This window comes from Numenius arquata, chromosome 10, assembly GCF_964106895.1.
Source record: "Numenius arquata chromosome 10, bNumArq3.hap1.1, whole genome shotgun sequence".
NCBI lineage: Eukaryota > Metazoa > Chordata > Aves > Charadriiformes > Scolopacidae > Numenius > Numenius arquata.
Window position 1 is genome coordinate 43459456 of NC_133585.1, and position 144179 is coordinate 43603634.

General features: G+C 38.8%; 3 protein-coding genes across 5 annotated transcripts; 1 reads left to right on the plus strand and 2 right to left on the minus strand.

Annotated features, from left to right (window-relative positions):
- Positions 1 to 566: 566 nt before the first annotated feature.
- Positions 567 to 15477, minus strand: YIPF7 (Yip1 domain family member 7). The gene is made up of 6 exons (XM_074154908.1): positions 15402 to 15477; positions 13055 to 13171; positions 11394 to 11554; positions 9571 to 9716; positions 4962 to 5143; positions 567 to 729 (listed from the first exon to the last, which is right to left on the minus strand). The coding sequence occupies exons 2-6, from the start codon at positions 13168 to 13170 to the stop codon at positions 567 to 569; spliced, it is 768 nt and encodes a 255-aa protein (XP_074011009.1). The 5' UTR covers position 13171; positions 15402 to 15477.
- Positions 15478 to 35167: 19690 nt separating this feature from the next.
- Positions 35168 to 57414, plus strand: GUF1 (GTP binding elongation factor GUF1). Its single transcript, XM_074154384.1, has 17 exons — positions 35168 to 35305; positions 36622 to 36733; positions 38313 to 38461; positions 38670 to 38750; positions 39682 to 39759; positions 39994 to 40077; positions 40578 to 40642; positions 41658 to 41861; positions 42812 to 42951; positions 44205 to 44328; positions 44679 to 44811; positions 46133 to 46276; positions 47295 to 47428; positions 52297 to 52398; positions 54353 to 54472; positions 55326 to 55362; positions 56404 to 57414. The coding sequence occupies exons 1-17, from the start codon at positions 35168 to 35170 to the stop codon at positions 56539 to 56541; spliced, it is 1983 nt and encodes a 660-aa protein (XP_074010485.1). The 3' UTR covers positions 56542 to 57414.
- A 2212-nt stretch (positions 57415 to 59626) lies between these two features.
- GNPDA2 (glucosamine-6-phosphate deaminase 2) lies at positions 59627 to 67531 on the minus strand. 3 transcript variants are annotated; one of them, XM_074154386.1, is made up of 7 exons: positions 67391 to 67531; positions 65769 to 65934; positions 65370 to 65471; positions 64718 to 64900; positions 64200 to 64384; positions 63930 to 64104; positions 59627 to 60653 (listed from the first exon to the last, which is right to left on the minus strand). In XM_074154386.1, exons 2-7 carry the CDS (start codon positions 65890 to 65892, stop codon positions 60595 to 60597), a joined length of 828 nt encoding a protein of 275 aa, XP_074010487.1. In that variant the 5' UTR covers positions 65893 to 65934; positions 67391 to 67531; the 3' UTR covers positions 59627 to 60594. The 3 variants fall into 3 exon arrangements, with proteins under 3 accessions (XP_074010487.1, XP_074010486.1, XP_074010488.1); XM_074154385.1 differs by lacking the exon at positions 67391 to 67531 and having other exon boundaries at positions 59634 to 60653; positions 65370 to 65467; positions 65765 to 65892; XM_074154387.1 differs by lacking the exons at positions 65370 to 65471; positions 67391 to 67531 and having other exon boundaries at positions 59634 to 60653; positions 65769 to 65892.
- Positions 67532 to 144179: the final 76648 nt, after the last annotated feature.

Genomic DNA, 144179 nt, shown 5'->3' on the forward strand with positions numbered 1-144179 from the left:
CGTGGGAAGCAGTGAATGAATTCCTTGTTCTGCTTTATTTGCATGTGCAGCTTTTGCTTTACCTGTTAAACTGTCTTTATCTCAAACCACAAGTTTTTTTTCTCACTTTTAAGCTTCCGATTCCATCCCCCATCCCAACCAGGGGGAGTGAGCAAGTGGCTGATGGTCCTAGTTGCTGGCTGGGGTTAAACCACAACAACTAGGTCCATTAAATATTTACATTATTGTTTTCAGTAACTCTAGTATATGTATCAGATAATAAACACTCAGAAAATATTTTTTTAAATTATCATTTATTTCACATTTTTTCACTTTTACTACCTTCTCAATACAAATGTTTTTCTTTAAGCTGTAAGACTTTTAAAACACCATTATTGTAGTCATCTACCTGTTAACTTGATTTTTTATTTCATTATCAGCCATTAGGCAAATAAAAGGTAAGTCATATAATCTAATTCTGTTAATGGAACATAATGCAACTCTAGGCAATCTAAAAATAAGTAAATAACCCCTTGCCCCTCCAACAAACATAAACAGACTGTAATAAGGCTACCAGAAAATACATCTCAGAAAACGGTTAAAAGGGCAAAAAGTCCATAGAGCAAAGCACACGGGTACGCAATGAGAAGCTGCTGTCCTTCCATAGCCAATGCAGAGGTAAAAATTTTGGAGGCTGACAAACTGCACCATCCAATAATAAACAGAGCTAACAAAGTTCCCGGGATCCCCCTGGGAGAAAAAAAAACAAAAAACAACAAAAAACAACAGCAACAACAAAAACCAAACAAACAAACCAAAAAAAAACCACACACAAAAAAAAACCCACAACAAAAAAACCAAAAGAAACACAACAGAATCCATTTGTTAGCAAACATGGCAGTGAATCTTACCAAACTCAAGTTCATGTCTAGCAACTTGTTATTGATAAGGTAACAGTCACTGGAAGAACCAAGGACTGACCAACATAATGAAAGTCAAGCCTGAGAAACAAATTAAAATAGTAACAGGAAACAAAAAGGTAATTTCTTCAGCATGGATAAAAGCAGCAGTTTCATCAGTAGTACTGCTAAAAAGTCAAGTGCATTTCCAATTAAATCTGGGGCTCCAGCAGTTGCGGCAGCTGAAGTTTAATTTTAAAGTTAGCAAAGATCCTAGTGCAGCCAAAATAATCTTGTAGAAGTTGTTAGGATCTAAACTGACACTACAGACCTAATCTTCCATCAGGCAGCCTGATGACCAGGAGAGGTTGCATTTCTGCAACATGTGGCACAGGTTTTAAGTGGGCCTTGGACTGCAAGGAGAGACAACGAGGCTCTTAGAGAATTACACTGCAGCTGACCACGCAGAAAGGTGTTGACTGCCTCCCAGGAGAAAGCTCAACTGGTCTTTTAAAAATGGGTGCACATTGAGTAGAAAGTAAGGGATGGGAAAAGAACCACTGAGGAAAAAATATTATGCTTATCCTGGCATCCTTCTCTGCACACTGAAAGGACGGTGGCTTTCCACACCGTCCCTTGCTGACAGCTGAGCCCTTCTGAAGTTCTCCACCTGTTCTCCACGTTCTGCAACCTCTCGGCCCAGGGTGGCCTGGGGAACTGATGATTATGGGACTATGGTCAAAAACCCACTGAAATATTCCTGCAGATTACAGAGAGCTCACTAGTAAACCTGGAAGGAAGAAATTCTTGCCAATAAATAATGTTTCACATATGCTTTATTTGCACTCTGTATTTGCAGCTTCCTTCTGTAAAATGCATGAGATCATGCGCGTAATACGCTGCTGAAGTACATAATGAGATCGGCCGTGCTTCACACTTTCTCTGTGTCAGTCTCAAGGACGTGGAGAATGAATGAACCTCTGCCACTTGTTAAAGGACTTCTGGTGCCCCACTTTTCCAAAGTCCAAGCAAAACAGAACCAGAAGTCAGAAACAGACTACATATACTTACTTAGGTCCATTTATCAGAAATAATCTCCACTAATATTATTATTGCAATTAAACCATGATGAGTAAAGTTCTCCTTATTTAATTGACTTAGTTTATTTAATGCAATTATATCACATAAAATAGTTCATTTCTTGGCAATACAGTCTCCAGGCCAATAAGGTACGTGGTGTTGTCAGCTCTTGGGACGTTGGGGGAGGAAGAAGAGAATTGATTTTAAGGTGACTCAGCACCTCCTTGCAACTTCAACCCATTAAAAATAAAACATTAAGGACTGTGATTTAATATCCTCAGTTTAACTGTTTTATAAACCTATACAGTGGCATTCAGGGAAATTACACTGGGCTCTGTGAACCACATTCCTTGCCTCTGCTCCAGGTGGAGATGCTAAGATGTTCACTTAATCATCTAGCCAGAAATTCAGAGCTGGTATGGATGGCTCTTTAGCAGGTACCCATGCTGGCAGAGGGATGGGATGTAACAGGAATGTACCATGTTACAACAATTTTCAGCTGGTATAATGACTCTTTAGGGGGCCATCACAAGGTAGTACAATTTAAAGCTGAGGCTGTTCTGCCTTATGCTGAAGTCCAATGGCTTCTCATGGTTTGTTCCAGGACTGGCAGTGAGCAGGATGGAAAGGTGACATAAAATCAAATTGGAGCCAAGATGTACTTCTGCGCACTTAAAAATTCAGTCCTTGATCTAACAGCAAGTTACTGCCAAAAGGAATGGTCTAGCTTTAGCAGAGAGCTTGTGCCTGGCATGTCTGTGAGGGCCAAACCCTCAAGCATGGGAGAGAGGCAAAAGGCAGATGTCGTGCTCACAGAGACCAAGAGGACTGGGGGTGTACTGGCATGAGATTGACTTTGGGGGGACAGACCTGAGTGGACCCTCTCTGCTTCTCTCTCTCATGACCTACAGACGCGGTCACCAAATGGGTCCTTTGCATCAGCTGGGTCTAAGAATCCTTTCTCCACTCTTACGCTCATTGCCTTCACCGTTTAGTCAAGGAAATGGCCTGACCACTCTATTCAGGGATTTGATAGTAAAGAATTCTTGTTGGTTTTTTTCCAGGAAAAAAGTCTGCTGAAGTTTCTCCCCAAAAGGAGACCTACTCAACCTGGGTTTAGACATGATATCAGCATAGATGGGCACAAACAAACCTGATCCCATGCAAGCTTGCATACGAGAACTGGTTTTCTCTTTGGTACTATTCAGCACCCAAAACATCCCATATTATGGTTTATTCAGTTACAGTGAAATAGCTAATAATGAAAACTGAAAATTTTTGGATTAGTATATATCTTTGCAATAGATGCATGCATTATCTTACTTATAGTTTCTGTGAAAACAAATATTGAAGTTAGTTCTTTACATTTTGAAATAGACAGAAATAACATTTTTAAAAAGAAATATTTTAAACAAATAATTAATGTTTTGCTGTCTTTGCCATTTTAAATGTTTTTAAACTAAAAATAATCAAATATACATTGGATTTAAAATTTGCCATTTAATTTTAATAGCATGTTTGTAGTAGTTAACTTTGGTACTTGCTGTGTCCAAGCAGTTTCATATAGTCAATGAGAAAAGACTGCAGAATCCTGTAGACAGGCACTTAACATTATCAATTCATTTCAGAAATAATGGTTTAATTTTGTAAAGGCTATCACAGTATAGTATTTATAGATTTTCAAAACATGTGCTTTCTGTAAATTCGCATAATTTTGCAGAGATGCTGTGTATGCTTGTGGATTTCTTGTACAGACAACAGTACCCCGTGCGGTTGTAACAGCTGGTTTGGAGTTTGTCCCATCTGTTCTACAATTATGTATCTGCACCTTTTATTAGGGTGGATTATTAAACAGGTTAATCAAGAAAACATGGGAAGTGTAGGAGAACAGAGAATAAACAGCCTCTTCAGTGTCACTAATGTTCCTCTCATCAAGGACAGCTCAGAAACACTTTACTACATGGAATATGGTCAGGTTAACTCATCATAGCTCCACAGAAACACGCTACAAGGATTGCCCCAAAATCTTCATCCCACTATATAATTTCCTTAACAAATAATATATACATATATAAAATCGCTGCTTTTCTAAAGAAAACAAACAGGAGCACTTTCTTATTCATCAGCTGCCGAGTCCCACAGGTTACAGATTGGAGAGTTAGAAATGTGAGTGAACAACAAAGACTAAGGAGGGGAACCATTACTAATAATGTGTTAACGATGGCTAAAAGTACTGCTCGAGGCCTTCAGGCAAGACCTGGAGCTTCCTTGTACTTTGCTGTATGTGAACAGGCAGGTAAACACAGTCTGTATCTCAAAAGGCTTACCGAATGAGGGGGAAGGAGAGGCTTGCATACAAATTTCCTATTCACAGGCATATTACTGAACACGCAAACACACACACACATGCACAGACACATATGGCACCACGCATTTGATTTTTCAAAGGTTTCCATTATTTTCAGGTTTGCAATCACACCACAACTATCGCTTAGAGTATATGACTCCACTACATCTTAAACCCTTGTTCTAATGCTCCAAATTGTCAAGGGTTGCTTGATTATTTCATTCTGTCACGCAGAAGTTGGACTACAGAAGGAAAGGAAGCATGAGGATGGGAGCCTGATACTATGGACAAAAAAGGAGCAGGAGAACCAGCTATATAAAGCCAAAGTCCCACAGCTGCTTTTAAAATTGATACCTGAGTTTGGCCACTGCTGGCTCTGCAAAACAAAAATGACATCCGAGGCTGCCGCAAATATCAAAGGCACTCTCAGTCCAAGTGGGAAACAGTAGAATTAAGGACTCATATTAAAATGAACATCTATCACCCCTCTCAAACACAGTCCAGTTTTGTCCATTTCCACCTACACACACACACACACACAAAATGGTGCTGTTCTGAAATTCACTACATAACTATTTACAAAACGTTTTGCATAACATCAGCTTTCTGCCTTACTGCCCTCCGTATGACGCCTGCTGCCATAGACTGCTACTTACTGTAGCGAGAAGATGACTGCAGAAGAGGACAGGATCACCATGGGCAGCAGGCAGTAGCCCAAGACACTTGCAACGCAGCCATGCGAGACTCCCGGCACGCTCATCAGGTTCAGCAGGGCATGCATAGCAAGGCACCCGATGGCGCTCATGCCGTACACATAGCCGAAATGAACTTTTCCTGCCTGGAATAAAGATGAGTAAGCATGACACGTGAGAAGACAGAAGGCAAGCACTAGGTTTCCTACTTTTTTTTGTTGACTCCGCTTCGCCTACGTCAGTGCAATTGTAAACCACAGCTGATACTTTTGGGTGATTTTTGCATCAAAAATTTAAATTTTAAATTAAACCGCTAATTTAAACTTATAAGGCTGATTCTCAGTCATCGGGCTCTGAACAGAAAAGGAATTGGCTGGGGAGACTTGGGACTAGTAACAAACTGAGAAGAAATTATGGAAAGTAAACTTTAGCATCAGGAAAAATCTTTCCAATAGGTGTACATGGGGATGTGGAAAAGCCCCCTAAGTAAAACAATGACCCCACTTACTTGATATGCTTCACACTTTATTACAAACCTTCAGCTTTAAGCAGGCCTGCAAAAAATAAGCGAAATTTTGCTGCAAGTATGCTGGTTTTCAGGGTGAATGTGTTCATTCTTCCCCTTGACTACCATGAGAAAGACACATCTCTGTGGTTAGATCAATACAACGTGTTCATTTCAACATAAACCTTAGTAGTCACTGTCAGCTTGTGTTCTTTTTTTGTTCCAACGAATGAAAAATTCCCCAGGTGTTTTTTTCTTCCAGGTTTTATTCCTTTGTGTGAATTTAGTGCCTGTGAAAGGTACCAGCCTGACAGCCCAGAGCCTGATGTTTTCTAATTTATACACAAAGCTAGACAACAGGCAACTGTGGCCACAGCACCACTGGTTTCTTCATCTCCTGCCATCATTTGAAGGATCACCTCCAGGCATGAGGGCATTGTTCAGTCCCAAAAATGAACACTCACAAAAGACTGTTAAATATTGTTTCTCTCTATTCCAGCTTCCAACAAATTAAATACTGAATGTCGGCTATGCAATACTGCCATTTTCACATCTGTATGTCAGAAATAAACATTTGTACATCAGAAATAAACAGTGATTGGGATGAAGAAGGTTTTGTTTGCTTTGCATTGAAATTTTGTGTCCTAAAGATAACATGCATTTGTGAAGGAGAAAGCTCAAACCTAGGACCCAACCCTTAACTCAGGCTCATGGAATAAGTTTCCCAAAGGAAGGGCCACAATGCATCACCTTCCTAACACATAACTATATATATACATTCTTAAAACACAGCTGTGTTGTGCCTACACACATCTTTATATTGTACACATTATATATTGCATATGATAAACCACATGAGGATCAAAAATAATGGAAGGTCCCAGTTTCCCAATTATTTTTTAGCTTATGTTTGGATTCTTTTATCATAGGTAAGGTGGAAATATTACCGAAGCTTTTTTCATGGTTTGCAATATTTACAAGTATCTCTTCCAGGATGGTTAGGGAAGATTGAGAAGATCTCCTACTTTACTCACTCATACATTATAATAAAACCTGGGGGAAACCAACTATCTTGGAGGACCCTGCTTCTCTGCTTCCTGTATCCATTCAGGTGGAAACTGGTCACTGGATGCCAGCAGTATTTGAGCCGGACAGATATGAAGCAACACAGCAGAGAGAGCCTAATCTAGAGATGACACAACCTGGAAGTCCTAATGTTGCAGATTCTGAGAACTCACCAGCTCTAACCGGAGAGCAGCGCGAGCTTATGTGAAAGGCAGCCTCAGTTAATTAGACCTGCCTCTACATCGGCACTGTTATTCTGTTTTCAGCTTGACCTGGCTCATTGCTGAGCTCCCCTCTAGTTCCAGTCCTCAAGATTAGGTCAGGTTCAGCCAGGTTGCAATATCCTCACAACACCCCAAGGGTTGGTCTGTTCCCCACCAGTGCATTCCACCATAAAGGAATACTCTATTCCTGAATAACAGCACAAGAACACACCTATTTAGGTACAGAGGCCTTTGCTGGCATTTGCATACTACTGGTATAACATAATAAGGAAAAGATGCTTCACCAACTAAGATTAATAATAGCTAAAGACAGTGTGGAAGAGAAATATTAGCTCAGATTATTATCAATTACAATTTCAGTCATTAAAGATTTGTAGTAAATTTAACATCCGCAATGGTTTGGGGCAACCAGCTAAGAAAAGCTCTGTCTCAAACAGATGCGACAACTATGAGCTTTTAGTCGGTTTGTTTCAGTGTACTTAATTATTCCACACAGCACTGTTTAGCAGCTTAGTCAAAGATTAAGAAACTGCGGAGAGAGAGCTGAAGGGAGCACTAGCACTAGCAGCTTGCCAAAATCTACACTTGGTAAAATGTTTGATTTGTGGTGCAGGAGAGTGAGAGAGAGATTAAAAAAAAAAAAAAAAAAAAAGCAGCTGAACATGTTGGTTCCAATTCTAGTCTGTCTTAACATATGTAAATGTATTGACTCACACACACGGGAATACTCCCAGTTCACAGTGATGTAAGCAAAATCAGAATCAGGCTTGATTAGTCTGGCAGGCTTTGATGAATGGAAAGAGCTAAATTTGTCCTGCGGAAGGAACAAGGTTAGAAGAAAGTCAGACTTCGTGTGCTTGTTTGCATCTGCCTAGAGTGGGTACTACTATCCTTAGTTTAAGTGGATGGGGAAGTCTGATTTTGTACAAAGGACTATGTAAAATGCAAAGCAGCTGAGACTCAGCTCCTGTTAACTTCCGCATTGGTGTTGTTTCTCTGCCTGCACTGGAGCTGCCCTGTTTTATGCCAGTCTGAGGGAGACCAAGTCCTGCTGCCAAGCTAACAATCCTTTCCCCCTTTTCCCTGTGCTCTGAAAGAACTGCTACCATTTGAGGAATACCACTGCATATTTTTCCATAGTTAAAAAGCTGAAACGAAATAAAATTTATAAATTATTTTTGGAAACAAGCTCTCAACCAAATTATGTTCCTGGTGCTATTAGAAGAGAGTTATTCAAGTACAGAAGGATATCATAGCTTACACAGCTGAAGAGCCACTTTAGTGTTCAAACGCATCTGAGGCAAAATGAGCAGCCTGAATATATAAGATGGCCCATAGAAATCCCATAGACCTATTGCTGTGAGGTTGTGGCACAAAAACACTAGGCTGTATCAGAGGAGTTCTGCTGACCTAGAACTGCAGCACTGAAAATAGTTGTTTTCCTAATGATACTTAAAACGCTTGATATCCTAGAATAAATATGGTAATTGAAGTACTTTATTTCAATAATAGTAGTTTAATATTCATTATAATTGTTGGCTATCCAGAGAGCAAGATCAACAGCAACTATTTTTTTTTTTAAATTCTTTCTTTCTTTTAGCTTTCCTTTCATTTTCCTGATTATAATCAAATCAACACTTTCTCCTTTTATTCCCCTCATACCTTTATTTCTCTAGGTGGAAAACAGCCTGTCTTCTCTTGCTTCCCACCTTATTTTCCTTTTATTCCTTTTCCTCTTGCTGCTTCCACCCTTTTAAAGGATTCTATTTCTATAGAGACATAAATAATAATAATACTTGCCATTTATATTGCAGTTTGCCCATTCAAGGCACTGCACTGACATTACAAATTGAGTAAGAACTTGCAAGAGTCTTCTGATTCAGCACTACTTATCAGAGAGGAAATGGAGAATTAGAGCCCCGTTTCTCTCACCTCAGTTGCTAGAGCAGTAAAGCCCTTCCCAGAATGGTCCCACCTTATCCCTGTCTGATAAATTGCTGCCAACAATCAGAGCTGTACTTCAGCAGCACTGGAGAGCCCTTGTTGTCAGTGATAAATAGGTGAATTTAGGAGTAGCCTACAATCCCTGTTCAACTTTCCTCCTGTAGGAAAGCTATATTCGTAAAGAGGAAAGAGGTTAAACACAGGCTACCATATTTTGTTTAGCAGATGATCTAGAAAAAGAACGTAAACTAAGGAAGCACTAGCAAATTTTACAGGAAGGTATTGCAAATTTGAGGCAGGAGGGAAGAGGCCATTTTCACTTCCTTTTTCAAATTATTTTGGTTACATAAAGATATTTTTTTGATATCCTTGCACTCCCCAAAGTAAAATTGAGAGAAGGTAATTTCAAAACAGTTGCAAGAGTGTCTGAAAAACTGTGCTGATCTGCTATGCCTTTTTATTCCCTCCTTTAAAACCTTCCTTTGACCATTCCTAGTGCATGCTGCCATGCTTCAGATGTTCAGAGCCCCCCCCAGGACATACATTGCACAGATCTGTCCTTTGTTCTTATTAAATCTCACCCCCAAAGATGGTGTGGTCTTTTATTTCCACTGGAAGTAATACATCACTTCACCTGTATTACATCTATATTACATTGAAACTCTATTCAGGCACTTTCAAAGCCAGGAGACTTTTTAATATATAAACTCAGAAGAAATGGCAGCAAATGACTCAATTTATGTCAGTTGTACATCTTCTGCAACTTCACATGCATTAGCACCCAGGGATTAACTTGTTAGAAAAGAAATCTCTCAAGGTATCTGCCCCATCCTACCAGCAGCAACGTTGCTCCAAGGGCCAAACAGAAAACCATAGGTCCGGTGAGGTCCGTCTCATTCATAATGCTGCCATCTGCAGGCTTCATTGGATTTAGAACCGTTAATGTTTTTTGCCATATATGCTCAAAATTGATCCCAAGTTCTGCAACAAGAAATTCCAGGATTGTTCATTGCTCACTGGAAACCAACGCTGTTACAGAAACCCATTAGCTGCCACAAAACCCAAAACAAGCAAACAAATTAATGGCTTTATTGAAGATACTATTGTAGGATCTGTAGTAGGAACATGCTGTCCCTGCTATATACCCAGTATATTTAAGAGTCAGCTCTCATTCTAAATTGGAATATTAATTCACTAAATCCAATTTTAGGCAGTGAACCAAAAAAATGCCCTCAGCATTTTTGAGTTAATATTTGTTTTTCCTACATTTAAAACACATATATCTAATGCCACACTAACTTAGATGTTGAAAAATATGCTAATTAACAGTAACTGCAGAATTCAAGATACTCTAGAACACTGAGGACAGAGATATATGCTTTAATTCTGGCAAATCTGACAAGAGATGTGTCTTAAGCCTGAACTGCCAGAGGCACTTAAAAATGACATTCTTCCCTTCAAGGCAAGTTAATAATACTTTATGCAGTGCTTTATAAGCTTTTTTGCATTTAAAAAGTAATTACTGAGAACCCCTAGAAACAGAACAAAATTCTTCCCCATTAAAATCGATGGGAATTCTGCCATTAGCTTTACTGGGGCAAAGATTTCTCTTGTAACTTCTGCAGACACACTTCAGTTTGCAAAGAGTAGTCATCTTCCCTGAGATGCTCCAGCATCTTTTCCAGAGAAAAGTTTACTTCAGAACTGCGTGCCAGAATTACTGAGACTGACAATGTGTTAGATATCTTTGGAAAGCCAAGTCTTTACCTTATTCCACCGATACATCACCTTGAGCTGAGCCAAAACATTATATAAAGTTGTTGTGTATTAAAATGTGTGTCTTTGGTCGGATTTATTTGGTACATAGATATGAACATCTCTGAAGCCCTGAGGATGAGAAGCAGTTGTATTTCAACATCCTTTACACAGGGTGGGCTGACTGTGGAGTTAAATGCTTGGAGGTCTGAGAGGTAAAGATCTAGCAGTTATCTATATCAAATAGAGTGATCTTGCTGTTTTTAAGGCAGTAGGAGTATCTTTAAATAGTAAAAAATCCACTTGCCTTCCCATACGCAAAAGCAGGCTGAATATGCTCCTTTTACATTATGCTGAAATAATCACACACAAATTCCTTGACTTTTTTTTAATGTAGCACAAGTATTTTGTAAACTACAAAACAGGTATTAGGATGTTTCAATCATCATAAAGAATGATATTGTTTGTGTCAACTAATTGAAGCTGAAAGCAGCTTTCTCAACTTCTTCCCCACTGAAACAAGCTATTTAGCATCTTCAAACTATTAAATTTATTATTAGATATGCAAAAAGGATTATTATCAGTATTTATTAATTATAGATGTTCCAATACATATATGGGTTAAACACAGAGTGGAAAAAAATGTTTGGAAATGTGAATGCAAAACTTATTGTTATGCTGTCATCTAGTGGTAGTAAAGTATATGCTATATATGCCATAAGGATGAATGAATCCATGGCAAATTCAAATATGAAAACGCAGGTTTGAGGGCCAGGAGCTGAATCTCATACAGCAACTTAGCAGAGAGCTTAGCAGCTTTGCCAAACTGATGGCCACCAGCTGGCAAAGAAAAGTATAGGCACCCTCAGGAGCCACACACATTGTCCATGGTTGTATTTTTACCTTCTAGCAAAGGAGGTTCCTCGTCAAATCCGTCAGCATAACCAAGATGAGTGTTGGGACTGTACACTGGCTGCAAAATCTGACCCGTGTAACTCTGAGATGACAGAATCATTTCGGATGGGGCAAAAGCACTGGCTGGAGGTTGGTCTCCTGTCTGGCTCCTGGGGCAGGAAGCAAATCACAGCAAAACAAGTCCTCAGCACAGGAAAGACAAGGACCTATTGGAGCAGGTCCAGAGGAGGCCATGAAGATGATCAGAGGGCTGGTGCACCCCTCCTCTGAGGACAGGTGGAGAGAGTTGGGGTTGTTCAGCCTGGAGAAGAGAAGGCTCTAGGGAGACCTTATAGCCCCTTCCAGTACCTAAAGGGGGTCTACAGGAAGGATAGGGACAAACTTTTTAGCAGGGCCTGTTGCAATAGGACAAGGGGTAATGGATTTAAACTAAAAGAGGGTAGATTCAGACTGAATGTAAGGAAGAAATTTTTTACAATGAGGGTGGTGACACAGTGGCCCAGGTTGCCCAGAGAGGTGGTAGATGCCCCATCCCTGGAGGCCAGGTTCAACGGGGCTCTGAGCAACCTGATCTAGTTGAAGATGTCCCTGCTTATTGCAGGGGAGATTGGACTAGATGACCTTTAAAGGTCCCTTCCAACTCAAACTATTCTATGATTCTAAGAAACTGCAATGAGCAACTTCACAACAGCTTAGAGCTGCTCACCATGTACCACATTTTAAGTTTTCACCTATTAGCAATTTGGGGAAACTGGAAATTTTGGGGGCAAGCTGCTGCTTTGCTTTTCTTCACTGCAAGCCTCTCTGAAACCCAGCAGGGCTCCTTTCCGGCCTGCCAGCACCTTGCAGCCCATCGCACCCACTTCTGTGCCCGTCCAGCTCAGGCAATGGTGCTGCACAGGCCCCCAGACTGGGGGCGAGCGGAAAGGGAGCTGTGAGGGTACCCATAAATTTAACCACTCCTCACTTTTCCACCAAGCAGCCTGGTGACATTCCTCGGCTATGTCCATACTGTTAATGAAAGAGCCATATCTTTAGATAATTCTTTTTTTTCTTGAATCTGAGAAAAAGCTTAAAGAATTTCTAGCAATATGTGCCCCAAAATCCATGTTAATAACCTCAAGCTCAGTCACTCCAATCAGGTAAACAACCTGTAACACCTGTAAGTCTAAAAGTAGCATGGAACCCAATCCTTTAAAAAGAAAGGTTTGATTATTAGTAATTCTGCCTTAGGGAAAGTCTAGATGATCTCCTGAAGCTCTTTCCTGCTCCTGCAAGCCCCAAAACCAGCTGGATCCATCAGCTGCTGAACAGGGAAACTGCAGCAGCACCCAGCCTCCTACAGCAGTCATGTCGAAATCTCCTTAAGGAGAAACTCTTCTTAAGGGGAACTTCTTTCTCTCAGTGTCCCCCTTCCATGGGCAGAAGTCACCAATAGGTTTGAAAAATAGAAGAAAAAAACCACAACATAATAAGATTCTTCCTGACTTTCTTGTATTTCTCCACTAAAGCTTCCACTGTGTTGATTATACAATCCTTTTTTGGCAACTGGATGCTGGGTTTTGTCATTAATTTCATTTGAGCTTTGAGATATAACACCTTTTTTCTCTCTCTCTCTATTTTTTTTTTTTTTTTTAAAGCATACTTACTTTTTGCTTCCATAGAGGTTTTCATTAGACCCGTAATTGTTGTAACCTTCTTCCTGGTCATCTATGGTATAATTGGACTGGTAAAAGTCCAAGTGAAACTGCTCAAAATTTGACATTCTGTTTGGAAAAAAAAAAAATTAAAGTATTGATAAAATAGCCTTTGGAACAAGCCAATATTTATGTTTTGAACTGCCCTAAACTGAAATGAAAACAAAAAACCTTAAAGCCACAAACTCAAGAGAATCTTTTTGTAGAAACTCATGATAATTTGAAAATGGACTCTTTACTGCCATTTAACAAAAGAAATTAATCTTATATTATCATTAATTACTGTATAGTAATTTACAAGTGATATATAAGACTTGCTGTCTTGTTAGTCTTGCCAAAAATAACTTAAGTAATTTTTGAAGATATATATCAAGTGAAGTAATGGTTTAAACCAATTTTCCTATTTTAAAAAGCCAATTTTCCTATTTTAAAAGAAAATTGTGGTCATGTAGGAATGTTTAGAAATTAATGCTTTTCAGAAGTATTTTGGGTTTCAAAACCAATTGCAATTTTCAGACATTTGTGCTTTGCAATATTATATATGTTCATCATAAAACATTGGGAAAATGCAAATATACTGGCAGAATTAGTGAATCCTGTTTAAGGGCGCTGTAGCTGGCATGTTAGGAGTACCAGATAAATGTTCTCACTGGTTAGTTACATGCCTTTGAAGAAGACAGCATACTGAATGATTGGCGAGCAAAAAAACCCACATTAAAACACATCTTTCATTCCTGCTGACCCACAAGCCAGCTCTGTAGCTACGGACTGGTTAGACTAAGAAAGGAACACCTTATTTGTTTTCCCTTCCACATTGTGACTAGCCTAGGACAGGGTCATTCCTGCTTTTTTAACTATTTGAATTTTGCACACATTGGGCCCATTTCCCGTACTCTGTGCGTAGGCAGGACTGGTGGTCTAGGTCATGTATAAGCAGCATAAGAAATTAAGGACATTGGTTCTGTACAACCTCACATACCTTTTGGCATTATAGAGTGTTTTAAGTTGCAAAGATATTTTATTCATTCTTAGAGTTGGTCTAGGTGCTTCTTATGCTATTAATACATCTAACTATAAATCCAGAAAACAGCTTCAAAATTGGCAAGTCCACCAAGACGAGTAATTCCATGCCTTGAGTAGAGTATCCACAAAATTAAGGACCGACCCTGTTCTGCCTGTGTTACCTGTACGCTGAGCTGCAGGCGGGAAAGACATCGCACCTGCTCGGAGCAGGGCATCTGCTTGGGGAGTCCCCAAACCACCGATGGGTTGAGGCTGGTGGATGCCTGCAGGGATTGCTGGATCCAACGCCCTGCCCAAAGCAGGGTCACCACCATCAGGTTGCTCAGGGCCACGTCCAACAGGATTTTGGAAAGTCTGGCTTTGTTATCTTTACTCCCTCCCACCAGGCGCTTATATTCATTGATGAGACCCCCCTGAGCCCTCTCTCCTCCCAGCTAAAGTTCTTCAGTGGTTCAGGCAAAGGTCTGAGCAGGATTTGCCTGCAAACGCATAGATGGAGGCATGTGTTTCACCGCTTGGCTAGCATTTATGTAGTTGAACTCTTAAAACGTGCACAGAATTTGTACAACCTTATAACCATAACCATATCCAATTTACCTAGCTTTTCATGTAAGATATTAATCTCCTAGCATTTCCCATTTTCTTCACTTTTGCCCTCTTTTCCAACCTTCCAAATGCCATTGGCAAAAATACATTTTTCATCTCGCAGCTACCCTCATAGTTATTTTTATATTTATCAAGCACAAGCTGCTTATGGAAAAAATCATTGCAAATCTCTTTGTAAGGTAAAAGTTATAAAGACTGGTATTTCATCAGGGACCTTCAAGTGCCGCATATTAAAGTTTCTAAATTGTATCCCATAATCAGACTAATCTGTGGGGACCCAATTCCTTCATTTACCTACAGCATTTAAAGTAGAAGTAATTCTTACATTATTTTCTTAACTGCTGACCAATCGTGCAGGACTTCCAAATTTAGAAGAGAAATGATTTCTACATTGTAAATATGAATTAATATAAATTAATTGTACTAAACTATTTACTGTGGTTTTATTTGGAACTGCACGAGTTATGAATTAGTTCAATAAAGATTTTTCATGGAATACGATTTAAAAAACTTTAGTTGGTACCTCTACCCCAATAGTTCAATTCCAGTAAGGCTTTAATGTTCTTTGTTGTCACGATAAGGAATGAAATAATTACTTAACCAGGTAGGCTACTCTCTGCTTAGTAGAACAATAAACTTATTTTCCAAAAAATTTGGAGTTGTTACTTACTTTTTAAGATATTTGATGAAAACTCCAGTCTGTTGATTTTATATGTTGGAGAACACCTAAAATATCCTCTCGCTTCAACAGGGATGAGCATAGTGCTATTTATAAGATTCTAAATTTGATCTCTGAACAGATGCATATGAAGGAAAAAAAACCCCACAACCTGTCAATATCACGGCCAGCATTTAACAAAAGCTAACAACAATTAGCAGAAAAAGGTGAGAATCTTCAAGGAAAGCAGAACAAAATGAACAAATACTGTTCTATATATTTCAACCCAATAATCTAGATGGTAGTTTGGAGTTCCTTTCTTAAATAGGTATTTATAAAGGTCCTGGTGGAGACCTCATGAGCTGAACTGTTAGATATTAAAAAGTTTTAAGAATATGTAATAGTATCTGCTAAATGAGTAGGGTAAATACATTTACCTGGGGGTAATGTGTTTCTGCAGTGCAGACTAAGGGCCACATGTGGCCTTAGAGGCATTATGCATGGCTGGATGAGGAGCTTTTGGTCATGAGCCTCTTGGAGAGAAGGTGATGCTCGCTGGGACCGCAACAGCAGAGGGAGAGAAGACGAAGGCACCGTCCAGCCAGGTCCATCTGCTGGTCCAAGGCCAGGGCCCCATTCTCCAGGCGCATCTCTCCACCCCATCGCTTCTCCAGGAGCTCTGGTCCACCTGCAAAGCAGCCCCAGGCTGCCAGAGGGGCTCTTGCAGTACAACACCCACCACGCCAGGATCAGGGCAAGGCTCTGCTTAAAAGACAGAGAACTCTGCTCTGCTCTTTGAGGGCCTTTATTGAATGTGCAGACATCAGATTCTCGGTTAATTTTTTTCATGCAATGCTCAGAGTGCTACTGCTTTCGTTACTTGCCCCACTACGAATTAGGAACCTCTGTGCTATAGAACTAGAACACTTGTATCACATGATGGATTTTGAAATAGTATTTAAACTTCAAAGACAGCTTTTATATTTATACATACTTCAGTATCAGGTACTTAAGCAGTTCTAACAGGTGCTGCCTTTTTCACTTATTTATCAGATATCTTCCCAATGAGCACTTAGGCTGGTTAATTTAAGGAATGGGACATTAAATGGGATGTATTATCAGGCTATTATTCTATGCCTCAGGTGCATATTAAATTCTGTGAGGTTGAAGGCCAAATGACTTTCATTTCATTAGAAGAATAATCATGCCCTGTTAGCACATGACCTACAATGTTATGAAAGAATTAGAATATACGTGCATTTTTAAATCAGAAAAAAATGAAGTATACCAAGTTTTCACCCAGTATATATGGCCAAAAAAGAGCCTAGAAGTGAAGGATGATAAGTAGAAAAATAAAACACTTGTTTCTGCTAATTAAGGGTAATCTATGGTATTTATTACAGCTATTGTTAAGCTTCCCTAATGCTCTTAAACTTCTCTCCTGCCATTTCCAGAGTAACAGTTCATGCTGTTACACACAGCAAGGTGAATCTTCAGTTTCAGTTCTTAGCAAACTGCTAATCTCTATAATGTCTCATCACCTCACTTTAGATAATATGGTTTGATCTTGTTTATACCAAATCAGCGGAGGGAATGATACAGGATTAACTTCTATCCTTCAGGAAGGTAATTTAAAAAAACATTTTTTAGGGATAGAAAAATCCTAATTTGCTAGGGTTATGCCTGTTTATTTTAATTACAAAACCGACTTGGTTAATTTTGCTAATTTCTGTTAGAAAAAGTTATATATATATATACATACACACAGACACATTGCATACAAGTATATATACATATATGCATACTGAGTAAGATAAGAACAGATAAGAACTAGGAATAATTATCAGACAATGCACTTCAGAGTAGGAATTTAAATAGAAAAAAATACAATGACTGGTAGTGGAGAATGGTTGAAGAATATTTTAATAGCTGTTTAACATATCACAGTGAGAAAAGAAAGCCACCTGAAAAATTAAAAAAAAAGTAATAAAAAGATAAGAAAATTGAATCAGATATATATTCTCTTCATATATAAAATTAAAATATAATAGACTTTATTATACATATTACACATGTATACTAAATTAATATCCCCGTGTACATAGATATATAAATGGACATCTAAAATACAAAAATGGAAAATAATATTGGTTAGAAATGATGATGCAGACAATTGATCAAAAAATAAAAAGAAGGTAAGATTAAGTAGTTGACAGGAAAGTGACTGATAGAAACGAGGGCTGTCCAAGTGTATAAGAAGCAGACAGAATCATATCAGTACTCCCATTCTCCTATCAGTTAGGTGAAAAAGTAAAGGAATCAAGAAAACAAAAAACAGACAGAAACATTTAATAGAAATGCTCAAATCAACATTTTAAAATTCTTCATCTAAAAGTTTTAGAAGAACTGGTGAAAACCTTTCTACATCGTTGAGTTGCGAAACAACAGGAAAGTTTGAGAAGATCAAAACTAAGTAAATACACCATTTTGTGAAAGGCTAAATGAGATGCCCTGAGTAATTATTGGCCCGTCACCATGAGATTAATCCTAGCAAATTATGGGCTCAAATAATAAATAACTGAATCGATGAATCCAATCAACATGGGCTTTTGGAAACCAGCTCATTTCAAACTAATTTATTTTCTAACAAGATTTGTAGTTGGAAGAGGTAACCACTGATGACCTATATTTATACACAGCATTTTACCTGATTTTGTTTCAATAAATATAGAGCCATCACTGCTTAATGGGACAACCATTATACTGATTAAATAAGTGCTATCTGATGTGTCTCAAATGTAATTGTAAAAGAAGGGAGGTTTTCTAACGGTGCCTCACAGGACAGAAGCTTTACAAACCTCATCTAGCAGACACTTTGAAACAAAACCAGCCAACCAGAGCCAGTCACAGGGTGGTTTGACCAGAATCTGTTAGGACAAAACAGACAGCAAATAATAAAAAGATCCTTGAAGCTATTAGTCAACGGTAAAATAAAACCCAGAGCCAAAGAGCTTGCAAATTCTCGCAGTGAGAGCAGCAGTGGACGACGAGAGCAGACTCCCAACAGCGCCAGCAAGTTTCCTGTAACAGGGCATCTGATGATCAGACGAGATACCATATTTTAGTTCAGGTAGGGAATTAATTCAGTAATGCTCCATGACCTTTGTTTATCCAGGGCTACAAACTAGACAGCACAGGTCCTTTCTACGAATAAGAACTTGTTTTACTCAGGGGCAGGTTTGAAGACTAAAGAAAACATGCTGAGGTGAAAAAACCTAGAAGGCTGAAAAGAATCAGAGAGGGGCTTGGAAAAACAGCTGTGTCTGTGATCACAACAGCTATAGCAAATACTAAATCTGAAGTTTGGTGCGAAAGGAGCATCCAGTCAATATTTACCGGTAGAGTTCAGCAGGCTCAGCAAAGGGATGCCTGCGCTGGGCATTTCTTCAGGTACCTGATGTTCAGCCCATCACTGACACACCACATTAAAGAAGGTTGTCACGCGTGCGTTAACAGAAATTGTTGCACCTCAAGGCTTTAGAACAGAATGTGAATACAACCTCACGTTCTTTGATTGACAGGTACACAGGAAGTTCATAATTTAGGAGGAAAAAAAAGTTCGGATGAGGTCTAATTACCAAAAATCTAAATAAGAATCGAAGCTGATGAGTAAAAAAAGATGAACAGAGTTGATGAAAAATGTGAGAATTTCTACAAGAAATTCAAATTTTTTTTTCTAAACTAAACTGCCAGGGTTTTGTTTACCTATTTTTTCCATCTTTCCTGAAAAGGAAAACAGACAATGTGGGGAAGTGAAATATCATCAGTTTTCATAAGCTTACATTTTCATTTTCAGCTTTTTTGACAAATGGAGTAATAATTTAAATATTTTAAAAATGTCTGGTAAACTTTCAAAAAAAAAAAAAAAAGGTAGCACCAGATTAAATGGGATAAGATAGAATTCTGGCTCTGGATAGACTACAGAATTCTGGCTATAGAATCGGCTATGAAACATTTTTCACTCAAAGTAAAATGATGAGTATGGCAAATCTATTATAATAATTAGTCAATTATTCTACAGTTTTTTCAAATGTAAAAATTAATCACATTAAGGATTAATTCAGTAAGCCTTAAGCTTAATTACTTACATTTACAGGCCCCATTAATAATCTTACAAGTGGGACATTATTAAAATATTTTACTAAAGAAGAGAGGAAAATTTAATTGCAAAGAAATATACCATTTACTTCTACGAAATATTTTTTTACCAAATTAATTACTTACATTATATAAAGTGTCTACTAAATGAATTTTATGCCTACAGGCCTCAGACACATCTACTGTAAAACCCTTATTCTTTCCTATGACAGGTCTTCAGAGGGTGGGTGAGAGGCAAAAAAAAAAAGAAGTGCAATCCAAAATTATTAGCGTTTTCCTTTTTTATGCTGAACAAGTTTGTTAGATTTGAACAAACACGTGAGAAGTTATGAGATCCTGCACGAATGGTTTTACTTATCAATACCCACCAACAGTCAGAAACACGATTCTGCTGCGAGTAATTATTAGGATAGGAAAGGAAAGAACAGTGAAACAGAGAACATCATTAAATCTGTATAAATCACAGATTTATACAGCGGTATAATAACCCCCAAAGTTCTGTGCTTCTTTGCCTTAGTAGAAAATATCTTGAAGCATTTAGTTTCAGTTCCTTGGAAACACTGCCTGGACACGGATATGCCAAAAAAAGCATTACAAATCTGCTTATGTTGTTGATGTTTCTTATGAAAGGACAGATAATTTTGAGAGAAACCTTAGTTCTATGGTATCAGAACTAACAGAGCCTGATTGACAATAAATTAATACCCTATGGTTGAATGCTTTAATATCTAACACCCAACAAGACAGAAACTTCAGCTGAAGCTTTTTTTGATGGGTGAATAATAATAATAATCACTTGTTCTCAGGTCAATTCTTTGGTGTTTCATAAGCATGAGTTGTGTTTTAATTTTTTTCTCAATGGAGGTAATAACAAGATTTCTTACCTCCTAGTAGTTGCCCATCCTCATGAAATTTGCAGAAACTTAATTAGCATTAAGAGCTCTGCCTCTGTTCAACATATCCAAGATCGGCCAACAGATTCAAAAGTTGTTGTGGAGAATGCCAAAATATCAGCATGCAGCAGTATGATGCAGCAGTCTTTTATCTATAGGAAATGAAGATTTTTATGTAACAGAAAAGACAGTAACTTTTTTTATTATTATTATTTATTATTTATTTGTATCCTTTCTGTTGTGTCAGCCTAGTGCAGTTTCTTTCAAATCTTCTTGTGGAGAGACCAAAATACAGAGGCATGTAAAGTACAATATTATTTACACTCCAGGAGAGCTCAATTTGAAACAAAAATAAATCATGATAAAGAATACTTGTTTCTTGAGGTATACTTGTTTGAAGTGTAAATATGTCATTATATTGGCTTATCATTGCATTAAATTAATATAACATATTTTCCAGGAATGCTGAAACAATAGCTAACGTATAGAAAATACAATCTTCTACTGTTTTGGAGGGCTTTTGCTCAATAGGTTGTATAGTGTTTTATGCAGAAAGTCAGTATTGTTGCTGTTATACAATTGAAAAGAGAGTTTAGGCAACCTTTTTAAACTCACTGAGCCAGCTATAGAGCTGGGAATGGAATTTTACACTTCTGAGACCTAGGACAGAATTTTTTCTGCTATTCATAGAAATGCCAGTTCTGGGGCAAGCCTTATATAAGAATACGGACAAGCTTTAAAATAAAACATAACATTATTTAAACATACACAATAAAGACATTCAACATTTGAGAAGTATGGAGCATAATATCTACTCTTCACAGGGCTCTTAGCAGAATAACAAAACCACAACACCGCATCCCGCATAATCATGATTCTTCTGAAATTGGACTGGGAACAGGAGAGGTGGTAACATTTCAGCAAAAAAGTTTCTTTTGTGTGGAGGTCACAAAGCTCCTAAGGACAAACTGTAGTTAGTTCTTTAGAATAAGCACACACGGGCTCTGTGAGCTATAAAGGTTTCAAAAGAGCAGCTACAGCATTTTGTGTCGATAATCTATGGATCACAAGTTGCCTAAAGGGAATGTTAACTCCAGAAAGTGAGTTTTACCTTTTTGGAAAAAACACATAAATGAATGTGGCATCCTTAAACGGCTTCTCAGGCAAAATTTCAGCTTCCTTTCTGTGCCTAGAGCAATTAAGTACAGAGGAGTGTAGCCAGGCTTGGAGCCAGATAAAGAGCAGAAAAAATGTGTTGGTGATTTGTAAAACATGCTATAGGCTTCTGGAGATATTTGCTGCTTAGCTTGCATTATTTTCCATATGTAGGGGTTGCCTAGGACAGAAATGGCAAACTAAGAGAAAAGGATACAGTAAAAGCCTCTGTTCGTTGTTGTTATTTTGCTCCCACAGGAGGGGAGGAAAGGGAAGAGAAAATAAATCCAAATCTTGGAAATAAACCTAAATCACCAGAGAAAGCCTTTACTAATAATTAATCTGGGCCTCCTATTGAATTTCTATTTAGCTGAGTATATCCTGACCTTGCCAAAAGTCAGACAGATGCCACAGGGATTCTGCAGTTTCCTACTTGGAAGAAAAGGGATGTTGGCACAGGGTCTCTTCCCCTGCGCGGCCAAATCTGCCATCGCCAGCAAGCCTTCCCGGGGCCCAGCCGGGAAGACTGGAAGCCGGGAACAGGAAAAGAATACATCAACCACATTTGTCCAGAAGCAAATTCCACACACTGACAGAATGTTGGATGCCAAATTGGAGTGACAGGGATCTGTGAATCGAGGATTCATCCCAGCCGAGGTCAGCCAGGGTGCAGGCTTGTCATGACACAGCGTACACTCAGTCATAATCCAAGCAACGGATTAGTGCCATAGTCCAGGCTGTAATTAAAGGCCTTATATAAAGACCTTGTTGCTTGTAAATTTGTAAAATCTGAAGTATTTGGAGTCTCCATGCCTTTTATTTCCAAGGCGAAGAAAACTCAGTGAAAAAAATGCTGTTTTCTGAGAATTATTTTAGGAAAAAAAAAGGTAGGGTTTATGAAAGAAAAAGTATTTGATCAAGTATGAAAATGAATGAGCAGAATTGATTCACATCATATTTGTAAAGAGAATCTCACTCCCAATGCTTTCGAACTTTTCAGACTTCATAGTTAACGTTTGCTTAGCCCAGGTTTTATGTGTTGTTACTCTTTATATCACAGTAGCCGTTATAAGAGACGGATATAGAAACAAGATCAAATTTTTTGGCTAAAAACCAACAGCAGAAGTTCAAAACACATGGGCCCAAGGAATTTCAACACAGAAAAGATCTCAACACAGAAAAGATCCACAGCATAATAAATAAATAAAAAATAAATACTAAGACTGTATGTGTACAAATATCAGAGTCAAAATTCTAACGGGTGAATTGCTTTTGGAAGTGCTTATTAAAATGGTCACTGCTCACTATTAACTTCATATTAGCATTAAGCTGAATAAGGAGAAAGAAAAATATTTTTAAAACAGTTTTGCTAGGATAACTAAGAAAGGAAAAAAATGTAAAAGTTTTTTTATGGCAAGGTTTACTAGAGTGCTTGTTCTGTATCAGTTTATTCCTTTTAAATCTCCTTTCTGAAAGATAAAAAGAAAAGCCTGTCATGAATTGTACTATTAATCAGTTCTTATTTATTGCTACAGATTGAAGAAGTACTCAGAAATAGATCATGCAATTTTCAATTCATCTATCTAGATGTTCATCTATCTGGCTGGATAAGTCATACAACAGAGACATTGCCAGGTCATGGGAAATATACAGACCAAAAAATTAAGCACAATGGTACAGAAGACTTGCACCCTTCTATTGTCATCAAAAATAAAAATTCACATGATGCTGTGTTTTAAAAATCAAATCCTCAAAGCTGTCCTTTTGGCATACACTTAATATTTATGTCTAATATGAACAATCCTTTCTCTTCTGCTCAGAAACATTTTCTTTATTTGCAACTCTTTTTGGGCAATAACCATCAAAAAGATTTTAATTGTCCCTTCTCCACAGCTGGATGAATCTAGCTTTTTAACACAGACAACTTAATGAGAGAGAAAAGCAATTAAAATTGGGATTAATGACCTTGGCCTGATCTATGTCTGGAGGGAATTGAATAGTAATAGCAAGGCACGTGGATTTTGTTCCTCCAGATACGGTTCGTATGCTCTGCAGAATACTGTTGTCATCCTCAGGACTGTCCCATACATTGGGACCTCATGTTTAAACAGCAATAAGGTGATAAATTGTCTTTTCTGCTTCCAGAAAATAAGACGCTAAGAAGGGATGGTGAGATACTAGAGTTAAAGAGGATATCAAGAATGGCAAGAAGGATGATGAAAGGGATGGAGGCTGGGATCCTTCATTCTGGAGAGAAGGCAAAGAGGGGGGCATGACTGAGGGGGTGGGGAATGCACTGGGGTCCTTGGCCAAGCCTGCATGATCCCACTACACTGCACCTCCTGCCACTCACTGCTGCTGGCGGAAAAACACTGGCCTGGGCAAACCATTCATCCCACCCAGCGCTCAGTGATGTTCTTACTGCTTTCAGCTACAGTTGTGGGTTATCCTAAAGTATACATTTAATCAACAGAAAGACAGGGGTGAGTTGGTTGTATCGAGGTTGTTGTATGTAAGGTTTTGTTCTATTAGACGTATGGGGAAATTAAAGTGAGGCCATTTTTTGTGGATAATGAAATTAACTATATTAACCTGTATATAACCTCTCTGATTTTCTTGACTTTAAGAAATGCAAGTGTTCCTATCAGTCTCCAGCTTCCTGCTACCGCTGTTTGCTCTATCTACAAAGCACGCGTTAGGATGGAAGATTTGACTGACGCTTTTTTGAGAGAAAAACCCAGCAGCTCCCAGTTCACTAATGTATGGAGAGTCATCATATGGTTGTGAGGGTGGCTGAGATGGCGGGAAGGCAATCAGTGTGTGTAGCACACAGATTAGATTTGTACTACACAAACCCATCACAGAATCACTGAAAAGCAGGGGTTGGAAGGGACCTTCCAAGATTATGTAGTCCAAACCTGCTGAAGTAGGGTCACCCAGAGCAGCTTGGACAGGAACGCATCCAGGTGGGTTTTGAACATCTCCAGAGAAGGAGACTCCACCACCTCTCTGGGCAGCCTGTTCCAGGGCTCTGCCACCCTCAAAGTAAAGAAGTGTTTCCTCATGTTGAGATGGAATTTCCTGTGTTCCAGCTTGTGCCCGTTGCCCCTTGTCCTGTCACTGGGCACCACTGAAAAGAGTCTGGCCCCATCCTCTTGACATCCGCCCTTTAGAAATTGATAAGCATTGATGAGATGCTTATGCATGGACAACTGCACTGTGAAGTGCACAGGCCATACAATCCCAGTCTGGCTAGCTTGCCCTTTTCCAGAAGAATCTAAACTCATTCTTTTAACATTTTTGGCAAAGTTACGTTCTAAACCTCTTAGTATCATTGTTCCCATCCTCTGGAGCTCCTCCATTCAGTCAGAAACCTTTCGGAGCTGTGCTGCACCAAACCAAACACTACTTTTGAGAAAATGTTATTTCTTTGCTAGGCCTGTCATGGGCAAGTACTGAGTCCTTGAGACATCAGCATTGCGGGAAGCAGAACGACCGCAGTACTGCATTCCTACCAATATTCCCGGTTCATGCAACTGCGACTCCGACTGTTTTTTACAACTACTGAATACGAAGGAAGCGTTAACCTCAGGTAGCAATTGGGCAGCAGATGGAATGGATCCAACCATAGAAGACGAAAGACCCTGGGGTGGGGAGAAAGGGGGATGGGACAATATGCCACAGCATGCCACGCTTCATGTGGCACACAGAGATTTTGTTCCTAGAGCACACAGCCAAGGAATCCCTGAAACGGGGACAGGTAGCAGATGTGTCTTGGAAAGAAGCCTAACGAACTAGAAGCTGCAGCAGACAGTGACTGACTTATTTACAGCAACACCAAAGGAAAAAACTACTTCCCTGGGGAGCTTCGTTACACTGCATTTGCTCAGACTTCAAATGCAAATGAGGCCAAAAGGCCGATGCCTCAGAGAAACTGAAAAAGACACCAAACGCTCCACAGGCTGCAGTAGCTCAGAAAATGTCTTTTGAAGGTGGAGGTGGACCAGGAGCACTTTGCAGGATGGCTGTTGATACTAACAGTAAATACACAGGCTCATGGAAACTGAGGGAGTAAGTTCCCCACCTGCCTTCAAACCTGAGCCTGGGAACCACTGATTTTGACAGTGTAGCTGTGGCTTCGTATAAGAAGCTGGGATCATCAAAAACCCTGCTAAAGTTGAAAGTGAACAGCATCCTTTGATTTTTTCCCCCTGTACTCATCAGGCCAAGCCGCCTGGGAAAAGACAGGCTATCTGACTTGACATAATTTTCTCCATGAATCAATCCCATCTGTTTTTTCTCATTTTTTATAGACATTATAAATTAAACACTCTTTGTCAGGAAGTGTAGTGGCAGGACAAGGGGTAACGGTTTTAAATTGGAAGAGGGGAGATTTAGATTAGATACCAGAAAGAAATTCTTTACTGTCAGGGTGGTGAGGCACTGGAACAGGTTGCCCAGAGAAGCTGTGCCTGCCCCATCCCTGGAGGTGTTCAAGACCAGGCTGGATGGGGCTTTGAGCAACCTGCTCTAGTGGGAGATGTCCCTGCCCATGGCAGGGGGGTTGGAACTAGATGATCTTTAAGGTCTCTTCCAACTCTAACCATTCTATGATTCTATGATTATCAGGTCTTCCTCTTCTCCCTTTTAGTTCTGTCCTTCTCTAATGAGACCTGGCTGTCTTCCATGACGTATCAAAGACAAACAACAAGGCAAATGAACTATCTTCATAGACTTTCACACTTGATAACCTTATTCTTTTAGTGCCATGGAAAAGGTGCTTTAGGAATAGGTAAAATGCGTTGATCAACGCATCACTGGGTAGACCTCTGGCATCCTGAAAATGAATCTCCAGGCCTTGCATATTACAGACGGAGCATGATACAGTTCAGCAGCAATGTTTAGTCTCACTAAAGCAGAGGTAATTAAAATCACTACGTGTACAGAGGTACTTACAGTTTTATATCAGAGGCAAACTTGGGAAAAAAAAAGTTTTAGCATGAAATAAGACAAAAATGTGGAATTCATTGTAACTTAGATGTTGCAGGCTCTGTACTACTCAAAACGTCTGTAACTAGTAGGTACTCATTCTCACATACTGCTGGTAGCTGAAAGGTATCGCTGTTTGAGCGACATCCACTCTTCGCCCAACCAAAGTAATATTTTAAAATAAAATTATTCATTTATTTCATCTTTTCAGTTCACACTGACTTATGTTGGTTGAATTCCCCTATGAAAAAACAGAATCAGAGCCACTAATTTGGAAAAAATAAGGTCAAATTATAAGTAGTCTAAAAAAGCCATATAATTTCACCACCTTGGTGGAAGATAAGGAAAATATGTGCAGTATGAAAAAGATAGCTTTTCTTTATGCTTATAAGGCCCCATCATTAACAGAGGTTGTTACTATTTTTAAAAAGTTTAAGCAACATATTTATTAAATGGTTAAAAGAAATGGTTGTGATAGACTAAGGCTCACTATTACATTCTACAAGCCAGGTATCCATGCACAGAAAATCAATCTTCCATAGCTAAAAGCCAATCTGTTGCCTTTCCTAACCCTGTTTACTCATACCTAATTACAGAATGTCTCTTGCAGTATTCCTATTAAATATTAATTCAGATAAATCATCACTGAATTATAGAAAGAGCACGACATCAGCTGAAACAGAGCAGCTTTAACAAAAGGAAAGAAAGTAAAAATGATTTCTGTATTAAACAAGCTACAATATTTTGGTCCATATCCTATAAATGGAAGAAAATACAAGCTAAATAGTATTCCATTTATTGATTTGTCATTTACCTAGTCAAGGCCTCCTAAAACGTAAAAATTCTACAATTACTCACCAGCCTGCTAGGCTTTTTAACTAATTTTTTTCCACCATATCTGCAGGCAATGTAACTCATGTCCTTACAACTATTAATGGCTTTTTAAAAACAAAACAAGGTATAGAGACAAGACAGTACTTTTGTGAGGCATTTTAAGAGGTTCCTGAAAAGTGCTTTGCTGTCCTTCATCTCTTTACATTAACAGAAACCAGAATTACAAAATTAACCAGACTATATTTTCTTCATCATGACCTGATTATTACTGGTTTTGTCAGTGCTGCTTAATTTTCCCTGGAGGACAAAGAAAATGTCTTTTTGGGAAAAGAACAGTCTTTTTATATCTTTTTTGAAAGGACAGGGAAGGGGTGCAGGGTGGCATCCTAAAAAATGCAGGATGGCATCCTAAAACTGGGATTCCTTGGAGAATTGCTAAGGTTGGGCTACTCTGATATGGCAATTTCATAGACTTGATTTGGTTTTGAGAGGAGAAGATGACTCTAAACATTTTAAAATAAAGTAACTTGTAGGGAACTATGACTTTAATACCTGTTAACAGTAACAGAAAAAAAATATGGGCCTAGGATACGGAGGTCTGACTGCAATCCAGAACACCAACAAACATCTTGCCAGATGCCCAAAGAGCCACAGGGCAATCCATGAAGACAGAGGTCACGCTGGTTAAACGAACAATTAGTCTTAGAAGGGAAGAGAGGGTATAAGAAAATAATAAACCAGAAATGAAAAAATGCAAGTTGATAATAATTAATGTAAATATAATGTAAATAAGGAGATAATAGTATAGATACTTGCTTAGCAGTGTTAAAGATGCTAAGTTTTTAAAGAAGGAAATCCATTCCTCAGGAGAAAAAAACTCCAGTTATATTGATCCATTGGGTGATTACATGAAAAATAATATTTATTATACAGAACAGTTCATTTCTGTTGAAATACAAACCAGAAATATTTATATATGTATGTCACATGATAATGAGGGCTGAATGCTTTACATTCTAACAGCAATACCAGAAAGTGTTGCAGACTTAAATTTAAAATCACTGTCTCCAGATAATTTGCATACAAAACTTTTAAAAGTGCTGCCTGACAAGCTCTGTGCACCATTAAGATTGCTTTTCAGTAATCCTTGAAACACTCTAGTCAGTTCCAGAACAGTGGTAGCGAGCAAATGTCTTTCAGCTTTTAAAGAGGGCAATTATAGGCCTGTCAGCTGGATGTCAATCATATGCTAAATAATGGAATAGATGCTACAGGACTATAATTAAGAATTAAAGGAGGATAACATAATTAATGCCAATCAATGTGGATTTGTGAAAAATATATCCCATCAAAGTAACTTGATTTCTTATTTAAAATGAGAGTGAGGTTGACAGCAGTGGTAGATAACACTCGATATAAAATCTGTAGATTTCCATACGCTATATGATGTTGGTAACATGCAATCTTTGATTATGAAATTGGAACAAAACAACTTTTACACTGGAAACCAAATGGATTAGTGTATTTGCTAGGTCTCAAACGTATGGTGAGAGGAAATGATCATCACGTACTTGTGTTTCTAGTGGAAATCATAGAATCATAGCATCATAAAATGGTTAGAGTTGGAAGGGACCTTAAAGATCATCGAGTTCCAACCCCCCTGCCATGGGCAGGGACACCTCCACTAGAGCAGGTTGCTCAGAGTTTTTCCTTGCTTGTACACATTTTAACAATTCTGTTTATTATCTCTGGGAAATAAAGTAATTTCTAATAGACTTAAAACTAAGGTAAAGATTGAGGATGGCTTAGATAATGAGAAGGACAAGTCACTGATGCAAAGCAATCTGAACTCTATTGTAAGGTGGGCATAATAAAACCAGATACTTATGATGTGGCCAAAGGTAAAGTTCCACACCAAGGAACAAAGAAAGGAGTCTCTGCTTACATGGTGGCAGCATCAGCTTCCGAAACTCTGTGGCAAAACAATTATCCTTGAACATATAAATAGGTCAATAATGAGAAAGGGAAGGCTCTGCTACTAACCTTTCTCATTAAGAAATCATTGGTAGAGAACAATGCAAATATGATAGGAAAATCAATTAATTGAGAAATAAATAAATAAAAACAATAAAAGAAATTTAATTCCTTAATCAAAAACTCAAGGAACTTTGCTTGGCTTACGACAAAGAGCTTAAGGGAGGCCTACTGACCAGGTAAGAACTTATACAGAAGAGAAACTTTCACGATGGCCTTTTCAATCTTGGCAGCTGAAAATAGAGTCAATCAGAAGAGAAATAAATCCACTTTTCTAAAGATTTAAAACTAGGCAGCTGTTAGAGTAATCGTCCCATGTGGAAAAAGATTCTGCATCACTGACAGCTTTCTAAATCAAGACTCTTTGCTTTTTATTAACAATCATATTCTAGTGCAAAGAAGAATTAAATCCAGAAAGTCTTAGAAACTTGATAATGTACAGGTAAATCAAAAAGGACGTTCTTCCCTTTTTTTGTTCTTTTCATCTAAATACATATGAGACTTTCAGTATTTCAAAATGTCTAAACTGAACTTTAGGTTCAGGGTCATGTCTCATGTAAAACAATTTACTTATTACATATATGCTTTGTCTATTCAGCATGCTATATGTTACTGTGTAGAAGATGTTTCATTAGAAATAAAACTCTTCTAATCACTAATCTTTACTGTTTGAGCATTTTTCTCAACATGCAGTTTGTTAAAATGATGCAAACTGTTAAACATGCTTGAACTATTTTGTAAACACAAATCAAGCTAATAGGAATCCATCTAATATTCATTAAGCCTTCTCAAGAAAACCTTAAAATAGGCGATTTGTCATTATAGTGGTAAACCATGCAAAGCTGCTAATCACAGTCTGTATATAAGGACTTAATATGGGGGAGCAGAAGGGGAAGAAATATTCTTGATCACTACACATTAAAATATGTTGGAATTGCGAACCCAGGGAAGTAAGCCGAACATAATTCCAAAATATCGTCTTTCTAGTAAGTAGAATATAAAAGATTAATGTCCTAAATGACAAACGTTTCCAATATAAAGAAAAATAGCAATTCTGTTACTTATTTCACTATATACTCTTTTTCTTACGTAGGCTATGGCCTAGAAGCATGTAATTTGGCATCGCTTATAGAAAAATGAAAACATTCTGTGTTTTCTTTTTATTAGACAGACTGTAATAACACAATAAAAAGGTGTTGTTTTTCACAGACTAAATCACTGCTGTTTCTGCTGTGACTTTTGAAGATTAGGCAGGAAGATTCTAACTACCTTTTCTGCTTTATTTTTAAGGCAAGAAATAACATATGTGTCTTCTACTTTTGTCAGCTTGGCTACAACAGAAATGTTTGGCCATCATCACCACAAAGTGCCAAGAAATAAAAGTTTAAGCTGCGTTTGCAAGCACAACTGGAGAACAACTTGACATATTGTGGTAACATGACAAGTCAACGTGAAGGAAAAGGTTCCAAACAGAAATTCACCATCAGCCTGAAGCAAAAGACTAACTCCAGCCACTGCTGGCCCCTTGTACCATTCTCCTTTTGTCACAATTTTGGTTAAGAAAGGTCTATAGCAGATACAATGGCAAGCAAAATGTGGACATTGCACTTGGTGTTTTCTGATTGCGAAAGGAAAAAAAGAAAAATGGGAAAAAAGGAAAAAAAAAAAACCCAGGAAAAAAGGAAAAGGATTTGCTAGTTTTTGTCCTCCCAAGACCAATAAGGGCCTGTCAAACTCAAATGGAAAACTGAGGAAAATCGGGCGACTCATCTTCTGCTTAAGAACCTGGCAGGCCAGGTTAGTTAATTCAGGTGTCTGTTCGGGCACCTCACTCTGCCACGTAGACACATACCCAGAAGATGAGCGTTAGCGACCTGTCCTGTAACGTGTTTAGTTTAGGAGTGCCAAGGCTGAAATTCATTAACCTTGATTTTGTTTGCTTGTTTGTCCACTGGGGTTTTTTTTCTGGGTAAATTTTGTTCTTTTAATTCAGTTCATTACTGTGCAAGGTAAAGCCTGTGAATTTGGCTTAGGAGAATACATTTTACGGAAAGGGGAAATTTCTGCTAATGTTGTTATCTTTAAGGAAGTCACTCCCTTTTAGCGTCTGCTGGCACCAGCACTTCCCAGTGACAGGAAAGGTTTTTGTCACAGCTATCTCATTTGCACAGTAGCTACTTCTGGAGATCTCATTTACCCATGCTTCTTTTACAGAAATCCCCAAATTAGATAAAGAAATACCTCCCTGACCCCTTTCTTTTTTTCCCCACTATCACCATGGACTCTTGTTCTGCTTTTATTTCTACGTTTCCAGAGTCTCATAGTGCTACCAAAGATTGCTTCCAAATGAGGGGCGTTGCTGATTGAATAGCAAGTGGTGCACTCTCTCCTGTGTTTCACAGATACCAGCGATCCCCGATCTGCTCGGCCTTGGGCATCCCTGTGTTTTATATCTCTATATAAATAAAGATATAGGTATCTCACACGCTAAGAAATCTTAGCTGCATTTTATCAGCTCATATTTCACTATGGGGGCAATGTTTCTTTGCCTTTTATATTACTCACTGCGTTATGGTATGCTATTCCATTCTGTGCGACTGTGACACACACAGAACTTCAGCAGATGACTGAGATCACTCTGTAAATGCTTTCTTTTGCAATTTTGTCAGTTTATGGCAAAACGTTCAACTCCTGTTAAAACTCAGGCTATGACACCATGTCAGTTAGGGAACATACTTGTTTCTATTTAACACAACTGCCAGGAAATAACACGTAACCCTCACTGTTTTGCAATTATGACAGAATTACATTAAGTCTTCAACTGAAATAATTACTGATAGGACATTCGATGCTGCATTCATGTGTAGCTATGATGAGATATTTGGGAATCAGACAAGAAATTTATGCTTATTTTTTGTTTTCACGTTTTCAGTCATGAATCTAAATATTTGAATTTAGCATTTTATGTGGTTGGCTTCACTGTTACTCAATATAGCTAACGATAGGTACACTTAATTTATCCTCGCTATAACTAATGGCTTTTGAAGTACAGGGAATGTTAATTGTGCACATACATCCATCACATTTTGACATGTAAAAGGATCACTTGAAAATTCATGTTTATGCTACTGATTTGCTGTCCCGTAAATAACAGTTATTCTGCTGGACACCTTTCCATAATTGCTCTAGTAAGTCTGTTCCATTGCACGTGAAGCTCAAAGCAAATTGATCAAACATCTTAATATTTGCTTTGCCTTTTGTCATTTTTACTGTGCTCTATCCTGGCTTACTGATGGACCACCAATCTCAACTTAGAGTTAATACACTGTGTTCACACGACTAGGAGACATACTTGAAACCCAGTTCCAGTCCTGCTTTTCTTCTTTTCAGAGTTCCAAAATACCTGGACTTGCCAATAGCTTAACTTTAAGGACAGCTGTCTCCCTGCATGGACCAGCACTTACCCCGTAGGTATTCACTCCATACCAACAGGACAAGTTCCAGCATGAAGACACAGCGCGTTAAGCTCACTCAGTAATTAATCCTGTACCACCTCCTTGGATCCTGGCTGCATTCCGCCAGCTTGGTGTGCAGGTGGTACAAATACAAGCCCTGGTTCTCCAAGGAGTAGATACGGAGCGCAAGCGCAACTTTCAATCACGCTATTTTGTTTGTAATAACTTGCCTTTGCAGGTATTTTTGTGACTACACAATTTTGTGCACGTCACATAGTGTGTTACTAGTGTGAATGGACAATTTAGCTACCTCTGCAGCTGCTTTTTTGGAATTGCTCAAATGTGGTATCTATACACATTGCTCTGTGGTGGTGACATTTGCAGATATTCTGTAAAGCGTATTAGTTTAATTCCTGGCTAACAGAGCACCTTCTTAGATTTGTTGGTATTCTTGTCCCTTGGGATAGTGAAAGCAACATCCATTTAGGAATTATAGGACCGCTATGTATTTATTTATGTTCTCTGTTATTGCACGTGGGTAAGCCAGTATCTGTAGTGCATCAAACTTAATCTGTGTGTAGCAGGAACAATGTTTTCCTCCAAATATGGCTGCTACACTCACATATATGCTCTGGATCATGGTTCTTGTCACACTCATTCTCCATTCAAGGACATGCTTCTCTTTCCCTACATATTTTCATGAATTTACCAAAGGAGTTTTTGCCCATTACCACCCAAATTCAGAGTGATTAGCACAGCACAGTGCCCTATGCTACCAAATTCACTAACACATGCTCCCAAGCCAGTATACGCAGAACTCTTGCCCCCTCTGCACTGTATCAGATACTTTCATGCAGCCTTTTTAAAACAGATCATTATTACTTAAAATGGAGTATGAATTCTATATTGATATCCTGAAAATAAACCTCCTTTAAATAGTTTTACCCTCAAAAAAATCCACTGTCTTGCTTTATTTGGCACATCTCTAGATTGTGAATCTGATAAAAATACTCAGTTTTCTTAGCTAAGTGGTCTGATGGCATTTCTGAAATATTTTATATAACTACAGCTGAAATCCTGATCAGACTGAAAAAATGAGAAAATTAAGTATGTAAACTGAGCAGTGAGCCTAAGCCTGCATGTTATCCCAGGTCTATGAAAGCTTAATGAAAAATTTTCATGCAAGAAAAAAAAGAGGAACACGGCAGCAGTAATAAAAGGTAAACTAGGAAAAATATAAGCTAGAAAAATAGCCAGAAAAGATGATGTCAGTCCAGGAAGACTTTGATAGAGTAACATATGGAAAATAGAATGACAATGTTCTTTTGTTTCTAGAATTTCACAAAACACAACTAAGGTGGCCAGAACTGCCGTAAGTTGGCAGCACCACCAACATACAAGAAACGGATCCCTCCATAATGCCAGTAAATAAGTATTTCAAAACAATGGTATTCTGTGCAACAGCACTGATATGTTACTATCAGAAACCAAGCTCTTCTTGCAACCCATTTCATACCAAAATGAAACAAAGCTCCAGGAACTTAGAAAAGTTGTAAAAATACAGTTTGTGCTCTCTATAAATAATTAATAGCACCTAAAAAAAAATATACAGGCAAGATGGCCCAGAAACCAATGTTGCTAGAACATCATGTAACAGAAGCTGGTCCAAAGGGCTGTTTTGGGAGTTTTCTGATTGACAGCCAAGGGGAAAGCCCTGTGGAGGCTCTCTCCTGAGATTGCTGCACCTCTGAAGCGGCCGCTGCAGAAGACTCAGGCACAGCTCAGACCCAGGCGGGAGCTGACACGGAAGGTGCGGGCAGCGGCCACAACCTATCGCCGGGGCGCTGCCCGCCAGGCCGCAGGCCACGAACACTGCGGGGCGGGCACCCACAGCCTATTGAAGCGAGGCCAAAATTAGCTCCCAGGGGCATCCGGACAGCGGCAGGCTCCGGAGCCGCCGGCCCGGACAAGGGGATACGACCCCACAACAGCGTCCCTGCCACCACCACCGCCTCACGGCCACCCGCTCAGCACCGCCCTCAGGTCAGGGTGAGGGAGGAAGCGGGGCTATGACCACTTCCGCCAGCGACGGGGAGCACTTCCGGCGCTGCCTTCCGCGTGGGGGCCGGTCGTTTTCCTCTCGTGCCCGGGCAGCCGTTGGAGAGCCGTTAGGGAACCGTTGGGGCCAGGCTGCGATGGAGGCTGAGGCTGCCTCAGTGCCCCTCCGTGCCGTGAAGGTGTGAGGCCAGTCCCGAGCGCCATGACCCTCGCCAGCAGGACGGCGGCGTGGTGGGCCCGGCTGCGGAGCCCCCGCCTTCCCGCCGCTCCTCTTTGCCTTCCGCCATGGCTGCCCCCGGGGCCCGCGGCCTGCGAGCGGCTGTACAGCTCCCACAGCAAGGTGAGTCCGCGGGGAGGCGTTTGGCCTGCCCGCAGCTGGCCTGCAGTGAGTCCCCTGCGATGGCAGCCTGGAGTAGCCATTCCCCGCTGCAGGGGGGAGACATTCTCGCTCCCTACAACTCCCTGAAAGGAGGGTGTAGCTAGGGGGGGTCGGTCCTTTCTCCCAAGGAACAGGCGATGGGACAAGAGGAAACGGCCTTAAGTTGCGCCAGGAGAGGTATAGGATGGGTATTGGAAAAAATTCCTTCATGGAAAGGGTTGTCAAGCAACGGAAGAGGCTACGCAGGGCAGTGGTGGAGTCTCTATCCCTGGAGGTATTTAAAAGCCAGGCAGATCTGGTGCTGAGGGACATGGTTTGGGCAGTGTTGGGTTGATGGTCAGACTCGATGATCTGAAAGGTCTTTTCCAACCAAAACGCTTCTGTGATTCTGTCTCCCCCTCGGCGGTAGAAGGACTTGCTGTTCCAAGCCGAGGCATCGTACAAGGGTCACGGGCAGATAATGCTGCTTGATGCTGTGTATTGGTGCTAGCTAAGAACTCCGGGCTCACTTTCTTTTCCACTTGGCCCGGAGCTGCGTGCTTCGCTTGTGTAAGAAGGATGAGGTTTGTGCATCTGTAAAATCAGCGACCAGAGTTTTCTGGTAAAGTGTTACTGATTCCTGTTAGGGGTCTCCTGATTCCTGATGCTGAAAGCTTTGAAAAGCAAAGAAACCACTTTTCTTCAAAATTTGATATTACTTGGAATGAGCAGGAATAACACAAATAAAAGTTTTTTAGTGTTGGACCTTTCTGTGTGTGAAGTAAGGAAGTCAGGCTGGTTTTCTGCATTTTTTTTTTTTTTAATTTAGCCAAGATAAGCATTACCTGTAGCTTCCTTTTCCACAAAGCCTGCTTGCTCCTTATGATAAGGTCACTGCTACCTGAGCTGCTAGGTAATGTCACTGTATCATGCTTGTGAACCATTTCCTTCGTGATCCCCTGAATCCAGTTTTCTTAATCCTTAAATTCAGTAGTTTCACAAAAACAAACTTGAAACTGTTTTAAGTTTTCCAACTCCCTGTATTCATAAGAACATAATACCTTTGGCAATGCTTTCCAGCATACTTACTGATTATTCACAGTAATAATAACTATATATGTATGTATGACTAAAATAAAATGCTAGCATTTTAAACACTGATGACAATTTAAGTTTTTGTATCACTGTTCGACCTATGCCTCTTCTAGAGAAATGATTTAATTCTTTTTTAAAGCTCAGGTCATATCGCATGTAGAGACTGTAACAACAGTTTATGAAAATTAGTTTCTGTTTTTCAGGAAAAATTAGATATGTCGACATATCCTGTTGAAAGCATTAGAAACTTCAGTATTATAGCTCACGTTGATCATGGCAAAAGTACACTAGCAGACAGATTGTTGGAAATTACAGGTAAGCGTTCTGATTTTATACTACCTTTTCTAGATGGGTAAGATGACATGTAAGTTTCTGTATGTTTCTGTATGTAGTTCTAGTGTCTTTGCTCTTCTAGTGCCAGTTTGCTTGTCCTTTTAGGCTGTCAGTTGTGTAGTGTTAGAAATGTGAATATGATGGACTTTCTTTCTGGTTGAGATCTGCCTACAAGTAGGGGTGAGGAGGTGTGTAATTCACTGAAATATGTATGTATTTTAGAAAGAGACTGAAAAGGAGTTCAGGGTGCTGCTCCTGTCATTCCTCACCAATCGTCCAGCATAAGCAAGCTTGTGTTTTTTACAGCCAGTGTTTGGAGTGGACAGCAGGGGACTGTCATGACCTAGAAATTCTGAACAGAGTTGTTTTCAAAAGTGTTATTGAAACAGAGAGGAACTGCAGCTGCTTGTACTTGGATGAAAGCAATTATATGTCCTCTTGTGAGCAAACCATAAACAACCACCTTTTCACGGTGGTGAAGCTCACTGGAAATGAAGTTGGTATGATGCTGTATAGTAAGTTTTAGAAATGTACAGCCCTATGTTGATTTAAATTTAGTGTGTGTAGAATAACTGCTAGTAATTACATGTAAATTCCATAGATTCTCAGCTGCTATATAGCCTTGCTTTTTCCTTCGCTCTTAAGTATTGGTGAAGTTGTGTTACTTTCAGAGGTATTTCAGAGGTCCTCATCGGAGTGCTTCTTGGACATCAGTGTTTTTATTTCTGTGTTATTGTTGAGGTTAAGGAAAACTGTCCCCTCCCCCCTTTAAAGTGAAAGTGAAAAGCAGAAGTGCTAAGGGATCTTCATAACTGTAAGTGAGTCTGAAACTAAGTTTTCCTTGGAAGAGAGAGACAGAGGTTGCTTTAGAGGGTTCTCTGAGGTAAGCTATAAATCAATTGCTGTATCTACCAAGAGGAGACAAATTTCAGGGCAGAGCTTAAATTAGCTACTCAGAAATACCTTTTGGAAGAGTCTTACTTTTCTCGTTTAAGGGGTGAGCAAAACAAAACCCAGGAGAGAAGCTTTTGATCAAAGTTATTCTTTATGATGACCTCCTGTGTGTCACTATTGGCAATTTTACCTGATACCTGTGATAGAATGGAGTTTTGAATTCATCTGTCAAGCTCTATGATAATGTTCTTTTCGCACTTGAGATTGGCACTGGTTGGAGCCGTGGGCCATGGAGCTGCTCTGCAGTGGTATGAGGTGAAGTTTTTTTAAACATCAAAATTATTTAGCACTGAATGGATGGAGTCTTTGCTACTTCTTAATATCTGATTTAGATTTGCATGATGTTTTGTATCCTGCTTATTCAGTAGTGTAAAAAAAAAGTAAAGTTTTTTATAGAACTTCATATGTAAAAAATTATTTAACAAATATTAAGAATTGAAGCATGGTTTTATTTTTAAATTAAAATCTAAGTTTAGCTTAATCAGATGGAAAAGCATCATTTGCAGCTGCAAGTCCCATGTTCTCCTGGTTAATGGCATTTTCAAGAATTATTTATTTTGAGAGCTAATGCACTAAATGAGGTAATAAAAATGCTTTTTTATCTTAGGAACAATTGCTAAAACTGACCATAATAAACAAGTGCTGGATAAACTGCAAGTGGAACGCGAAAGAGGAATTACAGTTAAAGCACAATCTGCATCTCTTTTTTACAATTACAAAGGAGTAAACTACCTCTTAAATCTTATTGACACGCCAGTAAGTTAAGTATAAACAGTGTTTAAATCACACAAAGCTAAATGTCTTTATATTTAAAAGTAGGAGATTTCTGTTGTCTTGTGTTTATTCAGTTTCTTTCTGTAGTAAGAATTGTGAATATATATACAAAGGAAAACATGATACTATAGAAATCTTTGCAAAAGACTCTAGAAATACCTGAAATTGTAAACATTTCTTTTCTCCACAGGGCCACGTAGATTTCAGCTATGAAGTATCACGATCACTGTCTGCCTGTCAAGGTGTCATACTTGTAGTGGATGCAAATGAGGTAGGGTTCTTAATTCTTGTTTTCTACTTAGAATTTCAGCAATTTCTTTAAGCAAGCTATGGAGAAGATTCAGGGGTGGGTTTTTGTTTTCTTTTGTGTGTTTTGTTTTTTTTTTTAATTTTTCCATCAGTGTTTTTGCCCCTGCTGTAGCTTCATAAAAGCATTGTGTTGCAGAAGACAAGTAATGGGGGTTTTAAAATAAATTCTAGAGACAAATACTTGTCTGTTGGTTGTGACTGCAGTTCCATGACATAGCAGTAAAAGCACAGGATTAGTGAATCGGATCCTACTTCATACAGAGTATGAACTTTGCAAATAGTAGTCTGTAGAACTTTTAGCTGTTGTATGAGTACCCATTTGAGTGCCTTCAGTTTCGTGTTGGGAAGCTTGATGGTTTGTTCAACCAAGTACACTGTTAGTTACAACTAATTGCTCTTGCGTTTTTGATTGTCAGTAATACAAACCAATACTGGCAATATTAAAGCTAAAGGACACTATAAGCTGAATGTGAATAAACTTATGCTGGAAACTTGAGACGTTTCATATCCACTAGATTAATAGGTTCTTGACTAATGTTTCAGGAGAAGCAGGAGAGTGAGGGAGTAAAATGTTTGTAAGGTGGTACTCTCATAAATTCTCAGACAATGTCTATATTGGGAGGGAAGTGAAATTAGAGATCTTAGTTGTACTTTTATTTGTACAGTGCTATGAACATCAGAAACAGTTAACAAGCTAGAATATGAGGATTATGGGAACATGATTTTAAATATGTACACATTATCACAAAGTATTTTGATAATTTTCTCTGTGGAATATAAGGAGTGGGTAGAATAGCAAAATAATCTTATATTGTATACTACATCTAGGGTTTTTTTGTTTCTTTTTTTGTAAGAAGATTCCATGTTAAACTTTTTTAATGCTTATTTTCTAGGGTATTCAGGCTCAGACAGTGGCAAACTTCTATCTTGCTTTTGAAGCACAGCTTGCAATAATTCCTGTCATAAATAAGGTAATAAAGCTTTTAGAGTTTCATATTAAATAACTGGGTTATTTAAATGTATAGAAGACTTATAAGAAATGTATCCTCAAATAGAAGTATATAATGAAAAAATAGAATATAATAAGAACTTTGCTTTACTCACAAAAACATAAACGTTCGTTGGCTTGTGTATTTGGTAACTACAGTGCTGGGTCATACAAAAGACATGATTGCCTGTATATTTAGCAGTTTGTTGTTTTTCAGATTGACTTAAAGAATGCAGACCCTGAAAGAGTTGAAAAACAAATTGAGAAGCTGTTTGATATCCCTATAGATGAATGTATAAGGGTAAGATCTCTTGAAGTTTTATAACGTGGCTGATTGTATATATGTATCTACTTTGTAGCTAATGAAAGACGTGTACACGTAGTTAATCAACAGGGTGTCATCTGTTTGCCTGTCTTTGTCCAACATACACGATTTTCTTAAAGATTTTCTCATGGCAAACGAGCAGAGAACATAATTCTCAGTTAAAGATTCTGGTATGTCTTGATGAATGGCATCGGATAGACTTTTTTTTTTTTTAATTGTATCTCATTATGGGTCTCTAAATTGTTTTCACTTTTACTGTAACAACAAGTGCCATGCAGGAGAGAAAAAAATGTTACAGAATAATTTATAATCAAATAAGCATTTCATAGTAATAGTGTTCTAAAATGCGCTTCACAGTGCTTTTATGGCTAGTATTATCTGTGGCCACCAAAACCGTCTAAGTGTGCCACTGTTTAATAAATACTGAATTCATATGAGACACGTGTCTTATCAAATTGTTGTTGGACTTGTTTTAGATTTCTGCTAAAAAAGGAACAAATGTTGAAACAGTTCTTCAAAAGGTCATTGAGAAGATTCCACCGTAAGTTCTGTATTCAGTTATGAAACCTTGTAAGGTTAATTAGAAAACCATGAGTTGTGTTTATACAGTATAATGTCACTCATTTTGACTATTTAAAGTCAACACTTTCTGAAGAGATGTGGGAGAAACCTAATGTCTGAACTGGTTAGGTCAGTTTCAAATTGCAAATCGGAAAAAATGACACCTCAGATCTGAGATGTCTTTTAAAAAATGAGTATGTGAATGTCAGCAGAGAAGAATTCTTCATTCTTAAGAAGTGGGAGAGGAAAATGAATTCAGTATGAAATGAAAGATGAGAGCTGAGCTACTAAAGATGATACTTCTATGAAGTTTCCATGAAACTTACTGTTTGAGGATCTGTGTGCTGTTACTCCTTTTAAACATTGCATTGTTAAAATGATAAAGGTAATTGAAATCTGCTGTGTTTAGGGTTTCATATCCTGAACCCAACCTTTAAAATGGACTTTTATCTGGGAACTTGATGACGAAGCTGCTGAATTACAGTTCAGTTTCAATCAGCATATGGCTTTTGAATCTTTTTTCCTACTACTAGCTAATAATCGTAGTCCTCGTATTAGTTAATAGTTATAGATAAAAGAAATCACAGAGAAAATCTGAGATTTGGTTTCCATGAAAGATGGCAAAACCAATATATTAGTGGACTTTTTTTAAAAAAAAATAAAGCCTCAGCTGTTGGAATGTAACTGTTGGATTTTTGTTTCCCCCTGTAATATGGCATTTTAAGCATCTGTTTCACCTGTTGTGAAACAGGTATTATGAATATGCATTTGGTTTTCTTCTATTTCTACTGCTGTTGTACATGGGAGAAAAAAAAAAGTAAAGATCTGCTGCGTAATAGTGAAACATTGAAATGATGCCTGTTATGCATTTGTTTACTGAAAATTAGTCAGTAGTTTTATCTCTTTTAATATGAAAGTTTTTGGGGTGTTTGGTCATTTGATATTGAATAAAAAACATACTGCTTAATACATTCTTTTAAATTTTTTTGTGACAGACCCCAGTGTAATACTGCTGATCCGTTGAAAGCCTTAGTGTTTGACTCTACCTTTGACCACTACCGAGGTGTCATAGCTAACATTGCGCTCTTTGGTGGGGAGATTCAGAAAGGGCATAAAATTGTGTCTGCGCACACTAAGAAAAGATACGAAGTTAATGAAGTTGGAATTCTGACTCCAAATGAGCAGCCAACCCATAAACTGTAAGTAAAAAATTATTTCAATGGGACAAATCACGAATTGGTATAAGATATAAAATCCTGCAATTCTGTTTGATTTTGCTTTGAGTGGTAAAGGCTGGGAGATGTTGAGGGTTTTTTCTTCTTGTTCTTTGGTGGTGGGGCATTTCACGATTATAATCTGTAATTTAATGCTCAATGTCAGTGTTTTTCATTTTGGGAATGTTGAGGCAGAAGCTTTTGGGGACTGCTTTTTGAGCACTGCTAGCGGGAGGAAGTCATTCTGTCATCTATAGTACGTGGAACATCTGGATAGCTGGGTTTTTGTTTGTTTTTTTTAAGACTAGCATTTGATACTCTTATTCAGCTGTCCAATTTATTTCTAGGAGCTACCTTGTGTGAGAGTGGAAGGGAATGGGGCTTCATCTTAGTTATTGCTGCAGCATATTGTGAGGGTGGAAAACTTAAAATCCATGAATACAACAGCTTCCAGAAACTGGCTCTTCATGGCAGCAGTGGGAAGAAAATAAGGTACTTAGAATTAGTGGAGAAGCTTTATCAGTTTGCTTCCAAGTATGTGTTAATGACTTTAGGAGATTCTCAGTGAGACTGTGTTACTGTGGTGGGTTGAACCCAGCCAGCAACTAAGCACCCAACCAGTCACTTGCTCACTACCTCAACCTGAGCAGGATAGGGGAGAGAATTGGAAGAGCTCCACCTTTCAAACTGGGAGTAGCACATAATTCAAAATCCAGAACTATAAATATACTGTTTAACAGAAATAGAGCTACTTGAGTCAGCAGGCAGTTTGTCCCTTGAGATAAAGTTCACAGGAGAAACAACTTAAATCTGGCTTTTGGACTGTGTATGGGCTTTTAGGGGGGTGATTGATTTGAATTTCTGACTGGGCTAAGTCAAGCGGGGAAAGTAGCAGCAATACTGAAGCATGTCCGTATAATGCCAATTTTATTTAGATATGCTGGACAGGTGGGCTACGTGATTGCTGGAATGAAAGAAGTAACAGAAGCCCAAATAGGAGACACACTGTTTTTGTATAAACAGCCAGTGGAACCTTTGCCTGGCTTTAAGTCAGCGAAGCCAATGGTTTTTGCAGGTGAGGCGTAAACTGATAAAAAGTAGAATTACTTTTTTCCAGAGTAAGAGAGCTATTAGAGCTTCTAAAATAACATGTGTATATTGAGAGTTGTGAGGATTAGAATTCTAGCAAAGTTAAGCTACAGAGGCACATCATTTATATAGCTTTGTGTAATTTTCTCTGTGACTCAGCAGACAAGATTCATAATAGTTGCAGACTGGTTTTAGATGAATACAGGACTAACACATATTTTTAGCCGCGATTACTGCTTCTAATGCCAGTAAATTCTTATAGCTGGAAAAGAAGGGTTGAGACTTGAAAAAATAAAGTCCATTTATTGGAATTCTTCATCTTGATAACCAGGTTTCCATAATTACTGTGAAATCCTTTTTTCTTTTAAAAATTAACAACTGTTTAATTTTAACTGTTAAATATGGTAAACTACCAAAGCTAATGTTCAGAATGATTCTGCAAAATATTTGGCTCTTAAAGCTTGAATAGTTCCGTTGAGCTGTTGCCACCAGCTTCAGTAACTACTACAAGTGCTATGGATGGTGGCTTTAGAAAGAAATAAATTCTGCAAATCACTTTCTGGACTTGTTGTGATGGAATGTGCAAAACTCACTTAAACTGTCTTATGGAAATTGTGCTGTCTGTCAGTAAATGTAGAAGAGTGTAACCCTGTAAATTTTAATTCCGTGCGTGTGTGTTGCTTCTTGGCGTAGTGCAATCTACATTTTCTGAACACATGGTGATGTGAAAAGTGTTGCAGTAGAACCTATTTCAGGCAGTAATTATACAGGCAGCTGCTTTTTGTTAAATTCAAAAGAATATAGAATCATTCACAACTTTGATATGGCAATTACTATTTTTTGCTGTTCACTCTTACCTTTGAAGGAACATCTTGGTAAAGTTTGTCTGCTTATTCATTTATGTTCAAGCTATAAGTGCACACTGCAGCCCTGTAAAACAATTGTTATACTCAATCATCTTCCACAACTGTGAAGAATTAGATGAGTATAGTATCCCTACCATTATGGTTTGAATGTTAATTCATGTTTTTTTGAGGTAATCTAAAGCTACTACATTTTAACTAATTTGGGGTAGGGGGGGAATCTTGTGTTGTTTTTCACATTTTAAAGAAGTTGGAACACAAAGTAAGTGGTTTTTAATTTCATTACTGTGTTCACTGTAAAAGGCGTATTTGAAAGCTAAGTATACACTAGACAAAGCTCTCTGTCGCATCACTTCTGTCTAATATGTTTTGACAGGAATGTATCCTGTAGATCAAACAGAATATAATAATCTCAAAAGTGCTTTGGAAAGGCTGACATTGAATGACTCCAGCGTAACTGTTCATCGTGACAGTAGCCTTGCCTTAGGAGCTGGATGGAGGTGAGGCTTTTATAACGCTTTCATTTTTGTAATGGTTTGTAAATTGAGAATGAAAGTTTTAAGTCCGCTGAAGGCTGAATTAAAATTAATTCAGGATTAGGAGCTTTAATTCAAATTAGTGATAGGTAAAGATCAAAAGCATTTGATTTTCTTACATTCCATATTTGTGCAGGGTGTGCAGTTTGTTGTGATTGGTAGGTTTTGTTCTCAAAGACTCATACAGTTCAACTGTAGGATCATTTGGAAATTGTTCGCTGTGCCTGATCTTGCCAGACTAGCAGTGTAAACATGGTGGAGGGGAAACCAGGGAATATACAAATGCTTTCACCAACAGGATATTTTTTTCTCAGGTTAGGTTTCCTTGGTCTTTTACACATGGAAGTTTTTAATCAACGTTTGGAGCAAGAGTATAACATGTCTGTTATTTTGACTGCACCTACGGTTCCATATAAAGCTGTTCTTTCTTCAACAAAGTTGATAAAGGTATGTTAAATTTATTACAGCTTTATATATATATAGAAAATATATATATATATATATATAAGCTTAAAAGCCTTGTATAATAAACATCTACATTTTTAAACATCTACATTTTTAAAATCAGGTTTTATCAGTAAGAAAACACGTTTTTAGGAACAGCTTGTAATGCTGCTGTAGACTGGCAGGGGCTGGTGAAGACAAGTGAGTTTTTGATGACAGTGAAATAGGTATGTGTAAACTTCATTGAACTGGGTGAAAAAAATTACTGTTCTTGAGTTTGAGAAAGAGAGAGGTGGAGTTATGAGCATCTGCTGGAAGGAGGCCGCAAATAGACTGGCTCATTATTATCCAACATCTACCTCTAAACACTACAGAAAATCTGTAAATTCCAAACAGCTTGTATAAGAAAGGTTGCTTGCAAGGTGTAAGGCATAGACCCTTTTTCTCTCCAGTTGTTTTGATTTCTTCCTTAGGCAGTGTAGCAGTTGTGAATGAAGTAGTTGACACATTTTGTGTATAAGTGATTGTGGATTGCTGGTGTGGGACACTGTTTTCAAACACTGCTGGAAGTTGTGTCATTGTTCAGGAACACTGCCTTGTCAGTGGAAGTGATATATTCATTTGCCTTAGTGCGTGGGGGAGGTTGTATGTACATGATAAGAAGCATGAACTTCCTTTTATCCTTACTTCAGAAGGATGACTCCAGCCCCTATCGGGATGTTGGTCTACTAGAAATAGGTAATGAAAGCATTTGCACAAGAATTGAAAACTTAATTTCTAAGCCCACTTCAGCCTGTAAGGGAGCCTGAACCTGAAGTTCTATTTGGAGATGAATGTCCCCATCACCAAACTGCAGAATACTTAGAGCAGGTCTTTGTTGAAGCTGTACCTTACTTCATGATGATCCTACAAGGTCTAAGACAGAAGATCCTTGCTCTACAGGCAAGAGGGAGATGAAAAGATGGATGGAAAGCCATTTTTGTTTCTATGGATAACCCTAGGCTATAGTCCTAGTTCTAAGCACTTCTGTTTAATATTGACCAGATAAAAGGCTTTAAAGAACTATTTTCCTCGTGAAAGTAATTCCTATAATCTTTCTGTAGAATAATATTTAAAGATAACACTGATTAGGGACTTAATGTATGTGATGCAGAAATCTCTTTTAAAATTGTTCTTGTTATAAATTCTGGTTGTGTTATTCACAAGTGTTTCCAAGCAATTGAGACATTTTGTTAGCATTTTTTCAATGTTACTTTTGTCTCCTATGCTATTCAGTCAATTTATTTGTAAAATTACAGTATCTGTTTTATTTGTTTGTTTTCAGGAGTACGGTAAAGCAGAGATTACTATTATCAACCCTGCTCAGTTTCCTGATAAACTTTCAGTATCTGAATATTTAGAGCCGACCGTTCTTGGTACTATTGTAACACCTCAGGAATATATTGGGAAAATAATTGTTTTGTGTCAGGTTGGTATATAGTTTTAGTTTTGTCAATTGCATTTTTAAGTTCTTCATATCATACTTAAGATTACTAGACAGTAAGATACTAGATATTAGTATTTTAATAGTATCTTTGAGAGTAATTAAAATATTTTTTCTTTCAAGAGTATTTAGGCATTTTATGTGTAAAACTACTTCTGAACTGCAGATTCCTTATAGTGAAAGTTAGTGATGAAGCTCAGTGACAATAAAGTACCTAGTCTACGTCCTGCGCTAGACAAATTCATAGCTACTTCTATTTTCCTGAAAGAATGGAATCTGCACCAGGGGAATAAGATTTTTTTTTTTTTTTTTTTTAGAAGAATATTCATGGAAATACAACTTCTGTTAACACTTAACCGTGGCTTCCTATATGTTTTCAGTACTTCACTGGAGTTCATTTATGATAGTGATGGGCAATCGCATTTCCCCAAGTGTATTTGGAATACTTCAAACTAAAAATATTTTAAATGCCATGTGTATTGTCTTTATATAATTTCTTCATAATATTTTCTTAGGTTTTAACATTTCAAATACATAATACAACAGAGTACAGTACTTGTAAGTCAGTACAGACAAGCACAAGATCTATTAAAAGAATTCCTAAAATAACTTTAAGGTACCCTCCTGGCAGGAGAGATGAGCCTGCGAGTCATAATGTGTAATATTCCAATGTATGTGAAAATCTAATTTCAGCGAGATTTTATTGACAAGTAACTATATATTTAAAAGGCAGCAGAAAGCAGAAGCTGTTAAGGATTTCACAAATTCAGCTTTTAGAGAGGATAGATTTGAATAATTTGTCCAGTTGAGTTACAACCACTTTGTTTATGATGGTGCTGCAGTTTGTTCTGGGACTTCAGCAAACTACCAATAAGAAAGTTACTTCACGGCTTGAAGTACGGGAGTTCTTTTGTGTAATTGGATAACTTTATTTTAATTTGTTTTGTATTTATTTGTAGAAAACTTCTGTCAAGGGAAACTGAAACCATTTTTGTTTGTCTAGGATCGTAGGGCAGTCCAGAAGGATATGGTGTACATTGATGAACACAGGGTTATGCTAAAATACCTCTTTCCACTGAATGAAATTGTGGTGGATTTTTATGATACTCTTAAGTCTCTGTCTTCTGGTTATGCAAGGTAACTACCTCTTTTGTACCCCCTTTTCTCCCCACCCTCACTCCCCCAGGACCCTGAGGGGTAGAAACAAAAAAAGGTCTGAGAAGATATGGAAGGGCACAAGTGAAGAATATTCTTTTATGATGGTGCTGCAAATCGAGTTCTTCTTCTTACTTTAATGAATTAGATTCACTGTAAAAATGGATGGAAATACACCTGAAAAACACTAAAAGTGCATCACTACCTGTCGCAACGGAGGGAAGACAGGGCCACTCAATATGAGTGATCAGCAAGCTTCGTTTATTGATTCACACGGTTGCCTTTTATGTCCTAACATAATTAGCTCATACATATTACAAAAGTTAAGCTCATGATTGGTTAGTTCTTAGAAAGATCAACTCTGCCCTTGGTTCCTTCTTTACAGTTACTTTCATCCTCTTTTCCCATGCCTGAGCAGCTGCAACCTCCCTGTTATCATACAACAATTATAGTCAAGGACAAGGTGTCTTTACCAGCCCAGTAGTTACGGGGGCTGAATCCGATGTTTCTCAAGCTTTTGCTCGGCCAGCTGGATCATGTCTACGTAACCCTTCTCAGCTAGCCATTCTCCCACAATTCCCCCGTTTTTATTTTGAATGACATAGGCTTGGTTAAACATCCGTAACACGAGGGTTTTCATACAAGACAACACACAACTCACACAAAGCAACGCTATTAGTACAATGATTAAGACTAGCAATCCTGTCTGTAAAAGATTTCTCAGCCATCCGGACAGACCCAACCAGTCTCCAAGAGCACCCCTATAAGGCACGTAGTAAATGGGGAGCGGGGTGTTGCTAGGCTTGCACAAAAGCTGGTCGTGTTGAGTGACCGAGCTAAAGTTATCCACGCATTTTCTCGTGGGTCAAACATCTTGCTATATGGGATGGCTCTTATGCTTACAACTAAGGCAACTACTATAAAGCTTTCTATACCTAAGTTAACCATTTTCTCTGTTTCAACTTCTAAGCAAATAGCATGCACATAATACCTAGGGGTTACAGACCCCACAGACTGTACAATTAATTTCTGTCTTTGCGACCTCGTGGTTCACACTCAGGCGCAGCGGTCTCAGTCCGTTGGTTTACGGTGATTAGTCGGGTCACCTTCAGTGGCGACTTCAGGGTGGTCGATGGCGGGCCTTACCCAACGGCTGGGAACCCAGATGGTACCTTGTCCCCTATGGTCCATCGTAGAAGGGGTGATTTGCGAGCAAGGGTCAATCCTCCTACTCCCGCGACCGTGGCGCTGCTCGCGTAGGTCGGCCATTGAGCCGGCCATTTCTGTGTACTGATTATAGAAATATCGGCACCAGTATCCAAAAGTGCGACAAGTGAGATGGTTTGGTCGCCGTACTGCACCGTAACCGATCGTCGTGGCCGTTGGTGCAGGCCGATAGTTAGCAAGGCCATTTGTCCTGTAGATCCAAAACCACCTTGCCCTCGAGGTTGCTCCTGCAGCGCTTGAAGGGCCCCCACAAGATGTGGTAGGGGAATTAATTGCGCCACCTTGGTGCCTTTAGCGATGAAGAGCGGTGGGAATAACGTGTGGGCCATGATCTGGATCTCACCGTGGTAATCTTTATCAATCAGTCCCACCAACACATTAAGTCCCAGCATGGTGGCCGATGAACGGCCTATAAGTAGTGCTCCGACAGCTTGTCCATTGATACAGATTGGTCCCTGTGTGCCGGTAGCAATGCTGACAGGCTTTGAGTCCAACAGGGTACAATCTACTGCTGTTGCCAGGTCCAAGCCGAGGCTTCCGCTTGTGGCTGGTCTGAGCTGAAGGGATTGAGTGCTGCCGGATATGCAGCCGCTTTTTGTGTCGGCGCGGGGCGGCTTTTCCCGCTGAATCGTCCGTTTCCCGGTTTAGAAGCGCGACATGCAGTCTCATTGTGGTTGTCCAACCGGCAGTTTCTGCACCATACTGAGCCGGCGTTGCAGTTCCGTCTGATGTGTCCAGCAGCGCCGCAACGGTAGCATCGTGGGCGAGATGATTCACTAGCATTTAATCGTTGAACGGAGGCTTGCAAAGGAGCAAGGGCTGCAAGAACTTGACTCTGCGTAGCCTGCGCGTGTTCCTTTAAACTATTCCCTAGTTCCTTTACTGCCTCAACTAACATTGTCTGTGGCCCTACCGGTACCTGAGCCATCCTTTCTAGTCCTTCCTCGATAGTCCATGTCCCTGGCAATGTAGCCAAGATGTTGCGTGTGGCCGGATTACTATTTTGTATGGCACACTGCTTTAGTATAGTGCCTCTGAGATAATCGGGCACCCCGGCCGCCTGTATGGCGTCTGCTACTCGATCGATAAACAGGCCAAATGGTTCCTCTCTTCCTTGCTTAATACCCATATATGAAGGGATTTTTTTTTTTTTTTTTGAGTGAACGGCTTTTTTCTCTCTCTCTCTCTCTTTTTTTTTTTTTTTTTTTTCCTCAGCTCGGTTTGCAACGGGGCGTTAGCGACTGCCCGCCACGGCTTTATCAACTTTTTGGCTGATTTATTATCGTATATAACTTCGTCAAACAATTTATCCTCATATTTACGCCATTCCTCGTGTTCAAAAACCGTATCTGGATTATCAAAGCAACCTCTCGCTACTCCATACGCTGATAACCCAGGCAACTCCCTTTTACAATCTATATCCTGAACGCTCCGCTTTTCTAAAAAGCATTTGAGCAAATTGTACGCCGCTTGTCTGTTCATACCTTCGTTATCTATACCCTAAATGCTCCGCTTTTCTAAAAAGCATTTGAGCAAATCATACGCCGCTTGTCTATTCATACCTTCGTCAGCGCGCTGTTGCAGCCTTTCAGACTTCGGTGGCGCGTAGCCGGCAGGACACTCTCTATAGGTGCTCCAGGGCGCGGGGACCTTTTCCTTTAATCCCTTTCGCCTCCTGCGCTGCTTACAGGACCAGCACTGAGACTCCGTTGACTGTGGCTCGCAGGTTCAGCCCTCTGTAGGGTCCCTGTTCGGGCGCCATTTGTCGCGACGGAGGGAAGACAGGGCCACTCAATATGAGTGATCAGCAAGCTTCGTTTATTGATTCACACGGTTGCCTTTTATGTCCTAACATAATTAGCTCATACATATTACAAAAGTTAAGCTCATGATTGGTTAGTTCTTAGAAAGATCAACTCCGCCCTTGGTTCCTTCTTTACAGTTACTTTCATCCTCTTTTCCCATGCCTGAGCAGCTGCAACCTCCCTGTTATCATACAACAATTATAGTCAAGGACAAGGTGTCTTTACCGGCCCAGTAGTTACGGGGGCTGAATCCGATGTTTCTCAAGCTTTTGCTCGGCCAGCTGGATCATGTCTACGTAACCCTTCTCAGCTAGCCATTCTCCCACAACTACCTAATAATTTTCTTTGTTGATTGATACGAGTATTTTTGGAGTGTTATGTGTAGGGTGGCACTTGCTCATCTAGATGAGTAACATCTACATGGTTCTTACTTGTCTGCAGTGACAATGAGCATTTTTTATCAAAGGAATCACTGAAAATATACTTCCTACTGTATTGTTTCTTGGTGGAAAAAGGAAAATAACTAAATACTGATTCTTTAAAGCTAGTAAATCAACAAACTGTATTTAAAACAAACAACACTTACTTTACTTACGTTATTCCCATAATAAAGCATGTAAATCAGCTGCATTTTGAGACAAAGTGTTCTGCTGTGGGTGGATTCTATAAATTCAGAAGTTAGAGCAATGCTTAGCTGTTTGTGGAGAACCTTTGCGAATTTAATGGAAGGGAAAATCTTGCATGGCAGGTGGGCTTATGCCACAGGATACTCAATAGCTCTTACAAACCTGATATGTAGATGTGTTGTTAGTAAGATATATATTACATTTTGACAGGAATTGGTATACCCAATTACATTTGAAGTAGAACTATAAGCAAAAGTGGGGAGACAGGAAGGCCAGGTAGAAAAAATGGATGGAGATTTTGCACTTTCTCTCAGGATTTAGCTCTCCAACTAGATAAAAAACAATCTGTTTATGAAGAAGCTCTCTCATTAGAATTATCCTCGGTTTCCTTTGATTGAAGGGTGATTGCAAACAATGTTGCATTGTCTTACTTTTTGATTTTTATTTCCTAACTGATGCATTAATGTTGCTTGTGTATTTAATGCTCTCAATAATCATACTTCTGTTATAGTCCATTCACACAACTGTGGTTTATCTAGGCCAATTAAGATAGAAGTACTTTGAAATACTCTCAAAGGATGCTTTTCCCTTTTGTTCTGATATGTCAGATCTGACCAGATTAGTGGTATTGCAAACTGACACAAAGACAGCAAGGCCCATATCTACCAAAGGAGAAATATGGTTTGGAAATGAAGAGGAAAACTTGGTTGTCAGAGAGAATAATAATAGGGGTCATATAAGAAGTCTGTCAAAGGAGAGGATAAAAAGGAAACAATCCAGTGTTGGTGTTTGATTTGTGTGACATCAAGGATGTTTACTGTTCAGAAGCTGTGTTGAAGGGTTCTGTTGCCTGGAGCTTTAAAGAACTTCCAGCTGAAGTGTTTGAATAAACTCTTTAGACATTGCAGTAAGAATGTAGATTTTTTTGATTGATTTACCTTGCTCAGTAGCTGGATGACAGGATGATGTCTGCTGCTGCTGCCTTGGAGATGAGATTTATCTGCAGTAAATTTCTAGTCCAGTCTTGCATGAGGGAGACATACTGAGAGACTATTAAAAACTGCTCCTATTTTAATAAAAAGATTGAGTGCTTTATTAGGAAATATGTCTAAAACTTAAAATTTATGGAACAAAGAACGCAGAATTTAATTTTTACAAAATCATCACTAACTTTTAAACTCTTTTCTTTTAGTTTTGATTACGAAGATGCAGGATACCAGGCAGCAGACCTTATAAAAATGGATATTCTTCTAAATGGAAATCCAGTTGAAGAACTGGCAACAATCATACACAAGTAGGTTGACTGGATTCTCCATTCCAAAGAAATAAGACTTCCTATTAATATACAATGAAAACATATATATGTATAACTAATACATGACAAATGTGTATGAAAAGAGCATTGAGAATTTCACCACACCACTTTTGGAGATGACCTTAAAAAGAGAGGTGTTTAAGTGCTAGATATATTTTTGTGGTATTCTAGGGCAGGTAGGAGAAGGAAAGGCAAAATGCCGATCTCTTAAGGAGCTGGAAAAATTTAAATACAGAACAGTCAAGAAGATGCCAGATGAATCCTTTGTGGCACTTACTATTTACTACTGAAAAAAAAATTGATTTTATGCTCCCAATAATTCCTGTTCTATAGAAGTTTGTTATCTTGTCTTTGTCCAGAGTACCAGGAGAAAGTAAATGTTTACTGGATGTAATTACCTTAGAAAATTTTTGCTAAAATGATTCATTTTCTGTAAGTTTCCTGGGAATTACTGGTTTGCTGGTGAGAATAATGCCTACCTGTTCCCAGCTTCTCTCCTTGCTTTCTTCTCACAAAGTAAGGCTTCTTCATAAGGCTTCCTTCTGTAACTTCAGCATCCCTTTCCAGTAATCCTGAGATCAACTTTTGAGGGGTTTTAGTTTGTTTTAGTTTTTTGTCCTTAAAATACTAACTTGTAGTTGCCAAAAAATTGTATATTTTCATATTTTTTACATAACTGCAATCCTGAAATCCTTGAAGTTCCTTAACTTCAGAAAGTTGGCATAAGAAAATGAAACCCATACTTTGTTTAGAAAGATCATGGGGCTGGAGAGGAATAACTCTCATATACATTTTCAAATTAACCTTTTTTTTTTTTCATAAATGTGCTGTATTTAGCAATGTGCCTGCATCTCTTATTTTGAAAAGATGCAAAATGGAGTGTCCAGCCTTGCCAGTAGTTAGTTATTGCTTTGACATGTGTTTCTTGATCAATATAGCTTGCATCCCTGAAGCGTTTCACTCACTAAAACTAATGATAGCCTTTCATTTAGCTTTAGATGACAGATTATTTTTTTTTAACTTGTAGACAGCATTCCTTCTGCTCCTGCTTCAGTTATTTGCAGAGTCCTCTCACTGTACATAGACTACATCTGTCTATATAAAAAAGATTATGCTGAATTATGTTTATAGAGAAAGAATTACTGAGATTACTGTGAGCTCAGTACTAAGCTACCCATTATTATTTGTCCAAATTATAGAAATAAATATCTGTATCTTCTTAAGTAATGTTGGTTAAGCATTACAGTTTTAGTACTTAATGCTTAAACTGTTTGCTTTATACAAGTAGCAAGGAGTCACATTTTAGCAACATACAGCTGAAAATAGTTTAACATGTTTTAATGTAGCAACAAAGTGTTCACTAAATACAGATGTTCTTAGAGAGAAGAGACCCATTTGTTTTCAATGACTTAGGAAAGTATCTGTTCAGTAGCTTCTTTAGACCTATCACTTTCGCTTTCCAAATCTGAAGCATATGCAAATGCTGAATATAGTTGGATAATTTTTAGTAGCAGGTGACAAGAGTACATTAAAGCCTTTTTTTTTCCCCTTGTTATATAAAACCATATGTTCTAAAAATAGTTAATATCTAGATCTCTTGACCTTTTAGGCCTACGATCAATGAAAATTCTCCTTGACTTTCTAGTTTAAAATTGTATTTGAAGCTGTGACAGTATTCAAATGGCTTCAATGTGATAGATAATTAGGGTGTTTATTGCAATATTTTAAATTTATTTGAAGACCTGTTAATACAGTCTCATCACATCTTTGTATGAAACAGGTGACATGGAGACCTCTCATTAGATGTCAAATTATGATCTGATCTGATCAGCTTACCTTTTAAGTTAAAAAGAGAAAAACTTCTACTAAAATCGGTTTAGCCTATGGATATATTTTGAGGATTTCTGAAAACACTGCTGTCTTTCTTTTTCAGTGATAAGGCATATGCTACTGGTAAATTCCTGTGTGAACGATTAAAAGACGCTATCCCTAGACAGTTGTTTGAAATAGCCATTCAGGCTGCTATCGGCAAGAAAATCATTGCAAGAGAAACGTAAGTGAAGCCCTTCTGTTTCCCTTCTTTCTTTTTTTATCTTGTTTTAAGCTACTTAAAATATGGCCTTTTAATGTCTTACCTAAATAGTTTTTTACATTACCGTACTTTGATTTTACTGTAGAGTTGTATTTTTCTTGTATATGCTACCGGACCTCTTGGGGAAAAAAAAAACATGACACATTTGAGCTGTGACTAAGGACTTTGTATAAATTTAATTGAAAGGAAGGTATTTTTATTTTATAAATTGCAACACCCATGTGTCTGCTTCCTCTTTGGCAGTGGAAAAAGTTTCTTACTACTGAAAAAAATGAGCTAGTTGTGGAATAATTTAGTCTGTGGGAGAGTCAGCAAAACAAAGAACTGAGCTGTGCTATTCCAAAGGAAGCATGTTGCAAGCTGAACACACAACTATTTCCGAGCAACACTCGCTTCTTCTAGAGTAAACTGTTTCCTTGATGTCTTTCTTGTCTCATTTTTGCTGTTTAAATAGTATTTAAATTGTGACAAAAGAATTAAAGGTAGGGATCCCAGCAGAGGTGCTGTAAGAATTTGTGTGTATGTATCCATATACACAGATGTAACACTGAATCACAGCAGAAATCCTAGATAAAAGGGCAAGATTGTAATTTTTATGTACTCTAAGGGATATTTCTAGAATTCAGAACTGTGAACTCAGTCTTCTGTTTAGAACTGTCTTCTGTATACAAAATATGAAAATGTCATGATTCCAATACATCTTACAAAACTAGTAGAAGAACAACTCTTAGCATTTTGACAACTCGATATTTACCTTCACGTCAGAGATGTTCTAATGTGTTGATGTGTTCTAATATGTTATTTTATTTTACAGGCTGAAAGCTTACAGAAAAAACGTTGTGGCAAAATGTGTAGGTATTTTTTTCATTTTTTGATTTTTCTGATGTATGTAAACCTAAGAGTCTTGCTAATGTGATAGGCCTATCTTTTCCTACAAACCCAGCAAAAATATGTTCTGTTTGGGCTCCGAAGCATCAATGGAATATTAACAGATACTTTTAAGCTTTTATTTTAAAATTTAACTCATGTAACCCCTAGTTGCAGCTTGCAGTAAGCGTAGATCAGAAAGGGTGATGGTTTTCTCAAAAGAAACTGAAGAGTGAACTCAACAGAGCGTGTCTGTGTTCACTCCTGTCTGCTTACCATTTTCTAGTAGTTGTAGACATATAGTATGTGTGTACACATATGGGTAACTTCATGTGTTTCCTAAATTGTTTTTTTCAGGTGATAAGCTATAAAAGTGCTTCTTTAAAGAGTGATTGTGATTAGACTTTTATTTGAATTTCCAGTAATACATCATGACAAGGCCTTAAATATGCAATAGTTGACTATCAACAGGAGTGGACAAAGCTACAGGAAAAATGTTGATGCCTCTTACTTATGTCATCTTTAGTTCTCTGAAGCAAACACGTTGGAAAAAGTTAAACAAGTGTCACTTTCTCACAGCTATTTTAGAATTCTTCTGCTAGGCACATACGTGGGATGGTGTTTGTTCAACATTGTACAGGGGTTCAGTTTATTTATTTAGACATAAGCACCTAGTGCTAAGTGCACAGATACCCCAGTGTATCTGAGCTGGCATCCTGTTGCTGTTCCAGGGGAATTTTGGATATCCTATAGGTTGTGCCTAATGTCAGCCAGGCTTATGTGACTGTATATGTTTAGGTAACTGAATTCAACCCTCAGTTGTCCAAATGAACATAGCTTAACTTGCTCCCTTGCTTTTTTTTTTTTTAACTAGTGGCCTTTTGGGATAACTATTTGGAGTATAAAATAATCTTTTGTTATAATGTAACTAGCCTTTCTGACTATTTTTAAGATCTCAAGTTTAGTGTTGCTGAAATGTACTGTAGTTGATTTTAAGCTTACTAAAATATTTCTCCTTTTCATAGTATGGTGGAGACATTACAAGAAGAATGAAGCTTTTGAAGAGGCAGGCAGAAGGGAAGAAGTTGATGAGAAAAATTGGCAATGTGGAAGTACCAAGAGATGCCTTCATACGGGTTTTAAAGAGACAAACTGACAAATAGAGATCAGTGACACGCAGCTAATTATTCTCTTAACTTTTTGCAGACAGGAGCGTAATGAGCTGACGTATAATTTATCACTGTGAGAGGGAACATACTGTGTGGTATAAATTAAATATATGTGGGAACATAAATTGAAAGGACTACATACTTAAAATGTACAGATACTTGTAGATTATTATGAAATTAAAGTTATTTAATTTGACTTGACTGAATGTAAGTTTTCATTGTATTGTTTTTCAATGTATTTCATTGTTTTCACACTTTTAACACTTAAAATGTAATATAATTATGTTTTATTTTTGCATTGCAAGTCTTTGTTCTAGAGAACAGGCACAATGTGGCAAAGAGTTTATAGAAATAATTGAAAGGTATGTATACACAAAAATGTTGGATTTTTTTCTTAAAAAACAAAAAAAGTTTGAACTATTGCCACAAAAACATCAAGCTACTTCCTGTTTTCCTTTCTACAGTTGCTGTTGTCAGGAAATCATGATGATGCTGGGAAATCACATCAGGAAAAACTGATTGTGACTTCTTTTTTTAATGTACAACACTATGTATTTTAGATTTGTTTAAGTGTGTCACTTCAGCATGACTACAGCCCAGCTATGCTAATCTATGAAGAAATTGTAAGTTTTAATATATTAAAATACAAGATAAGTAACTACTCCACGAGTAAGACCAATTCAGGCCTTAAAGAATTCCTTTGATATGAAGGTTTGGTTAGAGCACGTCGTAGTGTAGTTGTTGAAGTTTTACTTACATTGTTCACATACTGAAGTTTGTCAGTGAGTTCTTACTTGAAAGCTGTAGTTAAGCATACTTAATGTAAGCTGTTGCTTTTAGAAGTGTAAATAAAGCAATCATTAACACAACTTAATGACCATCCTACCTCCAAAAGCTTTTAAGCTGCTTTTATTGTTTAGATCTTCAGGGACTAATTTGGGCCTTCACAAATCTTCACTTCTTGTTACTAAATATGTTTTAGAGAACAAATTGCTAGCACTATCTACTGAAGTACTCAGTCACCAGGAAAGGCTGTCCTTAAATTTAGGCTTGGAAATACAATTTGAGATTGATTAATTATAAGCTAGTTCTTTTATTTCAACTCGAGTACAAGGATGAATTGGGAAAATCATAGAATGGTTAGAGTTGAGGGATAGAATTTGACACCTTCAGAGGTTCCTTTCAACCTGTATTACTCTGAGTCCACAGAAAAAGGAGGAAGGGAAGTTTGATACTTTAGTGGTTTGTGGTTTGGTTTTCTCTGTTGTGTTTGGTTTTTTTTGTTTTCTTTTGTTTGTTTTAATTTGAAACTCTTCCAGCTGTACTGAAAAACCAAAGATCTGGTTGTGAACAAGGTACCCCGTATCTCTAATACAGGTACCTAAGCTGCTGATCCTGAAGATAGGAAAGATGCTGTGGTCAAAGGCTCTCAATCTAACATAATTGTTCCTCCCTTAAAATGCTAGCAGGAATGCTATGTTAAAAGACAGCATTTAAGAAAGTACAGAGATACCTTTAGAAAGTACAGAGATATCTTTAAGAAGAGTACAGATACAAGACTGTGTGCTAAGAGCAAAGGAACTAAAGCAACATCTTACTATTTTTTTTTCCTCCTTTAAATAGACCTAAAAGAGAGAAAGTCCTGGCTCTGTACTGAGGAATAAGGCAGAAGCTAAAGGTAAGCTAGAGATTATCCAAGTAGTAAATCCTTCATGAAGTTGCTGAGTATGACACATCAAATAAAGTTACATGCATGGAAAGCTGCCTTGGGAATGAGACTACAACAACTCAGTCTTTTAGCCTTATTATAGTCATCTGAAGCAGAAAAAAACCCCAGCTTTGTAGTCTAATTCTGATTAGACTTGTACATAATTTCAGTTTTGACAGAAAGAACATAAAATTAATTCATTAGTACTGTTACTGTTGGAACAGTAAATGAAGTATTAGTTTTTGAACAGAATGACCTGATTCTATCTAGTCACATCTTTTTTTCCTGTACCAGTATTTAAACTGGGCTGTGTTTCACAGGTGTTCCAATGGTTATGAAGGGAGGAGAGACCCTAATTCTGTGGCCTCACATGTCTTAAGAGACCATGCAAAAGGGCTTTAGTTGGTGAGGTTGGCAAGAAAAGCAGAAGACTGAAAGGTGCTCTGGAATAAAGAACAAAAATAAGGAATTGCAAAGAAGAAAAGCTTTTAGAAGTAGATGGACGTTAAAAGCTATGGATTTCCACTCCTGCTTTAATCTAAATTCTATGGTTTCCTCAACAGAATTCCTAATTTTACCACAAGATAGATCATGATCATTAAGATAAAAAACATGCTTGAATTCTGTTAAGAGTAACCTAAATTCAAGATTAGATGCTTGTTTTACAAACAGTATTTTAAGAAACATAGTCTTTACTTAGCTGTAAAGATTAAGATTGGCAAGGTCATCTGTTACATGTAACAGCATTCTCTTTTAAATTTTTTCCCCCCAATGTTGTGTTATGCTTCAAAAACTGTAAGTGCAAAAGTTGAGTCTTAAGCCTGAAAGCCTGTTTTAAATCTGTGGTTGTTCAATCTGCTGTTAAGAACTGAAACACTAGGCCTGGCTTCCTACGTTGCTTGAGCCAGACTCTTCCATCCTTTTGTAATTTCGTAAAATCACAGAACAGTCCATCAAACATCATCGAAAGGCCATCTGGTCCAACCCTTTAAGGGAAAGGTGGACCTAGATGAGATTATCTGGCATCTTGAAAGCTTCCAGCAGTGGGGAGGGTTATTCCAGTGAATGATCATTTTTACTATGAAAAAAATATTTTTTATGTTCCAATGAAACCTTTCCCAGTGCAACTTGCTTGTTCCATGTCCCATCCTCTTTGTAGTCACCCTTTAAATACTGGAATACTGTGATAAGGTTCCCCCTCAACTTCCTCTTCTCCAAGGAGAAAACCCTAAATCCTTATACAGCAGGTACAAGGACATACTTCTCTCCCCAGCCCTGAAAGTCTAAATCAATAAATTAACTTCCTCACAGAAAAGGCACAAAATGCCTAACCTCCCCTGGAAATACTTATATTAGAAACAAAACAGGTTTGAAATTACAGATTTATATTTGAGTTTTACTTATATTCAAAATAGGAAATAACATTCCTTGTAACAGCTCAGTGATACAATGAGAGGTAACTATTGCAAAGTGATTAACATTTGACTTTAAATGATCATGTTTTAAGTTTGCAGACATTATATTCCTCTAAATTAACCTTTTTCAGGCATTTAATAGTAACATCAATGGTACAATTAAACAAGTACCTCCAGAAAGAACATTTAGATTTTTCCTTATGTATAAAGCTCGAATACCAAAAATACAAAAATCCTAAAGTAATTTGCAATACGTGAGAGGAAAAAGTGCTATGGCAGAAGTTTAATATTTTTTTATCTGTGGAGTAAGTTACAACTTTCAAGAATTTGGTGCATTTTTAGGCACTGTTTTTGTATTTTATTTTGCCTGAATTGTACAGCAGGACTTGAGATGCCCAAAAACTGTTTAAGAGAAATTTAAGGCAACCAAGTGCAAAAGCTCAGTGTACATTAGATATATGTAAACAGAACATTTCAGAGTAGAAATTGTACAACTATTACAAGTCCATAGTTTTGGCAGAGGCCAAAACCATTCATTCTGCCTAGACACACAAATGCAAAATGTAGTTACACTAATCAAGCCAAAAATTACAAGTTCCTGGAAATAAAATACCATTTTCTCTAACACAAGGCAGATGCATTACATTGCTGTGCCAGAATAAGTGCCTTGCATTTCCCCGCTATGTAACATGCAGTCTCCCACAGGTTTGTTCTGTTCCATTTAGTTACGCTCTAAATGTTAAAGCAAAAATGCACAACACAAACAGATGGAATGTGAATGTACAGATATTGGACCTTTAAAAAAATACAGTACCTAGGATTCCCCATTTTAAACAGTTTTCAGCATATTGCATAGCAGTGAACTCATCTGCTACCTAAAACTGTTGCTGTTGACCCACATGGAGTTCCTCTTCAAGTCTTCTTTCAGTTTTCTTTCATACTGTACAGTGGGTCCACAAGCTTATTGTGCACATGCATTAAACCTTGGGGGGAAAGCAACAATGCCAGCTTTACATTAGTTATACTTGAAATTTCAACACGTCTGTCTATCCACATTTTTAGTTGAAGTTTGCTTCCAAGTATACATTTTAAATAGTTCACCGAATAGAATAACAACAGCTATTCAAAGTACTTTAAAATCAGAAGTTAAATACAGCACATATATTCCTGTATCACTTGAATACTATTGACATCTTCAGTATGAAGTGAGCATGGACAAGACAGCTCTCCGAGAACAAACCTGTCAAAGAGTAGATCTGGAGTCCTTCCAAATGAAGTGAAGGCGTGAGATCAACCCATCTTTCCTTTCTATTAAAAACTGCATGTAACAGCAACATAAAATTCCCTCATACCACAAATCATCGTGAAAAGCAGATGATACGTTTACAGCTTGAATTGCAATGCTCTAGCATTGTGGTATTACTGCCTTTGTAACTAATAGTGCACTTGTGGTCCTAGACAGGCAAAACCAAACTAAATGCATCCAAACTGTTAAAGCAGATTCAGACACTTCAGCAGTTCAACTACTTTCTATTCTAGCTGGACTTTTTCTGGTCATATACAAGTCATACATAGCTGTGATTAGGGGAGTACTTTTTTTCCCCCCCAATTGTGAAAAGTGGTGAAAAGAGCAATTTCTTTATTTTGTTACAAGTGAAAATGTTACCTACATCTAGGTATGTATGACATTCAGTCACTGGTATGATTTTAACCTCATTTCACCATAAGGACTAATAACAAACAGTAACTGATCAGTATCTGCAAAGTAAAAGTCCATTTTAGCACCAAACTAAAGATTAACTTCTAAAATTACAAATTTAAGTAATATGCAACTTCTTTAATAGTTTTTAAGAAAAATTCTCTGAAGTCTGACAGTAGTGCACATCTTAGTGATTATCTATGGCAAAGAATACTCAGATACCTTTGCTACATCATGAATCTGGTGGCAAACTCAGTGTCGCTACAGCAACATGGAATTTCAGTAACTGTACAATCTGAGGTCATTACTGTAGGTGACCACAACAAAAGGTGTTTTATGCAGCATCTACTTCTATTCAGTGTGTGACTATTTAATATAAAATGCAGACATTACTATTTCTTTCTCCGCTTAGTGACACATTCTGCCAACCTTAGAAGGCAACATAACGAAAGAGAAGTGTTTCTGAGATTTCATGAAGGATAGCTGTTGGGTTGATGTACATGGGAAAGATCAAGCCAGTAATATTTTTCAGGAGTTTTAACAGTAAGTGAGAATATATTAAATATACATTTGACACAAAAGCCATTTGTACTGAAAGAGTAACAGCTGCACACACTACTCAAACCAGAACCATGTTTTGAACTTCCTACCAGTGTTTTTCTCTTCTAAAAAAGGGAAATGAAAAAGAGATAGTTACGCACTTCCTAGAGGCCTGAAAAATGCTTACAAAGTATTGCCTCTGCTATATTTAATGAAGGATATTTAAATCCTCTGAAGTTGTTTCAGGAGAAGTAGTTAGAAACAAAAGCTTTTTTAAAAGATATGCAGAGTCCTTCCTTGATAGATACCAAGAAAACATTATTTCAAAGGAAAGTTTCACTGTATATTCAAGTATGCTTTGAATGAACAGATTTCTGCATACAGTTTTAAGAAAAGCATGCGCAAGTACAGGAAAACTATCCTGAATTAACTTATCTCCAGACTAATTAGTAAGTTCAAAAGTCATTTTCTGTTTCATTCTGCAGGAAAGTTACCTTTCCCTTTCCCAATGAGAACATTTAAGTCCACTTGGTAATTTTAGCCTCTAATAGGTTTTCAGAAAGTTAGAAAAAACTGAAAGGGAGTAAGAGTTATTCTAGTTACCTGCCAGTGTGGCGGTACCTGATTATCAAAAAGATTTGAAGTTTCACATAGTACCTTGAAATATTTTAAACGGTGAAAAAAAATGACAGTAAACCTGCCATAATTAGCAGTCATTAAGAACTACCCAGCTTCCTAAGAAGTCTAATCTGAAGATCAAGATTCAGAAAAAATTCCAAAGTTTGACCCACATTGATTTCTCCTTCATCTTAAAAGGGGAAAAATCTCACTGATTTGAGAATAGGTAAAATTAAGCAAGTTTAAGATAAACAATCTTGTTATGAATTCTATTGCTCTGTATTACAGGGTAATTAAATACAGTGTGACACAATAGCACACACTCATATACTGTAGCCCTTGATTTTTTTAAAGCAACGTTCAGTGTCATTCGTACCTAGTAATTCTACATTAGGTTTTTATCTTTTCCAAGCAAAGATTTTGTTTTTGTGAAATACAGGAAAATGTTTAAAGTTTATCCAAGCAGTTAAAGTTTGGCTTTGAAAACAACAAAGTACTATCTAGCAGTGTGATACACAATACATAGCAAAGAACAGCATACTGAAAAAATCCAAAGTTAACAAATTGGCCACAAATGGTATAAGGATAAAAATCACATTAATGCCAGAATTGCAATCTAATACATATATGGAGACTGGTGGTATAATGCTTTAAAAAAATTTCATAAATTACAGTCTTGATCTCTGCTGCCTCAACTACTACAAGTATCCATGCTAGTGAGAAAGATAAGCAATTTACACAATTGCATTTGCTGTGCTAATATAGTTAGGAGAAAACTACTTTTCTCAGCTTCTACAGTCTCGGTGAAACCGAATTCACATCTAGGGACTCTCAATAACTATCAAAAATTCCCACTTTAAGCTTGACTCAGTATACTTATTACAAATACCAAAAGCACCGTAAAAGTCTGCAATGTATTAAAGGTCAGTATATATTGTTATGCTAATTGCACTGTATGAAAAATGTCCTCAGGTGGCTTCAAAGTCTGTATCACACATTTTAAGTTTACTAGACAGCACATGACAGCACATAGCAAAAGCAGCATGAAAACATTTCAGGATTAATACATGTATCGAATTTTCTTAAAAAAAAGTTTCCAGTATATTTAAGATCAATATTCTGGAACAGCAAACTGCTCCTGTTTTACATACAGTTGAAGATTACTAAACTATCACTTCAAATTGGAAGCAAAGGAAATATTTTTCCAAAGTAGATTTGTCAGAAATGTAAGGAACACAAGTTACGCCTCCTAGCACTTCTCCATTCACAAGAAATAAGTTAACATTTAGTATTTTGACTATATAACATTATACATTAGCTACTGTAAAATGCTGGAAGGCTCAGACTTAATGTAGTTTAGTTTTTTTATTTAAATATACATAACCTCTGATTCAGTGCTCACCTTTAAAGTACTTCACAGTTTTAACTCTTAATTCTAAAGTTGCATCTTCATCACACACAAAGATAGTACGAGGGTGTTGCTGGAAAGCAGAAACTGTCCACATATGGTTGACTCCTTCTTCAATTGCTTTGTACAGCGCAAAAGCCTTATGTGCGCCTGTTATAAGAATCATCACCTGCAAAACAAAGGTCTCTTTATTTTCAATACCGGTATCCATACCAAATAGTCTTGAAAACAGACACATGCAACTAGAACTAAATGAGTTCTTACTTCTCTAGCATCCATCACTGTACCCACACCAACTGTTAGCGCCATAGTTGGTACTTTAGATAAGTCTCCATCAAAGTATTTAGCATTTGCCAAAATGGTGTCCATTGCTAAAGTCTTTAATCTTGTTCTTGAAGACAAACTCGATCCGGGTTCATTGAATGCAATGTGGCCATCTGGACCAATGCCTTTTCAAAGTTAAAAAAAGTAAATCATTCCAGACCTGTGAGTCAACAAATATCCTCAAACATTGTAAATGAATAAAAGAAGTTCTAGGACTCATTCTTTCCTTTTCGTTCCCCATTTTCAATAAAAAGCATTCAAAACTTAATTGAAATTAAGTTATTAGAAACTTGGACACCAACCATTCTGTTTTGGTATTCATACCGATTCTTTGTTAGTCACAGAACTTTCTTACACCATAATTAAAAAAAGTGGGTTTAGCCAAGTTATGAAAACAGTGATTAAAGTGTTGGTGTATTTGTTTGAAACATAACTAACCATAGAGCATTTCCTCCTACCTCCAACAAACAGATCAATCCCCCCTGCTTCTTCAATTTTCTTTTCAAACGCATCACATTCCGCCTGTAAGTCTGGAGCATTCCCATCAAGGATATGAGCATTATTTGGATCTATGTCAATATGTTTAAAGAAGTTATTCCACATATAGGAATGATAGCTCTCTGGGTGATTTCTGGGAAGCCCTGAAATCATTTAGAGTGAGATTAACATATTACAAGATTTAACCAAACAGTTTATGTGTAATCAATGTAGGGCATGCAAGACAAACCTAAGTCAGTCAGATAAGGCAGTATTTGAAATTATGTCAAGAAGAAAGATTTCCGTTTTGGCGTGCGCAGGGTAATCAGTTTACATTCCCTTTGCATACATCTCTTATCACAAAGAGTGTAAAGTTTTGAAAAGAAATGCAGTCACAATACTATGTTACTTTCAACAGAAGTAAAGTAATTTACAAGCACTGAATTTAGCTCAGAATCCAACCAGACTAGTTTATTATTTGCTTTTTTTTGTGGATAAAGAATATAGAAAAATGCTTAAGATGACCCCATGTACAAAAGTCTCACTTAAAAGTAAAAACATCTAGACTGACAGTTTTAATAACGGAAGAAAGTTATCAGTATAGCGTGTTCTCAAATAATTAGCACATCTTACCTACATATTCATCCATGTTGAAAGTCTTTACATATTTGAAAGAGAGATCTCCATTCTTGTGATATTCTATCAGCTTTTTGTAGCATCCCAAAGGTGTACTCCCTGTTAAATAAAGTTTTTCTATTGTTCTGCGTATCCACACATTTTCAGTGTATTAAAGCTTCATAGTCAAATTTTGCTACTTTCCAACATAAAATAGATGTTATTTCTTACTTAGTATTTCTCAGCTTCTCAAACTTTTATCACAATTTTTACACAAATCAAATTCATATTTAAAAAGAAATATGTTAGAGTATTACCAAAAATATATTTGTGTTCTTTTAAATACTGTATCTGTTAGCAATGACACAAACATAGTTCTAAGTCTAGTCATTTCCATAGGCTTTGAATAAAACTTGCCTGTTGGTAGACCAAGCGTGAAGTATCTTCCTTGACTTGGTTTGAATTGGATAATACGATTACAGATGTATTTTGCTGCCCATTCACTTGCCTGATCATAATCTTCAAGAATTACTAGCCTCATTATGGCCGTGAGGAGCTTGTGTGATAAAATAGAAACTTAAACCTGGAGAAAATGTCAAAGTTTTAAAAATAAGCACCATTTGAATAGTTGCAAAACTCTTAGATTACAGAAGAGATAAAAAAAAGCCTTTTATACTGATGACCTATAGTGCTAAATAAAGGATATTTTACTTGCACATACAGTAATACTCTTGCAGTCCTAGTTCAGGCTGGACTATTGGACAACAAAAAGAAAAACTACAGAATCCAAGTGATAGATTACAGACAAAATATTTATTTAAATTCACCAACTAATTTAAAGTAACTTGTAGGAAAAAGCTAAAATGGGAACAAGCCCTTTTGAACTTTTTAAATTGTTACTGTTAGAAAAGAGGAAATACTCTGTTTGAAATAAAAGCAAACAAATAGGTAAAAAACCACTGGAATTAACTTATGTTTCTTATCACCAGCTGAATGCCTAAAATTTCAAGAACAAGGCCCAAAATAACCCCATACTTTCATATTCAAAATACATAATTGGAAATAAACAATTAAAACTCCTTTCACTCCCATTCTAGTTCCATTACAATGCTTCAGTAAGCATATTAATCTGCAAAAAAAAAAAAGTGTTAAAGCATTAGAGATAACTGAAGTCTTTACAATTCACAGAAAAAAATACCCACGATGTCACATTTTTCTTTTCAACATAACTTTAAAAAGACCTATAAAAAGACATTTTTTATAGGCTCTGATTTTGAGTACAATTATGTCAGCTATTAAAATGAATATTTACAAAACAAGCTTGGCTGTTAGAAGGACATGCACATCTCTTGCATTAAGTGAAACTCACGGAAAAATGAGTTTCATTTAACAGAGTCTAGTCATTATCAGAAAGACTGGGACTCTTTGGCCAGTTTGCAATGTATTAATTTTCTCTTGCCAGGTCCGAGCGTGCTTGGCATTAGCCAGAAAACAACATCGCTGTCAGAAGCCTAAGGCCAACTAAGTGCCAAGCCACCGCCTGGCTCTTAGCTGACCCAAAAGGAGGCCAGTTTTAGAAGAAATAGGAATGATGTTACAGTAGTGCTTAACAGGGTCACATCTGTTTGACCCACTAAACAAGGAAGGAAACAGACACTGCTTTTTGCTGATTGTGCTGGCTCCTCTCCCCGGAGAGGAGAGCCCTGACAAGTCCAACTCACCTTCACAGCGTAAACACTATTCCACAGCTACCGAAAAAGCTACCACCTCCTCCAAGGGAACAGAAAAACAGGCCACCAGATCCCGCCTCCTTAAGGCGGCCTCACAGAGCTTTAACGATTTTACTCTGACAACACGGTGATGTCTGAGACAATGAATTTACATTATTAGAGGAAGACACCTACTGCCGCCCCCTCCCTCCTCCTCGCTCCCCCCGGGGGGCAGCCCCAGGCCTTACGGTCTCCCCCCACCCATAGCCAGCGGAGCCCAGCCTCACCCCCGCCGACGAACACAGCCCTGCCCGGCCCAGCCCTGCTCACCCCCAGGAGAGCCGGCAGTAGTCACACGCCGCACTAGGACGGAACCAGAAGGAGGACGAAGACCGGGACCAGCACCTCCACCCTCCAGAACGGCCCGCGGCACTCGCCCCACCGCCGCTGACGGGACCCGCCGCACAACCCGGAAACACCTGGCGGCGACCGGAAATAGCCGGGCGGGTGGGCGGTGACGCGCATGCGCGCGGGAGGGGGCGTCGTTTTAGGTGGGCGGTTGGGGCTGGAAGGCGCGTGGCTAGGGGGTCGCTGAGGGGATCCCGCTCTGGGGAACTGGTGCTGGGGTAGGGTCTGAGCCGAGGAAGTGTATGCCTTATGGGGGTGCTAGGGAAGCTACTGGTGGCTCGGGGTGGGTGGAGAATGGATTGAGGGGAGTGCTGAGGAGAAGGACTTGGGGTATGGGTAGGTGTAAAGTTGCATGTGACCTAGAGATGTGCAGTTGCAGGCTACAAAGCCATCTGCATCCTGGGCCACATCAAAAGCAGTATGGCCAGAAGCAGGTCGAGGGTGGTGATTCTGCCCCCTACTCTGTTTTGGGTGAGATCTCACCTGGAGAACTGTGTCCAGCTCTAGAGCCCTCAGCGCAGGAAGGAGATAGACCTGTTGGAGCGGGTCCAGAGAAGCGCCGCAAAGATGATCAGTGAGATGGAGCACCTCTCCTATGAAGAAAGGCTGAGAGAGTTGGGGTTGTTCAGCTTGGAGAAGAGAAGGCTCTGGGGAGACCGTAGAGCCCCTTCCAGTACCTGAAGAGAGCCTACAGGAGAGATGGGGAGGGGCTCCTGGTCAGGGAGTGTGACAATAGGATGAGGGAGAATGGTTTTAAACTGAAAGAGGGGAGATTCAGGTTAGATATTAGGAAGAAGCTCTTTACTGTGAGGGTGGTGAGACACTGGAACAGGTTGCCCAGAGAAGTTGTAGATGCCCCGTCCCTGGAAGTGTTCAAGGCCAGGCTGGATGGAGCTTTGATCAGCTTTGTCTAGTGGGAGATGTCCCTGCCCATGGCAGGGGGATGGACCAAGATCATCTTTAAGGTCCCTTCCAACTCTGACCGTTCAATGATTCTATAATAGACTAAACTAGAGTAGGGCGTCTGTGAGGCCTGTTCTTGGAGGCTCTGTTTTGGGGGAAGCAGGTGGCACACTGGGATCTTAATGGGAAAGTTCCACTTTGACTTAAGCATTTACTTGAAGCAGCTACAGAAGAGGCTGTTTGTCATTATTGCAAAAAATAATAGGTAAAGCATCAACTTCTTTCTGGTTTTTTGTTTCAAAAAGTCAAGTAATCTAATAGATGTACCTAAACTATAATCTAAACACCTATGGTATGATAGATCTTACTGGTTGGGAAAGGTTAATAGTCTTAAAGGATGCTTCTTCGCAATTGAGTAGGGAAACTGAGAGGGAAAATATAAAAGAGCAACCTATGTAATTCTGAATATATGCGTAAGCACATGCTATAGGCTTCATTGAAGCCTTACCATATTAGAAGATCAGGATAAATCTATTTACTGGGCAGGAGCATAACTGGCTGAGAAAAAACATCATGACTGAAGGCTAAGGGGAAGGAAGATAATAAAAGGCAGGGGGGGAGTGGTGGTTTAAAAAAAAAAAATAATCTGGAGTCATACATGAATGTAATAATACACTTTCTGGTAACCTGACTAGAACTACTGGAAAGTAGTTTAGAATGATTGAGCAATGCTTTGCCGAGGGCACGAAAGGTGCATTTGCAAATTTGCAAGGAAAAATATGTCTTACTGGAGTCTCTGGGACTTAGCAGGCAACCAATAAAAATATCGTTTGTTTCAAAATCTGCCTTTTATTTGAATTTAACTTTCAAATATCATCAAGTTAATTTAGCTTGTGCCTGTTGTTACTATAAGGTCTTTATCTTGGAAATTTACCAGGTCCTAAAGAATGTTGTTTTTTCTTTCACTGTTTCTTGAGTCATGCTCTGACCTTCTGCTGCTCTCAATGTTTCAGAGCATGCTGCAGTGAAGGTTGTGATTTTCAGATCCTACGTAACAACCTAGTTTTGCCTCTAGACTTCCATTCTGTTTTTTTTCCTACTGATACGGGCCATGTGTAACACTTCAGTGGTAAACTACTTCTGCATATAGCAGACTAGTTAATGCATTTCTTTGGTGTTACTACACACCTAGGTACCTATGGGTATGAAACCACATCCCCAGAATTGTAGGGGAGATGCTTTTCTTCCCCTGGTGAGCCCTATTCTCTGAAATGTAAGCGCAGTGTTGGAGATTACTTGACCATAAGAAAATAATTATCTGTCTGTGCTTCTGTCTTCATCAGCTTCCTGCTAGGATTTGTCTGTTCACTTTCTCTGCATCCTTGGTGTTGCCAGCTTGTATGCGGCACTGTTTTACAGTGCCCCTGAAGGTAGCAACAACGGGTTTCTCTACTTCCCTAAAATCTTAAGTAGTTTCCCTGATTTCAAGACGATCAATTGCTTCTGAGGATTTTTACTCTAGTGTAGGCTTGCTGCCTTGATGAGGTGAGAGTGGAGCCTGCCCAAATGGATGGTACAGCAAGAACAGCTGTTTGTGTTACCCCCTTTTCCCTTGGCAAAGCAGCACCATTCAATTTTCATGCTTCCCATCTCTGATTCCATTCCTAGCTCTACCCTGTAGGTATGACCTTTGCGTATATTCCTTATCCTACCGTAGTCCATTGGCTTTGTTCATCACTGCACATGGAGTTAGAGGAAACTGAGATCTTTCACACAAGTTCTGTTGGTTTCCACAACTTGAAAGTCCACTTTGTTCATCACTAATGAAAAACTCTTACAATTCAGATAATGGTCTCCCTCGTGTTGCATATCCTCAGGAGGCCAGAGAATACGTGATGGACTGTTCTATGCTCAGTGGAACTTCTTGAACTTTTTCTTGCTGCCACTAAATTCTGAGCAACCTTTTGTGTCTGTTGCCTTTTAGCAAATCTGGCAGTATTATCAACTTAGACACACACTCAGAAAAATTCCCTGTCTTCTGTGAACATCTTCAATTCTGCCTCTCCTTGTTAGCATGCTAATGCATGGGTATGATTTTTCCCAAGTCATTCTTCAGATTTTCCTTTCTAATTAGTAGCAGATGCAAAATGTTCTATATGCACAGAATGCTGTTGCTAGCAATTAGGCAAAGTCTTAATTCCTTATTAGGTTTCATTGACTAGCATGACTAGAGATTTCTTAAAATCTCATAGTCATGGTATTTAAAATCCCAGTGTCTTTCTGTTGCTTCTGGGAACAGCCTTTTTGTGATAACATTTTTCCTTTTTTTTCTTAATGGCCCCTTCTCTTAAGTATTAATTCCTTTACTCTAGTGATGGTGACCCGATTTTTATATGTCTGCTCTGATCATTTGGCTTTTGTGCTGCTTTTTTTAAACCTGTTTTTAAGTGACCAGGATTTTAATCTGGATGCACTTCAGTAGTAATCAAGCTGCGTTGAGTTTTACCTGTATAAGGTCCTGGTCCGATTAGTCCAGGAAGGGTTCGCAATGATTCTGAGGGTGCGATTAAGACACAAATGAGGTCAGATGCTGTTTGCTGTAGCTTTACTACTCTTACCTTAAAATAATGCTAAATGGCGATAGAGAAAAGGCAGAGGTATAAGAAAGGAGGAAAAGAGAAGCAGTATTTCAGAGCAAAGCAAGAAAGGTTGCTACCAGCAGTTCCGCTTTGGTCCGTGCCACACAATGACTTGAAGGTCCTCTGGAGTCAACAGCATCCCATTGATGCATGATTCTCAAGTCATGTTAGTGGTGAGGGTCCCATTTGCAGCAGGAAGCAACGGTAATTTATAGTCCCTGTCGACTCATGGCTTGACTAATTAACAAGACAGTTACCTGTGCTCGTCCAATTATTGTCTGACACGGTTGCAGTGTGAGCCCCCCTTGCCTCTGCCCCCTGCGCAGTGCTGGGGCCTGCACGGCAGACTAGTTGCAGACAAGTTTCTTGGGGCAAACAAGATATAGTTGTTATGAGAACCAAGGACGTACCTCCTTTGATGTTATATCACATACACAGGTGGTAGGTATTTTGCAGCAAGCAAGCTTTGAGATGTCCTGTTTTCTGTCAGGTTCTCACATCCAGTTTCTCACAACCTAAGGAGGGCCACCTGAACTTATGCTGAGTCCAGCCTTTTAATGAGGTAGCTCTTCCTTCAGATTCCCTCCTTTTTAGTTTGAAGAGCAAAGGATCCTCCCCTAAGTTTGGACCTATGAAGAAAAATTACTCAAATGGATGTTGACATGCAGGAAAGACTCTGAAACGAAGCCAAAAAGGTTGCAATGAAGTTATTTGCCAAGGCATTAAATGTGGAGGTTGAGAAACAAGTAATTGATGAAATGGCTTAAGACCTCTTATCACCTTGCTGAATTAAACTTTGCTGTGTAACCAGTGTGTGAATCAAGAGTAAGGGTACAAAATAACATAGCAGCTGAAACCTTTTAGGGGGTGTTAACTGTATGGAGAGAAGGAGGAAAAAAACTGCAGTGGAGAGAAGATTGGGTTTTGATTTTCAGAGCTCTGAAATAATGTGAAGGCAGTGGTAGTTACCCCTGGTAATCCGTTTAATGCCACAGGGTGAATAGCTACCTGTTTTCCACCTGTTTTTCTCTGACTGAAGCATGCTGAATTTCTGGAACCTTCATTTGTCTTCTGGACATAAGCCTGAGGGGACTGAACCCACTTGACACTTTGCTTAGTGCTGGCAAAGACTGAAGGTAGTTTCACAAGCTCATGCACCCCTGCACTTGTCACAGCTTTCTTCAAGACTTCCTTGGGTAGGTCTCACCACGTTTCTATGAGCTGGGGAGTACGTGGTGTGTGACGTCTTTTGGTTTTGTTTCATGCAATAATCCCATTAGAAACATTTCCCAGTAAAATAGGAAACATCAGATTCTATGATGCCAGGAATATGCCAACAGAGACACAAGTGAAACATCTAGCTAGTATTTAGCACCATCTCCTTTTTCACAGGCAAGGCTTTGGGTCAGTTTGTGAAGCTATATGCAGTAACGGATGAGCACCCTATGCTTTTGTTTTCCATTTCTGTTCTTACTTGCCACATATTGGTGCTTCCTACATGGATTCTGGTAGAATCTGTACCAAAACAGACAGTTACCAGCCGAGTCAATCACTACAGAGTAAGCATTAAAGGTGATGAGGGCAGAGGGGTGTGACTTAAATATTGTACCATCGCCCTGTTAACTTATTGCTGGTGAACTCATTCAGTTTGTCAGAGTAGGGCTTCGGTGCTGGGCTTTGCTACTCAGTACTGCTTCGTTTTGCCATGTAGGAAGAGCTGATGCTGAGCATTTTCCTGTGTGCGTCTGGAATTCTAGGATATTTCTCCTCAAGCATCCCTGCCTGAAACAGCAGGCAGAGCTGCCTGTGACATTCCCTGCAGATCAGATCTTCCCCTCGTTACTGCTGTGAGCATCAGCCACCTCATAGGTATGAGTGAATAAATCGACGGTTGGCTGTAGCCCTTGTAGTGGAGATTATTCTTGATGTATGCAGGGATGTTGTTGAGAGAAATTTCTGACAGCGCTCTCGGCTGCTCTTTAAGCCTGTTCCTTTCAGAGTGCACAATTTAGATGTTCACTGTTTCTGTCCTTTCTTACTTCCCTCTCCTAATCTGCTCCTTCCCTGGGTGGAAGGAACGAGCCTTCCCAGCCCTTCCAGGAATATGACTGGGATGAATTGCATACAACAGGGAGTCCACTTGACTCGTAGGGTGCCCTTTGTGAACTGAAGCTAGAAACTAAAGGTAGAACTAAAGGTAGAAATAAAGGGTACCAAGCACAGGGTCCTCTGACGGCTTAAGACAAAAGTTGTGCCCCTACTTTGAGCACTGTGTGATGGGGGGCACTGGGTTTGGTTTTTTTTTTTTTTTTCCCCTCTACAGGTAATCTCTGTTTAGTCTTGTGCTTGATGTAAGTTTTATAAGTCTAGAAGACTGACTGTTTTGGAGGTGTTTTGGCGAGGCACACTGTGAGAGCTGTTAAGGAACAAGAGCGAATGACAGGGGATTTCAGAACAGGTATTTGCTCAGTGTGCTGACTCCTGTCTGCCCAGTCAGGCAGCCTGATTAAAGCGGGGGTGGGCTGATTCACACCATCTACAGGACCAGCGCCAGAGTGTGGTCTGCTGAGTGATGGGGGGGAATGAGACGTGTCCTGGGTGGTTGAATTCTAGCTAATCTTAAGCATCTCTTTCAGAAAAATGTGAATAGCCTGAACACAGAGGTTTATATGGAGTGAATATATGAATATGGTGTCAGATGAATTGCAGCCCAGTTGGCAGCTTTTCAAAATTCAGCTAGAATCGGTCATTTCAGATTATTACATGAACAGACTTTCCATTCACACACGGTGGGAAAATCAATACTCTGATTACTGTTTCTTGGGAAGTCGTAATGTAGGCAGACAGTATGTCTGTAGTCCTGTGTCACAATATACCGTCAGGCAGACAGGCACCTGCCTGGACTTCTCTGCCTCCTCTGCCATCATGTTTTGAGAGGATAGGGAGGCCACGATAAAGTGCAGAGAATGGGAGGGCCTGACCCTGATGCTGACTCCTCCATCTAGGATGGCAGATTGCCAGGTGCTGCACAAAGCCGGTGAGAAAGCAGCAGAGGCAGTCGGTGTTCCTGTAGAGATATTAACGAGATTGGGCACAAAAATATGCAGGATGTGTTTTGTACTCCATCCTATTCCAGCTACGCACTGGGGAAATAAGCTCCCTGGTTTTGCAGCCAGCAAACTTTTTCCTAGCTTATCCGCAGGCCGTCCTGTGGCAGTCGGCTCCGTGCTTGGGCACGTTGCTGGCTGAACAGCAGTATCGAGAAACACTGTGAGTCCGTAGCGCTCGTGGAAGTGTTCTCCTTTTGACAGCGTTTGGCAGAACTCAACCAGGACTTTAAGTTTCACGCTAGGCTTTCAAAGATGATGGCAGATAACCAGAAAAATCATGCTCAGTGTTTTTTATTAGTACTTGTAAGGAGAATAATGTTGCATCCGATTTAATGGTGCTCCCTTTCATGAAATTTGACTTGGCTATTTTTTTTGGAAAAGCTTTGAAAGGCAGCTTCCAGAAATGCCGTGTGGACTTATTATCTGCCTCTGTATTGAATAAACCTTTCAAATATCACGCTTGGGTTTTGTTTGTTTGTGTTTGATGTGATTATTTCAACACGTTGACTCTCTGCGGAAGGAGCTGCCCTCTCCACCCGCGGGAGGGCTCGGGGACGCGGGGCGATTCCGCTCCGCGGCCGCCAGGGGGCAGCAGGGGGCCGCCGAGCCGAGCGGGGCCGATCCTATTTCTCTGGTTTTCTCTCCCCAAATTGCTGCCTTCCCTTACGGAGCGTTCCTGCCGCAGTTCTGTGGTCGCCTCAACCTCTGAATTCAGCGTCGCAAATCAAGAGTTCGTTAAATACTCAGTGTTAAATACGTTGTGCTCTTTAAAGTCTTACGGCCTTGTTTCTTTGCCGGAATGGTTGGCATGAAAAGATAATAATTTTATACTCCTTTTGAAAAAAAAAAAAAAGGAAAAAAATCGTAATTATAAAAAGAATATAGACTACAGTAAAATGGAATTCATATATGATTTTTTCCAGGAAAATTCTTTTAATATATAGAACCTTATTTTTGGAAACTGATGGTGTTCTTTGCCACATTGGCCAGTCAGTCAGGCTAAAGTGACTGAGGATCAGAAGTATATTTGCACCTGGTTTGCAGAACGTACAGGGAGCTACTGATGGATGCTTATCTGGATTGACTTTATATTTATTCTGCTACCGTTTTACCATAGGCTTTTTGAACCCACTTTGCACGTAGCTGTAACAGCCCACTCAAGTAGAGCTCAGAAATTGTTTGTCCTGCAGTGCAGTTGCTGAAGCTTGGGTCCTACCTAGGTCATTATTTCCTGAAAGGGAAGGTAATGGTTCTTGCCCTGCCTGGGTACATCACAAATGAACTGAGAAAACAGAGAAGGCTTAAAAAAAGTCTTCTCACAGGAGAATTCTTTTTTAACCCCTACAAATGGGAGTGGCTGCTCTCTGCTGGCTTTGCCATTTGTGATTGTGTATGGACCTGCTTCATGCAGTTCCAGGGACAAAACAGCAGATCTCTAGGTAAGCCCCAATTACAAACCCCTTTTCTCCCTTAATGCATAGCTGGACTTTTTTTTTTTTTTTTTTTTTTTTTTTTCAGGGTTTTTCTCATATGAGGACCCAGGGATCTGCTGTGGGAATGCAGGCGTGTGGCTGGGGTGGTTTCCACCCATCCTACACCCATCCTGGGACCAGTCAAAACTTCCCTTGGACTGTGGCACTGGAAAGGGCCAATCGTTCTCATCAACTTGTTAGTATGACTTTGAACTTTGAGAGACATAATTTGTTACAAAGTTAAACATATTTCTAAAGGGAATATTTATATGTCATAAAGCTACCTTAGTGTGTTTGGTTTCAGTGGTCATGTGATGAAACATGGGATGAATGAGGATATTTGAACATGACAAAGCCTCCAGAAAGTATCTTTTATTGTACCAACCAGAAATAGCCCATTATTTTATTTGACTCGTCTGATTTCTGTTGCCACCTTTCAAGCTAGGGGGGTGGTGATCAGCAGGCAGAGGAGTTGAAAGACCTGAGGCCAGAATTGTCCCTGACTCTGTGATTCTGCATCCTTTATTTCTATAACAAAGTCCTTGTAGAGCCAGGCTTTCCAAATACATATTCTTTTTTGAAGATCTAAAAATATATAGAATGCAACCCATTTACTTCAAAACCTATAAAATCTATTCCTATTCTACAGGTGGGGTAATACTGGCACAAAAGACAGAATATGAAAAAAATGTGCATCTCTTAATTCACCTCAAGGTTAGTGCAGTTTGGGAAGGGAAATAAATTTGCGGTTGACGTTACCTTTGGCTCTAAATGTTGTTTTTAGCAGGTAGTTGGGGAAGCTTGAAAGTATTACAGGATCTGGCTTAGGTAGGCAGAGCAGGCAGAAAGGATCTGCCACTCCAGCATCTCCTGCATCTTCTAGGAGTACAGGGAGGCAAATCACATAGTGACAAAGTAGGAAAGGCAGGAAAGCACAGGCAAACCCTTACTGTTTGCTGAGCTCTCGACACCTGGAGTTGCACCCACAGTTTGACAAAAAGAGTAACCTCTCTCTCTCCCTGAGGGATGGATGTAAGGGTGGCGTGGGTGCGGCCACACGACTCACCCAGGGAGGGAGTTACGGTATGTCACTGCTACTTGAGTGGCTAAAGCTAACTTGAGTCCTCTCCTTTTCCCCTTTTAGTTCAAATACTCATTTTGGTTAAGAATGTGCACACAAGACTTTATGTGAGTGTGCCTCCGTGCTCAGTGTGCCATCCTTAAAGATCACACTTGTTCTTATTCCGCCTTCCTCTCATAGTTTTCCTCTGCTGAGGCTTTACCATGTCTGACATCCTCTGGTAGGAAGGATAGGGCCTCTCGTAGTCTTCCTTTGAACGATGTAGACAGCTGTTAAAGACAGTTTTCAGCGAGTAATTTGTCTAGCTCCATATAAAACTAGTTCCAGGCTTCTGGAGCTGTCACATTGCTTGTTGGCATCAGGTTATTGTCATTCTGTTAGGTAATGTTGATGACAGTGCTCCATTTCAGTTAATTTGCATGTTACCAGTGATATGAATATTTTACTTATTAGCGGAAAACTTGTGCTTTGTGCTGAGCTCCTTCCAGAAGTTTCAGGTCGGTTGCTGACTGTGTTTAGTGGGACAGAAGGTAGTTCATGGGGAGCTGTTTCCTTCAGGCTGCTCTAACACTGCCCCAGGATGCCCAGATAATGCAGAAAACAGGCTGCATATTACCTCATATAGCTCTCTCTGGGGCATTTTGAGAGAGAAGAGATCATACTCTGGGAGTTGGGATGACCTGCAGGTTTGTAAAGTGTTTGAAGAATTTGTAGATCCCAGGCCTGTCTGGTTTTGCATACAAAAACCACGGTGGTAAATCTTACCTTGCCTGTGCTTACCTTAGGGCTTTTACCTGTGCTTGTGGCCTGAGATTGTGAGTAGAAAACAAGGAGGGGCAGACCCAGGCCAGATCTTACCCTGAGGTAGACCTGCCCATACTGATTATTCAATTAGCATATTCAGCATTTTCAAAATGTTTTCCACTTTTCGCCTTTGTGGAAGCAGAGATATGAATTAAAAAGGGTACGCATTTGTTAGTGATGACCACACAAAACGTGCAGAAATATTTCTTGCCATGTGCTTTAAAATTCAGCAAATTTAAAAAAAAAATTATCTGCTTGTACGACTAATCTCAATATTTTATTTGCCTTATTCATAGAATGACTGTCCTCTTCTAATAAGAATGAGCCTGTGTTTCTAGTTGCTTGTTGTCACATCTCCACCTCTCTGCTTTTCATACCTCTGGTAAGGTTGTAAAACTTTACTAGGAAATAAAAAAGCATTTTAATACTGCAATATGTATGTGATTCTACAAATGAAAGTAGAGGGTGCTTTGAATGTGAATGATGGTTGCAAATTGTGGTTTTTAGTTCTTGGTCTGATTTGGGTCCAGAGCTGTTGGAACTTACACACGGCACGTCAGGCTGCTTGCACTCTGAAATTCAGTCTCATGCCTATGTTACTTCACCTGACATCTGTTTCAGTAACCTGCAGCCAATGTTCCCCATGAGTTTCTGTAATTGCTGCTGGCAACTGACACAGCCAGATTATGTCTAGGAGTAGATGTTCCTGCTGATTTCAATTTAGGCAAGGCATGAATCCACAAACAAGAAGCCACAAACGGTTGGAAGGAGTCAGTTCACTGATGTATAGTAAGAGTGTACTGAGAACAAATCACACAGACATTTTTGGCATACAGATGACCACTCTTCCGTAATGAAGGTCTTCTCTCTTCATTCTGGGGATATGTCAAATGCTCTTTGACTAAGAATAAGAGACAGTTGCCTCTGTCCTTTCAGCTGCTTCCAGTTCAAAAACAAATGGCACTTAAATTCCTTTTCCCATCATAAAACCTTCTGCTGGGCCAGATGGACCTATGGTTTGACCCAGTACAGCTGTTCTTGTATTCTTACAAAAAAAGAAACTAAAATTTGCTGGCTTGCAAACTTATCTACAGAGGGGCAGCATTCCTGATGCAGCAGAAGCCAGCTGAGAAGAACATGCTGTTGGTTAATGTTGTGGAAAAGCAGTGTAAGCTGGAAATGAAAAGGTGAGAGACCCTAAGAGAAAAGTGAAGATGGGCTTGCAGGAGTTAACCACTGGAGAGAGGAAGCAATACAGAGAAGAAGAGTAATTGTGCTGCCTCCAGAATGGAGAACTTATGTACAGTTGGGTGTCATCTCTGTGCACAATTGTCCAAAAAGAAGTGTGTCAGTGTTTAAGTTACATGGTGGACTCTTACGGGTTTGCAGTCATGCACATGTATTTACTTTGCTAAGCCTGTTACCTGCACAAGTTTCATTGTGCTGCTTGTACTACCCCACCTCATCTTGTGAACTTCCCCAAGTGAGATTGCCGGACCTCCTCTTCTTTCAGTTCACCCTTCTGTTTCCTCATCAAAGCCCAAATGTAGTGGTTTCCTTTCCTTCCCCAGTTCCCAGTTCAAGTGCCTCCTAGTTCCACCTTTCCCCTGTTTCATAGGGTGGCTGGTCTGCATGACCATAGTGGTTTGTGGGGCAATGGATGTACACAACAAGCTATCAATGTCTCTCACTTCAGTGGCAGGGACTCTTGCCCAGCCCATTACCTCTGCATCTGGTACTCCTCACTTGAGTCCCAGCTGCTGGCACCCTGGCGTATTTAGGGCAAGCAGCAACTAAACAGTTACATATTTCACCACATAGTCCTCAAGGTTCTTCTGAAAGGCAGGACACTTGCTTGAAGTCTCCAAGTTGGGAGACCCCAAACCTCTGGCTTGGAAATACCTCTGATGATCCTCCAGTGCAGAGGATCCCAAAGAAATGTTATGCTGTGCTATTTAAGTCTGAAATTTTAATTTGGACAATAATTGTACAATTCTGATTGAGGGAAAGGCTTGTCAAATCATTTGTAATCCACATTTCCAAGCCTACATTTTGAATTTTTCCATTTTGTTCATATGGAAATAAGCAGAAAAACTGAGAAATGGCTGTTGCTGGTTTTTGCTTTGGTGGTTTTTTGTTTGTTGGTTTTTTGTTTGTTTGTTTGTTTTCTGTTTGTTTTGTTTGTTGTTGGGTTTTTTTTTCCGTTTGACCTAACTATTATCTGGGAAAAAGGTGCGTTTTTCTTTGTAGTGAATAATTTATAGAAATTGCTTATGCACGTCATTTTTCTGATTTCCTCATTCTGGCAGTTGGTGACCTGAAAGATGTTCCATGAAACATTTTTTCTCCTGTGGTCTCTTACAGTGGTCAGCTGCTATTTCCTGGCAGTTGTGTGAAAGGAGCTTTTTGATAATTTCTCCTCCTTTTTCTTCGACTTCCACCCTTTCCCTCTTCCTTTCTGTCTATCTCTTCAGCTGTTAGGGTTCTATATCATGCAATATATATCATACCAAAGATGTTTTATTAACCATCTGAGGGTACGTGGTATTTTTTAGAACTGAGACACCTCCATTGTAGTTTTAAGAGTTTGAAAGCTTCAGGGAGCACATGGCTTTGAATAGATGAGGAAAACATTCTTTGGCATCAGATGTGCAACCTACTACACTGTCAAGAACTGGGATTAAAAGGTTTGCCCTGCCATCTGTCAGGCTGTCATTTTCAATAAATGCTATGTCAGGGAGATGCTCTTATGGCACAGACATTGGCTAAAAGTGGGATGCACACATCATCCTAGGAGGATATATCTGAAGTAAAAAAAAAAAAAAGTTAAAAAAGTGTGTGGTATTTAAGCAAAAATGAGTGAGTTTTTTTGGTTTTGTTTTGTTTTTTTCACAGTTGTGGCAGAAAAAAATGGCCAGAACCTGAGAACTTCTGTGGAATGGACAATGTACTGGACAATGAGAAACTCACTCTTACACACAATACGTGAGAGTCATGCGAGACTATCAGCATATTGACGCAGGCTTTGGTCTTTCATCTGTGTAGACATGTGCTTCTAGCTGTGGAAGCCACAGTCCAGTGAAAACAGTCGCCTAATCACACATCGCTGTTCCTGCGGCTTTGCAGGTAAGAGGACAAAGGCGTTCCAGATACTCTGTCGCTGGAAGGTTATTTCTTACATGAACTTATTCAGACTCCTTGAAGCTACAGGCCAGTTTATACTAGTGTTTCTTGGCCATGTATTTGAGATGCAGCAGAAATTCCAAGAGAAGCTCTGACCTTTAATTGATGAAGTGTTATCCCTGGGATATGGTAAAATCACTGCAAAGGAAATTACAGCAGCTACTGGGGGCAGTTCCTCTCAAATGCATATGGATGTAAGTGGTCCATGGAAGACAGCTCAGGGTTTTCACCAAGATTTGAGCTGCGGTGGCTGAACCCCAGTAACGCACATGTTCAGTAATATCCTATGCTCCTTTTTACAGCTGGGTAAAATTATACTTCTTCCATCACAGATAATAATTTTGTGGTGAGTCTCAAAAGTGGTCAGTTGGGCATTTTCTGTATGTGTTCATGCCAATCAAGTCCATCAGCGATGCAAGGTGCACAGACAGATGTGTGCCCAGCAAACCAGGCACTTAGGAGGTATAGCTTCTGAATGCTGACTTTCTGGCTTGCAAACAACTCCAGCCAGAAAATGAACACCAAGACATTAGAAAGCTGCGCTCTGCGGTTCTCAAGAACCGAGGCAAGAATGGCAGAGATTTTCTGGCTTGTTCTTGTGAACGTAGGTGTCTGCATTCTCCCCAAACGCTTTTTCTATCTGCAAATTTTTATGTGAACTTTTTGTGCAAACTCAGTGTATGAAAGCGCTTCTTTGAGGAGTGCTTTTTTAGTCCACTGTTTTCTGCTGCCAGTGCTGGCTTACGTAACGTGCAGTATGATAAGGATCCCTTCAGACAACAGCAACCCAACCATGAAATCAAGATCTTTTGATCATGTTTCAAGGAAGCACTTGGTTTTCTTCTTTTGCCATTGCATTGTGCTGTCCTTTCTCTTCTGGTGTCACTGAAGCTATGCAGTCATAAGTGCAGTTGCATAATATATAAGATAAAACACTCATATAGTTATTAATAAAACAGCTGAATTGTTGACCATTCTGCTGCTGTCTCTGTCACTTACCTTGTGTTTCATGCCAGGAAAAAATTTAAACCACTTAGCTCTAAGTGAGGCATTCTGGAAAATGTGGTCGTAGGTCTTTGTGCCAAAAAATGCAGTGGACTGTGTAGCACGCTGCAGGTGAGCAACAAGAGGAGAGGTACTTGCCAGTACCTCCAGGTGCAAAACACAGATCAAGGTTTCCCACTTGCGTTTTTCATCAGGAGGAAAAATTGCAATATGTGTTGTTTTATTATCTAATACAGATTAAATAGTTCTGGGTGTTTAGCTTTACTTCCAGGAAATAATCCAGGGCATGAATAGGCCATAAGTCCATGTGGAATCACAAAGTCATTAAAAAGTATTGGACTGAGAGGAACTTTAGGGGACCATTTAGTCCATTACTCAGCTTCAGATGTAGCCATATCTTTCCAGACTGTTTCTTGTCTAGCCTGTTTTTAAAAACCTTCTCTGATGGATATTTCATAGTCCCCTCCAGTGCTAAATTATCCTTGCTATTGTAATGTCTGTTCTAATGTCTAACCTAAATTTCCACTTTCCGTAATTTGATACAATTACATTTTCTCCTTACATAAAAGTCGTAGCAGCAAGGATTCTTTTTGTCATTGCAGAAGCTTTTCTTCTTTGTGAAGACCACTGTGATGCTTCCTCTCAGTTTCCTCTTAGACAAAACAGCCCTCAGTCTTTCAGTCTTGATGGTAAGATCTTTTTCTCCTTGCTCCTCTGTAAGAGAAGAAAAAACAGCTTGCTTTTCCCTGGCTAGCTGCCTTTTGAGAATATTAAGCGTTTCACCTTTGCTGTTCAATAACCATTTGGTATAACTTTCTGAGCGGACTTGAGACCCATCTAACAAAGACAGGATAGAGGCAGAAACTGTTCCAAAATCATAGTAAAAGAAAGTAGGGCATACAAGCTTTGAATGTAGGGTTTAGTTTAATGCCTAAGAAGGAGTTGTGTGTGAAGTGAAAAGAAGTGCATGGGAATGTCTCCGAGGGAGGTAACTTCTGCCTCAGCACTAAAATGGTTCTCTTTCGCAGCCCTCTCCTATCTTATGTGGGTTTTTTTAAGAACCATTCTGGTTCTTGCAACATTTTTGCAAGAGAGTTATGGTTAAAGTACAAAAAGTTACGACCATAAGAAAATACTTGCAACTCTGTTATAAAGAATAAGAGAAAAATACTGTTCTTGACCTTCTGATGAAACAACCACAATGTTTTTTCTTCCTCTCAAACGAAAGAGTTAATAAAGGTCTGTCAGAAAGACAACAAAGCCAGAGCAGGAGGGAAGGAAGGGAAAGAAACCTCAGTGTTGCAACCTGCCACAAAGAATTTTTCACAAGTGCCAAATAGATAGCACGGTTGTTTTTCTAACCTTTGTAACTGTAAGCATCAGTGCAAGTGTCTTTAAGGTGGATCCTTCAAGGCCTTTCAATTTCTCTAATTTTGGTGAAAGCACAGAATAGAAGGAAATGATTTAGTATAGCTACAAAGCTAGGGAAAGTAATAGGTGATGCTCAGATAAGATGAAATCACTCTTCTGCACCGTCAGAAAGGAAGCAGAACCCATTTCCAGGTCTTTCCACTTCACCAGCAGTGAAGATGAAGATGATAATGATTGAGTACTGAAAAGATGGGACGAATGTTTTATTTCTACAGGGATATATGAAAGAGTGCCTTTTCATCAACTGTGCAGCGGAGACAGCTGAAGTTTCTTATGGAAGCCTTTGCTATTTAGTTAAACCCTTTTCTGACAGAAACTGCATTGAAGGGAGCCTACAGGAGAGCCGGAGAGGGGCTCTTTGTCAGGAAGTGTAGTGACAGGACAAGGGGTAATGGTTTTAAATTGGAAGAGGGGAGATTTAGATTAGATATTAGGAGGAAATTCTTTACTGTGAGGGTGGTGAAGCACTGGAACAGGTTGCCCAGGGAAGTTGTGGATGCCCCATCCCTGGAGGTGTTTAAGGCCAGGCTGGATGGGGCTTTGAGCAACCTGCTCTAGTGGAGGTGTCCCTGCCCATGGCAGGGGGGTTGGAACTAGATGATCTTTAAGGTCCCTTCCAACTCTAACCATTCTATGATTCTGTGAAATGAATTTGAGATCTATTTAGAAATAAGCAAATTATTTTTATTTCTAGTATATAAATAGAAATAAATAATCAAAAACTGAAAACGTGGATTGCTCACGGGTACTGGAGAACTGGTCAGGGATTTGTTCTAAAGTGCAAAATCAGTAGACCACAGATAATTACCAAAAAATACATAATATATACCAGTTTATCCTACAATAAGTCTACCAATCCTTTGCATTTGGCTTGCCTAGCTAAATAAATAAGTTGAAGAATAAACTCTTTTGTGCTCTAGAGATGATGGATGCACGCAAGCTGCACGGGGTGAAACGTGTTCCTTCTGCTGTATGTAATTCAGCTGGTGCATCTAGTGGAGTCTGTTTAAAAATAATCCAAAAATCCAATATTTAAAGTAAGAGTAGTGTACTGATTGAACAGTTGACAGTGTATCACGGAGGGTGTCTATACATTAGGCAGTGAAGGGAGTGGCCTGTGCTCAGTTTCATGAGGACTGTTCTGATCTGAGGACTTTACGTCCCCCTTATGCATTTTCCAGCAGTGAAGTGCATGCCAGCAGCTGGCCCTGGGTGCACACCATGTGCTTCCACCTAACAGGCAACACAAAGTCATCTGTGTGCCTTGCTCAGGGGCAGCCGGCCTCTGACTCATGTCTCTCCAGCCAAAGCATTCTTTTGGTCTGTTCTACAGTCTGTTCAGTCTCGTGAGAATTAGGAAAACTCACCTTTCCTGTCTTCCACTCTTTGATCTTACTAGACAGACCTTTAATTGGCACCATGTGCTCAGAACAGTGGTTACAGAGACCAATGGTTTAATTGATCCTAATCCTTAAGACTCGATATTCTGTTTTGGGAAAACCAGGAGCAATTCTCAATCAAATGTTGTGATTAAGTCTTATGGCTTTATGCAAGCTTACGTCTTGGAGCAGGGGTTCTACGTGGTTTGAATACACAGCCGAACAGCTTGCTTTATCTCATGTGAACAGCAAAATCCGGGCCAGATCTGTCAGTTTGTGCACTGCTCAGGGCAGGGGGTGGGGACCACCAGAATTCAGAATGAGAGGGCAATAGATGTTGTCATGGTGACAGTCTGCATCATGGCAGAACCTGGTGGGTAATGACACTATACCTGACAGCTGACAACAATTTGACAGTGTCTTTTCATTCTGACACTGCAAGATGGAGCATGTGCTTGTCAAGTTATCAGCAGGGTGGATGGATATACCTGGGGATCATTGAGATGCCAACACTTTCAATGTCCTATACATTTTGGAGCCTCTTGTATCCTGTACGAAAAAACTGGTGCTAGGTTTTATCTTGGCTGGTGCGCTGCCATCTTCTGCAGGGGTTGCTACAGCTTGGTCATGGTTCCCATTGCGGTCTAGATGCATGTGACATGATACACAGGTTTCTCAGGAAGGGAAAGGAAGAATTCACTCTTGTGCCACCTTTCAGCTGCTACAGGTTTGTTCCAAAGTTAAAAGCAGATTCACTAACATGTTGAGGACTTTTTAAAATTAATCACATCCCTGTTTTGCTTTAAAAGGTCAAAGAGCTACTACCTGATCATGATCTAGCATCACCATCATCTTATACTCTGTTGAGTCATTTTATCAGTCACTTCGCCATAAGTCAAAGCCACTGAATAAGTAACTGAAAAACATTAAAGCCTAATTCTGTGATCTGAATTAGCAACCAGAAATCTTTATTTGGGAGCTATTTTTATTACATTCTACTGGGCAAAAAGCTGTGCCCTGAAAGAAACAAATGAAACAAAGTAAATCCAAAGCTTCTGAGGTCAGGGAAAGGTCCAGCACTGGTGTGTCATCACCTCTAGATACGAGATTGTGCTGATGTGTTGAATAGAGATTTCTTCAGGAATGGCTTTAGGATTGACCTGCCACTCTGTGGTAGTGATTCATTGCCAGCCCTGGTTCTGGCTGGAGGGAATCCAATCTGAGCACATCACTGGGGTGCAAAAGCACACACCAGTTGGCTGCCAGTGTCAATAAAATTGTGTCTGAAAAGAATCCCACTGCATGGTGTATCCCCTGTGCAGATACCAAGGTAATCCAGGGTAAACCAGCATATCTGAGGGACTTGACCTACCTTGAGTCCTGCTAGGTGAATATCTCTGGTGCGCAGGAGCTTAGTAATATACTCTTCTCCGCATTTTAAATGCTAATTTTTGTTTTCAAAAGCTTAAATAAGAACCAAACAATGACAGTGTATGCCAGCAGCTTTATTCTTAGTCTCTAATGAAATCCAATTGTGACCTTACAATAGGAACCGAGAGCACTGCACTAAATCAACTTCTAGTTCAATATGCATCTATCCTACCATTATGCTAATGAAGTTCCTGGAATGGTGCAAGAATGAAAAATACATTACAAAGTGTTACATGTACTGAAGTATTAATTATTTAGAAACATGCAGGATGAAGACATCCCATTAGGGAGAGAGCAAAACTGAAGAATGAAATAATACATAACATGGAAGGTGGTTTGAAAAAAGCAGGGAAGAGAACAAAGAAACGAGTGGGACTAGGGATGTTGGAAACAGCTTTGAAAGTCTGGCCCCAGTGCAGGACCTACATAACAGCAGCATTTTAGATGGATTAAAAGGGTAGCAAGATAAGACCTCAGAAAATTTCAGAGAAAGAGAATGAAGTGATTGAGTTAAGACAAAATCTGATGGTTTTGTTTTTGTTTTTTTTTTTTAATTTATGGGGACTGCATACAAGTGAGATGCTAAGAACAGTGTTGTATAGCTGCTGTTATGCCTTCCCATCCTGCTCTTCAGCTATGTCTGTTGCTAAATTATAATTCAGTTAGCACTGAGAAGCACTGTACAGACTCACACCCCTCTCCCTACAGTCATTCAATTTAAATCTTGACTTCAGGCCTTAATAACTAACTCTCACCTGCTGGAGAGAATGTACTGTAGATTCCATTGCATATTACTTAATTTGAGGTTTCAAAACAAAATTACTCATACAATTACTGGGATTCTTCCTCAGTAGACTTCATGGACTTTCTGGCACTTGTATGAAGTATATTTCTAAGCCAGACACCTGAGTTCATCTTCCAGTTAGGCATTTCTCCATTGTTTCATCACATTCTGATGAAAAGTACTGAATAGAAATATTTTGCATTATAAAAGACCTTTTGAGAGCAGCTTGCTATGTAATGAGGTCTCTTAGGGTTATTGCTGTGTGAAGCTCGTGCTTTTACAATATATGGTGAGTAGTGCTGTGCCACATCCAGAATTTGGCTTTCCAAATTGTGGTCTGGGCTTACCTGAAAATAATGGCCTGTAAACAGTAATGTGAAGGATGAAGATGGCTGGGAACTGTTAGTCACAGGTTAGACACAACGTGCACGTTCTGTGGGTGAAGGAGAGAACTGTGATACATGATCGGAAAGAATCTACGCTACTAGGTACAGGTGCTAACAGGCAGCTGTATCCTCGCCACTTGGGGTGTGCGAAGGGGCAATTCTGTACTGATATAGATTGCTAACACTGACCTTTAGCAAGAAAAAAAGTGCATTTTAGTGGTTTTTTATGGGATTGTTTAGGCCAATCCCACGGTACACACAGTGCAATAAATAGAAGATATTCACAGGCTTTTGGGAAAAGCCATCATTCTGCTATGTGAATATATGGATTTAAATCTCAAAATAGAAAGTATTCAATGTTCAATTAGTTTCATGGTTTTAATTGTTGTGTGTTGAATTTGTTTGGGTTTTTTTTCTTCATTTTGTGCAGCTCTTGGCCACAGCAATCTATCATATTATCTTCATATGTAGGGGTGGGTAATATTACAGTTAAAAAGCAATGATTTCTTTAGTAATATCTTTCTTGCTTCTTCACCTAGTGCTGTCTGTAAGCTGTGCTACTAGCTCCCCTTAGAGATCTTATTTGCATGCCCAATTGCTTTTTTAAAATGTAATTTACAGGGTTCAGTGAGTGACTGACACACATCTACAGAGACATTATAAAAACCTATGAATATAAATTACAGTTTTTTCCATTATTTTTGTCTGAGGCAGTTTCTTTCTCTATTACAAAAGTGTGAAAGAAACTGTAGATCCATGTTACAACTCCTTTGGTGACCAACCTAGTTGAAGAAGTTCCAAAACCTTCCCTGTCATCACTTCTGAGATGTTATCAGTACACTCAGTTGGGCTGATTCAACAGTTGGTGTGTATCCAGACTGTCAAACAATCAATTTAAAAAGGAAAAAAAAAAACAACTCAGAACTCCTTCTTCCTGGTTCCTCCAACCTGTTTTATTTGGCTCTTTTAGCTGATTTCATTAACAGTACTGCCACAAAATCATTCCCATAAGAAACTCAAATTTGCTACCTAAGTCAGGAACAAGTGATGGAGAGAAAAGATTTTACCCTGGTTCTACTGCTGAGAAAATATGAACAGCAAGCTTGAGTTTTGAGGTGGACATTGTCCTTAGAAGGCAAGATTTTAGACAGATGTTTGTTAGGTCTTTGCTTTGGAAAACAATTCTGGTGCATTGCCAAGATGGGTCTTTCATCAGTAAGACAGCAGACTTGGAAACAAGGACCAATGACAGTTGATTGTAGATTCACTTGGTCACCAAGGTGGGACACAAAGCCTGTAAAACAGATGCAGGCATGGACAGGTTTTTTTAAGCCAGTTTGTAAAAAGATCAGCTGAGTGTCATTAAGCTCACTGAAACGATATTTACAGAAATATATTTGAAAAACAATAGTGAAGGACTTTGGCATATAAGGAGGGGAAACCTGATCTTTCTTAGAGGCTGAATTATTAGCAGAAAAAAAAAAAAGCAGGTCTTAGTGTAGCCATAACCCTCTATAGAAACACTGGGTTGTGGTCAGTTTTATATCCTCTTTTTTCAAGGATCCTGAATTGCTAAGCTCTGGTTTGACCTACAGTTACAGTTTTCAAGATAAACATTCATCCTGATTCTCAATATCTATGGTTTAAAGAAAAGCCTGTATTTCAAGTCTTAAGGCATACCAACAAGGTACGGAAAGGCAGGCTAATCTATGGTAAACTTGCCATTGCTCTACACTTAAACAAGTGATTTGAGTTAGTATGGCTGTCTTTCATTGCAAGCCAAAATAATTCAAAGCACCTGTCCCTTGAAATTCCCTAAGTGGGAGGAGCAGCTGTGTGTGTGGTAGCTGGTTGTGTGTATGGACATTCAGTTCCTCAGACGATTGAGAAATACTGAAGGAAGAAGACACACAGCATGTACTTGAAGTAAGAAAAACAGCTATATCTTTTGAAATAATAATGTTCTTGTGGGTGTTCATTTCTGAGTACAGTCAAAGGCTATGAAACTGCAAATGTAATTACACTGCCTGAAGTAAATGTCTTAATTTTGTATTAATATTTAGTATTGAATATTGAATTTTCCTTTTCTCTGCCTAGGCTAGATTTTTAAATAATTCTTAAAGTTAATAACATTGAGGACACAAGACTACAGTTTTAAAAGTGCAGTAACTTAATGTATATACTGTAGCAGAATACCAAAACTTGAACCATTAAAAAGTGATCACTTATGCAGCAAAGGTGATTTAAAAGCGTTCTTTGGATACCACAGTTAAAGATGTAACTAAATAGAAAGTAACCATGTCGTGGGAGAGAGGCTTTTTAAGGGTTTCTTGACTCAGTAGAGAAGTATGCCAGATTTTCCTCACAAATAATGGTGTTTGCAAAATGATAGGAAGGGACTAAGAGACAGTTCTGCAGGAAAAAAACCCCACAAAAACTACAGAACCCAACCAAAATGTATTTTGACTCTGTGGAAGAGGGAGATAAAGAGGCTAAAGATGCTGTAATAATAGATTATTCTACCACCACTGCTATTGGGGATGAAGGGAGAATCTGCCTTGAGGAAACACAAATGGAAAGTTTTAAACCTTTGCAAATTAACTAGGTTCATGGGAAGGAGCCCCAAAGAAATGTAGGCATGAAGTAGCTGGATTTACTTGTAGTATTCTGTGCTGTTTTGAAACTAGAGCCATGAATAATGTTATCTGAGACTAGGTTAAAAGAGGCAGGACCAGAACAGTTCAAAACCAGTCTGGAGAAATAGTGTATCCCAACAAATTGTGTCAAAAAAACACGCAGATACCCACAGCCAGAAACAGTTCTCCGACCTGCCAAGAGTCATACAGGTTGCTTTATAATCCCCCCCGCAGGCCACTGGTCACAGGAGGCAGGACTGCTTTCCCACAGTGGGATGAAGGGTTCTGCTTTTACCCTGGGCGTAAGGGAGGTTTAAAAGCAGCTGTATACATGCTGCTAGAGCAAACCTGATGGACCTATATACTGATAGGTACCATATAACATACTGAATATGGATTTCTCATCCTGTGCATGTCTTGGTGCAATGTAATTTACCTCACTGAACAAACTGGAAGAAATAAGGAATCCTTTTTCCCTAAAACCAAAAATAAATAAAAAAATACCCCTCTCTCTTTGCTTTTTCAGTGTCCCATTTGCCATGGGAACTGCTGCTTTGCTTTCCTGCTTTGCTCAGTCTAATCATCAGTTTCCCCCTCACCACTTTCAGAATGACAAGTTGCTCAATTTTGCTTCTCCCGCTGCTTCCATGAGCACAACACCCTAAGTCTTGCAGTACTAATTTTAGGAAATAATTTGATGTTGTCAGTTTCTTACACTTTTTGGGGAGGCCTTAGCAAAGAACCATAGATTTGGAAGAAAATCACAGATACCATGAATAAGATTTATCACATGCCTCTGAGCGAAGAGGAGTGCATGCTATTTCGCTGAGCAAGGAACAGCCTTCTATAAAAACAGCTGTCACAGCTGGGGAAGTAGTGGAGAAATGTCTATAGGTCCTCTTTCCCTGCTGTGTGTGGCTGGTACAGTAGGTGTGGGGACATCCCGAGGTGGGGGCTGATACATGGACATAGACATGAGTCCAGGCAGGATGGGGAGCTAGGAGGAGCTGCAGTGGGATGATCCTGACTCTGCCCTTCTCTACTGAGAAAAGCAGGGCTAACGTGGAGCCTCCCTGCCCAGTCTCTTGGGGCTGGGCTTCGTTTGGGCAGCAGATGTTTGCCTATCTTCCACCTGGGACAGGAGCAGGAGAGGGGACTCGGCAGTGGTTGCAGCTGAGGGGTAGCAGCTGCTTGCACAGAGGGTGGATACACAATCCAAAGGGTGATTCAGGTCCAGTCTCAGCTGCCAGGCTCAGATTATTTTTAAATGTGTAGACACACACCCCCCCCCCCCAAGTCACCCGAAGAGAAGCTGCTATTACAGAGCTTATAAAACCAGAAGAGGCTGTGAAGAAGGCAGTAGGGAGATAAATGAGAGGGATAAACCAGAGAAAACAACAAATGTCCGGTGTAGAAGAGTGCTCTTAACAAATTCATGGTCAGAGACAAATCAGTTCAGTTGTTTTCAGGGTATCTGCCTAGTTCTGTTAGAGGTGACAGATCAGGGTATACCGACTATGTAACAAAAAGTGGCAAAACCATTAAATTTGAAGCATTTGAGAGCACTGTATATCACCTTTATATTCTGATACAAGTACTGATACTGTAGGTGTTTTTAATCCTGCTTTTAGCATTGGGGTTTTTTTTGGGGGTGGGTGGGTTGTTTTGTTTTGTTGTTTTTGTTGGTGTTTTTTTTAATTTTAAATGGTATAATAGATCTTTTAAAACTGAGCAGGAATGTTGTTAAGGAGGGTCTGAACCTGCCACATGTTGGCAGGGAAAGAGATCAGATCACTTACAGATAAGATCTCTTCACTTACAAAAACCAGGCCAAATCTATGAAGGCAGAAGCATCGAAGTAGTCCTAAAACATGGGTTAGCACCTTAGCAAATGATCATGAACAGGCACTTTTGAGAATCCAACCTGTGCCACAGAGGCAAGAAAGCTGCAGGAGGGAATGGGACTCTGCTGTCCTGCACTGTGTCACTTTCAAAATCCCTGGGAGTTGAGCGTTGCTTTATACTGTTGATTTTGAGCATCAGTTAATGCTCTTTCTGATTAATTTTGGAATGTGCTTGACTAAGCAATCTCTAGGTGTATCTATAGATTATCCTTAATGGTAGCGGATGGCCCTAGCCGTCGTGTAACTGCTGGCTCTGATGACTTGTATGGACTTTCTCTAGCCTTGGTAAGCATATGTATGCTCAATTTATTATTGATCACCACAAAGAAATACTTTACCTAATGGATACCCTTAAATGGCTTCTTGTTTTTAATGCTAAGCTGGTTCATTTTTTTCTTAAGCTCATACATGATCTACACCCCTACAGAGATCAGTTGTACATGAACAATCCGGAATAATAGTTCAAGTGTTTAGAAGTGACATTCAGACTGTCTAGAAGGAGACAGTATGTCTTTCCTCAGTCTTTCAGGGCCAATGTTTTTATTGTCATTCAATGTCCAGCAATGTGCGCTTTTAATTTAGCTGATAAATCTGCTACAGCCTGTGAAATAAGAAATGACTGAGCCCATTAGAGGCTTTGAAAAATGAATTTCATTTGGGGCCATTAGGTTTCAATGCCACTGATTCACTTGCTGGATTTTCAACTTAACAGATTTGATTTATTGGGACAGAACTATGAAGTATTGTTTTTTATGTTGACGGCCTGAATAAATGATGTGTCATGGCACGATTCACCTAGCAATGGCAACAACTAAGCAAAGCTGATGCTGTCTCATATGTAGTGCTTGGAAGAGATGCGCATGGTGCCTGTTTCTGACTGTTGGCTAGACAAAAGGAGGCAGTAGTCGGTTGGTAGCATTTAGAAATTGTTTGACAGATAATGGATTGTAAGGACTTGGTCTCTGTAGAGCAAGAGGGCTTGGAGGTTATCCCTGCTATCAAATTACTGCAGAGTTTAAAAAAGTTTGCTCCAGCAAATCATTTAGCCTTTTCACACAACAAAAAAGAGACAGGTGAAAGAGTGGAAGGAGGTTTATTTGCACTAAATCTGATCCTATTAAGATGTATTCAGATTGCTAAATTCTCGAGATCTCTGTAAAGTACAAACCATTGCAAAAGTCTTGCACTCTTCCTGTGTTTGGAAGCATTACATTTTAAATGAGGTAGGCTCTACTGCTTTTTCCTAAATCACAGATGAAAATAGTGCACAGCTTGTTGGCCAGTGTTCTTTGGTAAATTCCACTTGGGTACATAAATTGAGATTCATTTGAATGACCTTGTTAATTTTATTTTAAAAAATCAGCAAACCAACCAAAACCCCAGACCCCAAAGCTCACATTTTACATGAATAATTACATGGTTTGGCTTAAATCAAAAGTTACAGATTTCTGTCACCTTTGTCTGGAACCATAAAGGGGGACTTTGCCCAAGACCATTAGTGTGAGAAGACCCATATAGGAATTACCATGGGATGACAGGCAGATGTCCTAGTGTTTATCGGTCTTTATTTCAGTGGTTGCTGGGCTCAGATGTGAGCCTGCCAGTCCTGGGCTCCTTAGCTACCCTGCCAGTGTAGGAGAACCAACAGTCTGGAAAAAGGTGGGGAATGAGCAGGGGGTAATACCAGGAACTTGGGAAGGCAGACTGTAGCCCCTGCTGGGATTCCAGTCCTGACCAGAGCCCTCGAGCCAAAGTGGGAACGTTTTCCTTCCCAGTCTCATTAGAATATTTTATACACTGAAAAAAACAACAGAAAATGTCCTTTGTCATTAAGGCTGGTTTTGTGGTGCATAAATATTTTTAAACTAGTATTGTAGCTGAGCTGGTGAGCCTGGTGCCTCATCCTTGCCGGATGGCTGCTAGAGAACTGGAAACATGTCAGCTCAGGGTCATCCTAACCTGATTTTATTCCACAAGGGTGTGCCCTTAATTGTGCTGTCAAGGGCAGAGCATTCACAAGTCCCTCTCACAGCCACATCCAACAGGGAAAACTGCTACCATCTCTCCTGAGTATGTGCTTGAACAGAGGTAATGTGGATGATGTAGCTCTGCCCTTGAGAAGACAGACTGCAGTCTGCTCTCAGAAGATGATTTGGACATACAGAACCTTGCTACTGACTAGCTGGGACCAGCTTTCTACCTCTTAATTGTCTTCTTGCAAACCAGTTGAAAAGAAAAGGAACAACTGCACATTATGACGGCACTGCTAACTCATGTCTACAGAAGAGGTTAGAGAAAAACAAAGCTATCCCCATTTAACCAGCTCTGAAGGTACCACAGAAATCTGGAGGCAAAGGCACAGTTCAGATTATGAAAGAGACAGGTCAGTGTCTGGAAGTCAGAACAGCCTTGTTTGTTTAAGAAATTTTATAACGTGCCTCAGCTCCTTAAGAACTTTTCTGCAGCCAAGGACAGTTCACAACGCTGACACATCTCTTTTAGGACTGAGGAATCAACTGCACAATCATACTTGTTCTCAGAGATGGAAAATGTTCTGAAGGAGCCAAATGGACACTTGATAAAAATGTGGGTTTTCCTGGAAACGAATGCCGACTTCAGTCTGAAGAGTACCTTTGGTCTTAGTGTTGCCAATGCTAGCCAAAAGAAGCAAAAATTCTGAAAATGCTGATCTGAAAATGCTGATGCTTCTGAGATCATCTAGACAGACGTTCCAATCCTTACTGTATGGCAAGAGATCGCAGCATATGGAAATGCATGATCAGACGACAGGCTCAAATGCCACCCTGCTTCTTTCTTCTTTCAGAAGGCATCAGTTCTAAATAATTAACAAAATGTTTCAGCAGACTGTGAAGTATAAAACTACCTGGATGCACCCCTTTCTTTGAGGTCTGGCACGTGACCATTTTGATTACAATGAGGAAAAAAAGATTTATGCAATTTCCATGTAGCTTGGATGATGTGTGGAGCTCATTGCTGGACTGATCCCTGCCTTTTGAAATATAGGCTATCCATCATCTTCTCTCCATATGCCTTCAGACAGCCATCTGTCAGGGAGGCTGATGTCAGCAAATTCAAGAAAGATGGTGTAATCACCACCTTCCAAACGTAGCTGCAGCTTTGAGGGTGTCATTGCTGAGGAACTAGGCAAAAGGTCTTGCTCCATCTGATGCTGCAGTTGTGCCTTAAACACTGAAACTGATTTAATAACAATAAAAAAGAGGTCAAATATATATTTTGCAAAGCTGTCTTAATACTATCCTCAATACTTGTCACTGCTCCATTAAAAACCCATGAGGAGAAACGTTACAAGACCTTGTATATCCTGACTTCATAAGGCTGCAGAAGGAGAATGTTACTAAAGAGAGTCAAATACTTTGAAAAAAAAGAATCACATTTTCTTAAATTTCTAATATCATGGCATTAAAAACCCCTCTGCAATGCTTGTAGCAGCACTTCTCCTATCATACTGTCCTCAGTGGAGAATTAATCAAGCATTCCTCATGCACTTCGGAGTTGTTATCATTAATGCAGTTGAGCAGAAACTCCTTCTCAGCCTTGATGGTCCCTATGCAGTTAAGGAAGCTGGAAGAGAACGTCTAGCTCTAAAGGAGAAGTGATGTTTCCAGTGCTTTTTTTCATTGTTTACCCAAACTTTTGGTATGGGACAAGGCTCTCAGCTTTCAGATGCTTCTAATTAAAGGCATGTGAGTGAGAAAGTTGCAGAATGATAGAACAGCCCAGGCTGGAAGGGACCTGGAAGATCATCTGGTCCAACCTTTCATGAAAAAGGGAGCCTAAATGAGATTATCTAGCACCCTGTCCAGTCATGTCTTGAAAACTTCTAGTGACGGGGACTCCCCCACATCCCTAGTGAGGTTGTTCCAGTGAATGATTGTTCTCACTGTAAAAAAATTTTCTTACATCAAGGTGAAACCTCACCTGAGGCTGTGGTAGATATATGAACAATAATAAAGAAGGCTGTATATATCCCTTGTGTGTAGCAGCAGGATATATTTAATATTCTTGAGTTTAGGTTCTGTTGTTTTGGGTTTTTTTTCTGCAGTTAACTTTGGGGGTATTGAGCTCTTCACAGTGACACATCAACAAGGTGAAACCACTAGTACCTCAAAAACCATCTGCGCAATTGAAATTGCTTATTTCTCTGCACATCTCCATGAGCTTCCCCACACTGGTAATCTGTTGGTATATTATCAAATTGCACATCTTTCTTAGGTCTTTCTGAAGTTTATTGCAATTCTCTGCTGACTGGCTTTTATCACCTCTCTGCTTGGTCCCTCTTTCCAGGGTGTGAACAAAAAAGCCATTCAGGTTTATGAGGTACAATCTGCTCTTTGCAGGCCCATGCTGTTGCTGTTTATTTAGCAGTTGTTTGCCTTGTGCTTCCAGATTAATTCCCTTATCATTTGGTCCGTTGTTTTTACCAGTACTGATGTCAAACTAAGTGATAATGTTCTAGACTTTGCCCATCTTTATTACACATTGATAACACATTTGCACTCTCAGGCGCTTCTAATTAATTTTAAATAAGTATGTGCTAATGGTATCTTTGTTTCTCCTCCCCAGCAGTTCTAAAAAAAGCTAGCAGAGGTGTGATCTTGCTGCCTTGGTTTTTGTGAGAAATCACTGCATGAGCTTGGGCAGAGGAAAGCCATGCAGCTCTGAGGGTAAGCATTCCCTTTTGGGGGGATGCTGGCTCCTCCGCACACAACAGATAACATCCTTGGAAGCAGTCCTTGGCCCATTTATTTTACAAGCACAGACATAAACTCTCCTCACCTCGGCACATAAAGGCCACATCCAAACTGAAATCTGGGTGCTGGCAAGGAGCCCAAGCCCGTTGCCTCTGCTGACTTAGTCCAGCACACGCCATGCTCCTGAAAAATACCGAAGATACCATTAGCCACATGCTTTCTCTATTTCCTTTTTCTTAAAACGGAATCTCCCAAGTAGGCTAATTACCTGTATGTTACTTACATGAGTTACATTCTGCAACCTAGAGGGTACCTAGGCATTTATTCTGGATTTTGTGTTCTATGTGCTCCAACTTGCAGTTATATTGCTAGAAGTCAATAACTTGGATTCATAATGGGAAAGATGTGGGAGAAACTAGCAAACACTTTACAGTAAGGAAATTCACTACCAGCTGGCAAAATGATGGAATCAAATTCCATCTTAAAACGCAGCCTCTTATATTTGCGTTTGTGTATTAGTAATCTTCTGGAAGTGTATCCTCAAACACGTCAAACCCAACATACGATGAAAATCACAGTTATCATCAGAGTGACAAGTAAAGCGTATGACTTGTCTTGAAAACTTTAAACTGCTCATCTGATTTGTTTAAAAAAAAACATCAGAAACTACTTAGCATCTGTATTTTCCTCCTTAATAATTGGTGCGTTGAACCAATATTGTGCTTTACAGTGCTGATTGTCTTTTATCTGAGAATTGAGCTGTCAGATTAATCCTCTTCTTAATTCCAAACTGACAGCATTTTCCTTCCTTCTAATTGCCACCATGAGAAATTAAGTCTTTTCTTTTGCCTCACCTTAATTTTAAATTTATAGCTTCATCACCTTCCTCCCTCTACAATTTTCTTTCTCATCCATTTTCTGCATTTATTTATGCCTTGGCATTATTCCCCTCCTGTGGCACAATGCTCCCCCTTTCCAGCTACTTTGTGTCAAAGCATAACAATGTCTCCCTGTAGAAAACTGCAGTAGGCTGAAGAGTTTGTGCTGCTTCCTGATAACTCAGATAAATATCTGAAAGAATTAATAATTGTATCCAACCCAGAGCACTCTTTATCTGTCTTCTTCAGGCACAGTTAAACTGTCTCAGATAAAGATTGTTGCCCATAGATTAGAATGAGGGCTGTATTTTGTAAGTCTCCATTTAATTTCATTTTTTGATACCTGGAAAAAAATGTTCAATCAGTTGCATTTCCCTTTATGGGGCATTCATATATTTGAGAAGTAAATGTATTTCCTCACGCACGTGACTGATGGTGACAGCAAGAACCAAGTTTACTTGATCTGAGTCTTTATCACCTCTGGAATAAATGTGTGACTACTGTTACTCTAGAATCTTTCTGGTTTAGAGGAGAAAGGCAAGTGGGCATTTGAACTAATACTGTTCTTTAAGAGCCAGAAGATATTAATTAACGAGGAGCACAGATTCACTAATAGAAATGAAGACATAACCCTCTCATTTTCTTAGTGGTACTGGACTTAACAGTACAGAGGAATATCAATAAAGTATTGGAAACCTGTTGTAGAATTCCTCATATTTTTAATCTTTTGGGCACAGCTTACAGACATTTTTTTATAGGCTATTTAAGTTGTAAAGTACTAGTGTCAGATTTGTACAACCCATCCACACATATGTACAGGCCTTTTAACCCAGACAACAGATAAGCTACAGATAAGTATGGACTTCAGCGATATCAGAGATATGTCTTTGTAGATGTGTAGTGAACCAGCTATCTTTGAAATAAGTACCTGTTAGATAAGGGTAGTTTGTTTAGGAATGCATGTCTTTTAAACACATTAGACCTAAAAAGAGAATATGAAAAGTGAAAGAAACAAGAACGAGCCACAGTGAGCTGAAATTCTGAGTCATCTTATTAGTTGCTTTAACTTTTAAATACCTCAGGTGATTATCTTGTGTTTCACGATACGTAGTAGGATATCTAAAGGACTGTTCTGATGATCACCCGTAGAGCACAACTAGCAATTTTTTAACATCTTCAAAAGAGCACTGTGTTCCAGAAGTTGTGTCATCTTGAACAAACTCAAGTTGTTTCACCTTGGTGTGAAAGTGAGTGGGTTGGAGGCTGCAGTCAAGAAGAAAATGTCAGTTACAAAATGCATGTGCCCTGTTCCTCTCACAAACATACCCCTGGTTTGATCTTACAACATTCCAGGTCTTGAAATTAAGGCGCAGGCAGGCAGGCGGGCAGCTAGACATCATCAAATGATTGCTGTATGCACTGCATTTCAACTCTGTAATATCAAAATTACAATTTTTACTTTGGCTGTTGTCCAAGCCTTTCCAATGTGCCTTCCATTTCCTTCGCCACCTACCAGATAGAGAGGCCATCTGTCTACCCAGTGAAAGCTAGAGCTGATATATGAAAAGCACCAGCTCATTTTAAAATATGATTCCCCACTATTTTGTATTCATGTAATTTTATAGTGATCAGACTCAGTGTCTTGTTGCTCTTCCTTAGTACAGACAAGTTTTCTTAGCTATTGAGAGTGTCACTGTGAAGTAAATGTTGTTTGGGGTTTATTCTTTGAGTGCAGCTCCCTGAGAAGGCATCGGTTGGAACAATCTGGTGTTCTTCCATGAAGATTTTCCCTTCTGGTTTGAAAGTGACATACGTGTAGGATGAAAATTATGTATTTCTTCAAGAGGATGTGCTATTTTTTGCTATTTGAGATCTGTACGTTCTGTTCATGTTCCATAAAAGATGAATGTAAAAAGCTTTTTTTCTTTTCTTGTTTGAAGTTCTTGGAGAAAGTGTGCGCTGTTCCCTCTGATATTACAGAAAGAAATTATGTCCCAGAAATGTATTACAAAGTAACATGGAACAGATTTTGTTGTGCAAGAGAAATAATAGATATAACCCAGCTGGGTTCCTGGACTGTCTTAATTTTCATTTACTTTCATCCGATCAATTCTTTGCAGTTCTGTCTGGTAGCTGATATAGTACATCAGGGAAATTACAGTTGATTTCTAAAACCTATTTCAAGGGAAGTGTTGAATAAAACTGAAGACTTAGCACAGAAGTGACAGAAGGAGATAGCTTTCGGGCTCCCTTGTCTTTAAGGGCTGTACTGCAAATCACTGTAAATGTTTCCTTCCTTAATTACTGAATATGTTAGGGATACTCCTTAAATGATGACACTGAAAGGCTGGGGGTTAGGAAAGAATTTTTCTGGAGCTTTTGATGAAACCTTAAAAATTCCGAAACTGATAAAAAATAGATGCAATACCTTTTAAGGCTCTTGTATCATATCTTGTGCCCAAAGGTACAATTTACTCTTATCTAGATGTTGATGGTAATTTAACTTTCCCTTCATATACGTATAGAAAGGCATGTTATAAGGGTTTAGCTAACCTATATAGAGGTGTGGTGCTAATCCCTGTGCCAGTCCAGCTGCACTGTGAGTAATTAAAGGAAATCCATCTGAAAATGCATCCTCATTCCATGGCTGACTTCTGAAGTGTAAATTAACCACTCCCCTAGGTTTTGTGTTTTTTGAAGACAAGAATGAGTGCTTCATTTCTAGCAAATTAGATGACACTGCTTATGACAGAGGAGCAAAATACAGATAATCAGGGTATAAGATCCCCCTTCTGAGTTTTTTCTACACTTCACATTTTCCACAGTAAAGTAAACCAAGGATTGGAAATAAGGTTTCTCCAGTGACAATTAATGGATTTCAAAAGTGCAACTATACAGAATTTTTATTATTACTATTCCTTATAGCAGTAGGTATTAATGTAGTATCCTAAATAGCATGATTTGGCCTATTATAGGGGATACAAAGAACACATGAATAGCTAACCCCTAACTTAATGCCAGAGAAGCTGTTAATAATACTATCCTTTGTATAGAGATGTTCTGAAACTCTGCTTCTGCTTTCCAGCTCAGATTGGTATTCATGCAATGGAGAAAAAAAAATAATGTACCACTGGATGAAATGAACCAAAGCGGTGGCCGGTGTTTTTTAATATATTCTCATATATTACAACTCAATGCATACTATTAGGTTGTTTTCCCTTTTATTTTGAACAAGAGTATTTTGATTAGTGTCGAAAATGTTGATTTTAGCAGCTGAGTCCTAAATATGGATGTTTACTGGTCACTGTTTTCAAATTTCCTATAGTTTTTTACACAATTATTTTAGTTTGGATTAACATTTTAAAAGATAGAGGGACCTGTCCAAAATAAAAAGATGAGAACATTCCTCTCACTGTATTATTAACATTATGTAACCTTATACAATATTGAACAGTTGAATGAGATTCAGAGTTTGAGAACAGGCACTTCTATATATCTAGATATTCTGATGCAAACTGTAGAAAACATATGGCTAAGCTGATAAATGTCACTGTCTTTTTCTCACCTAGTGTATTTAAAGTGAAACTGTGCTTTGAATTAAAAGTGTGGTTTTTCAGAATGGCCTTGGTCTGAAATTCACCTTTTCATTAAGAAAGTACTTCCATCCTAGAGCTCTGCTCCCTGGTAAGGAAGAAATAGGGGAAGAAAGAAGGTATTCTATTGTCAAGTGGCAAAGAGTTTCCTGCTGGTGTTACGAAGATACAAATCACCAGTCACAGACAGGTACCCTACGTTCACAGGCTGTACACATGGCAGCTCTATTAGATTCCAGCTCCTTTATCCAGTCCAAAGCATCACCTGACTGCTTTGCTCCAGGCCGCCTTCTCTGGTGGGTGGTAATAACTGCTGGAGTAATAACACTGAGAGCTGAAACAAAATCCTGACTCCAAGGAAGTATGCAAACCATTGCTTTGAAATGAGATATACTATTTCTATTGGTTTATAGGCAAAACTAGTTCAAGTTATAGAGAAACGGATAGATAACAGGCTTATCTAAGATAACTGCTTATCTACCCTATACTCCTCTAAGTAGCCCTTAAGTATTGGTGATGATACTTCTAAAAGCAGAATTTCCCCAGGTCTGTAAAGGACACTAAATCTCCTTATGCCTGTTGGAACCAGCCATAAAACAACATTTATCTCTTGTAGGTGCTTTCTGCACAGTATGTATCTAGAATTTTTCAAGCAGAATGAGGCTTTTTGAGTACAGAAGATGCTTTGGCAGCCCAGGTATGACTGAAGAACCCCAAATTCTAGAGTAGTTACCTTTTACCTGTCTAAATAACCCAGGAACTGATTAACAAGGCACTAAGGAGTGCTGATTTGGTCCTGCCACAGGAAGGCATCCTCTGTCAGAGAGAAAGTCAGAAGCACTATCTGATTCAGCCATCCAGTTTAAATCTGCTGCCATATCTGAGGCAAGCCCAGTTATTTCATAGTGGACTCAATTCACTAATAAGTAATGGTTTAACTACATTTACAGCAATTCTTACTTTATTCCAGAAGTTGTGAGCCAGACTTATTTTCTTCTTTTTCTTTCCCTGACTCTACAGCTACAGCCACAGTTGAAGTCCTTGAAATTTTCTAGAGCTAAAAAACATTTTCCGTATCTAAGATCAAGTCATGTTATCCTAAAGTTGTAACCATTTTAAACAATGCAAGAAAATAGGGATTTTCTGCAAAAATAATTACAGTATACCAATAAAATACTTTTAGAGGATTCTGTTAAAATATGTGAAATGCATATCCTGAATATCCATTAAATGTGCATGTTAATCCAAAGGATAGAAAGTGAGAATAGAAAGTATGAAGTACAGTTTTGCAGTCAATATTTAGATTCTCTTCAGGAACTGAAATGACATTTTTGGTTATTTTTTTAATCACTCTTATGCCTAATGGATGAAGTGAACAAAATAAAATTGCTTTCTGTGGAGAGCTACAGGCCTTCCTCAAATCTCAGAGAACAGCAGGCTGTGGTGCTGCATCTCAACACCATCTGTTCTTTGGGTTTGAAATGGTTTATGGGAATTGAAGTGTTCGCATTTTCCTGTTTTCGGTTCAACTTCAGCAATATGTTCTCAGGCAACAATGAAAGTCTAAGCAAATATATACTACCACTAAAGTTTACGCTCCTGAAAAAGTTATGCCATATATTGAATATAGAAACCTATTTAACTAAGATGTTATTCACGTCAGTATATAAATATATTGAAAAGAAACTACTAGATCTCATTGTTTCCACCCCAGCAGTCACTTTGGATAGATATGCAAAGTATTCACTTAAAGTGTTTTAAAAAACTCTGAAAACTTACGTCAACCTTAATGGGAACAGGGTCGAGCTAAGACTGCGTACTTGTTAAAATCTCTGCTCCCTCCAATCCTTCTTGAAATTCTTTTATAATAATTATTACCCCACCAGCCAAATTTATGAAGCTGGTCTTTGCCATGTTATTTAAATCTGTTCTTTATCCTGTTTGAGAATGCTTTTTCCTTCAGGATGACTACTATCTTCACACTTGGCTGTTATTTTCTTAGCTCAGATATTGAAGTGTGCGACTATATTCTCATGTATTCTATGCTACTGGCATATAGACAGGTCCCTCCTGAGAGGTAGGTAGCAATAGGTCTCTGTGGGAAAGAGTTAGGTGGGGGCCATATTCTGCAACCTCCCATCCCAGCTCTCTGCCCCTCAGGGAAGAATTGCTGAACAGTTGGAGCTGGCCAGAGGATGGCAATTCCATTTTGCATCCACTTTTGAAGTTTCAAACTTTGCACTTGTTTTGCGATAGAGCAAAAGATTAGTGGTTACTGTCACAAAGCTAAACACGCCTGTCCTTTGGACATAAAACCAGAGCTTCTAGGGTCCTGAGCCTCAGACCCACTTCCAGAAGAGTTTGCTCCACCTTCAGCCTGGTGACTAAAGCATGAAACATCTGCCTTTGATTTCTTAATATATTGCATTCAGAAGAGTTTTCCATCTCATTTCTCTCTGGTTGAGGCAGTGCACAAATCAGAGCATGAACTTCCAACACTGCCAGCAGATTCCCAGTCACTTGGATAAAGCAGTCCGAGATTAGTTTTCCAGTGAACCCTGTGTGTCTGAAGATTTCTCATGAAACCTGTACATCTCCTTGAAATGAAAATGGTCACAGTTCCAACTTGGTTAACAAACACATTAGTAAAAGCTTGGTTTTCTACTGACTCAAGGCAAACCTTACTCAAATCAGCTAGTTTGCAAGGGGTAATAATCTGCGGGTTTTTTTTTTTTTTGCTTGTATTGACAGATATCTATCCTTCAGTGAAAATCACAGATTCAAATCCTGTTTATCTTCAGTGGCAGAGATTATTTAATGTGTGTTTCTGTTTTACTTCACTACTAAATTTCTACCAACAAAAGATAATTTTTAATCGTGCTAGTTCTCTTTTCTTACACTTCAAATCCTGTATGTTTATTCAGAGCATACAGTCTTATGAGAGCACATCTTCTCATAACAGTTTTTTTAAACAGTGACAGATGATGTTCATATTTCCAAAGCATCAAATGTAACAGCTTGGTTCTACTTAATCATCTGGCTTTTTTTGTTTCATTTCACATCGAGTTGTAATTGCGCATTGAAAAAATTTCAAAAATCTGATCTAATGTCCAAGTAAAAAAAAGAAATGTTTAGTGAAGAAACACTGAACATGATATTTGATAGGCAAAAAAATGCATGAATTATATACAACATCATTTTTGTTGTTCTGTGGCTGCCCCATTTTCTATATTTCTGTTTCACCAGAATCTGGCTTAGTAGCTTAAAAGCAGAGCAGCAAAATGTCTTTTCTCCCCATCCAGGGCTTGGAAAAAAAATCGTCCATTAACTTCTACTGATCCTTTCTGGATGCCTGTATAATTGTATTTCTTCCTTTCCTGTGGAAGATTACAAGAGCAAGAACTTGTGTGGGATGGGATGGGATGAAATAAATAGGAAAATATGAAACACGTTTCTCAGTGTCATAGGATTCTAGCAGCAGTAAGTACTGAAATACAACCCGTAACATCTTCAAATGCCTGCTCCCGACTTTATGCAAACTAAGAACAGAGAAGGAAATCTAACTAACTATGCAACATATAGTAAAGCTTCAAAAATAAGAAATAGATATGAATTTGCAGGGTTTTGGTCTAATTCTGATTATAAGTTGAATTTAACATGGTCCATACGCTTAAATTTCCCAGCACGTTCCAGTTCAACATTCAGAAAACACCTGTAGCACCTGCACTTAACTGTGTTGGAGTCTAATTCAAATAGAAGTTGCATAGTAAGTTTAGTACTCAGAACATCTGCTACCATAAGAACATACTCCTCTGAGATACTTTTACACTACCTTTCCTACATCTTCAAGAGATTGTCTGAATAAAGCCGTGGCTCCTTCAAGAGCTTTAATATTCCCTGACATAAAAGTGAAAAAATGCACAAACTGGCCTTTGTGAAAACAATGTGACAAATTTCACAATTAATCACCTAAATCAGCTCTATTTGGGTGTGGAACTCAGTTGTGCATCCTGCAAAAAGAACAAATACATTTTCTGCAGATTTTATTAGGTGACGTTGGACAAAAATGGAATTCCTCATCGTAAAACTAATGAATCTTAGGTTTACTGCCTTTCTTTTTAGAGTTCTGATGTCCAGAACTGTACCAAATTCAGCAAAGTATTTACATCCTTAAGTCCTGACTAGTTTTGCTCCGTGGGCAGAGAAGACAATGACTAGTGATGGATATTTCAGTGGGATCTTCCAATTTTTTTCCTTCTCTCAGTGATAATGGGATAACTTTACATAGAAGATCCACCAGGGCATCTCTCTCATTAGTGTTCCATTTCTCTGAACTCAGCTGTCTGCCTCTAACCCTAGAAAATAATTTTGCAAGAGAAGAATTGCATCCCTTAACACCATTAAGACCATTGGCTGAACAAGATGCAAGTGACCCCTTTCAGAAAATCAGGAAATGCTGACATATAAAAAAATGCTAGAGGAGAGACTCCCTAGAATTAAAGAATAGCACAGAACCAGGCAAGAGGTGCAAGAATTGGGATTCAATGACAGCAGTGCGAAAAAGTCGGAGCTTAGATACAGAGGCAATGGGACTTTCATGCTTTATCCGCAGATGGTATGGCTGGAGCATCAGTTCCTGAATGTGAACTGCCTGAATAGGAACAAGACCTGTGCTGATCTGCCCAAAGGCAGTTAAGTTTTTAAATTATTGAAAATAGGGTATGACAACTGGAGGACAATTCATTTTTTGGGTGGCTTGACATCTATTCTTTCAATTCTCTAAATTACTTTTTAAGTAACTATAGTGCTTCTGTTGGTTTCTTTGGACTTTAATTTTGCCATTAATAAATAATTTAGGCATGTTAAACCAAGTAAGCTTGACTGAACTTTTCATACGTTTTGTGCATCCAGAAAATATTTTGGTTTGTACTGGGACCGTACCCCATGAAAAAGGACCCATGACTAAACTGTGCAGTTACATACTTTACGTGCTATGCTTATGACAGAGGAGTATTCAGCTGCTAGGAATCCATATATCATCATTCCATACTCACAGACTAATCATTTGAAAAATAACCACTGCAGAATAATGTGAATCTACATGGCAAGGTAGAGCTTCTGTGTCTTTGCTTTCCATGTAGGCTTCCATGCTGAGTGCCTTAATCCCCGCTCTTCCAGCGATTACTCATTTCAGCTACTCGCTGTCTTCTGTCTTCTCTCATCTTTTCCAATACATGGAATTTTTTGCTGAATGTTGTTTTTGGGAAACGTTTAATAAATTGCCATAGTTCATATATGATTTTCATACACTTTGTTGCATGCGTTTTCCCCTGGAAGATAAAGACTGTGCTTTGAAGTTGTGTAACCTCTCCTTGTCAGGCTGTTGCCCGCAGTGACAGAGAGCCCAAGAACTGGACAGGAGACAGAGACCCAGATATATGTTCCGCATGGCACATGTCTATGCAGCCTGTGTGCATGCTTTCTGAGGCAAAAGGGTCAGATGAGAAGGATTTAGAAATAGAGTTATGAGGAATTTTTGGACAAAATATTTTTTGTAGATTTTTGGCATAAAATCATGGTTTTTTATTTGAATTTTTGGTGTGAAAATATTGAAATCAGGTAACAAAATGTGCCATCAAGATTGTTTGTAAATGTCTCTGTTAGATAATGCCAGAAAAATACTCCATGGCTGATTCTTTCTAGATGTTCCTGGAGGTTTTCCTCCTTTTTAAGTTATGTTTTTTTATGGCTTAGGGTCACAATTGCTATACTGTTGCATGTGTTCGCCTTAGCAAAGTAATACTGGCTATGATGGATGTGAAAAATAAAAATAATGCTGTGTTAATTTACAGAAGAAAGAAAAAAATTGGGTAAGCGTAATCACTGTCTTCTGTTAGGTGAAAAACACAGTCTGAAGTGATACAGCACAGCTTTGAGGCACTGAACAAGGTGAATCAATATTTTCATTAAGAAGGACAAGTAAGGTAGTAAAAATCAGTATTTCACCATCTCCCTTGGCTTGCCCCACTCCTGAAAGCTCTGTAAGACACATCTGCTTGCCTGGAGTCATAATAGGTAATTAGTCACGGTGAGATTAGAAACCCGGAGTTCCAGTTCCTAGAATATATTTATTTGTTTTCTTAATATGTTGTGGAAATCTATTTTACTCTGTCCACAATACCTGAGGGTCTGAGGAATCCAGAGAAAAGGTGTGAGAGTAGGGCTTCAAAGTGGTATGAACTATGCTGCCTTTGCACTGCTTTAGCTATTTCAATTTCCTGCAAAGTGGCATCTGTTACTGGAAATCATATGGAGTATACCACAAGGGAAAACTCAGAAACTTTCTATCATCTGCTGTGTCAAAGTAGCTGCCTTTGGAACCTTAGAAGCTGAAACAATAAAAGTTTGAGTTTTAGTATTGTTCCTTCTAGTATTGTTCCTCCTGGGACTGTGCCTTTTCTAAATGTGATGTGGTTTTGGAATTCCTACTTTTGTTTGGAAGCACTTTATTCTGCCCTACTTATTCTGCCTCTAACACCTGCTAACCTGTGTTGAACTGTTAAACTAAGAATATTTTCTTTATTAAAGGATGACACATGGAAGTCTAAAGTTATCCTTTAAAATATTTCTCACTAAATTAATAACATAGAATAACGAGATATAATAATTTTTAATATTGGTCACTAATTCTAAAGAGACTGAATAGGAGTGAGTAACTTTGCATTATCATGAATAATTTAGATAATAAAAATATATTGTTAGAATATTATTACATCAACCCCACTAATGTCATAGATTCAGTACTGCTTTGAGACCCATACCTCATGTACTTAGAATCAGGAATCTAAAAGTATTTTTTATTTATTCGGTTGCAGTCCTATCATGGTGGTGGTTTGGTGAATTCTGCCTCTTACTCATTTAAAAGTCTAGCTGCTGTCATAAAACATTGCTATTCATTTTTATTTCACATAGCCAAATGAATTTTTCCCTCCCCTAAAAATATCATTAGTGTTATTCCTATAGGAAATTACTCATGGCTTTAGAAAAAATGAAATTTTAGAGCTTTTCATACACCCTTCACAATCTGATGGTCCTGGTAATTTACATACTAAAAAAACATTATTTATAAAGCAAATATATGCTATTCTTATCTGCAGGGAGAACATGGTATAATTCATTTTTTCTCTTTTTTTGCCTTGACAACCTAAGCCTTGATTGCTCAGTATAAATTCTAATTATTAGAGAAAGATGACAGATTCAGGATGGAGAATAGAAGGAAGAGGCCAAAAGCAGAAGGCTATTCCCAGGATAAAGAAGCCATCAAAATGCTAATAAGCCCTATTCCAAAAGGGTATTATTGTTTCTTTGTTCAGCTTTATTTATAAACACACACATCTGAAGCAATGGTTCCATCTGCACAGACTAAAAAGCTGTGTCCAAAATACCCATTGCTCCAGAACCTACAGAGAATAAAAAGCCCTGCTCAGTTAGACAGCTTTCAGAAAAAGCAGTGGACTGAAAAATAACAAAAGTCTCTAGAAATCTAAAGTTTAGGTGTACAGAAGCTATTCTGAATCGAATAGACAGGAGAGAACTGATCTCAGTGCAGTGGATGTTCCAGTGAAGGTGGGTAATAGCCTAGTATCAGCCTTTATGAGATGCCAGAAGAAAAGACAACCATCTGATCTATCTGATTATTTAATGGACAAGTTGCATCATGTTTTGGAAGAAGAAAGTAGAACCCATGCAAGTTCTTGACGTATCATCACAGCACTTCTTAAAAAATTGTAAGGGAAAAAGGAATTGACAGGGCAGAACGGGGTATGGGGGAAAACCAAACCAAATCCAAAGATAAAGGAAAAACAGGAAGGGATAACTCTCAAGTGAGGAATGAGTTGAAAAAACACTTCTGACTCTTGCCTCAAGGAAAGTTCCTTTAACTTTGGTTGCAGAACAAAAAAGGGAGCAAGCTATTCTCACTGTTTGTCACAGTGGCAAGCTCACAACAGCTGCAGAACCAACAGTCTGAGTCCTATTTGTTGATTATATAGGGAAAGAAGACATGTACTTATCAATACAAATCTGTATAAAAAAGAAAAAAGAATAACTCTACATACAATTATTTTGGAAAATGGCTTAATGAAAAATATTTTTTCATGTTTGTGTGCCAGGAAGTTTGGATGGGTGTCCTTAAAAATGCAGGACAAATTCAGCACCCTCTTTGAAAGACATGTTTTACTCCAACTGCCGTCTGAGGGGGTTTTATTTTTATTTTTCGAGATATTTAACAGAAAAAAATACAACTGAACACTTGAGAGTAGGAAGGTGTGTGTAGGTTTACATGTATGTCCCTTTGATCTTAGGTAAGCTGCTTAAAGAGACTTCATGTCTTCTTGGAAAAGGACAGAGACGTTTAGCTGAAGTGAACCAAGCATGCGGTAGAAAAGATGTGCTCTGAAGACTAATGAACACAGAGAGATGTATGGGTGGATAATCAACCTGCTTATAAACAATCCTGCCTTGTGTTTGAAAGAGTAAAACCGTCTGATGGGGAGGGATGAGAGATGATGCCTAAAGCAGCAGTCTGGAAATGCTTCAAGAAGCTGATGTTAGTCTAGAGATAGAAAATGCAAAAAGGCAAAGAAAAAAATTAACAAAATAATTTTCACTTTATGAAAAAAGCGAGGCCTCTTGACAATGAGAAACAGTTTCTGCAATACAGTTGCTCTGTAATGTATTTGTTATATTGAGAAGAAAGTAATATTTCCCTGCATGTTGTCAGCAGTTGTAGAATTGACTGAAATAAGTTTACAAGGCCATAATTCCTTTAAAAAAAGAGAAAGAAAACTTCCATATCATAATGAATGCTTCCAAAAATAAATTTCCTCTCTGATTAAGCTTTGCATATCTCCTTTAAAGAAACTATTTATTTTTATTTGCTGTAGAATTTATTGGTAAGTTAACAGAGTAGTTATTGGTAATTATTGATATAAAGCATTATTTCAAAACAAACAAAAAACACAAACAAAAGATTACTTGAAGTATTATCTATAACTCCCTAGTTGATCTTTAATAATTTTTGATATTCAGTGTTGTTTTTTTTTTTTTTTTTTTATAATCTGATCCATAAAGAAGTTATCTCCATTTTCTTTTTTCTTTTTTTTTTTCTCTTGGTCTACTTTTCATATTTAAGCTGTGTTGTTCTGTCCTGAAGAGGTGAATTCTTAAGGCAGAACCTGCTTCTGTGTTGTTGTGGATACCAAGCAGCTTAGCTATTAACATTTCCCTCATATTTCTGTCCCTTCCTTTAATACAGAGTCACTGGATCCCAGTAAGTCTAGGCACGTGTAAATACATCAGGGTTTGTAGGTCTGGACATTTTTATTGTCTCTCACTGTTTGGCCTATGATAAAGATGTCACAATGTCTAGCAGTAACTCCTTGTGGTACTGTGGTATGCGTCTCATTTCTTTAAAATAATTGAGCGAGTCCAGAGGAGGGCCATGAGGATGATCAGAGGGCTGGAGCACCTCTCCTATGAAGACATGCAGACAGTTGGGATTGTTCAGCCTGGAGAAGAGAAGGCTCCCAGCTGAACCACAGAACTCAGCTATTGAAAGAGGCTGCCGGTGTTGTGTGGCGGGGCGGGGGGGGACGGGACAGGGGCAGGATGTGCTCACAGGCCAAAACCAAAGAAAGAGCCATCTGCTTTGGAAGCACATAAGATCTATACATTGTATTTATGATAGCTAATTGATGACTGTCCTTGCATAGGACCTTTGCAGAAATTTAACAACACCCTTGAAATAAACTGAAGAAAGAAGTACATGTTTTCAAGTCAAAATAAAAGGAGGGGTGTGTGTGGAACACGTCTCTACAGATGTTAAGCTCTCAGGAGAGTTATTAACATTTCTTCTGAAGGAATTAACACTTGGATGAATTATTTTCAGATGAAAACACCTGTGTTCCCTGTTCACTTTAGAAACTCCCAAGGCAGAGTATGTCCCAGCCAGTCCATCCACAGGAACGTGGCATCATGAATAGACTGTGTCACTGTCAGATCGCATTCTAGTAAAGTGTATGTCCTTTGAAATGAAATGGTTATTTTCTGCTTTGTTTTACTCATCCCTGTTTAACCAAGCATTACTGTAAGAGCTAACAAATGAATAAACTTCAAAACTTTCTTTTAAAGTCAAAACTGTTGCAAGCACACTACTTAGATTTTACACAGGGATTTTGGAAGCAGAAAAGTGGGAGTTTTTTTAAAAGTATTGCAGGAAGAAAATAATATACTATATAAAAAGGCTATGTGCTATATATATACACTATATAAACAGGCTACAGAACTGTAGAGGAGCCATCACTGTGGGTCCTACACCATGCTTTGAGAGTTCGTTACCTTTCATGGCATTTTTTCACTGCATGTCTATATTTTTGCCATATGTCTATGCATTCAAGTCCTGTCTATTCCATTCTGATCCTTTGTACCATCCCTTCTGTCCTGTGACTGAAATTAATGCAGTTAGAGCAACATGATCTTCAGGTACCTCATTTCCAGTCACTCCCTCTTACAAAGGAGACCATAGACCTCTTCCAGTTAACTCTCTTCCATCTGAATGCGTCACTGTCACTAAGTCTATTTAAATGGTGGTTTTGCTGCAATAGCCCCAATGCACAAGGAACTAAAAATAGCACTGTGAGGCTCTTAGTTGGATATTGAGGCAGTGCAGATCAATACGAGACAGTTGCCTGCTGCTGTCACTCCAGCTGAGCAGACCCTTTTTCCCTGAGAGTCTCCAGAGAAATTGCAGAGATTGCTCAGTGACTGATGTTACTGTAGAAGTGAATTATTTACTAGGGAAGATAAAAAACTGATATTTTTAGTCTCTTGCCATTAATTGTGGAGAGAAGGGGAGTGCTTTTCCTTCCTTAAAAAAAAAAAAAGTACATCTTGGCAACACTGCTGGATTTACAGCGTAGATTATATTGTATGCCCAATAGGATGACATAGGAGCAGACACACCTGTCAGGCCTGTTCCTTCCTTCCCAGTAATGGTGCCAGTAAGAAAACTTTTTTGCAGGCACTTCTATAGCGTTTTTAAAACACAATGGACCAGAGAAACATTTGCAAGGCTTAGCTTCCTCGGATGTGCTTTGCAGTGTCTGCATTAAGAGTAGCTACACATCATTTGATGCAGTGGTGTTTGACACCTAGTCTTCAAATACAGACTTGCCCTCAGCAGGGAAGAGGAGCAAATCCCTCCCATGAAGCGGAACCCCAGATTGCTGCACGACCGTTCAAGAAGCCACCTACCCATGGCTGCTCCCCAGCAATGGAAAGAACTTTCCCCAATGTTGTGCTCTAAAGACTGAGATGTGGTTAGAAAAGAAGAGCGTGAAAGGAGTTACCATGCGTACCTGCTTCCCTGGCTGCTGTCCTGCATGAAGACATCTGTAGGGCAAGTTTGTGCTGAGCTTACCAGTTAGATGGAGCCCCTCGGACTGATAACAAGGAGAGTGATATTTTGCTCTGGTGTAGGCATGAGGCAATTGTGAAACTGCTCAGCCTTATGAAGACTGAAGTGCAACTGCAAAAACTCTGGAGAACTAGAAGATAAATGGACTGAAACGCCTGCAGAAGAGAAAGACCCTCAGGGCCAGATAGCAGCTGAGCATGGAAGTTTGCAGAGTCTCAGCTAAAGGATATAGGACAATTCAGTAAAGTTAAAAAAGCTGATTTGTACTGTATGCTGTTACCTATTATATTTTTCAGAATTATTTGGAATTTTTAACAATATTTTTGTAAAGTGCTGGTATCAGTGACATCTGTACTGTGACAGAACTCTGTGCTTTTATTCTTCTAGACTTATATTTAAAAAATTCTGTATAAGCTCAAAAGCATTTACAAATTCTCCTTTGGCCTACTTAGTCTCTTTTTAGTAACTGTACAGTGCCCTGCAGATTTAGTACAATACTTTCACCTAAACTGAACACATATGAGGAAAGATATTATATTAGCATATTGTGCCAGCAGTAATTTGAACCTTAACTCAATCTCCCACTCTCTCTTCACTAACGGGAATGATTTTTTGTGTGTATATTTGAATGATTTCTTTGTTATTTGAATCTTATTTTTCATTCAAAGTAGTTTTGTGATTACTATACCCTTTGGAATGTATCGTTAGCAAGAAAATCAGCACATTCAACAGGATGGGTAGTGACAGAAAAAAAGAAAGACTTTGATAACTTTGGGTAACTACTTTTTGCTTCTGTCATCAATTGTAAAATCTGAAGAATAATATTTCCCTACTTTGAAGTTGTGCATCCAAATAATTTAATGATTAGGAGGAACTCAGATACCATGGTGACTATCAATAAAGCAAGCTGTACAAACAAATTGTGGGGCATCACAAAACCAAAGATCTTAATGCAGAAAATGATTGCATAGGGCTATTGCCTGCATGTCAAAAATGCATTTTAATGCACACAATTATTTAAGGCAATACTACAAATAGATAATGGAAACCATATCAAGGGAGGGAGGTTGGGCCAAGATTTAGAGGGAGTGTTTTACTTTGTTGGTATTTTTTCTTTCACTCTATTGATTGCTTTTGATTGAGAGAGATATATAACTTTTGATGAAGGGTTACAATACTTTAAAAATCCTTCACAAGCTCATTTGGTGTCTGCACAGTCCTTGCTTTGTATAACAGTGACAAGTTCCTAGGAAGAAATAATCTGTGGCAGTGTTACATAAATTCAGCTAACCTGCTGAGATACTTTATTCTCAGATGACACCAGAAGATCTGGTTTGATAAATGATATAAAAGAGTGTTAAAAATAGAACCAAGTTCTAATACCTAAACTATAAAATAATAGATATCTAACAAAGAAGAAGAAAATATCTTTCTTCTAGGTTTAACTTTTGAATTTCTGTACTAACAAGATTACAAAAGTATGTTTTATTGAGTGTGATCCCTAAGAACTGGCATATTTTTACATGCTGCAGAAATTAACCTTAGCTAGTGGTGTGCAAAGAAAAAGTTTTCTTACCTCTTAGTTTAATATATACTTTTTTCCACATGGGTCTTCACAACCGCTCCAAGTAAATCAGAGTTTTTCAGTTGATGTGTCTGACAATGGCAGTTCAGCCTAATCCAAATAGGTATCAGTCACGTGGGCAGATTGTTCTTTATTAGGATTCACTCTAAAGAGCTGTGACTAGGAGCAATGTAAGGGACAGAAGGTCATCAAGATTGTGTGGTTTTTTTCAGAACATAACTGAGAAAACCCTTTACCTTTCTGGAGGAATGCCAGGCTAAATCTTTGTTTCCCTAAATGGTAGACATTAGGATAGTTGCTCCTACCTGGCATGAGAGAGGAAGGGAAGTTCCTTGACAGCCAGATGGTGCCATTGCAGACTGAACATGGAAAACCACCGTCAAGGAAAGTATAGGCAAAAATAGGCAGCAGAAAACAGATTAGCACTTGGCATATGGGAGAAGAAAAAAGAGGACCTATACCCAGCTAGCAGCAAAATTTAAGAGTAAAGAAAATTAAGTAAATTGCTACCTAGGGGACATTTCCTATTTCCTAACAGATTCTTGTGCATCCATCTGTTAGAATGCAGGTAAATAATGAAAGCAATTTTCCTGCTATTTTATATTACTAATCTGAATCCAGATTAATCATACTCAGTTAGAAGATCCTCTCCTATCAACTTTAGCATCTCATCCAAGCTTATAGTGACTTGTGACACTTCTTGTCAGTGTTTCAGACCAGCTTTGTTCTCTGTCACTCAGTGAGCACTGAGTCTATTCTCATCAGTGAATCCCAATGAAACTAACTTTGATGGTTTTCAGGCATGGTTGGGGATGTGAACAGTGCAGAGCACTCATTACTCTGTATGTTTTATGCAATTCCAGTTGTGTTTTTCCTCCTCTGCTGCCACCATTCTGAATGGCTGATACTGCTGTGTTGTCTAAGCTAATCAAACTTCGGCACAGTTCCTGACCTGAAGGTGTCACAGATCTCTCTGCTTCTGTTTCTTGCTCTATAGGAATCATCCAGTTTTCTCCTTCTCTTATAGTTATAAAATGACAATCTGTTTCTCTAGCATTTGCTCTGCTTTTCCTTTTTTTTTTTTGTTAATTATTTTTCTTGCTGGATATGTGGTGATAGAAGCTGCCCGTGAATGAACTTTCAACTCATAATTTACAGGAGCACCAGCTGCTTTTCTCTATCAAAATTATTTTGTCTAAACTAGGATTCTCCACTCCATGTGTAGAAATTTTTTTCTGTCTCTCAGGAGGAATGCTTGTAGTTCCTCCATTAACCATTATCTTCTTTGAAACACATATTTACAGGCATATGGAAAGAAAGAAAAGAAATATCCTTTATCAGATTGAGGAGAAAATTTGGTTGACAGCTGGAAATACACAGGTATTTCCACTATGCATTTAAGCAGTGAGCATCCTCGTTTGGCAGAGAGGAGTCAATGATTCTTAGGATCTCATCTGCTTTTTGATAGTCCTAAATGTCAAAGCAGCAAAACAATGAGACTAAACCAAAAATATGGGCAACTGTGACAATTGGCCATTCTTCTTTTTCTTGCAGCAGTGATCATGAGTATAAATATGGCTGAGTACAGCAGAATCCCTTTCTGGGTGATACTCCTCCTAATGCCTTGATTTAACTAAACACATACTTTTGCGCTGTGCATCCTTCGAAAGTGAGATATAGGTTTTTCTATCTGAAGTTGGACAGCTGCTGAAAAGTGTCATGCTTTTAGCAGCTCAAAATGATATTAATTCCCAAATATCTTCCCTGATATTTGCGTACTACTAAATGAGTGCCAGGCATGTGCTTATACAGCTGTGCCATAAAGGTCTGGTGTTTTGGCTTGTCACTCAGAGTAAGATTGAGCTCTCTAAGTGACATTATCTAAATGTCAGGTGCCCAGAGGATTGCTTTGTAGGCAACGGAGAGAGTGAGAAACAGCCAAATGCTGATTAATCCCATTTACTTTAGACATCCCTTTTTAAGACGGAAGAATTTGCCTTTGGAGCTGCCTCTGTTTGTCCTTTGTCTCCCCATTACCTCAGGAGGGGAAATGCCACAACTGTTTTAACCTAAACGCCTAGCTTTCACACAGAAAGAACAATTCTTTCCTTTGCTGGTCTGTCATCCTCCACTGTTTTGCGGTTTGTTAAAAGATGTGTACTTAAAAAAAATTGCTGAGTGTTAATTTACTGCCAGTATCCTTTGCCTGAATACATGCTGCTTCACTTTAGACTGGCTGTTTTGTATACCTGTTGCTAAAGGTCCCGACTTTTCAGGTTCTTTAGCTCATGCGTCTAAATATGTTTAATATTAACAGTCTTTTGAATTCAATTGCCACTGGATGGCGGCAGAGGATAAGGATAAATAACCGGAAGGGTCCAGTACATTTCTGAAGTGATGGTCTTGGAGAATTATTTCAGTAGTAAAGAGTTTGCTCTATTTTTTCTTGTTATAATGGTCTCATATTCTTGATTTATGCTTACTAATTATTTTCAATTTATGCTATCAAATTGATTTCTAATGTGGGCAGAAATAAACTTTCACTGCCAACATGTCTATTTTGAAACCTTGATAAAGATTTATGTATTTATTTTAAGTTACCTAATATGCAGTTTTATTTTTTTTCTCTACTGTGTTTGCTACTGACAGTGAGAGATGCAAAAGACAGTCCTAGAGATGTGCAAATGGCCCCCAGAAATGAGACAAGATTATCATGGTCGCACTGAAGTCTTTTAAACTTCTGATTCTTAAACTATTGCAGACCATGTTGATCTTATCTCCTCTTGTCTTTCATAGAGGGAGCAAGGCTTCACTTTTTTTTTTTTTTTTTTAATTTTATTTTTATTCAAGGTGTCAGTGTAAGATATTCAGCCTGTCCTGTGCTTTGAGGACTGGTGCTTCAAACCAGCTTTGTGTGGAGCAGCTTCCGTGGAGAGCGGCAGGGACAGGAGCCTTCCAGTCTGGGGACCCCTCTCCTGTGTGCCGCACTCTGCAGGCTGCCAGAAAGCAGCACTCCTTGGCCGCTACCAAAAACTGTGTCAACACCCTCACTGAGCCTGCAATTATCTTCAAGTCCTTTTTTCTAGGAACCATCTGCTGTTGGTATTTCACATAGCTCTGCAGCACAGAGTACTCGGAGAACGTGCTCGTGAGTTTGGAGACTCCGAGCAGGCACAGGGTGTTCCTGTCTGCTCCTTCCATGCAGATGCGGGTACGTTCTGTGACTCCCCACTGCAAACTACGGCTGCTGTGTCTGCATTTCGCCCCCAAAAAGGATGATGTGCTTACTGCTAAGTTAAAATGCATTAAATACGCCACTAGTATTTTTCCATGTTGGCAGTTACAGTAGTTGCCATGGGAATGTCACATCATGTGAATGGGTGAGGAGGCAGCTCACAAAACAGTATGGATTAGTGATGTGGCCCACAGTATTAAAAACATGTACAGCCCCTCTTCTGTACATAACCACACCAACTTCTGTCGCTAAGAGGCTTCAGGGAAACAAATTGATACTTCTCTAGGCCTGTTTTATAAATAAGCATCTTAAATAAATAAAGCACTTAACTGTGATGAGTAATCCCAGTTCTTTAATAAAGGATGGAGTTATGCTAATTGAACAGCAAAGTTGTTTGTCAGGGCTGACAGATATCTGCATACTTCATTTATTCCATTAATTCATTTTCTGCAGCACATAATTATGATCCCTTGCACAAGTGACAGAAGCACTGATAGAATTTCAGTGGAGGGCTATATATCTATTTTGCTATGATCAGTGGAGTAGAGCAGTTATATCAGTTTTATCAGGAGCATGCTGAGAACAACCAAAGGAGAGTTCTAATGATGATGGACTTGTAAATCTTGCATTTATGCGTTAAGCATCTCATGGACAGACATGAATTTCTTTTAAATGAATGTGTATTTTTTTTTCTGTTGTTTCTCAGGAATTAAAAGTTAGAGAGAGACCGGCCCTAGGAACTTTTAAAGGCATTAAAGTGAATAATCCTTAGGCAATAAGAGAGAAAGAAAGAACATCATTATAAGGAATATAATTATGGATAAGGGAATAACTAATATTTCAGCTTATACCATGGCAAAAATAAATTAAATTCTATCCATGCTGACTAGCCTTTCTAGTTTTTTCTTTTGTTTTGTTTTCTCTAAAAAGTTGGTTATTTTGTACTGAAACTGTTCCCTTATGTATGAATAATCTACATTAGAGCAGCTGGATAGATGTCCCACCTCTCTGGTGAAATGCCCTGATCACTAAATGTTCTCTTTCTCCCATTCTGTAAATAAGCTCTGTCTTTCAGTATTTTTCAAAATTTCATGTAAAATGGGACTTTGTTCCAGATAGGACTGAGTTTGTTCCTTCCCATGGTATCTGAACATGATCTCTAGGTTTCTTTCTAGTAAATCTGGGTGCAAGTCCACTCTGAAAGAGGAAAGAATTAAAGGAGCCTTTCCTTTTCTATCCATTAATTGAATGGTAAAAGGAGGATGTAATATCCTTTACTTATGCATTTTGTTTTCAGTTAAAACATTCTGTGAATTTAGCCTGAATTTGTATGTGGTGTTGGTATGATCAGAACCGTGTAGTTATATTAAATGTAAAATTCATCAGCCTTAGAGATAAGCCCTTCTAATCAATTATTGTGTCCTGATGAACTTAAAAATCTAATTTTTATCAGATAAATATTTTCTAGAATTGCTCAATCCATTGAGTTTTGAATCTAAACATATTTGGCGCCAGTTTTTACTAGATCTCTAAAAATCTGTAGTCAAATAGAAGATTGTCAGTAGTATCATAGAAGGTACTCTCTATTTCAAGACTTAGATGAATTTTATTTTAGAACCAGTGCAGGAACTTCCAATACCAGGTTATAAAAGTGCCTTATATTTTTGATGACCTCTCACAAAGAATGTCAAACTTCATCTGAACTCATATATGATATGAGCTGGCCTCTTCCGTGTTAGATTATTAAACAGGAAAGATGTTCTTTCCCAGTTGTTCTCCTCAGAGTATCAGTAAAGTGACTTTCAGATTCTACATGTGGACGTCAAAGGCTGAACTGTGGATGGCTTTTTTTTTAATACAAACTGGCCAAACATACTGCACTGCTGAAATGATTCTGTTCCTTTTCATGACCTGGGGGGGTTTTCGTACCAAATTTTAATTTGTGAGTAACTTTTAAATTCGGAGTATGTCCTTAAGTGCTGAGAACACCTGCATCTTAAGCATGACTGTCTTAAAGGTAAAAGGCAAAAAATACAAACCAACTGAACATACTGAAACAATCCCCCAAAATGTCCCACCAAGTGAGCTAGCAAAATATGAAGATTTCTTTTCTGGGTCATAACTAGAAAAAATCCATATCAAATGCAGGGATGCCGACTGTCTCCTGTAACTGAAGCAAAAATAGAGCTGTGTACTAAATCCATTATCACCTGATTAATGAAATGTACATCAATCCTGTCAAATTCACATACTTGTGATGTCTTAGATTACCTTTGACTATTTGAAGTCTTTTATGGTGGAGAACAGAAAATTGGAGGTTATGAACACTGACTCTGATTGTTTTTTGATCATGAGTAAATGACTTAGTTTTTGTGGTTTAGTTTATTGAACAATAAAATGAATACATAAAACTGAGCTGTAGCATATAATGAAGATTATGTAGCTATTATGAAGTATTATGAAGATTTACAATGGTTACAGAACTTTTTCAGCACTTAATGATGCCTGGAAAATGTTATTGAGATGGGGCAGGCCTTTTTCTCATTTTGTAATGAAGTAAATAAAACCCCCTCAATGTTTATCACTAAACACGCAATTATTAATCATTAGGAAATGAAGAATCCTATAATGTTGCAATTTGTGCTATAAGCCTCCTACAAGGTCATTTTACTCTGTTAATCTGAGTGATTAACAAGGGGCAGTTGTGGGTACTCCAGTAGAAATAGTCTAATGGTTTGCTGCCCTGCATGGTACACAGGTGTGAAATAAATTCTCAGCCATATCTTTCTACGTTGTGCCTTAATGTGGGAAAGAACAACTTCTGAGGAAACCTCCTCAGATTAATAACTCTACAGAGCCTGCTACTTTCTTTGAAACAATGCAATTATATTTAGAAAATCCTCCTTGATAAATTATCAATCAAAAAAAAAATTGACTTGGAGATTGCCCTTGCAGACTTAATTTTGTGTATTATTTTGTGTATTATAATTAGCATTGACTGGATATAGCAATGAAATGTCTTGAGTTTACACTATTTCAAGTGCTATAAATAGCACATGGAAAACCTTGCCAAGTGCATTATATTTAGGGAGACATTATGTGCAGACAAAAATGCAATAAATGGCATCAATAAACATTCTGCACTATGAACAGATGTTCTTGCCATTATAAAAGTTGTGTTACTAATTGCGTTTACACTTGGGTACCAATTCAATGAACTTTGTTTTAGAATAAGAGTTCTCAATTATACAGGCAAAATAACATTCATGCTTCAGCGGAACTGAAAGGCTGGGGAAGAAATGTAAAATATACACAGGATCAACAGAAAAAAACATTTTACATAGTTAAAGTAAATTGATTTTACTGCAATGTGTTAGACTAATTTCTGGTGGCTAATATCAAAGGGAACAGATAACCACAGTGACAAGCGGTAGGACCTTAGTTACTGCTTTTCTTTCCTACTACCACGTGGCACAGATGCCTTGAAGAACACCAGTTGTTTTTTTTAATTGCTAAAGAAACAGGAAGCTTCTGAAATTTGCAGATAATGAGCAAGCTACGTTCTTTTTAGTGACCCTCTCTGGATACATTTTGGGTGAGACTAAAAAGCAAAGCGCTTTTGAAATTTTAAGCATGTGTGCAACTTCCTCTGTTGTGATATGATAATTCACAAAATCAGACATGTGCTTAAATTCTCTAGTGACTTGGGCCTGCATGTTGCGATCTTCTCTGGTGAACAGCTTAGGGCTACAGAAAATCATCAAAGAAATTACAAAATGAGCAGAATTTCTGTTACTTTGATCAGGGAATAACAGGAGAAACCAGAAAGAGAGCTGTAACGTTTATTTGAAGTAGTGAGAAGACAACTGTAGATAACGTGTATTACATATTTATCACTAATGTTTTTCTCAGCTATGTCTATTTGCATCTTCATTTTACATGAAGTTTTGTTATTCACAGAAATTGCAGGAGAAGAGATTTGTGTGACGCAATATCTCCTCAGATTTAAATATCATGCATTCTTTAAAAATTTACAATTTCAACTGCATTTCTTAACTAAGCTTTTGTATGTAACTCCATGTCAAAGAATACACATTTGCTATGTGTTTGAAACTTTTGAAAATAGACAAATTCTTTGCTTGTATTTATAACATTTGGTGACTTATTAGTTTTAAATATTGATTAAATATTTAATAAGAACATTTAAATACTGATTAGAAAAAACGAGACCAGACAGTGAGGAGAGAAGGGGAATGGATGGGACCCTTCATCAGCACCCTGCACTCGCATTGGCATAAATCAGTTCTTAAATTCCCTTCCCGCCTGCACAACCACAGCCGGTTGATCCAGCAGAAGGCTCGTCAAATCTTCTCTAGGGCTAATGCCAGCTGGATCAAGTGACAACTCTCTGCCCCCCGTGACACCTAGCCCCAGCCCAAGGAAAGGGGCAGGAATAAACAGTGGTGTAGTAAATCTGAGGGCAACTTGCCCTTAGATCAGCTAAAGCTGATTTGGAAGCAGCAGGCTCAGTTATTACCATAGGTGGTGGGGTGGCCCCAGCTGGCAGCCAAGCTCCCACCCAGCCGCTCACTCAAATCCCCCCTCCTAGGGGAGTGGGACAGGGAGGGGAGAAAATAGGAACAAAAGGAGCAAGAAAACTCATGTGAAACTTCGCTCCTTCCCTCCAGACTCCTCTCCTTCCCCACTTGCTGTCGCTGCAGGTCACGGTCCTTCCAGCGAGGCCAGGAGTGACAGGGCGATGGTGGTTGTGTGGGGGTTGTTATCAGGCCATGGCGGTTTCTTTCTGCTGCTTCTTCCTCCTCAGGCTTTTCCTCTGCTCTAGCATGGGCTCCCCACCAGCTGCAGCAAGGACCTGCCGTGGAGCACCTCCTCCTCCTCCCACAGATGCCACCATCGTGGCTGCAGGGCTCAGCCATGCCCTGCTGTGGGTCAGTCGGAGCTGGCTGGAACTGGCCATGTCTGGCACGGGGCAGCCCCGGCCTCTCCTCACAGAGTCCACCCTGCAGACCATATCCTGCTGCTGCTCTCTGGAAATAAGCCTCACAGGTTATAAGTGCGAGCAGAGCCGTCAGGATCTCAGTAGCTTTTAATCTACAAAAAAGGCTAAAATGCTTCACAGAAGAAAATTCTTGATTCATCCGTTGACTCAAAGTGTGTGGGATTAATCATGATATCCGCTTCTCAAAACAGTGGTGTGTTGTAGATAATACATTGCATGTGGATAAGGTTTTCATGGTTTCTTAACAGTGATTCACACCAGGAGGCTTTTTTCCCCCTCCTTTCTTCATGTGGCTTCATCACACAGTGTGTCTGACTGGAAGGGCTTCTCTGCCAGTGCCCCTTGTCCTCTCTCGGACTGTGGCTGTCACGGGGGAGTGAAGAATCTGGGAGGCACAGCTGCAGGGGGTGTAGGAAAGGCTGATCTACAGTCACCACTGATGCGGTCCTTTCAGGGAACCCAGATGTATTACGGGCCATTACATGAAAAGGAATTTTTGACATTCAAAGCATCAATAATTGCTGAAGAATTTAGGCGCATTAATAACCGGGCATGCTACCAGCTCTACCATCGCTTATTAATCTGGTATATAATTGTTCTATAATATGTAGTCTGGGAATGTAATCTGATAAAAATGATGCAAAGGAGACCTGGGAGACGTGGTGCCTTTTCACAGACTCTTTTGATGACAATGAGTATTGTGCAGATTTTATCACTTATGAAAGTGAATCCTACAAGTGTAAATATATACTCATGAAAAAAGTAACACTGCAAAATGGAGGTTCATTTGAGTGCAATAGTAAAGTGATAGTGAGTTACTCAATAAGTCTTCAGGCGCAGTTATTTAATCCATACACTACCTATCCTGTCCTATTTTGAGCTGTCTGAACACTGACGCAGTAAACATCTTGCCTGGGCTGGGATATCTGCTGATCCCACTGGAATTGCGAAGGGGCACCAAAGTCTCCTTTGATAAGGGAGTTTGGAAGATTTGACTTCGGGAATTAAGGAACAGCTGTTTAGTACTACTGTAGGGAAAAGCTGACTTGTCTTCGTAAACGTCAGAATGTGAGTAATAAACCAACATATAGATTAATAGATGTCACAGGCATAAGATGAACAGCTAATTTCATGCCCTATGTATTAGCATAATTAGTTATGATTTATTACAGGAGTCAAGCCCTAAGCTCCTTCACTGTGCAGTAAAATAGCATTCAGTGCCTGAAAGAGAGTTTGCCTAAGGTGATGATGTTAAATACCCACAGTAGCAGCAGGTGCTCTCTTCGTTGGCTGTGTAGTGTGCATTGGTTTGTAACCTTAGGCTTTGGCCTCAGTGTTTAAGATAATGTAAAATTAAGTAGAAAGAGCTGAAAGTGATACAGGCCTTTAAGAATTTAAGAAAACCATAACTACCTGGGTTTTGTCTTGAAATTGTTTAGGCTAGGGAAATAGAACAGACCTACTAGTAAGCAGAAAAAAAAGAAGACACCAAAAGAGAGAAACACCAAAAGGGAAGGATGAACTGGGACTTCCAAGGTGCGCAGCTGGGAAAGTAGGTTTGACTGCAGGTAACATAATAGGCCTATCTATTTTCCCTTTCAGAGGGGAAACCAGTATGGTACTTAATGAGTAGTTCTGCTCTGAGAAGGGATCCTTTCCTTTCTCTGAAGTGGTATGCGTTTGGAGGTTTCGATTTGCAGATGCTCTGAAATCTTGACTGTTCGCCTCTGGAAAAGGTAACTATGGTTGAATTTCCTCCTGAGTGGGCTGTCCATATGTTAGTGATTTCTAACGTAGAATTATCTTGTGATTACTTATCTTCAGATATGAACAAAATATGTATTTGTTGCATACATAAATTCTTTGCGCCTTATTTGTAACATATTGTTCTTTATTACTTCATTGTGTCATGTATTTACAATTTTACATGAAGTACTTTTTGATCTGCTACTGTAAAGTCTGTTTTCGCTGAAGCTCTCCTTGAAGTCTCTTGGTTCTGAGCTTGTGTCTGGGTATCAACATTGAACAGTCAGTTTTTGGCAGTCCTAGATGATGCCTTGTCTGAACCACTCAACCACCACCTACGCAGATGACCTAGTAGTCATGCTGACTAAATAGAGCATCTAGCTGTGGGTGTTGTCAGCGTGGCTCAGAATAACTGTTGATATCTGGGTGTAGTTCAGGGACCCTATTGTGTTTTAATCTTAAATTATTCATGCACTTGATCTGTAGCAAGGCTTAGAAATGTCTGCAGCTCACAAAGCAGAAACAACAATCTCAAACTCCCCAGCGCAAAGACTTGTGGCTTTTTTCATTCCTAGGTTTTTTGGAGACTGTTTGTATGAAATCAGAACTAGCCTGATATAAGTTCTTCTTTTAGGGAAGTCGATGTCATTTTTTGTGTATTTCTAAAGGCAAAAATGCCAAGAAACGTACTCAAAGCGTTGTCACAAACTAAATGGAATTTTCAGAAATAACTGTTACTGAAAATTCAGGGGTAAGATGGTAAGTCTGTTGTCAGCTGTTTGCTATTGAGAAATTTATACGAAAGGATATCTTGCCTGATGGAATGAAACCAGCAAGGCTAAGAGGTAAGGAAAAGCACAGATGTATAGTAGTATTTTTCAGTAGAAAGGATTTACCTGCTTTGTTGTTCAACAAGTCATTTGATTTATGTTAGGAAGATTGTTTCCTACTGCCAGGGAGCCCAGTCTTCGCACCACAGAAATCCTCTTGGATTGCCTCTAAGCCGTATACTGGCATTCTTCAGGTTTTTCATCAAATCCTCAGACACACACACTGCACGTGGGATTGCCACTGCTCTGAAAATCCTAAAGCACTGCCTAGCAAATGCATTCAAGACAACACAGAGGTAGCCATTGCCTACCTTCCTGAACTCGACCATATGCACACGTGGAGTATTGCCAGTCTGTACATATGCAGTTAATGCACTGCCAACTGTCTAACATAGATATCACAACTACTTCTTCCCAAAGACTGTACAGGAAGCCAGAACCTGGCAGAATGGATAGCAGCTGGTTCAAACCATGCAAGCTGCCTTCAACCTCATTGCTGTAATGGTTGTAATGCCTAACTTACCTACAATAGACCGCCCATTCAAAGAGTGCTGTCAGCCGCTGTAAGCAATGGGAATGTTTTAGTCAAAATACAGCTCAGTATAAAAGCATTAATTCCCTCAGCAGCAGCTTGCATTGCAGACCTGTTGAATGTGTGTAAGTTCTTGTAGCTGCTCACCCGCTCACCCATCAACCACACAGCATTTGTGGTTAGCTCTTGATTTAGCTCTGAGTCTGTGAGCACTGCTTTACTTGCACCAGTCACTGAAATAACTGGGAGAATCATTCATTGTGTCATGCATTCAGCAAGGAGTCTTTTTTCTGTTTTCCTGTTTGTCAGTTTTTCATAGCTGGCAATTTTTCTAAGCTTTGTGAAACTATTTGCCCATAACTCCTACAAATGATGCCTAGTTCGATGTGTCTTTGTTGAGTTATTTATGCATTTTTAACTTGGTGGTAGATTGTATGCTTAACCAGATGAGCATAACTAGTAGAATGAAGTTTTGCATACAAATATGCTTCAGTTAATTGATCTGGAAGCATTCCTGGCAACAAGCTCAACAAGCATAGAGAACAAACACAATGAAAGAAAGTAGTTAAAATTATTTTTTCCTTTAAATATTGAGTATTAGTAGAAAATGTTTTTCAGAAGAAAACTTCCAGCCCACCACTCCACTTCTCTGGTTTGCATTTTCTTTCCAGCCCCCCTCCTCAGCTTTATCTTGTTCTAAACCCTACCCCTGAAGCTAACTGTAAGTGTCAAATGAGCATTATCTGTGGCCCAGCAACAAGGATGAGATGCTTCTCAGGGGACAAATTTTTTTCAGATAGCCCTTCCTTTTGGCAGTGCCTTTCAACCTCTGCTGAAGTTTAAACTTCAGGCTTTGCTTCCCTCAGCCCTAACCCTCGCCCAAAGGCTGAGCCTTCAGCTGAGCTTTCCACTTTGTTCCACACATCCGGGTGAAAAAGTTCTCAAGGCAGAAAACATTTTGCAGCTTACTCCTTCCTTTGGCAGCTCCTCTCCAACCCCACTCCTGCTACAGCTCTAGGCTTTGTCTCCCTCCTAAATTTGTCCCTAATCCTAACCCTAGGCGCTTGGCTCAGCTTAGGCCAAGAGCCTCAGCCTTGGTCCAGGTGACAAAGTTGTCAAGGGAGAAAACTCCATCCAGCCCACCACTTCATTGGCAGCCTCTGCCCAGTGCAGTCCTAGGTCTTACGTCTCTCTGAAACCTAAACCTAAAACTGGGCCCTCTCCTGAGTCCTAAGCTAAGTTCTAGAAGTCTTGCCCAGATGACAAAATTGCCAGAGGAGAAAAGTTTTTACAGCTCACCTCTCCCTTTGGCTCCCCTTTCCAGTCCCACTTCAGCTGCAGCTCTAACCTTCTTGTCTCCCCCAGCTCTAGGTCTAATCTTAACCTTATCCCTAACCTTAAGCTTCAGTTCACTTTTTCCACACCATCTCCAATGATGGAGCACTTAAAAAATTTCTCATGGTAGACATGACCCAGCGTTCACAAGGGCTCCTCCAGTTAATTTGTTTGTATGGTGGTAGGTCCAACCATGTCTGCTGGACAATCACCTCCAAGACTCTGGCCATCTACTAGAGAAACTGTATAGTGACATCAGGTAACTCGCAGGCCATTTGAAATGCAGAGAATGCACACAGCTTTTAATTAATCTGATCAAAACTTTCATAATTAAGGAAGGCTGAGAAAGACCAAGAAGGGCTGGAGGAGCTGAAAAAGTTGAGCCTTCAGGAAGTATAAAAACCTTAGATTGAACATAAACTGTCTGATCAGTCATGAAGGAAATCCACAAAGATAAAATATTACAATTTAAACTAAAATAAGCAAAAATTGAGGAGATAGATTTACAGAGATTATAATGAAATACAATATTACCTTTCTCGTACCAATTAGACTTGAATTATAGGGACATAAGAAATATGTCAGCATTTTATAGAGCTCTGGATTAGGTTTTCTGTTATTTTATTCAAGTTTGTTTTCTTCCCAAGGATAACTGAAGCAGAAAGGAGAACTTGTTTACTAGAGGCATGACAATGCTTGAGGCAGAGCCCCTGTGGCTCCTGAATGAGCAGGAAAAGATGTCAATTGCTGATGTTTTTTTAAGACATATAAAGGATGTCTCTTCTTAGTGACAGAGCACTCCTTACTCAGAGAACTCTCCTTTTTCTTTTTTAGCCCAGAAACAAGCTGTGAAAAATTACTTTGGAAATTAACAATAGCTATTAATATTCAAGGACAAGATGAATTTCTTTTTGCTAGTGCCCATCAACTAGTCTACTAATATATCTTACAAATATATGAAGTCCTGCAGTGACTGTCAAAAGCTCTTAGATATACCTAGTCACATATAAGACAGAGATAAAATCAATTCAATTTCCTAAATGTGAGTAACATTTCTCTAAGAATGGTTCACGCATATTTTAACTTCCGTATTGTTGGGATCCCGGCGGGTGGGGGTGTATTTTGTGTTATCACCCTGCTTGCATCCTTTCATGCTGCAATTTGAATGGAAGATTTTTGACCCTTCTTTATGAAATTAATCAACTGGCATTTGGTAATGACATATTTTTCTGATCACCAGGACTGTTCCTCAGACTTCCTTTTGTTGCCAGAGTAGCTGTGTATCTGCTGACTTTTAAAAAATATTTGTAAAGTATAGGTGAGGAGGCTAAATACCTATTTATAATAATTATATAGTAAAATGAAATTAACAGAATATAGGGGAAAAAAGACAATGAATGATGCTAATTTGCAATTTATTTTATCTTTAAGAATTGCCTACAGAAGGAGCTTTTTCTCAAAAATAAGTCCATTGACAATATTTTCATGGAACATCTTTGGCTTTTTTAATTACTGCTTTTTTCAAGAAAGGTTTTTGATCATTTTATCCTCACTAACTTATGCAACCATTTTGCTAGTTTTCATATCTACCTCAGAGATACTTCTCAACATATTTTTTGTCTTAAGTTACAAAAATATCAAATTGATATTTCCAGCTAGTGTCATTTTTGTATTTCTGGAAATTAATATAAGCACTGAGAATGCATCTATGGCATTTTAAGTTTAAGACTGCATCAGACTTAAGACTGCATCAGACATCTGATGGAAACCTGCTTGAAAAAATGTTGCTGTATCATTGAAAAAAAGTGTAACATAAATGCATGTCTTCACATTTAAGGTCCTTATCATTAAAATATTTGCTTCAATTAGGTAATTAAACTCCCTAAAGTTTCTTTTTCATCTTTTCTACTACAAACTTTTACTGAATCTTTTTTTTTTTTTAATAATTTTGACAATAGCCTCAAGTATCGACATATATGATTAATGCCAGGTGATTAGTTGGGTGACAGTATTTTAGTCTTGTGGTTTTACAACAGAGAAGATCCTACCTCCAGTCCCATGAGTCCCTACCTCCACATAAGGCACCTAAGTGCCTCTGTTATTCTCATCTACAGTAGAACTGACAAAACACAAGATTTGGAAACCATAGGAAATTTTTTGAAGTGTTCCAAAGGCTGTAAGGCAGCTAATGTTCTTTCTGGATCTTACATTGCCTGTGTATTAGTAGCAGTCAGTATTATATAGTTATTACTGCATCCTGATGCCACTCAGTCTTGCTAACCTTGCAGTTCCTTGCATGAACGGTAAAGATATAATCTTCAATTTATAGCCTGAAGGTCCCCTGGTATCTCACAGCCTCAGAGAACAACATTTGCTGGTATCCATACAAAGCTGGTGCTGTTCAGTTCCTATTTACTGTTTTTCTGAGCATGATTCCTTCTATTCCGCATTCTAATTTTCACTGCCTCAACCTATTTTTCATAGGGAATTGGGGTATATGTTTAAGAGACAAGTTATGTGAATGATGAATAAGCTTATATTTTCGGCAGACATAATATAGATGACAATACTGTAACATTAATATTCTGCCCAAACTTGGTTAGAGTAGACCAACCACGGCAGAAAAATGCTTTCTCCACAAAGTACTGAATTCCATAGAAGAAAAAAATTAATGGGGGAAAAATTAGTTATTTTTAGCATACAAATAACTTGGAATCTTAGCCCATTTCCTTCAATAGCACATTCTTTAATAAAAAGGATACATTTTTTACTTTTAGTTAAGAACTGAGACAGTTATCAGCACGGTCTGGTTACTGACTAGAAAGGCATTATATTCTGCTTTAAAATGCCTAAAGGACTTCAGTGTTTGTAAAATTAGTCACAAGTGAAGAGGTCCTCTTAGACAATGGTTACGAATCGATACCCTGATAACAGATCAAGTTTATGAACTATGGAAAACCCTCAAGGAAAAGGCTGACACTGAACAGAATACTAAAGAGAGTTTGGGGATGTAAATACACACATATACTCAATTCACAATTACTTTTGATGCAAAGAAGCGATAACAATTAAAGTTTTGCCTAAAGACAGGTTATCAGTTTCTGAGCAGGATGTGTATGTTCCAGTGGCTTTAGACAGCTGGAAACACAAAGAACAACATAGAATAAATACACCTGAAGCAGAGGTAAATATCAGTGTTGTTTTGGTTTACTCCCAATACCTTCCTCTAAACCTAAAAAACAGGTGCTGCCAGTAATTGATATATGATTTCCTTTACTTTTACCTTATCAGTAGTTTAGTGTTAAGGCTGATGCAAAGTATCTAGCAAACCAAATACATCCCTGTTAGCATGGTAATTCTTAAAACAGGGTGGCTGGGCCATTCTTGCAATGCCTCAAACCTCAGAGATTCAAAGATGCCGAGATATATACGTATTATGCACCTACAAATGTTAAGGGAAGGGGCGGTCGCATAGGGCACCAGTTGGGAAAAGACATCTTTCAGTACCTTCCCATTAGCCAGATTACTAATTGTCTCCAACTTGAGTATGATTGGGAGCATACCTAAATCACAATGATTTTGAGTAGGCTTGTAGGACGTTGTTTTTACTGTGATTTTCCCGATTTTCTTAAATTTAATTAGTGAACTGAAAAAACAATTGTGTTAGAGTGAGAATAGACGGTTTTAATTAAGTGCATAGTAGGTCTGGTTTCACCTATAGAAATGCTGCTTTGCTTGGTACTTTAAAGATCCCTTAGATGTGTTTGGAATTGGATAAAAATAATCCTTATTGTAAATGCAAATAACATCCATCCTTGCATTATAATTTTTTTTAGTTTAGTTGATAAATTCTCAAAAAGCACCCTCTTGAAACTGCTATTGCTCCCTTCTGGGGATTCACAGCTATTTAAAATTTCTTTCTTTCTAACTTCCCACTAATATGCTAATAGTAAATCTGAACCATCTGCCATGTAAACAGAGAAGTGGGTAATAAGAAAAACCTTGACAGCATAGTCTCTCATTTAACCAATTTACATAAGTTATTATTCATATAAATAAAAGTGTCCTTGAGTCGCTTACAAATTTCGTGGTCATTACATTTTTTCTCTAATCATCTACTAATTGCAATAAGGAGTTGAAATTTCACTAGAACAGAGTGTGTCTGTTATGAATAGCAGAATGATATTTACAATTTCAGTAATTTCTGTTTGTTTATCTGGACTACTGTGTATCTTCTGCACGAATCATTAGCCAATTCATAGGCATCCATTAAGCCATGGACATTCTGGGCTCATACAAAATCTGTGCACTTTTAGGAGAACAACCACACTGGTACCTTCAGAGTAGCAAACAAAATATTTTTAAAATCAATAAGACAAAATTAATGGCAAGCAACATTTATTTTCATCCTTGAAATGAATTGCAATAAAAATAAAAACATAATTTCTATGTAGATTCACTACATGCTCATGATTCTTGGGTCATATTAAGCTTTTTCTCTTTCAGATGTGTTCTATAGATATAAGAACAAACATTTGCAACTTCATGACCTATGATCTGCAATAGTAACATTAAGATGGGTCAAAATCTCTCTAAAATGAAGAAAAAATAATGGAGATTGATTTTAAAATGGAAGAGAACTCCCTGTACAAATATACAAGAAGCAATTCAGTGTAAATTATTATTCTGAACTAACCAATAGTGTTTGGCTGTCTACAGGGACCTCCTGTTGTCAGTTTTTATACTGACAGCTAAAATCATATTACACTCTTAAAATATTGACTATGTATTATGTGCTCTTAGTCTCTTTTCCATCACAAGAGTGAAAAGGAGTGGGCTAGATTTTGAAAGGAAGTAAGAATTAGATAGTCCTTACTATGAGAAAAACATGGAACCACAATATTTTCCAGCAATATTGGAGACGAAGAGAAGAAAAAGTGCCATTTTGCATGAGACTAATGACTTTGTAAAATATACTCTATTTGAAGCCAACTGATTTACATAATGCTATTTCTTAAAATGAAAAAGAAGTTATATACTAGGGAGTCCAGAGAATAGCTTTTCTAGTCACACATTATTGTTTTTATTCATTTCACATTTTACTGACACCCCTGCCATCTTCTTGAGTGTATATACATATATATGCGTATATAATCTGTCTCTCAGAGTCTTTTCCTTTTGTACACCAGCTCCATAGTGGACTGGTAATTACATTTTTAGCCTTGTTTTGTTACTCAATAGTCTTACAAATGGATCCTTTACAGGATCAGGTAAGCTGAGGCAGATGCTGAAAAAATAAGCTCTCCAATTTGAATAACAATTTGAATAAAATTGATTGCTAATTACACTTAACTGAACAAATTATCTGGGGTTATGTTCCCTTGCAAAGGAAGTGCACAAGGACAGAACTTCCATGCGTGCTAGGTACTGACACAGGAATGTGCTGTGAAGGCTGCAGGTGGAGGTTGCTTAATGAGGATGATGAGCTGTGTGGAGGTGATCCACCACAGACCTGTGATCACAGGGTGTGATGTGGAGCAGCTTCAAGGTCAGCTACTATCAACGAAAACGAAAGAATGGATAAAATACAATCTTTTCTCTAATAGCTAAGGGTTTACTTATTCACTCCAATAATCACAACCACTATCCTGAGTAATTTTAATTTTAAAACTCAGGAATTTCCACTTTTTTGAAGCATTTTTTGTGTTTTTACTGTGATGGAGGAATGTGATTTGCAATCAATAATTTTATAGAGCTTAGAACAGAATGCTGTTGAACTTGTAGAACAAGTAGCTTGATTTCTTCAAGTTCAGAAAATATCCTGAATGGATCTTCAACTTGTTTCATTCTGACAAACATAGTAATCAGAATATAAGGTATTTTCCAATATCTTTAGAAGTGGATGAAGATGTTATAGGTTTGATTCCTCTCTTGTGATGACTCTGTATTAGTCGCCTCTTTCTGTTTACCATGGGGTAGGTAAAGATTTCTTCACCCTGTTTCTCAACTTTTAGAGCAACATTTCAGACCTTCTATTACTGTAGCACGTATATAGCTTTGTTAAACAGTGAAACACAATTGCTGACAATCATAAATGAAAGGATGTATAATCTGTGAAAAAACTTGATGAAAATGTTAAGTGATTGCCAGGAGTGTGCTTGTACTGTGATTTCCTCCCTCCCTCCCCCTCTTTAATTTTCTGTTCCTAGCTGTTTTGTAAATTGTCCATTAAAATGCCCAAATAAGCTGCAGTATATGTCCTCTTACTGGTGAGCACAGAAACAATGCACTGTTCCACAGCTAATCACATTTACTTGCATATAAATCTATTTAATCAGTCCATTAAAAATCACAGAGGCTTTTTGGTCCTCCTCTGCCAGATGTAAATACTTACAATTTGTCCAGGGCCGGGTTCCAGAAACATGTTGCTCAGCACAAAATGCAAAGTGCTAACCCCAGTGTTGGAGCTGAAACTCTAACAGATGCATTCATTAGTCTGCTAAAGTACGTTGCTATGTTTGATTTTTTTTTTTCTCTCTGCAGTACAAGGAGGAAACGTCCCCCAGGGTCTGTATACGAGATTTAAATAAGCCTCCAACACAGCCAGGATGCCTTGCCTAATATTGAATACTTCTAGCTGAGATCACTAGTTGCATAATTGGCTACCATCCGTTACTCTTCTTGACAAAGACAGAGAGAGTGGGCAACCTGGCCCACCCCTGCTGTGTCTATTCCTACTGTCCCATTCATAAAATAGCCAAAGAACAAACGACTTTATTGAAAAAAATTAAAAAAAAAAAAAAAAAAAAAAAAAGAATCGTAGGAATACACACAGCTGGGCCGGGATAGGGGGCCTGACTTTGTAATTCTCTGAATCAAATGTTCAAAGAAGAATTCAATTCTGAAAAAATGTGAGTAGCCCTGAGCCCTTCTGTTATTTCTAGCAGTCACGGAGCAGCTGCTAGAGGTTACCCGGAGATTATGCTGTCACGGAAACATATCCTTTTTTAAATTCTGTAACTTCAAAACCTCATGTACTCTGTGAATCAATGTTTTCCATTTATTTCATGCATATTCTTTAAAATTTATTTCACTTTTCCATTTGTTTTTTTTTGTGGGTTTTTGAGTCCCATACACAGTAGTAGTTCATTTGCTGGTATTCTTCTGCCAATGCCATGGTGCGGCTTTGACTGGTCTCTACCAATCTGTTTTTAAGAGCAGTGTCTTGTCATCCAGCAGTACCTATTCCTGTCCATATGTCTGCACGTTCACATCAACTGCCCAGTAACTGCAAACATTTGTAACAGTCTTATGACAGTTTTAAAATAATTTTGTGAACAGCACATTCCACCCTGCTCTCTTGTCAGATCACTTATTAAGGACCATTCGGGAGAAGTGATTTCAGTTCAATTCTGCACCGGTAAGATGCAATTTCACAGAATGAGCAGCACCATCGTAACCGGTCCGGGCAGCGTGAGGAGGACAAGGTGTGAGCTCCTCCTCACTTAAGCAGCAGGATCCTCAAAGGCAGGGTAATCTTAAGAAAAAAGAAATGTTGTCAGCACCGCACTCACTTGTGAGTCAATAAAATGATATTCCGGGACCTTTAGAAGAGAAGGTCATTGATTAAACACATACTGAAGTACGCGGGTGTGCTTTTCATTTGATGTGTCATTGAATTAAATTAGGAGGAAAGAAGATCAAGACAAACAAAGGAGGTTGCATTTGATATAGCATATAAATAAGTTGTGGAGCTTCTTGCTGCAGAATGTATAAATTAAAAGTGACTCTACAAGTTCATAGAAGAAAGTCCATTAAAAATGTATGCAATTATACAATCTTGAGAAGTCTCTGAGCCACTTACTGGTGGAAACAGAAATAGTGTTAAGTAAGTTTCAACATGTCCTTCTACTCTCGTGCTATTCCCTAGGAAGTGCTACTTGACATGCTTTGGAGGTATGTATTGGATAACAGACATTTGGTCTGACCTAATACAGGTATTTTTTTGGTCTTAGTATTTTGGAAGACCTGAAAGAATAGTTACTTAAATCAAGATAATATATTAATACATTAATTTACCTAGACATAATTAAATAATAGTCTGCAAGATTTTACTGTGATAGAGTTTCTCTCTAAGAATATAAACGAAAGTTATAAAGAAAAATTGGAAAAAAAAACTTATTCAAGAGTTCGAAAAGTAATTGAAATATGTGCACTTACTAGAATTAGTTTCTCCAAGTTGAACTAAGTTGTCCTTAATTTGCAAATATATTTTGTGGAGAGATTTGCATATAATTCAGCTACTGTGTAAAAATCTAGTTTTTTGCTATTTATCTGTTCAGATACTGATTCAAAAAAAGTTTAATGAAGGAATGCCAGATCTTTCGTCATCAACTGAGTAGAGAAACCTGGAAATTGCCAAGTGTAATAAGCCAACAGCACTATGCTTTTCCTATAGACTAAAAGCGTCTCCATCGAGCTGTTTCAAGGCATATTTCATGTTATCTCATAGGCAACCTTATATTCCCCTTTCCTGTGGACCTCAAGAATTGAGGGTCCGTAGTTGCTCAGTATCCTGGAGGTTCATACCTGAAACATTTGTGCCTTTTCCCTGTTGGCAGACAGTGCCTCTGTTAAGGTGAAAAGATCAGTTTTGGGGGCCCTAAACTGGGCAAGCAGCTTGGGCAGTAGTTTGGAGTCTGATAGCATTCGTTGAAGGTTATGTCTCATGCGGGTGGAGAAAGGGAGCTTGTGAAACCCTGGTTTCCCTGTGGATTTGTTAGAAAGCCTGAGGATGTGGAAGGAACCTGTCCTCCTCACGCTCAGGCTTTGAACGCACCATGGCTGTTCAAAGCTGTGGAAGACCCCAGCAGGATACACCGGGATTGATGCAGACGTTGCCACCAGGGCAGTAATTGTTAATTGCAGACGGACACTCTGCATTTAGCCATATTCTGGAATCTTTTGTATCTTTATTCACACCAGTCATATCTCTTTTCTAGAAGAAACTTGTTTCAGTTTTGCATCAAAACGGCATGAAACTAGAGGAAGGCTGTTTCCAGTTAACAGGTTTGAAAAGCCATAGCACTTTAAAATAAGGTGGTATTTGGAAGACAAACCCCAATGTGAACTCCTTACCAGTCTATTAAATTTTTATATTACACAGGCACAGCCATAATGTGAAACAGGTGTGAGTCTTAGTAACACTGGTATATTACTTATTCCCTTCATTATTACATAATTATGTATTATTACATGTACTTCTATGCAAACTGAAATGAATGTGCTGGAACTGTTCTGTCCCACATCTGGGTGTTTGACACAGTGTTAGGGGTAGTTTATTTTGCCTAGGGGTAAGCAAAGTTTCTGCCTGAAAGGGAGTATTTGCTTTTGTCTTGTTTGTGGCCCTTTAAGTGTCTTTCAGCAGCACAATCAAGCCAGTTACCCATTAAAGTGTTGTCAGATACAATAATTGAAACTGTTCTTTTAAAATGAGAGATTTAGCTTTAATGTGAGTATAGACTAAGACTCACCTCATCTGTCTCTGTCTGTACAGCATATGACACCTGAAAAAGGAGCTAATTGCAATCTTCCTACCTGTTCATTCAAAATATCTTCCGGCTTGCTTAATTCTTTAGGGATTATTTTTACAGCAGGTTGTATGAACCTTATATTGTGGTTTCTTTTGTGTTGTGTTCCTTCCCCACCTTGTGTCTGTCTGCCAGTGCCATCAAATGCCGGTTGCAAATGAAACAATTGCCCAGGAGCCAGAGAATTTTCAGACCTGTGAAGGAACAGTAGGAGCTGGTTATGGCATCCAAGGGAATGCAATAGGAAAGGAAAATTACTCCTTCTGAGAGAGCTCTGCAGTTCCCGGAATAGAACAAAAGCACTATTAGCTGCTACCCAGTCAGACATCACAGCATTACAGGGGGCAGGCTCTCTTGGAGATTTTTTCTGTAGGCTCAGCAGGCAACCCCTAAACAAAACAAAAAACTTTATGGAGACGTCAAGAGGTACATATGCATACCCAGAACTGATCCATTCCTTCTTTTCTGCCTGCTAAATTTTAAGAACTCCATCTGCAACTGCAAAGTAGTTTCCCTGGTGCTGATGAAATAACTGCAGTCTGAGACACCACAAAATGTAAAAGTTAAAAACAGTAACTATCTTCAGACAGTATGACAAATATAGATGTATTCTATATTGGCATCCTTTCCGGAGGCAAAACAAAGTCCTAAAGCGTTTGATTTTTTCTCCGTCTTTTCTCAAGCTGTAATTTAATCTTGCTTGGGGCACTGACTTAGCTGTGTCCTTCCCCAGATGTTAGCTATCAATAATTCTCCAGAGCTACCATGCTACCTCTCAGCCATGGCAATGTATTTGCTATGCCTTCTCAAGCTCTGCTGATTTCTGTTGATGTCTTTCTTTGGCAGTATTTTATGGCAGGATGGCAGGGAACGGGCCCGAGGGTTTCTGACAGACCCGCATGTTGTACCTCCGGAGCGGAGAGACTGTGCTGAGGGCATCGGGGCTGTGCACAAACGGGTCAGGAGCATACCTTCTGCCCTCACACCTTGGTGAAGAGACTGAACCAATGACAGAACCCAGTAATGGCAAGGCAACAGAAAAACAGGCAACTGGACTGAGAAAGCTGTTCACCGCACATCTTGAGCTCGCGATTGCTCACGGGTTAGGGAAAAGAATAGAACTGTGAAAAAAGTCTCTAGGCTGTATCCCAGCTATTTAATTCTATCTCCGTATGCCACAAGTTGTTAAATGCCTCTCTTTAAATAACAGTAGCGAAATGCACAGTAATAAGTGTACTTACCTTTACAGATATCTGCACACATGACAAAAGTTTGTCTAGCAATCAGAGGGAAAAGCTGCAGTGGAGAAATGTTTTTTCCTTGGACTTAGGTCAGGGGAAGCAAGACCATATTATTAAAGCAGCTTCATACACATTATTCTCAGAAAAGATCATAAATAATAGAGAATACAGGAGTTAATGCAGCTGTAGAGCGGGTCAAGAACCACAGATTTGGGCCAGGTGCTGCATTCAGCCGTCACTCTCTGGTAGGTGCTCATTTTGTCATGTGAAGAGGTCACTGAAGTGACCTCCCTCCCATTGCAGTCCCTCTCCCACACATCCCCTCACCTGGACTTCTTCTGGTGGTGAGACCTTGCTGTCTGTGTGTCACAGAGGTCTGTCAGTGGATTTGAAGGGAAGATAAACACTTCTCACCGCCTTGTTCTGTCAACAGGACCTGAGGATTTAATTCCCTGAGAGTCATTTAAGCTATGTCCTCCCCAATCCTTTTTCTCTTCATTAATACTGGCAAATATTACAGGTTGCTGTGGCTGTCCAAGGCCCAAGAGATCATTGATTCTGCCAAATGAGTAAATACAGCACTTGTTAATGATGACCTAAAGCAGCATGTTTTGAGCTTGCAGCTGGAAAACGACAGAGTTTAGTTTGAAGCAAGCAGTGAATTTGCCCTGCTGCTCCTGCTTCCAGAGTGGCATGTCAGGGTTTTCCATATCACACCTATAGCCATGTGTGGACTTGTGCATAGAGCTTCATATGTTCAAAACACTATTTAACTCCAGTTAAACACCAACTGTAATAAAATGGTTCCAATTAAATAACAACTCTGTAGGAAGTGGCTACATAAATATTGGAGTATAATTATGCCATAAATATAAAAGATGAGTAAAAAAGATTCAGTTTCAGTCCAATCTACATTATTTTTTTAAGGCATAAACAAAGAGCCATAATGTTCAGTATATGGTCAATATTTACAGAAGAAACAAAAGAAGTTGTTGTTTTTTCCTGTTTTGATGATACTGAATGCATCTTCAAACATCAGTTCCGTAGTGCTTGCTAAAATTCAGCAAATCTGGAGTTTGGACCGAGTATGTATTGCTGTATAAGAACATACAAATAATAAATCAGAAAAGCAATATGTAATGGATTAGTGCAATAATATTGATAAACCAAGAAGGTTCAGGATCAACATCATTAAAAAGTCATGTGAGACACTGTAGGACGGGTGGAGTAATGTGTCTTTGTTTATTATGCTGTCGGAGAGACATCAATCTGGCAGAGTACAGCTAAAATATTCCCCAAAGTATCAAAACAATATATGGTCAAAAGAGCATCAGGAGAAGCAGTGGTGGGGGACATAAATAGACCTTTTCATTGACAAAACTGCTCTCTACTGGGTCGTTGTTTGTGGTGGATGGATCACAAACTCTCCTCCCTGAAGGATAATGAATCTGTCACAGCATGTGAAACTTCTTTTCTAGCAGAAACAAAACAGATATCTCTCTTCATACCTAAACCTTGTCTTAGAATGAGATAAAAATAAATGGTTTTCTTTTGCTAGGAGTAGATTTCTCAAAACAACTTAGTCCTAATTCTGAACACCAAAAATACTTTCTGTGTATTTCCTCTAATTTAATTTATGCTATATTTTCAAAGATTATTTTTTGTCTTGTACATTGTAAGATTCATGCATATCTCCCATACTAATGTAGGGATTTAGTCTTCTCTTTTGTAGAATCTGCATGTGAACTTTTGTAAATATTTTGTTTGATCTGTGATTTTCTGAACAGAACCTGCTCTATTAGTGAAGTAACTCAGTGATGCATTTGAGTGCAAGCTATCCACAGGAAAACATGTATTAATAATTATTGTAAGGCACAGAAATATTTAAATGATGTGTGACTTTCAACATACTTCAAGCAGAGGATATTTCAGATTTTCAAATATAAACCTTGATGGATCAGAACACCACATATCTGGAGGGAAGTTCACAAGTCCCACGTGTAAAAGCATTGTTCATATTACTATCAATACAGATCATGTTTGCAGCTAGCAAATTGTTTACACTTCATTGTACCTGGCTGTTTTGTGGAAGACACTTGTCCTTTCCTGAGGGCCTTGAAATAGATGTCAATTAAACATAGAGAAGTATGATAAGTTAAAAAAGAAGTGTAAGCTAAGCATAGAAGTGTACAGTAATAATAGCTTAATCATGTTGTCACATCTAAGCTTTGTACACATTGCAGCATGACAAAAATGCACTTTGGGGGGGGGAATAAGTATATTTGACCATTAAATGTTCTAGCTTATTTTCCTATGAAAAAGCATGACTGTGGAGTATTTCTCCCCTGTATGTATATATCTGTGTATGTATGGTTTATGTAGCTATACTTTTCCATTAAATAAGATGTTTGGTCTTCAGACACTTAGATTTAATTGCTTATGTAATCACTCAAATCTCAGCAGGAATTAGAAAAAAGACAGAGATTTAACACTGAAGTCAAGGAGATATTGAACACTTGCAAATCTTATGGCATTCAGTCAAGTAGAAACTCCAGATGACTATGAATTGGGTCATCTCTGTGATCTGTTAAAGAAAAGAGGCATCAAATTATTCTTGCAACTTTGTTTTTGATGGCTTTTTAAAGCTTTCTTTGGAGATATGGTTAGCTTAAAATGTCTTTTTGAGGAAAAAAGATAATTAGCATAGGAAAAGGTCTACAGAGGTTTATGCTTCAGTTGTTGAGACTGATGAAAAAAATATTTAGCCATTTTATAAATTGGCCCAACAGAATATGAAGTATTGGGTTGAAAATCAGGAGTAGATCTAAAAGATAATCAACAGTCACTCAAAGAAATAATGGCAATAGAGACATTTTTTTGGTATATATTAATTCCCTTGAATAGCCCTTGTGCTGTTTTCAACTCATCACTTTCTTTTCAGAGTTGTGATATATGATGTCCACACTTATTTTTAGTTTTCCCCAGGCATTTTCTAGTGCTTAGAGCATTGGCGAAACATCATGATTCTGACCCGTTTGGCTGCACTCTGTAATCTCAGCTCAGACCAGATGGTGAGCCTCAGCTGCTGTGCGAAACAGGTAAAAGAAAAAAACAAACCACCCAATAACCTTTGAACACTTAAAATATTGTTGGCAGTTTTATCAGAGGTACTTTCCAGACAACAGGTGTTGTGGGTTTTTTTTTTGTTTGTTTGTTTGGTTGGTTTTTTTTAAATATTTATGAAACTGCATATCATTTAGAGCTAGAGGCATTTGATTGCTGAATGATCAATGTTACCCTTTTTTGTCTTCTATGGATTTTTCTTCTTGTTTCTAATACAGCCAGTGCAGCATTACTCCAACAGGTGCACTGTACCATACATACTTTCTTGTTACTTGGAGGGTTACCAGAGAGGTTGCAGGGAGGATTTGGGATTGATTTCATAAATAAATTAGCAGATTAAATTTACATGTACTATTGTGCTTTGTTACTATATGGTACATGCAGGACTGGAGCCAATTCAAGGGGCAAGCAAAGTGCAGAGTTATCCAGAGCATCAGACATAGGTTTAAGAGGTTTCTAGGTGGAGCAGGGGTGTTGGGTGAGTGACATTTTTTCCTTTGGTGAAATAAAAATCTTGACTGTGTTTTTTGAGGGAAGTCAGATTTATTTTTTCAGCCTGTGTTAATGACATTAAGTTGTTATATTTTTATTTATTGTTGAAGTGGAAAGAAATTAAAACCTTAATTGCTGTGATACTAGTTTAATGGCTGAAGGCATAGGATACACGCAGTGGGTGCACAGAGAGCTGCAGTTGGATGTTTTCACCCCTCCTAGTTATTACACCATTGGCACTGCCTCTGAACCTTCTATTTTATTCTCCCTTCTGCCTGTTCTTGGTTTTGCTCCCTGTGCCTTTCCTTCTGCTTCTTCTCCAAAGCTTCAAAACCTATAATGGAAATAAAAACTCTCTAAATAGACTATCACAGACAGTCTATTTTTTTTTTTTCAAGGTAGCCTTAAAACTTTGAATCCCACTACTTTTGAAAGTGCAGAGCTAGAAAAACTTGACTGTAAGCGGACAGCTAGGATATATTTCATACCTTTTTTTTCTTTATGTCAGAAAGGGATGTCACCTCAAAACACACCTTGAAATATGAAAGCTTTTAGCTGGTTCATTTAATGGGACCCCTTTACAAAAATTTGCATCATGTTTAGGATCACAGGATGAGAAAAGTGTGAATAAGTTTGAACATTTCCATAGCAGAAGCTTTGTCCAGAAGCTGAAGTGGAGACAAGTGAAGCAGAAAGCTCAGGGTTAACCCTAAGGTTAACAGGAGATGGAAGCTGTTCCAGTTTCATAAGGCCCTTTAAAAGGGAGAGTGGAAATCTCCTCAGCAAAACTGTGTTATGAAATAAAACACTGAAGTTTGCAAGTGGTGTAATTCTGGTTTTCTGTTCAAACCCTCTGTAAGGTTCTTTGTTGACAGACTTCAAAGGTAACTGAAGGGCTAAGAATTCTGTTAATGAAAACGAATTTCCACTATATTTCTGATTGTAGTAGGCTAACTGCACCTGCTTTTTGGGACTAAGTGACACTACACAGTCTGAAAGCAAATAATGTTGAAGTAGCTGAAAAGAAAATAATCTTGGTCTTCTTTCGTGAAAAGGCTGCTAACTGGTAACAGATCAATCATGCCTTTGTGGATAAGCAAGTGTAAGGTGTTATATTCTTTGCTGAACGCAAATTCTAAGTAATAGTATGTTCCTTAGAAATATATGAAACTCTTTTCACTAAAAATATGAGAATGCTAAAGAGTGGATATTTGGACATGTTCTTAAGTTTCATTAGCTCCTTAAGGTTTTCACTTCAACAATTGTAATGTAATTTACTAAAATGATACTTCAACAAACATGAATAGCAAAGCAACATACCAAATAAAACCACCTTTCTACAGCTGGCAGGGTGTGAGACTTACACAAATGCTGGGCTCAAAAGACAGTGTCAGACTGGTTAAAGCTCATAAAGCTAGTTCTGCTATGACCGATGTGTGCATTTGCAAAAGCCAGGGGCGTATCCATCCGGCTGGGCAACTGTGTGTCACTGGAACCAGCAGCCTTATGCGCTGAAAGTCATAGGCAGAACTACCTGCTGTTTGCATGGCTATACTTATTCAGCAACTTCTAAATGAAAATATAATATAATATAATATAACAGAAAACCATAACAGCCAATAATCACTATTGCAGTTGTTGTGTAGGGTTTTTGTAGCAGCACTGTGGAAAAAAAAATAATTCAGCTACTGCCATTTTATGTGAATGTAATGAAACAGAGTGAACAGACCCAGTCTAGAATGAACTAACACACTCCCAGTGAATCTACTTCTGATGCAGAAGGATCTGAAAGTGAATGTAGCCTTTAGGAACTACATAAAATATTTATAGTATCTTGTTCTTTATTTATCAATGCCACCAGCAACAAAACACTGCTTCATTTTACAGAGGCTCCATTTATATAGCACTGCATATATAGTGCAAGCACTATATAGTGCTTGCTAGCACAAGCAAGAAAAAGTAAATGGGCAGAGAAATAACCCTGCCTTTTTTAATGGAATTTAAATTAAAAAGCAGACAAATACAGACCTAAAAAAAAATCCTAATCTTTGAGCTCTATATATCTTTACGTTGCATGTGTATAAATATGCATGTCATATATCATGCTCTCAGCTATGTTAGACTCAAATCTGTGCATGGCACTTTTCATTTGATCCCTTCTGGCTGCTTGTATCAAATGGGCGACTTCAGTTAGGATAAATTATTTTTGTGTAAATGCTTTATACAAAACAAGAAAAACTTAGAGTTTCTATCAGATTATGGTGACCGTCTGCAATTGTACATATCCAATCCCTACGGCTGACACTAATTTAAAAGCAAGAGGAGAAGGAAAAATGCTTACCGCCTTTTTTTTATCTTCTGTGACAAACTCAGGAAATACTCAGTGTTCAGAGGTTTGTGCATGTGAGCAATTTTATACATAACATCTGCATTTCTTTTTATTCATTTAAGTGAACAATACAAAATTAAAGAAAATGAGAACATTTTTTGTGCATCGCTTATGTCTTTGTTATTTTTGGCTATCAAAATCCTTGTCCAACAGAGTGGTCACAGGACTTTGCTCTTTCTCAATAATCCGTTCGCCTGCAGATTCATGTTGGCAGATTGTAAGTCATTCACAGTCATTCAGTCACCTGAAAAAGTGAAGTTTCTGTCACTAGTCTCTTTATCTCCATTACTTTAATATTTGCTTCAACTTTAAAAGCAGTATAAAGCTGCCAGTGAAATGCAGTTCAACCACTGAATAACAGTTGTTGATGGCCTTTCATGTTCTTGCTCAGCAGAGACAGGATTCATTTTTGATTTTGCAGTACCGACCACATCAGTCATAGGCAGGCAGAGACCCCGCGACCCTCCATCATCCATCTTTACTGTGCATCATTTACAAGATGGAGCACCAAGAAGAAATAATGTTCTGAATGCGACATCATAAAACCGAAATGTGGGCGTGACATCAGCCTCTCACATCAGTGCTCTGTTTTGCAAACTGGCTGATCAAGCCAGAGCGGAGGCGAAACCTCAAGCTTGTGAAGACTATTATTTTCATGGCACATTTTCCTGAGAGTTCACTGGTGGGATGAGTGTGGTGTTAGAAGGCAATGAGGAGCATGTTGGAGCGAAAAGCCTTTCTGTTTCACTAGAAGGCACGCTAGAT

What these genes read in the sequence shown, in the direction of transcription:
- YIPF7 (XM_074154908.1), bottom strand. Translation starts at nt 13,170, where the DNA reads ATGTCAAATTTTGAGCAGTTTCACTTGGACTTTTACCAGTCCAATTAT. An exon ending in GGAACCTCCTTTGCTAGAAG is followed by an intron (nt 9,717 to 11,393) that starts GTAAAAATACAA and finishes TTCTTGTTGCAG; the next exon opens with AACTTGGGATCAATTTTGAG. An exon ending in TTGGAGCAACGTTGCTGCTG is followed by an intron (nt 5,144 to 9,570) that starts GTAGGATGGGGC and finishes TCTTTATTCCAG; the next exon opens with GCAGGAAAAGTTCATTTCGG.
- GUF1 (XM_074154384.1), top strand. Translation starts at nt 35,168, where the DNA reads ATGACCCTCGCCAGCAGGACGGCGGCGTGGTGGGCCCGGCTGCGGAGC. An exon ending in CTGGCAACAATCATACACAA is followed by an intron (nt 52,399 to 54,352) that starts GTAGGTTGACTG and finishes TTTCTTTTTCAG; the next exon opens with TGATAAGGCATATGCTACTG. An exon ending in AAAACGTTGTGGCAAAATGT is followed by an intron (nt 55,363 to 56,403) that starts GTAGGTATTTTT and finishes TCCTTTTCATAG; the next exon opens with TATGGTGGAGACATTACAAG.
- GNPDA2 (XM_074154386.1), bottom strand. Translation starts at nt 65,892, where the DNA reads ATGAGGCTAGTAATTCTTGAAGATTATGATCAGGCAAGTGAATGGGCA. An exon ending in CACGCTTGGTCTACCAACAG is followed by an intron (nt 65,472 to 65,768) that starts GCAAGTTTTATT and finishes TTTATTTAACAG; the next exon opens with GGAGTACACCTTTGGGATGC. An exon ending in GATTGATCTGTTTGTTGGAG is followed by an intron (nt 64,385 to 64,717) that starts GTAGGAGGAAAT and finishes AACTTTGAAAAG; the next exon opens with GCATTGGTCCAGATGGCCAC.